General features: G+C 42.0%; 3 protein-coding genes and 1 long non-coding RNA gene across 23 annotated transcripts; 1 reads left to right on the top strand and 3 right to left on the bottom strand.

Annotated features, from left to right (window-relative positions):
- Positions 1–430: 430 nt before the first annotated feature.
- Positions 431–1,875, bottom strand: LOC139569717 (uncharacterized). Its single transcript, XR_011673934.1, has 2 exons — positions 1,831–1,875; positions 431–928 (listed from the first exon to the last, which is right to left on the bottom strand). It is a non-coding gene; the product is annotated as an uncharacterized lncRNA (long non-coding RNA).
- A 4,470-nt stretch (positions 1,876–6,345) lies between these two features.
- pelo (pelota mRNA surveillance and ribosome rescue factor) lies at positions 6,346–17,386 on the top strand. Its single transcript, XM_071392517.1, has 13 exons — positions 6,346–6,559; positions 10,685–10,777; positions 11,415–11,565; positions 11,780–11,870; positions 12,349–12,512; positions 13,186–13,246; positions 13,451–13,612; positions 13,865–13,911; positions 14,027–14,100; positions 14,409–14,480; positions 15,299–15,373; positions 15,533–15,564; positions 16,845–17,386. The coding sequence occupies exons 1-13, from the start codon at positions 6,519–6,521 to the stop codon at positions 16,937–16,939; spliced, it is 1,158 nt and encodes a 385-aa protein (XP_071248618.1). The 5' UTR covers positions 6,346–6,518; the 3' UTR covers positions 16,940–17,386.
- A 100-nt stretch (positions 17,387–17,486) lies between these two features.
- LOC139569628 (progestin and adipoQ receptor family member 4-like) lies at positions 17,487–21,743 on the bottom strand. The gene is made up of 3 exons (XM_071391018.1): positions 20,958–21,743; positions 18,641–18,859; positions 17,487–18,501 (listed from the first exon to the last, which is right to left on the bottom strand). Exons 1-3 carry the CDS (start codon positions 21,121–21,123, stop codon positions 18,065–18,067), a joined length of 822 nt encoding a protein of 273 aa, XP_071247119.1. The 5' UTR covers positions 21,124–21,743; the 3' UTR covers positions 17,487–18,064.
- A 61-nt stretch (positions 21,744–21,804) lies between these two features.
- On the bottom strand, positions 21,805–93,623 carry cmn (calymmin). Of its 20 annotated transcripts, none has more exons than XM_071390998.1 (53): positions 93,449–93,623; positions 89,068–89,130; positions 86,247–86,297; positions 85,946–85,996; positions 85,766–85,819; positions 85,621–85,665; positions 85,440–85,490; positions 85,293–85,343; positions 85,119–85,169; positions 84,903–84,956; positions 84,732–84,785; positions 83,897–83,947; positions 83,721–83,789; positions 83,570–83,623; positions 83,380–83,481; positions 83,249–83,287; positions 80,164–80,217; positions 77,708–77,758; positions 77,531–77,581; positions 77,030–77,071; positions 76,857–76,898; positions 74,068–74,112; positions 73,858–73,965; positions 73,584–73,625; positions 72,211–73,050; positions 69,388–69,450; positions 68,619–68,669; positions 68,479–68,526; positions 66,837–66,887; positions 66,524–66,592; positions 65,657–65,722; positions 65,488–65,526; positions 64,128–64,211; positions 60,062–60,091; positions 59,906–59,953; positions 59,736–59,786; positions 59,566–59,634; positions 57,990–58,058; positions 57,611–57,676; positions 47,591–47,650; positions 47,420–47,491; positions 47,048–47,095; positions 41,760–41,831; positions 40,832–40,906; positions 40,423–40,497; positions 40,107–40,184; positions 39,866–39,934; positions 39,612–39,677; positions 37,445–37,513; positions 37,257–37,295; positions 32,312–32,602; positions 22,401–22,474; positions 21,805–22,293 (listed from the first exon to the last, which is right to left on the bottom strand). In XM_071390998.1, the coding sequence occupies exons 1-52, from the start codon at positions 93,519–93,521 to the stop codon at positions 22,416–22,418; spliced, it is 4,065 nt and encodes a 1,354-aa protein (XP_071247099.1). In that variant the 5' UTR covers positions 93,522–93,623; the 3' UTR covers positions 21,805–22,293; positions 22,401–22,415. The 20 variants fall into 20 exon arrangements, with proteins under 20 accessions (XP_071247099.1, XP_071247098.1, XP_071247101.1 ...); XM_071390997.1 differs by having other exon boundaries at positions 22,415–22,474; XM_071391000.1 differs by having other exon boundaries at positions 22,415–22,474; positions 39,618–39,677.
- Between the last annotated feature and the right edge of the window lie 23,050 nt (positions 93,624–116,673).

Below are 116,673 nucleotides of genomic sequence, written 5' to 3'. Positions count from 1 at the left end.
TGGAGCAGAAGGGAAAAAGCTCACTTGATCTTGATTTTCAGTATGTATACAGACCGTGAAAGCATGGCCTCACGATTGTGAGAGAAATTTTCGGTTAAATCCTACTAATGCTTGTGTACTAAAATATCCTTCTTTAAACCTAGGCATTGGGCTTGAGAGTTTCTTTAACTAACTCATATTAGCTAAGTAACAAAGATAATTAAAATGTCTTATCTGCAGAATATGCTTATGCGATTGAACTGTTGAAACTCTTGTTATTAGAATGTCTTCTTTCGGACTCTCGTGTTGGCAGCTGCACTTCCTCCGTCAAATGTGCCTCAGTCACCTTGGGTCCAGAGAGGGGAGAAGTCAGGCTTATCTATCACATGTCCCTGTTGATATACAGAATATCAGCGGGGATTATGGCAAAGGAGGTCAGAAGGTAACATTGTTTCCATATATGAACTGTGTGTCTTTATTGCAAACCATGTGAAGGGATGGCGTGAGTAATGGGGAACCAATCAATCCACAGTGTCTGTGTGTCAGTCACCTCTTTTTAGGGGGAGAAAGTGTCCACCTTGAACTAGGGGAGAGATAAAAGTAACAACAAATGTCCTAAATTCTTTAGTACTGAACAAAACACGCAGAAGGGCCAGAGGCCAGACACAAGAGTGTGGGAGAGCCCAGGCAGGCGGGTAGAAGGCATAAGACATTGACTTTGGGCTCTGGATAGGTAGGGGGCTAGGTGGTGGTGGTCGCCCATCCGCCCGGGCCCATCCTCTGGTGGGACTGTGAGTCAGATTGGGACTCGCTGTGGAAGTCAAAAGGTCACCAGGTGCACGAGGAGGCCTCCCCCAAGGCAGGGGGCACTTGGAGTCCGAGCAAGGGCGGACGGACTCGGTGGCTGGGGGCAGCACTCAGGCCATGGAGGTTGGAGTGGGGACTTAGTCTGTGAGCAGAAAAAAAACAGGCGGGTCAGCAGGAGCACAGAGCCTGTTTCGGGTTACCAGGTTCACAGAGCCTGTTTCGAGTTATCAGGTGCATGTGGTTCCTAACAGCAGCATTACAGACATTTTAGTAATTCCAGGGAGTAAGCTATAGTCTAAGGCCAAGGGAGAGGGGTGTTGACCGGGTAGGGAAAGTAGGTGTGGAGGCCTGGAGGTCTGTAGTTCCAGGGAGTAAGCTATACACTCTCAGGCCCAAGGAGAAGGCAGGCAGGCAGTGATTGTAGGCCTAGAGGCCAGGAGTCAGAGGTCACCAGGTCACTGTCCTTCAGGGGGCAGAGCAGGCATATTCATGTAAAATCGTGTGAGATGGAAATGGACCCAAAAAAGGGTGCGCAATGTATAGGCCCACTGAGTGTACATCTGAACCTTGTTTGAAGTCAGTAGGTCACATGACAAAAGAGCTATTGAAATTCGAATGTAAAAAAAGTTTGTACTTTGTTTATGCTCCCTAACTAATTCAACTAGGAATACAAAATGCTGCTTACATTTACACATGTTTATTAGCTTTGCAAAGTAAATTGTTGTCCAAATCGTGAAAATAAGACCTGTGCAATGTTGTGCACAATATTATCAACATCATGACACTTATTTGGAGTCTGTGGTTCAAGTGGTTTGAAAGCTATTGAGGTTTGAAAGCGCGAATATCCAACCTGAAACTGTCTTTATCTCGGCGTCAACATGACATTACAGGGGATTTATATTGGAGAAGCATTTTGCCTAGCTTTATACTGTACTGTCTTTGGGTACATAAAAACTCTGTGGTTAAACTGCAGTACCGAAGCAAAACTGTAAGAGCAGTCGAAACCGAGCAGTTGAAACCGTGTTTCTATTCCGGAATCCTTACCCCTTTACGATGGAATGTACAGGCCACCGCCGATGTGAAACAGGCAAGAATAATTAAGCACTTCCGGGTCACGAATGTGCACTTGCGCTGGAGTTTGTGTTTGACCCCAGCGCAATCCTTCAGAATAAGAGTTCCGTCCTGTATACTTATTAAATGAATAAGTAGGGCGGAAAGGATGAAAAATGTGCACAATTAGCGATATATTTTATACTAGATATTATACAAAGAATAATTTTAAGTATTTCTATAATATATATTTGTATTTATTTTAAGCTTAAATGGTCAACAATGTTGTTTGTGCACTCCTATCATTTATTGGACTGTACTTTATTGCCTGTACATTGTGTTGCAGTATTAGGGGTGTCCATTCTACTCAGGAGCACTTTTACTTTCCAAATCCACTTAGTTTACACACCGAGGAGCGTCATCTTGCAGTGTGAATTAAAAATGCCATTCCATACCAGACTCTTGGCTTGCCCTTAAAATGGAGGTGCCAAAATCCGACTATTTGCGGGTGATTAGGAGAGAATCTAAGTGCTAAAGCGAAACAATGGAGACAATGTGATCAGTAAATGGAGTGTTAACTGATTGGCATACCTATAACTGACCTACATTATCCTAATGATGATGAGCAGGCTGCAGACTTTACACATGTAAATCAGCCCAAGGCAGTAGCGGTGCATGGGTAAAATCACTGGGGAACCCAAGCCACTTGAGGACAACAACATAATGAGATGCAACAATTCAAGTTTTTCTGGCTCCCCTTGACACCTTGTTTTGGTGCGTCAGGACCATTCACAGTTGAGTTCGCTCAGTTTAGCTCAAAACTGGCAAATTTTTTAATATTTTTTTGTAAAGGGAGGCCAAATGCTCGCTGGCTTCCCTTGCCTTCAATGCTACTGGCGCCAACAATGTCATACTCATTTGGACCAGACAGAATCAGGTAGATAGCCAAAACATAGAGAGACAGCTTGCTCGGATGCTTTCTCCTGTTACATACATTCATCCTCTTGCGAATTGAAGGAAAATTATGAAACACAAAGAGACAAAATATTTTTTGTGTTTCATAATTTTCCTTCAATTCGCAAGAGGCTGAATATATATATATTATTTTATATATATAATTATTTTGGTAAATGTTTTGGGGAAGCCTGACAACTTCCTTTGGCATCCATGAATACACGCCACTGGCCCAAGGCCAACCTTACGTGCCAAAACATGCATCAGGTCAAACGTTTTGGCTAGACAAAGTAAATTTATTTTTTTAGGCAGAACTGCAATGCTGCTGGGTTTTTCACGGTTACAGAGGGTGCAGTTGCCGTATCAGGTGGTGATACAGCCCAACAGGCCTGTAAAAGTTTGTGAAGGTCTTAGGGGCCAAGCTGAATTTCTTCAGCCTCCTGAGTTTGAAGGGGAGCTGTTGCGGACGGACCATTTCAGATTGTCAGTGATGTGTACGCCAAGGAACTTGAAGCTTTTCCTCTTCTCCACTGCAGCCCCGTCGATGGAGACGTGGGCGTGCTCCCTCTGCTGTCTCCTGAAGTCCACAATCAGCTCCTTCGGTTTGTTCACGTTGAAGGAGAGGTTATTTTCCTGGTACCACTACGCCAGGGCCCTCACCTGTATGCTGTCTCATCGTTGTTGGTAATCAGGCCTACCATTGTTGTGTCGTCTGCAAACTTGATGATTGAATTGGAGGCATGAGTGGGTAAATAGGGAGTGCAGGAGGGAGCTGAGCACGCACCCTTATTGTGTTGAGGATCAGTGTAGTGGAGGTGTTGATGCCTACCTTCACCACCTGTAGGCAGCCCGTCAGAAAGTCCAGGACCCAGTTGCACAGAGCGGGGTTCAGACCCAGGGCCCCAAGCTTGATGATGAGCTTGGAGGGTACTATGGTGTTTATGTTAGTGTTGTGGAGTAACTACAATGTTGTTGATCCATCCGCAGTTATCTCCTATAAAAGTTATTAAACCCTATAACTGTTTTAAAATCACCATTGGCCTCATGGTGAAATCCCTGAGTGGTTTCCTTCCTCTCTGGCAACTGAGTTAGGAAGGGCCTCTTTGTAGTGACTGGGTGTATTGATACATCATCCAAAGTGTAATGAATAACTGCACCATGCTCAAAGGGATTATTCAATATCTGTTGTTTTTTACCCATCCACCAACGGTCTTTGTGATTGAATCTGTGCTTGATATTCTCTGCTCGACTGAGGGATCTTACAGATAATTGTATGTGTGTAGTCGTTCAAAAATTATGTTAAACGCTATTATTGCACAAAGAGTGAGTCCATGTAACTTATTATGTGACTTGTTAAGCACATTTTTACTCCTGAACATATTTAGGCTTGCCATACAAAAGGGTTGAATACTTATTGACTCAAGACATTTCAGCTTTTCATTTTTAATTCATTTGTAAAAATGTCTAAAAACATAATTCCACTTTGACATTATGGGGTATTGTGTTTAGATCAGTGACACAAAACCTAAATTTAATCAATTTTAAATTCAGGCTGTAATATAACAAAATGTGGAAAAAGTCAAGGGGTGTGAATACTTTCTGAAGGCACGGTAAATAGTGACCGAACACTGGTCACAATGTTTACATACTGTTTTACCCACTTCATATGTATAGACTGTATTCCAGTCGAGGCTAGTCCTATATACAGTGAGGGAAAAAAGTATTTGATCCCCTGCTGATTTTGTACGTTTGCCCACTGACAAAGAAATTATCAGTCTATAATTTTAATGGTAGGTGTATTTGAACAGTGAGAGACAGAATAACAACAAAAATATCCAGAAAAACGCATGTCAAAAATGTTATAAATTGATTTGCATTTTAATGAGGGAAATAAGTATTTGACCCCCTCTCAATCAGAAAGATTTCTGGCTCCCAGGTGTCTTTCATACAGGTAACGAGCTGAGATTAGGAGCACACTCTTAAAGGGAGTGCTCCTAATCTCAGTTTCTTACCTGTATAAAAGACACCTGTCCACAGAAGCAATCAATCAATCAGATTCCAAACTCTCCACCATGGCCAAGACCAAAGAGCTCTCCAAGGATGTCAGGGACAAGATTGTAGATCTACACAAGGCTGGAATGGGCTACAAGACCATTGCCAAGCAGCTTGGTGAGAAGGTGACAACAGTTGGTGCGATTATTCGCAAATGGAAGAAACACAAAAGAACTGTCAATCTCCCTCGGCCTGGGGCTCCATGCAAGATCTCACCTCGTGGAGTTGCAGTGATCATGAGAATGGTGAGGAATCAGCCCAGAACTACACAGGAGGATCTTGTCAATGATCTCAAGGCAGCTGGGACCATAGTCACCAAGAAAACAATTGGTAACACACTACGCCGTGAAGGACTGAAATCCTGCAGCGCCCGCAAGGTCCCCCTGCTCAAGAAAGCACATATACATGCCCGTCTGAAGTTTGCCAATGAACATCTGAATGATTCAGAGGACAACTGGGTGAACGTGTTGTGGTCAGATGAGACCAAAATGGAGCTCTTTGGCATCAACTCAACTTGCCGTGTTTGGAGGAGGAGGAATGCTGCCTATGACCCCAAGAAACCATCCCCACCGTCAAACATGGAGGTGGAAACATTATGCTTTGGGGGTGTTTTTCTGCTAAGGGGACAGGACAACTTCACCGCATCAAAGGGACGATGGACGGGGCCATGTACCGTCAAATCTTGGGTGAAAACCTCCTTCCCTCAGCCAGGGTATTGAAAATGGGTCGTGGATGGGTATTCCAGCATGACAATGACCCAAAACACACGGCCAAGGCAACAAAGGAGTGGCTCAAGAAAAAGCACATTAAGGTCCTGGAGTGGCCTAGCCAGTCTCCAGACCTTAATCCCATAGAAAATCTGTGGAGGGAGCTGAAGGTTCGAGTTGCCAAACGTCAGTCTCGAAACCTTAATGACTTGAAGAAGATCTGCAAAGAGGAGTGGGACAAAATCCCTCCTGAGATGTGTGCAAACCTGGTGGCCAACTACAAGAAACATCTGACCTCTGTGATTGCAAAACATGACTTAGTACTTGGTGGCAAAACCCTTGTTGGCAGAGGGGTCAAATACTTATTTCCCTCATTAAAATGCAAATCAATTTATAACATTTTTGACATGCGTTTTTCTGGATTTTTTTGTTGATATTCTGTCTCTCACTGTTCAAATAAACCTACCATTAAAATTACAGACTGATCATTTCTTTGTCAGTGGGCAAACGTACAAAATCAGCAGGGGATCAAATACTTTTTTCCCTCACTGTAACTACTTCTGTACACACATTTTCTATTAATATACTGTCCATACTGTCTATACACACCATTATATATACCTATATATATTTATATTCCGGACTGCTCTTTCTGATATTTCTTTGTTTTTTTAATTTATGTGTATCGTTTTGTGTTGTTAGGTATTACTGCACGAATTTCGAAAGAACCAAAATCTACCATCTTCACTGTGGGACTGTTATTTTGAAGGGAAATTGCCGCCTTATTCTTGCTAGGTATTACTTATTCTTGCTGGCGGAACGGAGGTCAGGCCACCAACCCTAATCTCTTGAGCGGTTCATTCTAAAGAAATAGACTCTTGAGAGGGAGTAAATATGACACTAGCTAAATGTAATAATAACGCCTTCATATGCTAGCAAATAATACTATTGTAACAAAGCTATTACACCATGAAGTTGCTTCATAAAGATATCGAAAAAGACAATGCCGGGTAAGTAAGCGTCAACAGGCTAGCTAGCTAACGAACGTTAACGCTAGCGCTGGTCTGTCGCCTTATTTTGTTGCTAGCTAGCACAAGTGTCCGACGTAGCAGTATATAATTCTGGTACAGTGCAACTATTCACAGTCACCACCAGTGTATTGTATGCATTTCGATACATCATTAAAGAAGAACAATGTTGTATCCATGTGTTGTTGAATTTGACATGGAAATGGCCGTCCTGGTTTATCAGCTGCTGAGCACAAAATATGGGCAGTTGTCCATACTCATAGTCATGCATACTAGCTAGCTGAGCTAGAATATCATCATAGGAATACCATTGCATTATAATATTATTGTGCTGAGTGCTCTATACCAGGGGTTTTCAAACTTTTGTTGTCCAGGGACCCCCGCGCAGGCAAACCGGCGAACCTGGGCCCCCACACATGACATTTTTAACAATGTTTTTTTCTGATAACTAGTTCATTGCATCCGTTGAACTAGTTCATTGCATCCGTTGTAGAGCCCAGTTTCATAATATGACGGTATGTCCCAGCTGCTTGCCGTAGTTTTGAAGTAATCACGAAAAAACTGGCTTTATTAGCTCTATTGAGCAACGTGGCACCAACTAGCCTTCTGAACGTTCTATTTCCAGTTTTTTGTTCTACGTCATAATGCCTGCTTTGCTATTGATGGCAACGAGACCTACCCACGTTGATGGTTAGTTAGAATGTAAACAACAACCAAAAAATAGTCATGGAATTCTGAGTTCGTCCCATTGTTTACTATAGGGAAATATAGGTATGTCTGTCTATTTCGCCAAATATCTCGCAATGTGTATATATATATATTTTTCAAGTCGGACAGCATTTTAATCAAGACAATCTCCTCTTTCTAATTACACAAGGTTGGGCAGCGTACACTCTTGTCATCGGTCGCTAGACCAGAAATAGTCAAAAGTTGCCATTTTCCCCCTACTTCATGTTATGCAGACATAAGCACACTTGGCACCATCGATGTGCGGATGTTTACTTTTACACGAGTTGTTATTTTTAAGTGTCGGCCTAAGAACATATTGTAGTGGTAAAATAAAAAAGGATACATTTTTTGGTGCCATATAGGCTAAATGGAATTCTAAGCGTCACCAGTCAGGCTCTGTGAACGTTCGATTCCATTCATTAGCTATGGGCTCGCGCTAGTGTTCCCGTTTAGCCAACGTTCTTTGCCATTTTTCAGCCTTGGGTGAATTTGGACTCGTTCTATTGTCCAGACTACCCATATGTTAGCAAAAATATATATAATACCGTCATGTTTTATTATAAGGTGAATGTCAAGTAGAAGTAATCAACATTTTTTAAATAAATAGATTTGGTAAGGAGGTAATTTTTATTTTGACCTCCCGGGCCACAGTTCATTGTAAGAGGAAGTGTAAACTCTAACATAGTATTTTAACTAGAACTGTAAATGTTTCTTAGCATACAGAAAATGTTACTGTTGGAAATCACATTTTCTGCAGTACACATTTTGAAGTTTTGAAGCTAATTTACTTGAATTCTGTGCATTTTGCCGTGGCTAATGCTGTGTTCCTCTGCACAAACATTACAAAATCAATGAGCATGTGCCCTGAATGCCTGGTTTTTGGAATTTTCGATTCTCCTTGACAGTTACATTTAAGGCCTTTTAGCAGATGCTCTTATCCAGAGCAACTTACAGTTAATTCTTCTTGCGTTCTTCTTAAAATAGCTAGGTGAGACAATCAATTATCACCGTTGTTGTAAGTACACTATTATATACAATGCATTCGGGAAGTATTCAGACCCCTTCACTTCTCTCATCAACCTACACACAATACCCCATAATGATGAAGCGAAAACATTTTTTAATTTTTTTTATTGCAAATGTATAAAATATAAAATAAAAAACAGAATACCTTACTTATGTAAGTATTCAGACCGATTGCTATGAGACTCGAAATTGAGCTCAGGTGCATCCTGTTTCCTTTGATCATCCTTGAGATGTTTCTACAACTTGATTGTTTCTACTTTCCGAATTGTTTCTGTGGTAAATTCAATTGATTCGACATGATTTGGAAAGGCACACACCTGTCAACATAAGGTCCCACAGTTAATAGTGCATTTCAGAGCAAAAACCAAGCCATGAGGTCGAAGGAATTGTCCTTAGAGCTCCGAGAGGATTGTGTCGGCACAGAGCTGGGGAAGGGTACAAAAAAATGTCTGCAGCATTGAAGGTCCACAAGAACATAGTGGCCTCCATCTTTCATAAATTTAAGGTGTTTTGAACCACCAAGACTCTTGCTAGAGCTGGCCGCCTGGCCAAACTGAGCAATCGGGGGAGAAGAGTCTTGCCCAGGGAGGTGACCAAGAACCCGATGGTCACTTTGACAGAGATCCAGAGTTTCTCTGTGGAGATGGAAAAACCTTCCTGCAGCACTCCACCAATCAGGCCTTTATGGTAGAGTGGCCAGACAGAAAACACTCTTTAGTGAAAGGCACATGACAGCCTTCTTGGAGTTTGCCAAAACACACCTAAAGGACTCTCAGACCATGAGAAACAAGATTCTCTGGTCTGATGAAACCAAGTTTAAACTCTTTGGCTTGATTGCCAAGCTTCACGTCTGGAGGAAACCAGGCATCGCTCATCACTTGGCCAATACCATCCCTACGGTGAGGCATGGTGGTGGCAGCATCATGCTGTGGGGATGTTTTTCAGCAGCAGGGACTGGGAGACTAGTCAGGATCGAGGGAAAGATGAACAGAGCAAAGTACAGAGAGATCCTTGATGAAAGACTGCGCCAGCGCAGGAGTGGCTTTGGGACAAGTCTCTGAATGTCCTTGAGTGGCCCAGTCAGAGCCCGGACCTGAACCCGATCAAACATCTCTGGAGAGACCTACAATAGCTGTGTACTGACTCTCCCCATCCAACCTGACAGAGCTTGAGAGGACCTGCAAAGAAGAATGAGAGAAACCCCCCAAATACAGGTGTGCAGCGCTTGTAGCATCATACCCAAGAAGACTCGACTGCCAAAGGTGCTTCAACAAAATACTAAGTAAAGAGTCCGAATACTTACGTAAATGTGATGTTTTTGTATTAAATGTGAAGAAAAATAAACTGTTTTTGCTTTGTCATTATGGGGTATTGTGTGTTGATTGATGAGAAAAAAACGATTTAATCAATTTTAGAATAAGGCTGTAACGTAACAAAATGTGGAAAAACTGAAGGTCTGAATACTTTCTGAATGCACTGTATACAGAAGTATGTGGACACCCCTTCAGATGATTGTATTTCGTTATCTCAGCCACACTCGTTGCTGAAAGGTGTATCAAATCGAGCACACAGCCATGCAATCTCCATCGACAAACATTGACAGTAGAATGGCCAAACTGAAGAGCTCAGTGGCTTTCAACGTGGCACCGCCATAGGATGCCACCTTTCCAAAAAGTCATTTTGGCACATTTCTGCACTGGTAGAGCTGCCCTGGTCAACTGTAAGTGCTGTTTTTGTGAAGTGGAAACGTCTAGGAGCAAGAACGGCTCAGCTGCGAAGTGGTAGGCCACACAAGCTTGCAGAACGGGACTGCCGAGTCCTGAAGCACGTAGCACCTAAAAATCATCTGTCCTCTTGTTGCAACACTTACTACTGAGTTCATTAAATGAGTTTCCATGGCTGAGCAGCCACACACAAGCCTAAGATCACTATGTGCAATGCCAAGCGTCGACTGGAATGGTGTAGAGCTCACCACCATTTGACTCTGGGGGCAGTGGAAACGCGTGTTATTGTGTTATTTCATAGTTTTGATATCTTCACGATTATTCTACAATGTAGAAAATAGTAAAAATAAAGAAAAACCCCCGAATGAGTAGGTATGTCCAAACTTTTGACTGGAGTACCTTGGTGGCAGCGGAACACTGTTTGAAAACCCCTGTTCAATATATTTCCATCTTCATTGCTACACAGAAACAGTTATTCTTGTCTTGATCAAATTGAATGACAAACTTTCCAACATTGACTTGAACCACTAATAGCAATTCCCATTACTGCTGGTTTTGATTACTTTCAATCTCACACAACCTGATCTGAGCTCTGTTATCAAGGTTGTGTGTGTGTTTCTTTTCCCAGTCAGGTGACACTGATGCCGGAAGAGGCAGAGGACATGTGGCACACCTACAACTTACTGCAGATCGGTGACAGTCTTATGGCCTCCACTATTAGGTAACTTGCTATTGTGACGGATTTCATTGTGCTTGCTTAACAGCATAACTTCCTTCCACTCGAGGATGCACTGGTACTCAATCTCGGATCCTCTGTCTTGCAAACTCACTTGACTGCCCACTTGACAACATCTTAGCCAACTGCGCTATAGAAAAGTTAGCGATTTTGATCGTGTGGGTGGAAACATTTCAAGCTATGGAGTGAGGTTAGAAATCTAACTCTGTTACACTACTACTATGGTACATAATCCTAGTCTGGTCCCAGATCTATTTGTTCTGTGTAGCCAAATATGTTTGTTGTCATGTTTGGCACAAACAGATCTGCTACCAGGTTAATATAATCCTGCTGCGAACCATGATCATACTACAGTTCTACCATCAGTTGGTGGTTACCATTTGAGTGTTTCAGGAAGTCTTTGAAATCCGTGTGACATAGTATATTGCCATATTGACTATTTAATGGCAATTCAGAAATAATTAGCTTTTCTCACTTGAGCTGTAATGCTCTATCTACCTCACTTTGTCTCTCACTCTCTCTCTCTCTCTCACACTCACTCACTCACTCACTCACTCACACACACCTTTACTAAAAAGCGCAGCCTTAGTGACCCATGATACCTTTCTCCCTGATTCCTCAGAAAGGTGCAGACTGAGTCATCCACGGGCAGCGTGGGGAGCTCGAGAGTGCGCACCACCCTGTGTGTGTGTGTGGATACTATTGACTTTGACTCACAGGCCTGCCAGCTGAGGGTGAAGGGAACCAACATCCAGGAGAATCAATATGTGAAGGTCAGAGATTAACAACGTTGAGGACAAAAACAGCACACTTCCACTTTAGCCTGTAACTGTTATTATGTCAGTTTGGCGTTGTCACATTACCAGTAGACAAATCATGACGCTAGGAAAGCTAATGCTAATGGTCTAAGTTGCGTGGAGTTTCCAATTTTATATTTTGTTGTTTTGTAGTTGCAAGTGAAGGAAGTGCTTTTTCCTCTGTCCTTAGATGGGGGCTTACCACACCATTGAGTTGGAGCTAAACAGAAAGTTCACACTTGCCAAAAAGATCTGGGATAGTGTTGTCCTCGATAGGATCGGTGAGTGTGTACTTGTAACCTGTGAGGTGATGGTGCTCCTCAAAGGCTTAAATCCCTGTTTTGTACGTAATCTGTCAATCGAAATCATTGAATTTCAAGGTATTCCACTCACTAAGTCTTTCATATGGTTCTCTGTATTGAGACCTGTTTTGACATGCTTCCCACAGGTTGAGAAATGTCAGGAATATCATGGAATTTTCAAATACGCATTCCAGACAGGAAAAGTCAGGGAATTTAGTCAATACATTGATGCAATTATGGAAAATCAGGGAATGTTTCATATGGATCACAGTTTATACAATAAATGATCAGAAACATGTACATTGCCTAATGTGTGTGAAAGTTGTCACATTCTTATCTGTAGACATGGAAAGTCGTGGAAAAGTAAATGGATTTACCACAGATTGGGAACCCTGTTTTGAGTACCTAGGCCTGTATGCAACCTGAACTCTTATTCTATTTCCTGTGGCCCTCTCAGAGCAGGCGTGTGACCCCACCCAGAAGGCAGACGTAGCGGCCGTGGTGATGCAGGAGGGTCTGGCCAACCTGGTGCTGGTGACCCCTGCTATGACCCTACTAAGGGCCAAGGTGGAGGTGACCATTCCTCGCAAGAGGAGAGGCAGCTGCACCCAGCACGAGAAGGTCAGTATAGGCTTTATGACCCCATCACTAAAGGGGCTTACAGACAGGGAGCTGCCAAAGTTGGCACGAGGGGCATGCTGCAAATCTAACTTTGTTACACTATCACTATGCTACATAATCCTAGTCTGGTCCCAGATGTATTTGTGCTGTGTAGCCAACTATGGTTGTTGTCATATTTGGAACTAACAGAACAATGATCATACGCCATACTACATACAGTTCTACCATCAGTGGGTGGTTGCCATTTGAGTGTTTCAGGAAGTATTTGAAATCTGTGTGACATGGTATATTGACTATTCTATGGTAGTACAAAAGTATTAGCCTTGGGGATGCATGAGAGTCTGGCCAACCTGGTGCTGGTGACCCCCGCTATGACCCTACTAAGGGCCAAGGTGGAGATAACCATCCCTCACAAGAGGAGAGGCAGCTGCACCCAGCACGAGAAGATGAAAGTGTTTAACTGGAGTGGTAGAGAAAAATGTACCATGCGTGCCCTTGGCGGCAGCTGCTGTCCCTCCCTGTTCCGCTCCCGCCAGGCTGGGAGGCAAACTTGCCGCCAGCTTTACATAGAAACCAATGGAGGCGGCAGTATTTTATTTTCCTGTGTGTAAGCGTCTTAACAATCAGTATGTGCAAGGGTTTGGTTTCCTAATGGGTTCTTTCGCTCTCTCAGGCCCTGGATAGGTTCTATGAGGCAGTGATGCAGGGGATCCTCAGACATATCAACTTTGACGGTGGGTCCTCTAGTATATCCCCCTTCATTGTGAAACTCCCTACTGAACACAACTCGGGGCTGATTTAGCAGGCATCATCTGGCCTGTGAAATGGGGCAGATTTAGGTCACTTGACGGTCGCTCCCTACACACCTTCTATTTTCCTCACCTTTTACCTAATATCACCACTTTCTCACTCCGGTCCCCTGTCTTTTTTTGTGTCAGTGGTGAAGTGTATACTGGTGGCCAGTCCAGGGTTTGTGAAGGACCAGTTCATGGCCTACCTCTTCAGGGAGGCAGTCCGACAAGACTCCAAGATTCTGCTGGAGAATAAGCCCAAGTTCATGTTAGTCCACTCCTCCTCGGGACACAAATACTCCCTAAAAGGTAGAGAACATGTTTTGATAACGTTACAATGTATTATTACACTGCATTATGAGTGTGGTTGTAATGCATTGTAAGAATTGCTATAAGCATCTGTAACCCCTTATATCTTATTATCATGCGTATAAAATGTAATAATACATATACTTGTCAACTTTAAGTAATGTGTTAAGTTTATTTTATTTCAGAATGTTGTTTTGATATTTCTTCCTTTTTTGTGGGGCAATGCTTACTGGGTTGGGTTTTTTCCTGCAGAGATTCTATGCGATCCAGCTGTCACCGCTAGATTGTCTGATACCAAGGTGAGTGTCCCATTTAGTCTATTACTCCTACTAATAGTCTATTAATCCAGCTGCGTGGTCCTTTCAATAGAAACACTGCAATTTATTCATGCTTTGTCTCCTCTGTGACTCACAGGCAGCAGGGGAGGTGAAAGCCCTGGAGGACTTCTACAAGATGCTACAACATGAGCCCGACAGAGCCTTCTATGGGTGAGAGAGAGAGAGACCGTGGTCGTGTTCATTAGGGCATACAGCAAAAAATGTTTTTTACCATTTGGCGACAGAAAACAAAAATGTACGTTGTTGGACACGTCTACATAGTCCCTCCCTGTTTTGGTTTGTTTTCTTTCTTTGACGCTAAAATCTGAATTAGGCTAATAAGAACACGTTTTCCATTGCAAAACGTTTTGCTACGGTGTGCCCTACTGAACACGACGCCAGTGGCTGACTATGACATTGAGAGTCCTCATGTTCCACCACTACTGAACACTGACCTTTCTATTCACTTGATGTTGCAGTTTGGCTCACGTGGAGAAAGCTTCCGAAGCACTGGCTATTGACATCTTGTTGATTAGCGATAACCTCTTCAGGTATGTAGTTTTATGGAATTATATCTGGATTTCTGTGGGGGAAAACATTGGATTTTCTGTGTTTTATATAAATATTTGAGAAAGTGAGGATAGAGGCATGCACATACAATGCATGTGTCTCTGTCATGTGTGAATTGTGCTCATATGTGTTTATAACCTAACTTGAATGCCACAACCAAAGTTCCCTCCAGAAAAAAAGAAAGTTATTCTATTCTCAAGATAAGTAGACTTACACTGAGTGTACAAAACATTAGGAACACCTTCCTAATATTGAATTTCCCCCAGAACAGCCTCAATTTGTGGGGGAATGACTTCTTCAAGGTGTCAAAAGCGTTCCACAGGGATGCTGGCCCATGTTGACGCCAATGCTTCCAACGGTTGTATCAAGTTGACTGGATGTCCTTTGGTGGACCATTCTTGATAGACACGGGAAACTGTTGAGCGTGAAAAACCCAGCAGCATTTCAGTTCTTGACACACTCAAACCGGTGGGCCTGCACCTACTGCCATAACCTGTTCAAAGGCCACTATTTTGTCTTGTCCCTTCACCCTCTGAATGGCACACACACAACAAATGTCTCAAAGCTTTAAAATGCTTCTTTTAACCTGTCTCCTCCCCTGTCTCCTCCCCTTCAACTACATCTTCATCTACTACACAAATTGAAGTGGATTTAACAAGTGACATCAATAAGGGATCATAGCTTTCACCTGGTCAGCCTATGTCATGGAAAGAGCAGGCGGCGAGAAGATGAGCTGTGAGGGGGTATCGTCGCTTATCTGTGCATGTTCTTCATTTAATTTGGATGTCTCTGTCCCCAGGCACCAGGATGTGACCACACGGAGTAGATACGTACGGCTGGTGGACAACGTGAGAGACAATGGTGGAACCGTGAGGTAGGGATAGGCAGTGAAGAGAAATGATGATAATGGTGAAAATATGAGTTTTTAAAAATATGGCTATTGTAGACAAGTTATACTGTAATTATGATGATTGTTTCATATAGTGATCATGTCCTCGACTCTCATCCCGATCCTCTTTATTTTCTTCCACAGAATATTTTCAAGCCTTCATGTATCTGGAGAACGTAAGTTTTGTTCCTTCCATATTCAGTGACATGTCAATGCCAATTTCACAGATGTGTTATTGGTAGTATACCATGGGTGTTTCTCAATGTATACTGCCGTGCTCCGAGCATGCAAATTGGAGCACGGTAGGGTCGGAGTGCGAGTCCAAATCAAAGTATGTGAAACGGAGCACAGAGGGCACTTCTCAAATGCGTACTCCGTTTGTACATGCATCGTCGTAAACGTCAACGGAAAGTATTTTGTACACAACTACGTACAAAATGATGCAACATTTATTGAAATCAATGGTGGCCATTATTTGAGCCGAAGCGAAAGGAAAAAACACTCCGACTTCAGAATGAAATGTTGCCTATTCACATTTCATATGTTGCCTGACTATAATATTTTCTTGATACGTTAATAAATACATGCTGTGTTAATTTTGGCATGTTTACCTGCCTACGTACCGTAGATCGCAAGCCCATAATAAGTCAATAGGTGTAGCTACTAGTACTGTTAGCTAGCCAGGTAGCCACAAAGAATTGTTTGCTAGCTACCCACAAACAATTGGCATCTATCTTGTATAATATTAGTTTTAGGTCATTTTTGCCTGTTAAACTATCTGATTAGCTACATTATTACGATTCACATATAGCTAGCTGATGGTTATGAAGTAAAACGGTTGCTTTGTGTATATCTTGTTTTGTCTCTATTGCCATTGTTGTCCTGGTTGGGAGACGGTTCAGTGAATGGATAAGTCCATAGTAAGTCAATAGGGCTAGCTAGCTAGCTACGAAGAATTGGTAGCTACCCACGAAAAATGTACATCTACCTTGCATAACTTTAGTTTTAGGTAATTTTTTTCCTGTTTAACTAGCTGCCTAGCTAGATTATTACGATTCACATATCTAGCTGAAAATTATGAAGTTTGCCTTGTATATATATCTTGTTTTGTCTATTGTTGCCATTGACCTGGCTAGAAGAAGGTTCAGTGAATGGGGAGGTGAAGCGTAAGGTAACACAGTAGGGGGAGTGCGAGTGCTTCTCAAATGTGTTGTTTTATGCATTCCTCAAGAGAACGTGGTCGGAGAATGCACTCGGAGCATGAGAGTGTGGAGATACGGTAGAATGCATATTGAGATACACCCCATGTTTCTTCTCACCATAGGGGATTTCACTGATAGGGTTACTGAGTAGCATTGCATCATTGAGTGTGTGATATTTATTATTTGTCAACCAAATATTGTATAATTTGCTTAAACAATTGAGCAGTCTCCTCCTCTGTCTCTCCCTTGTACAGAGTTGACCCAGCTCAGTGGAGTGGCGGCCATCTTGCGTTTCCCCATCGCTGATCTATCGGAGCCTGAGGATGACAGCAGCTCTGATGAAGAATAAATGACACACTGCAACAGAAAAATTAGACCTGGGGGTACTCTTAGTCTGTAGAACTGAGAGGAACACAGCGCAAAGTTGCAAGAAGAAATAGAGTGCATAAAGTGCAAAAGTTGACCATTATTGCTTTATCATACTCACAGAATTTGATATGCTTGTGCTTTTGGGTTTAAGGTGCAGTACAAGTAGAAGTGGTACCAATGCTAAGCCTGAAAGATAAACTCTGGTTTACATTAATGCTATGGGTAAGCCTGTAATTTGTTTGGTGCCAAGTCTGAATAAAACACAAATACACAGAAAATGCACACCTGATTGATCTGGATATAAAATGCTAGTACAGTGTATTAATATTGATAAAACATGTATAATTCATTTCTAATGAGAGTTTTGCATCTACATATTTCCTTTCGAGTGTATATCTCTTTCTTGCAATAAAACCGCCAAATCGTATGTTTTCTTGTCTTGCCATGTTCTTTTCGTAGTAACAGTTGTTTCTGACAATAAAAGTATCATGATCAAACACTGAAAGGGAGTATAACTGGAAACAGGAGATAGAAATATATATTTAATTTATTGCAATCCTTTTCATTGAAAATATTTATGTTGGTGACTGGAGGCAAAGGCCTACTGCATTTTAACTGATACAGAATCATGTAGATGTGTGTCCATCTCATTGCAAAGTAATAACACTGAAATTTGGGTTCAAAAGCTATACAACAATTCCCTGACGTCCATCATTAATAGCACCAATCGATTCTTATCCCTACATTCTTCTGCTGTACGGGGGTGAATATTTCAAAATGGACAGTGAATCAATTTGTATTCCTTACAGTAATTTCGGCAGCTAGTCCTAAAGTGTATTCTTAAAACTTTAGTTTCACGCATCACCCATAGAAATATAATTACAAGAAGGTTCAAGCCCATCAGACCACAGAAATGTTCATGTGCACTTATCGGTAAGTACATTCAATATGGCCACCAGTCCACCCATCACCAAACATAGACTTGAATGGGGCTGTCCATTCTGGTCATTCTATTCGTATGGTCACTCCTACCCACCCCTCCTTAAATCCTACGCCCCAGCCCTATTTGTTTCCTGGCCTTGCCTTGTCAATCCTTCTCTGTCCCTCACTCCAACACCGGACACTGGAACGTCTTAATCCAGGCTAAATCCTCCAGCATCCCCCAGTGCATGTAGATAATGGAGCAGATCACCAGCACGTGCATTATCTGGTGGCTGTTGCACCAGTAGTCAAAGAGGCCTGGGCTAAAACGCTCGGGCACCCGGCTAAGGTTCACCAGGCCACCCGTGATAGCCAGCATGTCCATGGTGAAGAAGAGGCGCAGCGAAGCTGGGCTGCCTACGCCGTCGCCCAGCCAACGGAATAGGAAGAGGAACACACGGAAGAGGGCCTGCCAGATGAAAGCGCGAAGGCGCCCATAGTTGCTACACGCTGTGGTGGCACAGAGGATGCCCCAGGCTGAGATTAGGCTGTAGGTCAGGAGGGCCAGGATGCAAGTGACAGGGTAGCACATCAGGGTGATATAGATGATGGGCAGGCATCCTGGTTGACACAGAAACAGGAGAGTCAATGAAGATTAATGTGTGAGTGACTGTGTGATGAGAATAGGAAGGAAGGATACATTTTCAAACATATTTCAAACAGGACCTGAGAAACTGATCTGGAATCTGACGTTACCTACCCAAGGTGTTGACCAGGCAGACTCCGATCATGTCAAGGGAAAGGAGTGTGTCGTAGATGGGCTCCCCGCCCTCATGGTTCATGAAGGTGTGGTAAAGCACTGAGCCCACGGTGGGGGACAGGCAGGCAAGGTAGTGGAACACACACATCCACGTTTGCTCCACCTCGGACCAGGGGATGTTAAGTGGCAGCAGCACAAGGAAACAGAAGAATGGGATTCCTGGATGGACGGAGTGAGATGTCTCAGTATTGATAGACTTTTGAAGTCTAGACTCTTATTTTGCCATGCTTGCTAATTAGTGGTTCAAGCAGCAAATCTGCAAGAAACCTTATTGTATTTGTTGGGGTTCATTATTATTATTATTCCGTAAGGGCAAATTCACACAAATTCAAATTCCTGTGAGATGGTAAGGCCTACAAGGTTGAGACTTTGCAAAAAGGTAAAGGGCAACATCTTGTCAAGCAGTGCCATGTAAATTGGCCACACGGTGGTGCTATAACAAGCAATTGAAGATGCAAACTTTGAAAGGTCATGCCCTTCACCCCATGAGACCTAGGGAGAATCTCAATACTCATTGTGTCCTCTCTCCTTCTCAAAACCCACTGAATGAGAAAGCCAGAGGTCCTGTTTTGAAGAGGTTAGGAGAGAGGACATGAGGAGTATGCAACTGAGATTCTCCCCTAGAGTCATAAAATGTTGTACATATCTCCCTCTCCTCACAAGAAAATATTTGCCTCTAGGACCCATAAGGTCCGCTATGATGGATTTTCCCGCCATTTTGAATTCTGTGAAAAACATTTAAAACGCTACTCCTCTCGCACCGAATGACCGATTTTCACAAAACCTAAAGCATGGCATCTATGGACGAAGTTCTCTCAATGCAATATTTTCCAGGCTAGCGCCTCAAACATGGCCGCTACTGACCAATAAACATCCACATGGGCGTGGTCTGGCACATAAATCAGACACGGATATTCTACAGTATCTGAATTCTACGGTATTTCAATTAAATCTTTCAAGGTAAAGATTACATATATTTAATAATTGTTTGTTGTATTAATAAAAATGTATTAAAAAAGTGTAATTTTGTTTTCATTTTATTTGTATGTTTAGCTCACATAATATAATTTAAAAGTATACATTAAGGTGACATTAATAAATGCATTTCTATACCTTCCAAAATATTTTTTAGGAGGAGTACCAAGATGGAGGCGCAGTGGATTCAACACAGTCTAGGCCAGGTATATCGGTACCAGTACATGCAGGGCAGTAGACCAGATTAAGGCTTAATCTGTGTCTGTGAAATGGCCCTCATAGTAGAATAGCCCTGCAGTTTGTTTTCTCCAACACCATTGTATTTCTCTGAAGTCTCTCTCACAGGTGTATTGCAGCCTGCTGAGCAACTCTCCTATGCTAATCCCCTCCTGAGTTAGAGTTAGTGTTAATGTGCTTAGCTATAGAGGATATCCAAGGAGGAGTCACATCATAGAGGCTGCCACACTTAGCTCAAGGGTGCATAGCTGCCCGTGCTTAAACTATGAATGTTCTGCAATGTTATGCATTGCATAGCATTATGCACATCTCAGTTGCAGGGTTTCTGAGAGAGTGGAAAATAATCATACAAACAAAATGTATCCTAAATGTATGATAATAATTCAAAAAAATTTGGTGCATCTTTCAAGTTTCATGCATAGCCTATTGAGAGTTGTTGCCAAAGATAGAAAAGTGTTTTGACTAATTTTTCCACTTTAATGGGTCAATCATACAAGTCCAAGGCCAATTACTAGTGCAATATATCCAGGACAAGGACAGATTACCAATAATCCCCCATATCCTTGTCTCTTTACACATACTTGTCAAGTACCGGTATGCTTGTAAATTACCCATAAGTGAGAGTAGCCCAAAGTGGCCTCTTTTTCAAACGTGCAGCTGTTAACAATTTAATTACTGGTGTAGTAAGAAATCTACTAGCCTACAAAGACTAAATACTCACTTAGATTATACATTAAATACATAATACACATGAGATGAGACAATTTAGTAAAAAAACAGGAGAACCATAGATAACACTTTAGAATATTGAATTATTAACCATGAATACACTTTGTAAATAGTATAAATAATAAATCAATTAGTATTTCATACATTTTTTGTGAACATGCAAATGTATAAGCGTTACAATTATAAGTGAAATATGTATCATCATTTAGATATATATAAACGCATTTATAATGAGACATTCATGAGTTATTCTGAAGTGTAAATTATCAATAAACTATGCCAGTTGATATTTGAACGGTAGGGACCGTATACTTACCATGTGTATAAATGTTACCAAATTCATTGTGAAAGTAGAACAAGCTTCTGATGCACCCCTGAAAGGTTGAAATTGGCCGGTAGCCCGTCAGGATCAAGTCATTGAATTGAAGATGAGGAGGGGTTTTCTCCAAATTCAGTAGTCGAGGTCCATGTAAGCAAGCCATGGTGGCTTTCTCCAGCCAATGTCCCCCCGAGTTTACAGGACATCAGTTGATAGTGCAATATACATATATCCTGAAAGAGTCTCCAGTAAGTACTTTAGGCACATACATTGTCAAGTCAAGCAGGATAGTTGGCAGGATAACGTCAGCACGAGTCTCATCCTTGGAACAGGTACTGAACTTCTTAGCAAGCGACCTGTTGAGCTGACAGAGTGGCATGCTTTCTGTGTGACCAATCAGCAATCACTGTTATTCATAGGGTTAAATCTGGTGTAATCCTCACTGGAAAGCTGTGTGCGGTGTGCTCTGCTCACTACTTCAATGTCACATACCTGTTGCCACCAAGCCTCTACTCAACCTTCTCCTCAATTTGTCTGTTTGTTGAGGAGTATGTAGGCTGCATGCACAGTAAATTCCAATGCTCTTGCTCTACAGTACTGTCATTTCAGTGGCTAATCTAGGGATTGCACCACCTTAATGAGTATGAGGAATAGTTGGGATAAAGGTGCTTTAAAGAAGCTATGGTCAATGTGGCACAGGCCATTTCAAGATGGGCAACCTACAGTACTGCTCAAACACACTACCACCTATACACCAACAATATATTGTTTGAAAGCAATGACATCACATCTTGAAAGATAAAAAATAAATACATGCATAAAATAAACTTTTGCCACACTGATGGTATTTCCAGTCTGTTTTTATTCCATCAAAACTGTCCAAAAATGTACAGGTGTTTGCCACAGGTAGTAAAAAAAAAAAAAAACTTTCCCATACAAAATAAATTTGTTTGAGTTTGAGTTTATAAAACTATGCAGACATAAACTGGACTGATTCAATCAACACATTAAATATTTGTAGCACACAAACTCTCAAAACATGATTCATCGTATCCAGTAAGTGTAGTAAGACAGGTGGTTACGAAATGAAATAAGACAGACATATAATCAAGATAAACTTGTAGAAAATATAAACTACAAAGAAGGTATGCCCTAACAAAACTATAAAAAATATGGCATGCAGGACTGGTTCGGCATGGACACGGAGATATGAATAATTATACAAAAACTAAGGATCAATTAAAAAGGGAATTAAAACAAATATACAACAACAACAATGTAAAAAATCTAGTGAAGTTAAATGCTGTAAATGGCCACCGTCGCCCTGGTCATCCTAAGAGGAGAAAGACAAGAGGGAGAGAAAGTGGTCAACACAATTCATATTCGTACTGCCCAATATTTAAAATCTATAGGATCATCTACAGGACAAGTTTAGTCTACCTTTAATGTTTTACCTTAGTATCCACTATTCCCAAAGAATCCTGTTAATTCATATTTGTTCTCCTTTGCACCTCCTGAAAATAAAAGGAAAAAGTATAGAAAAAATAAGAACATTTTGTATCAATTTATCTCTTATCTGCCCAAGATAACCACTCAAAGACACAGACGTTTGTATGCTTGATTACATAATAACACCGCTCTTTAAATATATCCAGAGGGGAAATGCAGATAGTGTCCCCCACAAAAGCTGGCATGGCAATGCCAACACTTCAACAGAATCTTTCAATAACTTAAATTCCTTAGTTGAACGTGTGCATGGCTACGGGAATATGTTTTGGGTTAGGGGTCCTATCGATGGGGTAATAAAGTCATGTAAGGAGTAATAAAGTAAGGAGTAATGAAGGCCAGTTCACAAATTTTGTGGACATTTATTGTTAATAATAATAAAATATATATATATTTATCGGGGGGTGCTGCAGTCAGCACGCCTACTTCCCGCAGCTATGCATGCGTGATCATGCATTTTAAGTTCTTCTACTAAAAATACCAATAGGAACTGAGACATGCATGTCAGACAAACAGGGTAAAATTACTTATGAACTCAGCAAAAAAAGAAACATCCTCTCACTGTCAACTGCGTTTATTTTCAGCAAACTTAACATGTGTAAATATTTGTATGAACATAACGAGATTCAACAACTGAGACAAACAGAACAAGTTCCACAGACATGTGAGTAACAGAAATGGAATAATGTGTCCCTGAACAAAGGGGGGGTCAAAATCAAAAGTAACAGTCAGTATCTGGTGTGGACACCAGCTGCATTAAGTACTGCAGTGCATCTCCTCCTCATGGACTGCACCAGATTTGCCAGTTCTTGCTGTGAGATGTTACCTCACTCTTCCACCAAGGCACCTGCAAGTTTCCTGGACATTTCTAGGGGGGAATGGCCCTAGCCCTCACCCTCCGATCCAACAGGTCCCAGACGTGCTCAATGGGATTGAGATCCGGGCTCTTCGCTGGCCATGGCAGAACACTGACATTGCTGTCTTGCAGGAAATCACGCACAGAACGAGCAGTACGGTTGGTGGGATTGTCATGCTGGAGGGTCATGTCAGGATGAGCCTGCAGGAAGGGTACCACATGAGCTCTTCCCTGTAACGCACAGCGTTGAGATTGCCTGCAATGACAACAATCTCAGTCCGATGATGCTGTGATACACCGCCCCAGACCATGACAGACCCTCCACCTCCAAATCGATCCCGCTCCAGAGTACAGGCCTTGGTGTAACGGTCATTCCTTCGACGATAAACGCGAATCCGACCATCGTCAGAGAAGAGCACTTTTTGCCAGTCCTGTCTGGTGCAGCGACGGTGGGCTTGTGCCCATAGGCAACGTTGTTGCCGGTGATGTCTGGTGAGGACCTGCCTTACAAAAGGCTTACAAGCCCTCAGTCCAGCCGCTCTCAGCCTATTGCGGACAGTCTGAGCACTGATGGAGGGATTGTGCATTCCTGGTGTAACTCGGGCAGTTGTTGTTGCCATCCTGTACCTGTCCCGCAGGTGTGATGTTCGGATGTACCGATCCTATGCAGGTGTCTGCCACTGTGAGGACGATCAGCTGTCTGTCCTGTCTCCCTGTAGCGCTGTCTTAGGCGTCTCACAGTACGGACATTGCAATTTATTGCCCTGGCAACATCTGCAGTCTTCATGCCTCCTTTCAGCATGCCTAAGGCACATTCACGCAGATGAGCAGGTGCCCTGGGCATTTTTCTTTTGGTGTTTTTCAGAGTCAGTAGAAAGCCTCTTTAGTGTCCTAAGTTTTCATAACTGTGACCTTAATTGCCTACTGTCTGTAAGCTGTTAGTGTCTTAACGACCGTTCCACAGGTGCATGTTCATTAATTGTTCATGGTTCATTGAACAAGCATGGGAAACAGTGTTTAAACCCTTTACAATGATCTGTGAAGTTATTTGGATTTTTACAAATTATCTTTGAAAGACAGGGTCCTGAAAAAGGGATGTTTCTTTTTTTGCTGAGTTTACTTACAATGATAACAGTTCTATATTGGAATCCTGTATGATACTATGCATTTCATTATACTGTACGAAGCAAGCTTATGTCCTATAAAAGGCAGGCACTCTATGAGTTTATACTGCACAATTTGACAGAATCCACTCAATGGTTACAATATTGGGGCCCTCTATAACTTGTCCATTGAAAGTGCCATAAGTTTGCTTTCTATTTGTCATTTCACATACACTACCTGTCAAAAGTTTTACAACGCCTACTCATTCAAGGGTTTTTCTGTATTTTTTACTATTTTCTACATTGTAGAACAATAGTGAAGACATCAACACTATGAAATAACACATATGGAATCATGTAGTAACCAAAAAAGTGTTAAACATTTTATATTTGAGATTCTTCAAATAGCCACCCTTTGCCTTGATGACAGCTTTGCACTCTTGGCATTCGCTCAACCAGCTTCATGAGGTAGTCACTTGGAATGCATTTCAATTAACAGGTGTGCCTTGTTAAAAGTTCATATTTACTTTTCAGCCAATCAGTTGTGTTGTAACAAGATAGGGGTGGTATACAGAAGTTAGCCCTATTTGGTAAAAGACCAAGTCCATATTATGGCAAGAACAGCTCAAATAAGCAAAAAGAAATGACAGTCCATCATTACTTTAAGACATGAAGGTCAGTCAATGCAGAACATTAAGAACTTTGAAAGTTTCTTCAAGTACAGTCGCAAAACCATCAAGCGCTATGATGAAACTGGACCTCATGAGGACTGCCACAGGAATGGAAGACCCAGAGTTACCTCTGCTGCAGAGGATAGGTTCATTAGAGTTACCAGCATCAGACATTACAGCCCAAATAAATGATTCAGAGTTCAAGTAACATACACATCAACATCAATTGTTCAGAGGAGACTGCGTGAAGCAGGCTTTCATGGTTGAATTGCTGCAAAGAAACCACTACTAACAGGACATCAATAAGAGGAAGATTTGGTTGGGCCAAGAAATACGAGCAATGAACATTAGACCGGTGGGAATTTGTCCTTTGGTCTGGCGTCCAAATTGGAGATTTTTGGTTCCAACCGTCGTGTCTTTGCGAGACACGGTGTGGGTGAGCGGATGATCTCCGCATGTGTATTTCCCACCGTAAAGTATGGAGGAGGAGGTGTTATGGTGAGCGGGTGCTTTGCTGGTGACACTGTCTGTGATTTATTTACAATTCAAGGCATTCTGCAGTGATACGCCATCCCATCTGGTTTGGCATAGTGGGACTATCATTTGCACTGAGATGCAGTGTCTTAGACCACTGCGCCACTCAGGAGCCCTACTAAGAAGGAGTGTGATGGAGTGCTGCATCAGATGACCTGGCCTCCACAATCCCCCGACCTCAACCATCAGGACTGCGATTACTGACCACGGACTAGCAGAACCCTTTTTCTTATTTCACGACTCTGATGAGCCCGAGGCGGAGGATATATGGCTCCCTCGGGAACAGGCCCCAACCCCAGTGATCTTGCGTGAAGAGGAGGCGGAGAAAGAGAGGCCGGAGGGCGGGCTGCTTTCTGAGGAGTCAGAGGTGATCGAATAAACCCCCACACCCCTCAATTCTGCTAGCAAACATGCAATCTTTGGACAATAAAATGGACGCGTTATTGGGACAATTAAACTACCAACGTGACATTAAAAACTGTAACATTTTACTCTTCACGAAGTCGTGGCTGAACGACGACAATATCAACATACAGCTGGCTGGTTATACGATGTACCGGCAGGATAGAACAGCGGCATCTGGTAAGACAAGGGGCGGCGGTCTATGTATTTTTGTAAACAACAGCTGGTGCATGATATCTAAGGAAGTCTTGAGCTATTGCTCGCCTGAGGTAGAGTTTCTCATGATAAGCTGCAGACCACATTACCTACCGAGAGAGTTTTCATCTATATTCTTTGTAGCTGTTTACATACCACCACAGTCAGAGGCTGGCACTAAGATAGCATTGAATGAGCTGTATTCCGCCATAAGCAAACAAGAAATCGCTCACCCAGAGCCGGTGCTCCTAGTAGCCGGGGACTTTAAAGCAGGGAAACTTAAATCAGTTTTACCAAATTTCTATCAGCATGTTAAATGTGCAACCAGAAGGAAAAGAACTCTGGACCACTTATACTCCACACACAGAGATGCATACAAAGCTCTCCCTCACCCTCCATTTGGAAAATCTGACCATAATTCCATCCTCCTGATTCCTGCTTACGAAGAAACATTAAAGCAGGAAGCACCAGTGACTAGATCTATAAAAAAAAGTGGTCAGATGAAGCAGATGCTAAGCTACAAGACTGTTTTGCTAGCACATGCTGGAATATGTTCCGGGATTCCTCCAATGGCATTGAGGAGTACACCACATCTGTCATTGGCTTCATCAATAAGTGCATCGATGACATCGTCCCCACAGTGACCGTACGTACATACCCCAACCAGAAGCCATGGATTACAGGCAGCATCCGCACTGAGCTAAAGGCTAGAGCTGCCGTTTCAAGGAGCGGGACTCTAACCCGGAAGCTTATAAGAAATCCTGCTATGCCCTCCGACGAACCATCAAACAGGCAAAGCATCAATACAAGACTCTGACGCTCGTCGGATATGGCAGGGCCTGCATAACCATTACAGACTACAAAGGGAAGCACAGCCGAGAGCTGCCCAGTGACACGAGCCTACCAGACAAGCTAAACTGCTTCTATGCTCTCTTCGAGGCAAATAACACTGAAACAGACATGAGAGCCCCAGCTGTACCGGAAGACTGTGTGATCACACTCTCTGAAGCCGATGTGAGTAAGACCTTCAGACAGGTCAACATTCACAAGGCCGCAGGGCCAGACGGATTACCAGGACGTGTACTGCGAGCATACGTTGACCAACTAGCAAATGTCTTCACTGACATTTTCAACCTCTCCCTGTCCGAGTCTGTAATACCAACATGTTTTAAGCAGACCACCATAGTGCCTGTGCCCAAGAACACTAAGGTAACCTGCATAAATGACTACCGACCCGTAGCACTCACGTCTGTAGCCATGAAGTGCGTTGAAAGGCTGGTCATGGCTCACATCAACACCATCATCTCAGAAACCCTAGACCCACTCCAATTTGCATACCACCCCAACAGATCCACAGATTATGCAGTCTCTATTGCACTCCACACTGCCCTTTCCCACCTGGACAAAAGGACCTATGGACCAACCTGGAACTATGTGAGAATGCTATTCATTGACTACAGCTCAGCGTTCAACACCATAGTGCCCTCAAAGCTCATCAATACGCTAAGGACCCTGGAACTAAACACCACCCTCTGGGCGGCAGCGTAGCCTAGTAGTTAGAGCATTGGACTAGTAACCGAAAGGTTGCAATTTCAAATCTCCAAGCTGACAAGGTACAAATCTGTCGTTCTGCCCCTGAACAAGGCAGTTAACGTCATTGAAAATAAGAATTTGTTCTTAACTGACTTGCCTAGTTAAATAAAGGTTAAAATAAAAAATAAAAAAACTGGATCCTGGACTTCCTGACAGGCCGCCCCGAGGTGGTAAGGGTAGGTAACAACACATCCGCTACGCTGATCCTCAACACAGGGACCCCTCAGGGGTGTGATCAGCCCCCTCCTGTACTCCTTGTTCACCCATGACTGTATGGTCAAGCACGACTCCAACACCATCATTAAATTTGCCGATGACACATCAGTGGTAGGCCTGATCACCGACAACAACGTGATCAAGACAAAGGAGATGATTGTGGACTACAGGAAAAAGAGGACCGAGCACGCCCCCATTCTCATCGACGGGGCTGCAGTGGAGCAGGTTGAGAGCTTCAAGTTCCTTGGTGTCCACATCACCAACAAACTAACATGGTCCAAACACACCAAGACTGTCGTGAAGCGGGCACGACAAAACCTATTCCCCCTCAGGAGACTGAAAAGATTTGGCATGGGTCCTCAGATCGTCAAAAGGTTCTACAGCTGGACCATTGAGAGCATCCCGACTGGTTGCATCACTGCCTGGTATGGCAACTGCTCGGCCTCTGACCGAAGGCACTACAGAGCCACCCTAGTCATAGACAGTTCTCCCTGCTACCCCACGGCAAGCGGTACCGGAGCACCAAGACTATGTCCAAGAAGCTTATAAACAGCTTCTACCCCCAAGCCATAAGACTCCTGAACATCTAGTCAAATGGCTACCCAGACTATTCGCATTCCCCCACCACTGCCACTCTCTGTTGTCATCCATGCATAGTCACTTTAATTAACTCTACCTACATGTACATACTACCTCAACTAACCGGTGCCCCTGCACATTGACTCTGTACAGGCACCCCCCTGTATATATTGTTATTTTTTTACTGCTGCTCTTTAATTACTTGTTTCTTTTATCTCTTATTCTTATCCATATTTTTTGAAACTGCACTGTCGGTTAGGGGCTTGAAAGTAAGCATTTCACTGTAAGGTCTACACCTGTTTTATTCGGCGCATATGACTAATACGATTTGATTTGAAATTGAGATGGTTTGGGATGAGTCGGACCACAGAGTGAAGGAAAAGCAGCCTACAAGGGCTCAGCATATGTGGGAACTTCTTCAAGACTGTTAGAAAAGCATTCCAGATGAAGCTGGTTGAAAGAATGCCAAGAGTGCAAAGCTGTCATCAAGGCAAAGGGTGGCTATTTGAAGAATCTCAAATATAAAATATATTTAGATTTGTATAACACTTTTTTGGTTACTACATGATTCCATATGTGTTATTTCATAGTTTTGATGTCTTCACTACTTTTCTACAATGTAGAAAATAGTACAAATAAATAAAAACCCTTGAATGAGTAGGTGTTCTAAAACCTTTGACCGGTAGTGTATATATTTTTTAAAGATTTGATTAGATATTTTATAAACAATAGACAACATACACATACAAATGACTACATCATACAAACATCACACCTGCCCAGACCCACTAGCCCCCACCCCTATCTCCAGTGCCCTTATCACTTTCTGCCACATGGCCTCAAACTGCACAATTTTGTTTCCCTCCGTCGCCCACGTTCTTTCAATTTTGAGATAATAAAACATTTGACCTTTCCATTGCGTGAACGACGGAGGATGGGCTGATTTCCAGTTTGAGTAGAATATATACAGTGGGGAGAACAAGTATTTGATACACTGACGATTTTGCAGGTTTTCCTACTTACAAAGCATGTAGAGGTCTGTCATTTTTATCATAGGTACACTTCAACTGTGAGAGACGGAATCTAAAACAAAAATCCAGAAAATCACATTGTATGATTTTTAAGTAATTCATTTGCATTTTATTGCATGACATAAGTATTTGATCACCTACCAACCAGTAAGAATTCCGGCTCTCACAGACCTGTTAGTTTTTCTTTAAGAAGCCCTCCTGTTCTCCACTCATTACCTGTATTAACTGCACCTGTTTGAACTCGTTACCTGTATAAAAGACACCTGTCCACACACTCAATCAAACAGACTCCAACCTCTCCACAATGGCCAAGACCAGAGAGCTGTGTAAGGACATCAGGGATAAATTGTAGACCTGTACAAGGCTGGGATGGGCTACAGGACAATAGGCAAGCAGCTTGGTGAGAAGGCAACAACTGTTGGCGCAATTATTAGAAAATAGAAGAAAATATAAGAAGTTCAAGATGATGGTCAATCACCCTCGGTCTGGGGCTCCATGCAAGATCTCACCTCGTGGGGCATCAATGATCATGAGGAAGGTGAGGGATCAGCCCAGAACTACACGGCAGGACCTGGTCAATGACCTGAAGAGAGCTGGGACCACAGTCTCAAAGAAAACCATTAGTAACACACTACGCCGTCATGGATTAAAATCCTGCAGCGCACGCAAGGTCCCCCTGCTCAAGCCAGCGCATGTCCAGGCCCGTCTGAAGTTTGCCAATGACCATCTGGATGATCCAGAGGAGGAATGGGAGAAGGTCATGTGGTCTGATGAGACAAAAATAGAGCTTTTTGCTCTAAACTCCACTCGCCGTGTTTGGAGGAATAGAAGGATGAGTACAACCCCAAGAACACCATCCCAACCGTGAAGCATGGAGGTGGAAACATCATTCTTTGGGGATGCTTTTCTGCAAAGGGGACAGGACGACTGCACCGTATTGAGGGGAGGATGGATGGGGCCATGTATCGCGAGATCTTGACCAACAACCTCCTTCCCTCAGTAAGAGCATTGAAGATGGGTCGTGGCTGGGTCTTCCAGCATGACAACGACCCGAAACACACAGCCAGGGCAACTAAGGAGTGGCTCCGTAAGAAGCATCTCAAGGTCCTGGAGTGGCCTAGCCAGTCTCCAGACCTGAACCCAATAGAAAATCTTTGGAGGGAGCCGAAAGTCCGTATTGCCCAGCGACAGCCCCGAAACCTGAAGGATCTGGAGAAGGTCTGTATGGAGGAGTGGGCCAAAATCCCTGCTGCAGTGTGTGCAAACCTGGTCAAGAACTACAGGAAACGTATGATCTCTGTAATTGCAAACTAAGGTTTCTGTACCAAATATTCAGTTCTGCTTTTCTGATGTATCAAATACTTATGTCATGCAATAAAATGCAAATTAATTACTTAAAAATCATACAATGTGATTTTCTGGATTTTTGTTTTAGATTCCGTCTCTCACAGTTGAAGTGTACCTATGATAAAAAATTACAGACCTCTACATGCTTTGTAAGTAGGAAAACCTGCAAAATTGTCAGTGTATCAAATACTTGTTCTCCCCACTGTATATTTTTTTAAATGATGAGAAGATTATTGTCCAACTCATTGGGTATCTCACTGCACCCTCATTTGTCATGTCTTGAAATATACGCAGATTAATTAACAAGTACATTTACATTTCAATACCTCTGAAACATCCATCTTTGTAACTCCGCCCATAACCTTTGAATTTTGCAACATTCCAAGAAGGCATAAATGATTGAATCAATTGTAGTTTACACTTCAGACATGACTCTGCCATCGTGCTGTAGAATTTGTGAATTGTCTCTTGTATAATACATTCTATACATTAATTTGTATTGGATTAAGCATGCATTTTCATTAACTGTAATCCGGTTAGTTATGTTCCAACATTCCATCAAATAAGATTCCCTCAAGATTGCTCTGATGTCCAGATTTCAAATATACATTTTGTGACATAAAATCTGTATTTGAAAATATCTACATTGGTCGACCAAAAATTGCTTTTTAAAGCTGTCATGGAAATAAATGTATTTCCTATTACCAAGTCATTTATTGTTTCTATGCTTTTAGTTTTCCATGTGGGCCAATTTATCAATGCTTTCCAAGGATTGTTCCATAAGGTTGTATTTGTTATTTCTAAAGGTTGGCTGGCTACTTAAATCAGGATATATTGTATTAAAAAGGTAAAAACAAGTGAGTTTAGGGGTAGCAAAGCAAAGCACAAAGCAATAGGTATGTGAAGCCAGCAGGTGTGCAAAGCTGTTCTATCTTAACTGCTACTCTACTTTCCAGGATCCAATCTCTCCAAATAGGAGATTTATCACTATCCACTCCTATCAATACAGTCTATTGTCTATTTGACGTCTGACTGGTTACCATAATCCCTTAGTCAAAATACAATCAAGCTCATGGTGTCTTGCTCAAGGTGGTGATGTAAACTCAACTTTGCTCCACTCTCCTTACTCCATTGGCACTAGGTCATGTTCAATAGGCATTTAACGGGAAAAAATGGACTGAAATAGGGAGGAACACTACCTGGACTTGTCTAATAAGAAACTCTCATTTCCATTATCAGTTGCCAACCGTTTTAAAGCGTTTTTGCATTGCGTGCCCTAATGAACATAAGCCTGGTCTCCTTGGACTGTACTTTTTACCTCGCCATGATTTGCCCTGCGGGTGAATGTGCAGCTTGAGGTGCTGCTGAATGTGTATCTGGTGCGGTGGCTGAAGCAACGCAGTGTCAGGCCCGTGTGGCGGGGCTTTCATTTGGGTGCTGGGCACAGATGCAAGGGAGAGGCTGGCAGTGCCCACAGGCTTGGGTGGGGCCTCTGAAACAGCTGCGGCAGGGGCCTCGGGGGGGAAGAAGGACACTACGGGCACAAATGAAGGGATGGGGGGATAGGAGATGGAGGGCCAAGGAGTGGGAGCTGGGGGGAAGGAGACAACTGAGGAAAGAGAATGAAGGGATTTTATAGAAGAGGAGGAGTGGATGGCATGGCAGGATGAAAGAGGGATGAAAGAAGGGGAGGATTTGTAAAGCACACGGAGATGCAAAAGCTCAAAAGCACAATCAGGATGAACACAAAGACAACAAGACAGAACAAACCAAAGCCAGACTGACACTGAACAAAATATGAAACACACAGAGATATGCTATATATACTAAAGTATGCGGACACCCCTTCAAATTAGTGGATTCGGCTATTTCAGCCACACACGTTGCTGACAGGTGTATAAAATCGACCACACAGCCATTCAATCTCCATAGACAAACATTGGCAGTAGAATGGTCTTACTTTAGAGTTCATTGACTTTCAACATGGCACCGTCATAGGATGCCACCTTTCCAACAAGTCAGTTCGTCAAAATTCTGCCCTGCCCGAGCTGCCCCGGTCAACTGTAAGTGCTGTTATTGTAAAGTGGAAACGTCTAGGAGCAACAATGGCTAAGCCGCGAAGTGGTAGGCCACACAAGCTCACAGAATGGGACCGCCGAATGCTGAAGCATGTAGCGCGTACAAATAGTCTGTCCTCGATTTCAACACAGAGTCCCAAACTGCCTCTGGAAGCAACGTCAGCACACAAACTGTAAAGTTTGGTGGAGGAGCAATAATGGTCTGGGGCTGTTTTTCATAGTTCGGGCTAGGCCCCTTTGTTCCAGTAAAGGGAAATCTTAACGCTACAGCATGCAATGTCATTCTAGACGATTCTGTACTTCCAACTTTGTGGCAACAGTTTGGGGAAGGCCCTTTCCTGTTTCAGCAAGACAATGCCCCAATGCACAAAGGGAGGTCCAGACAGAAATGGTTTGTCGAGATAGGTGTGGAAGAACTTGACTGGCCTGCACAAAGCCCTGACCTCAACCCCATCGAACACCTTTGGGATGAATTGAAATGCTGACTACGAGCCAGGCCTAATCGCCCAACATCAGTGCCTGACCTCACTAATGCTCTTGTGGCTGAATGGAAGCAAGTCCCTGCAGCAATGTTCCATCATCTAGTGCAATGGTTCCCAAACTTTTTATAGTCCTGTACCCCTTCAAACATTCAACCTCCAGCTGCGTACCCCCTCCAGCACCAGGGTCAGCGCACTCTCAAATGTTGTTTTTTGCCATCATTGTAAGCCTGCCACACACAAACTATACGATACATTTATTAAACATAAGAATGAGTGTGAGTTTGTGTCACAACCCGGCTCGTGGGAAGTGACAAAGAGCTCTTATAGGACCAGTGGACAAATAATAATAATCAATAATTTTGGTCTTTATTTAACCATGTTACATATGAAACCTTATTTGTTCATCGAAAATTGTGAATAACTCACCACAGGTTAATGAAAAAGGTGTGCTTGAAAGGATGCTCATAACTTTGCAATGTTGGGTTGTATTGGAGAGAGTCTCCGTCTCAAATCATTTTCCACACACAGTCTGTGCCTGTATTTAGTTTTCATGCTAGTGAGGGCCGAGAATCCACTCTCGCCTAGGTACGTGGTTGCAAAGGGCATCAGTGTCTTAACAGCGCGATTTGCCAAGGCAGAATACTCTGAGCGCAGCCCAATCCAGAAATCTGGCAGTGGCTTCTGATTAAATTCAATTTTCACAGAACCGCTTGTTGCAATTTCTATGAGGCTCTCTTGTTCAGATATCGGTAAGTGGACTGGAGGCAGGGCATGAAAGGGATAACGAATCCAGTTTGTGTCATCCGTTTCAGGAAAGTACCTGCGTAATTGCGCACCCAACTCATTCAGGTGCTTCGCTATATCACATTTGACATTGTCCGTAAGCTTAAGTTCATTTGCACACAAAAAAATCATACAATGATGGAAATACCTGCATGTTGTCCTTGTTAATCTAGACAGAGAAGAGCTCCAACTTCTTAATCAAAGCCTCAATTTTGTCCTGCACATTGAATATAGTTGCGGAGAGTCCCTGTAATCCTAGATTTAGATCATTCAGGCGAGAAAAGAAATCACCCAGATACAGTGCCTTGCAAAAGAATTCATCCCACTTGCCGTTTTTCCTATTTTGTTGCATTACAACCTGTAATTTAAATAGATTTTTATTTGGATTTCATGTCATGGACATACACAAAATAGTCCAAATTGGTGAAGTGAAAAAAAGTACTTTTTTTCATATGTATTCACCCCATTTGCTATGAAGCCCCTAAATAAGATCTGGTGCAACCAATTACCTTCAGAAGTCACATAATTAGTTCAATAAAGTCCACCTGTGTGCAATCTAAGTGTCACATGATCTCAGTATATATACACCTGTTCTGAAAGGCCCCAGAGTCTGCAACACCACTAAGCAAGAGGTACCACCAAGCAAGCGGCACCATGAAGACCAAGGAGCTCTTCAAACAGGTCAGAGACAAAGTTGTGGAGAAGTACAGTTCAGGGTTGCGTTATAAAAAAATATCTGTAACTTTGAACATCCCACGGAGCACCGTTAAATCCATTATTAAAAAATTGAAGAATATGGCAACAAACCTGCCAAGAGAGTGCCGCCCACCAAAACTCACGGATCAGGCCAGGAAGGCATTAATCAGAGAGGCAGCACAGAGACCAAAGATAACCCTGAAGGAGCTGCAAAGCTCCACAGCAGATATTGGACTATCTGTCCATAGAACCACTTTAAGCCTTACAGTCCACAGAGCTGGGCTTTACGGAAGAGTGGCCAGAAAAAAGCCATTGCTTAAAGAAAAAAATAAGCAAACATGTTTGGTATTCGCCTATAGGCATGTGTGATACTCCCCAAACATATGGAAGAAGGTACTCTGGTCAGATGAGACAAAAATGTAGCTTTTTGGCCATCAAGGAAAACGCTATTCCTGGCGCAAACCCAACACTTCTCATCCCTCCGAGAACACCATCCCCATTTCTTTTCCTCAGCAGGGACTGGGAAACTGGTCAGAATTGAAGGAATGATGGATGGTGTTAAATACAGAGAAATTCTTGAGGGAAACCTGTTTCAGTCTTCCAGAGATTTGAGACTGGGACAGAGGTTCACCATCCAGCAGGACAATGACCCTAAGCATACTGCTAATGCATCACTTGAGTGGTTTAAGGGGAAACATTTAAATGTCTTGGAATGGCCTAGTCAAAGCCCAGACCTCAATCCAATTGAGAGTCTGTGGTATGACTTAAAGTTTGCTGTACACCAGCGGAACCCATCCAACTTGAAGGAGCTGGAGCCGTTTTGCCTTGAAGAATGGGCAAAAATCCCAGTGACTAGATGTGCCAAGTTTATAGAGACATACCCCAAGAGACTTGCAGCTGTAATTGCTACAAAAGGTGGCTCTACAAAGTATTGACTTTAGGGGGGTGAATAGTTATGCACGCTCAAAGTTTTCCGTTTTTTTGTCTTATTTCTTGTTTGTTTCACAATAAAAAAAATATTTTGCATCTTCAAAGTGGCAGGCATGTTGTGCAAATGAAATGATACAACCCCCCCCCCCCCCAAAAAAAAAAAATTCTATATTAATTCCAGGTTGTAAGGCAACAAAATAGGAAAAATTCCAATGGGGGTGAATACTTTCGCAAGCCACTGTAGGCCAGCCGTGTGAGAAACTAAGTGCAGAAAATACACATTGAGTTCAGGGGCCTTGCTTTAACAAAGTTTCCCATTTTAACTGTAGTGTCCAAAACGTCTTGCAAGCTGTCAGGCATTCCCTTGGCAGTAAGAGCCTCTCGTGGATGCTGCAGTGTACCCAAGTTGGAAGCAACTGCTTGCACGCGCGTTACCACTCCACTATGTCTCACTGCTTTTGTGCCATCAGTACAGATACCAACACATCTTGACCACCAAAGTCCATTTGATGTCACAAAGCTGTCCAGTACTTTACAAATATCCTCTCCTGTTATTCTGGTTTCCAGTGGTTTGCAGAAGAGGATGTCTTCCTTAATTGAGGAACTGCTACCGCAGTAGCTCTTCGGCTGCATCAGATTCACAACTGTCAGTGTCCATGCTAGCTGGGCTAACAACAAATTTAGAATTACTGATGCTAGCATTGGATATGCTCGTGGAAGCAGGACAACTTGTGTCGTCGACAGGTGCAGGTGTAGTACTGCTGGTAGTAGCAGTACTACCAGTAGAGCTGGTATGTGTCTCTATGGACGCGGGCATTACTAAATGGACTGTTTGAAAATGTGAAGAAAAAACGATGTATTTTTTAAATGAATCACATTTTTATTTGGCATACCCCCGATGGCATTGCATGTACCTCAGTTTGGGAATACCTGATCTAGTGGAAAGCATTCCCAGAAGAGTGGAAGCTGTTATAGCAGCAAAGGGGGGACCAACTCCATATTAATGCCCATGATTTTGGAATGAGATGTTCGACGAGAAGGTGTCCACATACTTTTTGTCATGTAGTGTACAAGAACTCGGACGAAGACACAAAATAAATGTATGGGATATGTCAAACAAAACGTTGTTGCTATAGCAGACACCTAATACTGGGTTTGGAACTACTGATGTAAATATAATTATGTTTGTGTAATGTATGAGCATAGACAAATGAAAGTTGAGATTATTGAAGTTGTATTACTATTTTACATGATTTGCAAGTGTAGTAACTAGACAACTGGGTGCTTTCGTTACCTTCTGGCTGAACTTGTCCATTTATATAACCCCCATTTCCTGAAATGTAGAGAATACATTGGGATTAAATAAATACATTGGGAGACAGAAAACAAATAATATAAATTCACTTTGATCATTGTCCAGACAAACACAGAAAACAAACAAACAATATAAATTAAGTCAATGTATGTCCAGACAATTCATACCATATTTGTCAGTAGATTTTCCCTCTTCACGTCTAGCAGGTTGTTCTGGTGCTATTTCTCCTATTCTCTCTGAGAAGGGGAGATTAAATCAAATCAAACTTTATTTGTCACATGCGCCGAATTCAACAAGTGTAGACCTTACCGTGAAATGCTTACTTACAAGTCCTTAACCAATAGCGCAGTTCAACAAGAGTTAAGAAAAAAATAAATAATTAATCATAAAAAGTAACACAATAACATGGCTATATACAGGGGGTACCGGTCAGTGTGCGGGGGTACAGGTTGAGGTAATTTGTACATGTAGGTAGGGGTGAAGTGACTATGTATAGATAATAAACAGCGAGTAGCAGCAGTGTACAAAACAAATGGAGGGGGTGGGGAGGTGTCAATGTAATAGCCATTTGATTAATTGTTCAGCAGGCTTGGGGGTAGAAGCTGTTAAGGAGCCTTTTGGTCCTAGATTTGGCGCTCCGGTACCGCTTGCCGTGTGGTAGCATTGAGAACAGCCTATGACTAGGGTGGCTCTGTAGTGCCTTCGGTCGGAGGCCGAGCAGTTGCCATACCAGGCAGTGATGCAACCGGTCAGGATGCTCTCAATGGTCCAGCTGTAGAACTTTGAGGATCTGGGGACCCATGCCAAATCTTTTCAGTCTCCTGAGGGGGAAAATGTTTTGTCGTGCCCTCTTCACGACTGTCTTGGTGTGTTTGGACCATGATAGTTCGTTGGTGGTATGAACACCAAGGAACTTGAAACTCTCGACCCGCTCCAATACAGCCCCATTGATGTTAATGGAGGCCTGTTCGGCCCGTCTTTTCCTGTAGTCCACGATCAGCTCCTTTGTCGTGATTACGTTTAGGGAGAGGTTGTTGTCCTGGCACCACACTGCCAGTTCTCTGACCTCTTCCCTAAAGGCTGTCTCATCGTTGTTGGTGATCAGACCTACCACTGTTGTGTCGTCACCAAACTTAATGATGGTGTTGGAGTCGTGCTTGACCATACAGTCATGGGTGAACAAGGAGTACAGGAGGGGCCTAAGTATACACCCCTGAGGGGACCCCGTTTTGAGGATCAGTGTGGCAGACGTGTTGTTGCCTACCCTTACCACCTGGGGGTGGCCCGTCAGGAAGTCCAGGATCCAGTTGCAGAGGGAGGTGTTTAGTTCCAGGGTACTTAGCTTAGTGATGAGCTTCGTGGGCACTATGGTGTTGAACGCTGAGCTGTAGTCAATGAACAGCATTCTCACATAGGTGTTCCTTTTGTCCAGGTGGGAAAGGGCAGTGTGGAATGGGATTGCGTCATCTGTGGATCTGTTGGGGCGGTATGTGAATTGGAGTGGGTCTAGGGTATCCAGGAGGATGCTGTTGATGTGTTCCATGACCACCCTCTCAAAGCACTTCATGGCTACCGACGTGATTGCTACGGGGCGGTAATCATTTAGGCAGGTTACCTTCGCTTCCTTGGGCACAGGGACTATGGTGGTCTGCTTAAAACATGTAGGTATTACAGACTCAGTCAGGGAGAGGTTGAAAATGTCAGTGAAGACACTTTCCAGTTGGTCCAGGCATGCTTTGAGTACACGTCCTGGTAATCCATCTGGCCCGTGCGGCTTTGTGAATGTTGACCTGTTTAAAGGTCTTGCTCACATCGGCTACCGAGAGCGTCATCACACAGTCATCCAGAACAGCTGATGCTCTCGTGCATGCTTCAGTGTTGCTTGCCTCGAAGCGAGCATAAAAGGCATTTAGCTCATCTGGTAGGCTTGTGTCACTGGGCAGCTCGCGTCTGGGTTTCCCTTTGTAGTCCGTAATAGTTTTCAAGCCCTGCCACATCCGACGAGTGTCAGAGCCGGAGTAGTAGGATTCAATCTTAATCCTTTATTGACGCTTTGCTTGTTTGATGGTTCATCTGAGGGCATAGCGAGATTTCTTATAAGCACCCGGATTAGTGTCCCGCTCCTTGAAAGCGGCTGATCTACTGGGAGATGCATGTTATGCTGGTCAAACATCTTTTTGTGCTGTAGGCCTATAGCAAACTCCTATGGTTGTTGTCATTGCCAAACATGTCAATGAGTGACAGAGTTGACAAGACAGCACAAACAGATCTGGGAACAGGCTACTGTAGTTTTGAGCAAAAACAAATGTCTACCATTCACCACTACACTCATACCGTTACCGTATGACTTTCCGACAGCCTCTGATTCGAGGGGCAAAGGCTCATAAGGCATAGGATTTTCTAATGACAGAGAAAAGAGAGGAGATGAGATTAAAAGGTGGTTCGGACAATGTAGCACTTATTGATTCATTTCATAGAGCAAGAGGCAGGATGGATGGATGTCAAATAATTTCAACCAAATGGTCACCCCTTTCATTGAGCCTATACACAATTTGAAAAGTGTGACTTTGAAGAAGAGATGTATCTACCGTATTGTCCGGTGGATTTGCCATCAGTGACTGATCCAAGGGTCTGTGGCTCGTATGGTCCAAGGTTACCTATGGAGAAAAGCCAGGACAGGTGAGGACTAGAGTACTGGTCAAGTATTTGATACACAAAGAAATTGCAAGAGGAGTATACAGAGAGTAGCTTTAAGATGGGTAGGAAGAGATGACAGAATGAACCATAATGAAAAAACAATAGCAAGGTGAAAAACAGTAAAAGTCTCACCATATTTCCCAGCAGACTTCTGTCCTTCACCACCAAAGCCAAGAGGTTCTGGTGCATAGGATTCTGGTGCACCGCCCCCTAACATGGCAACCACAGAGAAAATAGACATGTCAGACGGCAGAAAGATGGAGGGTGCAAGGGGTGTATTCACTAGGAACAAAATGGAACCAACTGGAAGCAAACAGAAGGAAACGAAACGAAGAGGGACCTACATGAATTTGTCAAATACAAACTCTTGTTTTCGTTGCAAAACGTGCAAAATGTTTTGCTACGTTTTTTAAACAATTAATACACCCCCAGGTTTGCTGAGTCTCACCATATTTGCCTGCATATTTTCCAGCATCTGGACCGAGCCCAAGAGGGTGAGGCTCGTATGGCAACCCACCCTGTCCTGTAAAAAACCCCCAGCAAAGTATGTTTGAGTGGACATACACTATTAGCACACCTCTTGCTTAGACAATGGCGGCATAAAGAATAGCACAATACATACGTGCAGTATGCTTAGAAAAACATACGGCTCCTAATGTGGTCCGTGGAACAGATACAAACACTAACACAGTATGTGTGTAAACAAACTTCTATATTTGATCTTTAAACTTGACGCACGGCAGTAATAGCAGACAGCATGGTACATAAACACCAGTGCAATGCATACATACATAAAGACATGTACATGTAAAGAAAGCAGAGAAAGAACGTGACATAAAAGCCAAAGACAGCCATACCATATTTTCCATTCGATTTACCGGAATCGGGGCCAAGTCCAAGAGGCTGAGGCTCGTATGGCACCTCTCCATAGCCTGCACGAATAGGAGGGAGGAAGGGAGAGAAAGAGGGTGGGGGGAAGGTGGAGAGGTACTGATATGAGGGAGCCACGTAGCAAAATGTGGAAAAAGTCAAGGGGTCTGAATACCTTCCCGAATGCACTGTAGGCAAAAGAATAATAAGAGTATGGCAACGTAGGCCTACGAATGACAGATCCTAATTTCTAATTTACACATCGCGCTGTCTTCACTGTTCCCATCTTGAATAATTCATGCATCTCCAGATGACATCAGACCCACTGGCCTCTCTCTCTTCACCTCTCCTCTTTCTATTTATTATAGCTCTTGTAGGCCTACGAGTAGCCTAGCTCAATGCGAGTCCCAGGAATAGCAATGTAGTTTTGGTCACTTATTTTGAGCAATTTTTTAAACTAATATTCAAGGTGAGAAGCAGCTTGCTCTTACTTGCTAAGCATAAAATAGGCCACAGCGTTGGCAGTGAACTGGTAAGAAGAGCGTTTGAATGGTGAGAGCGTGTAGCTCTGGTCTGGTTTGATGTGGTTGGATGGTGGTGAGAAATAGCCTAAATTGCTGCACTGATGCATTGCAAACAGAGGACAGACAGAGATACATTCATGAAAGCATTCACAAAATTCCTGCTGTAGATACTGGTGTGGGTGATGTGTTCTTGTAGCAATATATTGATGATAATATAATGCATTTTGAGAATGTAATTTTATTAAACTGTAAAAAAATAAAAATAATTGGGGGTGGCACTGAAGTCAATTTAGGGAGGCATTGCCCCCCAATGCCCTCCTGTAGTGCCGGCACTAGGTAAAGAATCGGGACGCAACCTGACTGACAAAGGAGAAGTGAAAGAGGCATTTACCATACTTGCCAGCTGATTTCCCAGGATCACCCCCTAGGCCAAGATGTTGCCCATCATAAGGTGCACCATATCCTAGGGTGAGACAAGAGATTTCATTGCATTACACCATTGGAGGAAATGACCTGTAACTAGCATCAATCAAAAGCATTTTGTAGATCCAAGTTGCCTGAAATTAATTATTTGTTGCATCCATTTCACGTTATTAAAGGCCAAGTGCAGTCAAAAACACTATGCAGTTGTAATAATACAGCTCTTTTAGTGTAAGAGTTGTTTGAAAAGACCGGCTGAAATTTCAGCCTCTTTTGGTGGGATGGCGTTTTGGCCTGCCTGGTGACATCACCAGGAGGTAAATGAGTTAATAGACCAATAAGAAAGAGAGTTCCAAACCTATATCAATAACAGCAAATGTTCAGTTTTCCCCTCCCCACACTTAGGGAGTGAACGTATTATATAATAAGGTTTACATGGACAAAATCAGACCTCTCTGAAATGAAAATGGATGACCCTCCCTTCAGCAAAATATTTTTGACCTAAACCCTCCCTGATCGCTTGAAAGAAAAACAGAGTGAACCTCCCCTATACCTAAAATAATAATAAAAACTAAGTGGATAGCAGACACCATGTCTACTGTTTACCCTCACTTTTTGGGCAGACCAGAACCTTAGATATGCAGTTTTAGAAACTGTTTTTCATCCTGTAAGCATTACATGGCACGCTTGAATTTTGATAGCGCATAGGGCTGCGGGCCAGAAGGTTGTGGGTACGCAGACCACCGTGGACAAGAGTAGGGGTGTAAACATCTCCTTTATAATTAAAGCATTGCATGAATCTATCATCGTATTTCCAGGTTTTAATAAAATGGCATGCAATTCTATGGAATTTTACATATTAGCAGAACCTTTTTCAATAGCACACAAATTACTGAAATTACAGGCTAAGAATGGACAGAGAGATAGGCCTATGCGTTCCTCTATCATATTTCTCCAATGCCAAATCAGTGTCTTGTGTGAGACATCATTAGGAATCTGAGCACGGTACTTTCAAAAGTTGGCCCACCGTTCCACCCCAGACAGAGTAGGTCTACGAATGCAGAAAAATTGAAGCTTTAACTGCTGGCAACTATTCTTCTGTGATTTAACCCAACGAGAGAAGGTCACAAGTGTTTCCCTTAAAGCCATCTATTGTACAGAAAGTGAATAGCTTAATCAATTGATAGTGACAGAATTAGATTACTTCCCAAGGAAAGTCAATTGTTTGTCTCCTCGGCTATAGAAGATTAATAGCACCTTATGCATCGGAGTCACATCTTTCCCGGGTATTTTCAGCTTGTTTATAGTATAAAGCACTGCGGACCAAAGCGTTATAGAACACGTTATATAATCGGATCTGTTTTATTTTCTTCAAAATCTTAAGCTAACAAAGGGTAGGCCTGTGCTTTTGTTGTCATTGCCATTTTCTTTAATAAAAGGTAGGTCTATGGCATACCCTCTCATACCCCCTCAATTCGAGACTTGGTTTTAACTTAACAGCACACAGAGGTAGGCCCCATTGTTGTTAGTGTTTAAGTTTAATTAAAATGAAGACGGTTTAAATTAATTATGCCTACTCGAATTTGCATACTTTCAGCACCATGAGCTGTCCATTTCCGATTGATTGTGTGGCGGCTGCTGCTTCAAGTGTTAGCACCACAATGTAAGTTTCTTGAATCTGGCTTATTGTGATGTCAATAACTCTGATAAAACACTAGTGTACAAAACACCTTCCTAATATTGAGTTGCACCCCTTTTGCCCTCAGAACAGCCTCAATTATTCGGGGCATGGACTCTAACAAGGTGTCGAAAGCGCTACACGGGGATGCTAGTCCATGTTGACTCCAATGCTTCCCACAGTTGTATCAAGTTGGCTGGATGTTCTTTGGGTGGTGGACCATTCTTGATACGCACGGGAAACTGTTGAGTGTGAAAAACCCAGCAGCATTTCAGTTCTTGACACAAACCGGTGCGCCTGGCACCTACTACCATAGCCCGTTCAAAGGCACTTAAATATTTTGTCTTGCCCATTCACCCTCTCACACATATACAATCCATGTCTCAATTGTCTCAAGGCTTCAAAATCCTTCTTTAACCTGTCTTCTCCCTTCATCTACACTGAAGTGGATTTAAAAGGTGTCATCAATAAGGGATAATGACTTTCACCTGAATTTGTACACTCAGTTTTCAATAAAAATCTATTATAGTAGTAGCAAGCTATCAAAGTTGATCTCCGGTCTTCCTGCGCCATGCAGCGGTCTAAGGCACTGCATCTCAGTGCAAGAGGCGTCACTACAGTCCCTGGTTCGAATCCAGGCTGTATCACTTCTGGCCATGATTGGGGGTCCCATAGGGCGACGCACAATTGGCCCAGCGTCGTCCGGGTTTGGCCAGGATAGGCAGTCATTGTAAATAAGAATGTATTCTTAACTGACTTGCCAAGTTAAATAAAGGTTAAATAAAAAATCAAAAAATCTTTGCGACCTCCTTCTCAAACTGAACAGAACAAAGGCTATAGTTTAGTCCGCACGCAAGATAGTGCATTTTTTGGACTAGGCCTAATAAATAAATAAAAATTGGAAGAAGCCTTTGACTCTCTTCCTGAACTGCCACCGTAGCCCTACACAGCACAGACATTGGTTAGGCAGCACACAAAAAAGTTTTTGATCAGCAAGAGCAGAGCAGCCCGGGGCTCAGGGTTGGAATACCCATTGCCGTGTGTAATGCTGCCTGGTTTTATTTACACCATCCCAGCAGCAATCTTAGAAATATAACTTTGCTCTGTGCTTCTACGAGCTTGTACTTCCTAGCCTATAGGCTATATGGATCATTTGATTGAGACCACACTAAATAGGCTATAGGCGCACTTGATATTGCGCGCCCAGCAGAGAATCGGAGATGAAGGGCGGCATTGGGCACACATCAAATCAAATCAAATTTTATTAGTCACATACACATGGTTAGCAGATGTTAATGCGAGTGTAGCGAAATGCTTGTGCTTCTAGTTCCGACAATGCAGTAATAACCAACAAGTAATCTAACCTAACAATTCCACAACTACTACCTTATACACACACAAGTGTAAAGGGATAAAGAATATGTACATAAAGATATATGAATGAGTGGTGGTACAGAACGGCATAGGCAAGATGCAGTAGATGGTATAGAGTACGGTATATACATATGAGATGAGTACTGTAGGGTATGTAAACATAAAGTGGCATAGTTTAAAGTGGCTAGTGGTACATGTATTACATAAAGATGGCAAGATGCAGTAGATGATATAGAGTACAGTATATACATATGAGATGGGTAATGTAGGGTATGTAAACATTATATTAAGTGGCATTGTTTAAAGTGGCTAGTGGTACATTTTTACATAATTTCCATCAATTCCCATTTTTAAAGTGGCTGGAGTTGAGTCAGTATGTTGGCAGCGGCCGCTAAATGTTAGTGGTGGCTGTTTAACAGTCTGATGGCCTTGAGATAGAAGCTGTTTTTCAGTCTCTCGGTCCCTGCTTTGATGCACCTGTACTGACCTCGCCTTCTGGATGATAGCGGGGTGAACAGGCAGTGGCTTGGGTGGTTGTTGTCCTTGATGATCTTTATGGCCTTCCTGTGACATCGGGTGGTGTAGGTGTCCTGGAGGGCAGGTAGTTTGCCCCCGGTGATGCGTTCTGCAGACCTCACTACCCTCTGGAGAGCCTTACGGTTGTGGGCGGAGCAGTTGCCGTACCAGGCGGTGATACAGCCCGACAGGATGCTCTCGATTGTGCATCTGTAGAAGTTTGTGAGTGCTTTTGGTGACAAGCCGAATTTCTTCAGCCTCCTGAGGTTGAAGAGGCGCTGCTGCACCTTCTTCACAACGCTGTCTGTGTGGGTGGACCAATTCAGTTTGTCCGTGATGTGTACACCGAGGAACTTAAAACTTTCCACCTTCTCCACTACTGACCCGTCGATGTGGATAGGGGGGTGCTCCCTCTGCTGTTTCCTGAAGTCCACAATCATCTCCTTTGTTTTGTTGACGTTGAGTGTGAGGTTATTTTCCTGACACCACACTCCGAGGGCCCTCACCTCCTCCCTGTAGGCCGTCTCGTCGTTGTTGGTAATCAAGCCTACCACTGTAGTGTCATCCGCAAACTTGATGATTGAGTTGGAGGCGTGCATGGCCACGCAGTCGTGGGTGAACAGGGAGTACAGGAGAGGGCTCAGAACGCACCCTTGTGGGGCCCCAGTGTTGAGGATCAGCGGGGTGGAGATGTTGTTACCTACCCTCACCACCTGGGGGCGGCCTGTCAGGAAGTCCAGGACCCAGTTGCACAGGGCGGGGTCGAGACCCAGGGTCTCGAGCTTGATGACGAGTTTGGAGGGTACTATGGTGTTAAATGCTGAGCTGTAATCGATGAACAGCATTCTCACATGGGTATTCCTCTTGTCCAGATGGGTTAGGGCAGTGTGCAGTGTGGTTGCGATTGCGTCGTCTGTGGACCTATTGGGTCGGTAAGCAAATTGGAGTGGGTCTAGGGTGTCCGGGTAGGGTGGAGGTGATATGGTCCTTGACTAGTCTCTCAAAGCACTTCATGATGACGGAAGTGAGTGCTACGGGGCGGTAGTCGTTTAGCTCAGTTACCTTAGCTTTCTTGGGAACAGGAACAATGGTGGCCCTCTTGAAGCATGTGGGAACAGCAGACTGGGATAAGGATTGATTGAATATGTCCGTAAACACACCAGCCAGCTGGTCTGCGCATGCTCTGAGGACGCGGCTGGGAACATCGATATATATCATAGTAAGCAACTAATTCTAAAACAGAGAAATATTGAAATGTCCTCAATTACAAATGACAGGCTCCTAACCTGGACTAGATTTTGAAAAAAACTCTAAACCCTCCCCTTGACTGAAATTAAAAAAGCATGACCCTCCCCTATTTCCCTTCAGGCACCAATTCTGTACATTTCGATCATCCATCCCTTAGCAAAATTGTTTTAGAAATTGCTCTTTGCTAAGAAGCTATTTTTGTTTCTTGTTGACCACTTTAATAGAAAACAATCACAGTAAGGTGCTTAATTGTTACACATAAATTATTTGATATTGAGATATAAACTGCTGCATTGGAACTTTAAGAAATTACCTTTAAAAAAATGTTTTTACTAGGGCTATACCATGCATGAAAACATCCATTATTATAATATTTCATCAGATATTGCATAGGTCTGTCTGGATTATAGAGGTCCTTTTCAGATAGAAATGAGGTAGCTCACCATATTTTCCAGGTGCAGGATCCCCTCCCATTCCAGTGCCTAGCCCGCCTGAAACAGAATTAAATAATTTGTTTAGGGTCCGGTTTCCTTAACACAGATTAAGCCTAGTCCTGGATTAAAAACCTTTAAGAAAAACTACCCCTACTGGTTTAACAGATTGATCCCCTGCCCCCTTACAGACAGAAGAGAACTGGACACCTCTTGGAGCCTGGTTCCTCTCTAGGTTTCTACCTAGGTTCCAGCCTTGTAAGGAGGCTGGAACCTCTGCATTGCTTGATCTTTGGGGTTTTAGGCTGGTTATCTTTAAAACAATTTGTAACAACTCCTGATGTAAAAAGGGCTTCATTAAATACATTTGATTGATAAATTTACCGTATTTTCCAGACGATTTGGATTCAGCACCCAATCCAAGAGTCTGAGATCCATAGGGTAGACCACCATTTCCTGTTTGTGTAAGCAGTGCAATGAATATATTAGAAAATAATAGTGATATAATTCAGATTTACAGATTCTCAGAGATATAGAGAAATGTATGGCACTCACCGTATTTACCAACTGACTTGCCAACATCAGGTCCAGGTGCTTTGGAGATTCCACCATTTCCTGAGCGCGATTGAGACAAAGTTCAGAGAGAACAAATTGCAAACCCATAGATTACAGACATACTGGCATATACAGTACATGCATAAATACATACAGTAGATAGAGAGAAAAACATACTGTACATACACTGAGTATACCAAAAATTAGGAACACTTTCCTAATATTAAGTTGCAGAACAGACTCAAGTTGATTGGGGCATGGACTCTACAAGGTGTTGAAAGCGTTCCACAGGGATGCTGGTCCATGTTGACTCCAATGCTTCCAACAGTTGTGTCAAGGTGGCTGGATGTCCTTTGGGTGGTAGACCATTCTTGATACACATGGGAAACTTGAGCGTGAAAAACCCAGCAGTGTTTTGACACAAACCAGTGCGCCTGGCACCTACTACCATACCCCGTTCAAAGGCACTTGAATATTTTGTCTTGCCCATTCACCCTCTGAACGGCACAAGTACACAATCCATGTCGCAATTGTCTCAAGTCTTAGAAATCCTTCTTTAACCTGTCTCCTCCCCTTCATCTACACTGACTGAAATGGATTTAACTAGTGACATAAATAAGGGATCATAGCTTTCACCTGGATTCACCTGGTCAATATATGTAATGGAAAGAGCAGGTGTTCTTAATGTTTTGTATATTCAGTGTATAGATGCAGAATATAGCATAGTCGCAGTGCATTTTCTTGTACGTGAAGAAAATATCTGTAAGAAACAGACAATAAAGGAAATATATAAGTCAGAATATTACATATACTTCAACCACTCCACAAATTTCATGTTAACAAACTATAGTTCTGGCAAGTCGGTTAGGACATCTACTTTGTGCAAAACACAAGTAATTTTTCCAACAATTGTTTACAGACAGATTATTTCACTGTATAACAATTCCAGTGGGTCAGAAGTTTACATAGACCAAGTTGACTGTGCCTTTAAACAGCTTGGAAAATTCCAGAAAATGATGTCATGGCTTTATAAGCTTCTGATAGGCTAATTGACATCATTTGAGTCAATTGGAGGTGTACCTGTGGATGTATTTCAAGGCCTACCTTCAAACTCAGTGCCTCTTTGCTTGACAGCATGGGAAAATCAAAAGAAAATCAGCCAAGACCTCAGAAAAAACAATTGTAGACCTCCACAAGTCTGGTTCATCCTTGGGAACAATTTCCAAACGACTGAAGGTACCACGTTCATCTGTATAAACAATAGTACGCAAGTATAAACACCATGGGACCATGGAGCCGCCATACCGCTCAGGAAGGAGACGTGTTCTGTCTCCTAGAGATGAACGTACTTTGTTGCGAAAAGTGCAAATCAATCCCAGAACAGCAAAAGACCTTGTGAAAATGCTGGAGGAAACGGGTACAAAAGTATCTATATCCACAGTAAAACGAGTCCTATATCGACATAACCTGAGAGGCCGCTCAGCAAGGAAGAAGCCACTGCTCCAAAACCGCCATAAAAAAGCCAGACCACGGTTTGCAACTGCACATGGGGACAAAGATCGTACTTTATGGAGAAATGTCCTCTGGTCTGATGAATCAAAAATAGAACTGTTTGGCCATGATGAACATCGTTATGTTTGGAGGAAAAAGGGGGAGGCTTGCAAGCCGAAGAACACCATCCCAACCGTGAAGCACGGGGGTGGCAGCATCATGTTGTGGGGGTGCTTTGCTGCAGGAGGGACTGGAGCACTTCACAAAATAGATGGCATCATGAGGCAGGAAAAAGATGTGGATATATTGAAGCAACATCTCAAGACATCAGTCAGGAAGTTAAAGCTTGGTCGCAAATGGGTCTTCCAAATGGACAATGACCCCAAGCATACTTCCAAAGTTGTGGCAAAATGGCTTAAGGACAACAAAGTCAAGGTATTGGAGTGGCCATCACAAAGCCCTGACCTCAATCCTATAGAAAATGTGTGGGCAAACTGAAAAAGCGTGTGCGAGCAAGGAGGCCTACAAACCTGACTCAGTTACACCAGCTCTGTCAGGAGGAATAGGCCAAAATTCACCCACCTTATTGTGGGAAGCTTGTGGAAGGCTACCCGAAATGTTTGACCCAAGATAAACAATTTCAAAGGCAATGCTACCAAATACTAATTGAGTGTATGTGAACTTCTGACCCACTGGGAATGTGATGAAATAAATAAAAGCTGAAATAAATCATTCTCTCTACTATTATTCTGACATTTCACATTCTTAAAATAAGTGGTGATTCTAACTGACCTAAGACAGGGAATTTTTACTAAGATTAAATGTAAGGAATTGTGAAAAAATGAGTTTAAATATATTTGGCTAAGGTGTATGTAAACTTCCGACTTCAACTGTACATACTGGCACATACACTAAATGCATACGTGCATGATTACATAAATAAATTGAGATAAATACATACGTACCAGTAATCAACAGACATGCATACAACACATTTATAAACACATGCATTTAGAATGTTAACATAAAAAGGTACACTGACATACAGGTAACTGCCAAAACGAAGGAAACACCAACACAAAGTGTCTTAATAGGGCGTTGGGCCACCACGAGCCAGAACAGCTTCAATGCGCCTTGGTATAGATTCTATTTTTCAAAAAATACAAAAAATATTTAACCTTATTTTAACAGTAAAGAACAAATTCTTATTTACAATGACGGCCTACCGGGGAACCGTGGGTTAACTGCATTGTTCGGGGTGCAGAATGACAGATTTTTGAAGGAATTCGACACCATTCTTCCAAGTGAAATTCCATAATTTGGTGTTTTGTTGATTGTGATGGAAAACGCTCTCAGGCGCCGCTCTAGAATCTCCCATAAGTGTTAAATGGGGTTGGGATCTGGTGACGGAGACGGCCATGGCATATGGTTTACATAATTTCCATGCTCATCAAAGTTTGGAACCACCAAGACTCTTCCTAGAGCTGGCCGCCCGGCCAAACTGAGCAATCGGGGAAAAGGGTCCTTCGTCAGGGAGGTGACCAAGAACCCGATGGTCACTGACAGAGCTTCTGAGTTCCTCTGTGGAGATGGTAGAACCTTCCAGAAGGACAACCATCTCTGCAGCACTCCACCAATCAGGCTTTTATGGTAGAGTGGCCATTTGGAAGCCACTCCTCAGTAAAAGCCACAGCAGCCCGCTTGGAGTTTGCCAAAAGGAACTTAAAGACTATCAGACCATGAGAAACATAATTCTCTGGTCTGATGAAACCAAGATTGAACTCTTTTGGCCTGAATGCCAAGAGTGGCGTCTGGAGGAAACCTGGCACTATCCCTAATGTGAAGCATGGTGGTGGCAGCATCATGCTGTGGGAATGTTTTTAAGCGGCAGGGGCTGGGAAACTAGTCAGGATTGAGGGAAAGATGAACAGAGCAAAATACAGACAGATCCTTGATGAAAACCTGCTCCAGTGCGCTCAGGACTTCAGACTGAGTTCGAAGGTTCACCTTCCAACAAGACAACAACCCTAAGCACATAGCCAAGACAACGCAGGAGTGGCTTCGGGACATGTCTCTGGATGTCCTTGAGAGGCCCAGCCAGAGCCGGACTTGAACCCGATCAAACATCTCTGGAGAGACCTGAAAATAGCTGTGCAGCGATGCTCCCCATCCAACCTGACAGAGCTTGAGAGAATCTGCAGAGAAGAATGTGAGAAACTCACCAAACACAGGTGTACCAAGATTGTAGTGTCATACCTAAAAAGACTCGAGGCTGTAATTGCTGCCAAAGGTGCTTCAACAAAGTATTGAGTAAAGGGTCTGAAAACGTATGTAAATGTGATATTTCCGTTTTTAATACATTTGCAAAAATTTCTAAAAACCTGTTTTTGCATCATCGTTATGCGGTAATGTGTGTAGATTGAGGAAGAAAAAAATAAAATGTTTTTAATGTTAGAATAAGGCTGTAATGTAATAAAATGTGGAAAATATCAAGGGGTCTGAATACTTTCTGAATGCACTCTGTGTGTGTATGTATGTATGTATGTATACAGTACCAGTCAAAGGTTTTTCTTTATTTGTACTATTTTCTACATTGTAGAATAGTAGTGAAGACATCAAACTATGAAATAACACATACGGAATCATGTAGTAAGCAGGAAAGTGTTAAACAAATCAAATATATATTTTATATTTCAGATTCTTCAAAGTAGCCACCCCTTGCCTTGATAACAGCTTTGCACACTCTTGGCGTTCTCTCAACCAGCTTCATAAGGTAGTCACCTGGAATGCATTTCAATTAACAGGTGTGCCTTGTTAAAAATGTATTTGTGGAATTTCTTTCCTTTTTAATGCGTTTGAGTCAATTAGTTGTGTTGTGACAAGGTAGGGGTGGTATACAGAAGATAGACCAAGTCCATATTATGGAAAGAAAAGCTAAAATAAGCGACAGTCCATCATTACTTTAAGACATGAAGGTCAGTCAATACGGAACATTTCAAGAACTTTGAAAGTTTCTTCAAGTGCAGTCACAAAAACCATCAAGCGCTATGATGAAACTGGCTCTCATGAGGACCACCGCTACAGTTCATTAGAGTTACCAGCCTCAGAAATGGTAAATTAACTGCACCTCAGATTGCAGCCCAAATAAATGCTTCACAGAGTTCAAGTAACAGACATCTCAACATCAACTGTTCAGAGGAGACAGCGTGAATCAGGCCTTCATGGTCAAATTGCTGCAAAGAAACCACTACTAAACAACACCAATAATAAGAAGAGACTTGCTTGGACCAAGAAACACAAGCAATGGACATTAGACCGGTGGAAATCTGTCCTTTGGTCTGGTGAGTCCAAATTTGCAATTTTTGGTTCCAAACGCCATGTCTTTGTGAGACGCATAGTAGGTGAACGGATGATCTCTGCATGTGTGGTTCCCACCATTAAGCATGGAGGAGGTGGTGTGATGCTGCTTTTCTGGTGACACTGTGTGATTTATTTAGAATTCAAGGCACACAAACAGCATGGCTACCACAGCATTCTGCAACAATAACCCATCCCATCTGGTTTGCACTTAGTGGGACTATCATTTGTTTTTCCAACAGGACAATGGCCCAAAACACATCTCCAGGCTGTGTAAGGGCGATTTGACCAAGAAGGAGAGTGATAGAGTGCTGCATCAGATGACCTGGCCTCCACAATCACCCGACATCAACCCAATTGAGATGGTTTGGCATGAATTGGACCGCAGAGTGAAGGAAAAGTAGCCAACAAGTGCTCAGCATATGTGGGAACTCCTTTAAGACTGTTGGAAAAGCATTCCAGGTGACTACCTCATGAAGCTGGGGGATTGGAAATGATGCAGACGATTACATTGACGGAAGCTCCAATTTATCTTCAGTATTAAGGCTGATCTACCCACTAAAAAATACATTTTTAAAAATGCTTCAAACTTGAACCAGTGCCTGCAACCTGGTTCAGGCTATCAGTCAACCTACCAGGGTAGTTACAAACAGTACAGGAATGAAATCGTCAACATTTATTGATTACATCTTTACTAATGCTGCAGAAATGTGCTTTAAAGCAGTATCCAAATCCATAGGATGTAGTGATCACAATATAGTAGCCATATCTAGGAAAACCAATGTTTTTATTTTAATTATTTTTTTGTCTATCAACAATGACAAACCACCAGGGTCTGACAACTTGGATGGAAAATTACTGAGGATAATAGAGGATGACATTGCCACTCCTATTTGCCATATCTTCAATCTAAGCCTATTAGAAAGTGTGTGCTCTCAGGCCTGGAAAGTAATTCCACTAAGAATAGTAAAGCCTCCTTTACTGGCTCAAATAGCAGACCAATCAGCCTGTTACCAACCCTTAGTAAACTTTTGGAAAAAAATATGTTTGTCCAGATGCAATGCTATTTTACTGTAAACAAATTGATAGACTTTCAGCACACTTATGTAGGGAAGGCCATTCAACAAGCACGGCACTTACACAAATTACTGATGATTAGCTGAGAGAAATTGATGATAAAAAAGATTGTTGGAGCTGTTTTGTTAGTCTTCAGTGCGGCTTTTGACATTATCGATCATAGCTGCTAATGGAAAAACGCATGTGCTATGGCTTTACACCCCCTGCTATATTGTGGATAAAGAGTTACCTGTCTAACAGAACACAGATGGTTCTCTTTATTATACAACGGGTGGGTCTAATCCTGAATGCTGATTGGTTAAAACCCTCTGTGTTCCATATTTTTATGGATGTATACAAAGGAATGTCAACTGAAAAAGGGTCAATTCAAAAGGCACTCGCACACCTGAGCAATCTTTATTGCAGGTGCATAGTAACAGTTGAATAAGATGAGAAAAAATAAGAAACCCGCACACTGCTTTTGATAAACTTTACGTATCGGCTTCAGGGCCTTCGTCAGAGTGTTTGTGCTCACTATTTGAGAAAAATGTGTTAGCGCCCGTATGAAGACATAACTCCACCCACATCCGTTCCATGCATCGAATGGGGTTGGAGTCGAGGGAAAATAAGTGTTACCAAATATAACAATGTGCATTTCAGAAATATTCACAAAAGGTATTAAACACGTCTGTAAAACCACAATGAGGGCATCGACCCACCAAGCAGGTTTTCATAAATCATTGGGTACGGCGCAAGAAAAAAGTCAGCGTAATCTGAAATGGGGCATTAATTAATGTTCACATTTATAACATACATAGGCATTTCATCATTAAGACCATTAGGAAATAATGTCTGGAGGGTGAAAATCCAAAAACATTTTCTTTTGCTCAGAGTATTATTTATATCACCACCCATGTCTGATATCTTAACTTTCTCTATGTCACAAATTCTAGAGATAGAAATGTCTTTGGTCATTAAAATGTACTGTAACTGTCGTTTCTCCTGATTGAATTTATATTCACTAATTCTCAGCTTGAGAGAACGAGAGGTTTTACCTACATAACACAGCCCACATGGACATTTAATCATGTAGATGTAATGGGTGGTGGAGCACGTAATAATGTAATTTATTTGGAACCTTTTTCCTGTATGTAGGTGGCAGAAATATTCACACTTCATGATATTGTTGCACTGTGCGCAACCTCTGCATTTATAGCTACCATTCCGAAGAGGGTGTAAAAGTTTATTTTGTGGCTGGCAGTTGGCATGCACCAATTTATCGCGTAAATTGTGACCTGTCCTATATACAATAAGTGGTGGATTCTTAAAATCAGCAGGCAAAGTTGGGTCTGATAAAACATGCCAGTGTTTCTTGTCAGCATCTCCCACTTTGCGCAAATTCAACGTATATGTGGTGGTGAACATTACAGTGTTCTTTAGCTTTAGTGCGTCTTTTTTGTAGAATTTCATCTCGTGTTTTCCCCAATGCCAAATCAAGAGCTTCATCCACACTTGGGGAGAGTAGCCTCTTCTTAGAAACCTATTGCGCATCTACGCGGCTTTTTCTAGATTGTGCCATATATGCCACTCCACAGAGGACTATCTGAAAAACTGGCTTCTTGGAAGTCCTCTTATTAATTTCTCAGGGTGTAAGCTGTCCCCCTGTAATACACTATTTCTGTCTGTTTCTTTTCTATACAGAGTTGTAAACAAGGTTCCATTTGATTTCTCAATCCACATAGAGGTAATGAGTTCACATTCAATAGTGAATTTTAGATTGTGGTCAATGTCATTGAGTAATGCCATAAGGTATGACAACTCTTCTCCCATTCCTCCCCATATGGAAAAAAATGTTGTCAATATATCGATACCACTTCAGGACTTTATTAAAAAATAGATTTTCGTTTTCATTGTTAACAAAACGTTCTTCAAAAAGACCCACATAAAGGTTAGCATAGCTCGGAGCGAATGTGGAGCCCATCGATGTTCCATTCGTTTGGAGGTAGTATTCATCATCACACCTGAAATAGTTATACGTCAAAACATATTCAGCCAGCTCTAGAATAAAGTTTGTTGGTGGGTATTTGTTAGTATCCCGGTCTCTCAAATAGTGAGCACAAAAGCTCTGACGAAGTCCTTGAGGCCGATACGTAAAACGTATTAAAGAGCAGTGATACTATCAAGAGCAGTGTGTGGGTTTCTTCTTTTTTCTCAATTTAAATAAAGTAAAAACGAAACGAAGTGCAGCTAGTTTGTAGTCTTTCCAGCTTGAGTTTGAGGTGATTGTGCTAGCTATTTGTTGGCTAGCTCTTCTGAACAACAGTGTCCTGACGAGTGAGCACATTTTCTATGCCAGGCGAAAACGTGTCTCATTAGCTCATTGTTATGGACGTATCCAAATAAATGTCTCTAGAAAACAGCTTAAACAAATGCAAATGCAGCTACTTTGGTGTGATTCTGAATGCACTTTTTAACGTGACTGTAAGTTAGCCGTAGTTGGCTAGCTAGCAAGACAGGGATAAGAACGTTGCCAGCCAGTATGGCAATGAAACGTTTAGAACGAACGACTGGGTTGCGTCCATAGATACAGAACAAAACGACTGAATGACTGGGTCGCGTCTCTAGCAACCAAACCAATAGAACAAACGACCAGCCGGTTTGGGTAGCAACCCTAGACTTGTGTTGGGACTATATCTTGTGGAAGGATGAAATAGTATGAATAAATTAATCGAAATAATGTGTTGGTAACCGCTGTATAAAAGTGATAATACCCTCGAAGCCGGTGTTTGGAGGATATATTGGCATGGTTTGCTGCTAACAACACCCATGCCAATATCCTCCAAACACTGGCTTCTCGGGTATGATCACTTAAATGGAAGCCCCTCCAACATAATCCAGGTAGAATCAGGAATTCCCCGGGGCAGCTGTCTAGGCCCCTTATTTTTTTTCAATCGTTACTAATGACATGCCACTGGCTTTGAGTGAAGCCAGTGTGTATGTATGCAAATGACTCAACACTATACATGTCAGCGACTACAACGAGTGAAATCACTGCAACACTTAACAAAGAGCTGCAGTCAGTTTCAGAATGGGTGGCAAGGAATAAGTTAGTCCTAAATATTTAAAAAACTAAAAGCATTCTATTTGGGACAAATCATTCACTAAATCCTAAACCTCAACTAAATCTTGTAATAAATAAATGTGAAAATTGAGTGGACGTGACTAAACTACTTGGAGTAACCCTGGATTGTAAACTGTCATGGTCAAAACATGTTGATACAACAGTAGCTAAGATGGGGAGAAGTCAGTCCATAACAACACCATCAACAAGGCAGGTCCTACAGGCCTAGTTTTGTTGCACCTGGACTACTGTACAGTCGTGTGGTCAGGTGCCACAAAGAGGGACCTCAAAAAATTGCAATTGTCTCAGAACAGGGCAGCACGGCTGGCCCTTGGATGTACACAGAGAGCTAACAATAATATGCATGTCAATCTCTCCTGGCTCAAAGTGGAGGAGAGATTGACTTGATCACTACTTGTTTTTGTAAGAAGTGTTGACATGCTGAATGCACTGAGGTGTCTGTTTAAACTACTAGCACACAGCTCAGAAACCCATGCATACCCCACAAGACATGTGACCAGAGGTCTCTTCACAATCCCCAAGTTAAGAACAGACTATGGGAGGTGCCCAGTAGTACATATAGCCATGGACACATGGAACTCTATTCCACATCAGGTAAATTATGCAAGCAGTAGAATCAGATTTTTAAAAAACAGATAAAAATGCACCTTATGGAACAGTGGGTACTGTGAAGAGACACACACAGGCACACATAAGACACTCACTCATACACATGGATTTTGTATTGTAGATACCTGTATGTGATAGTAGAGTAGAGGCCTGAGTGAACACACTTAATGTGTTGTGAAAAGTGTTATGAAATGTAATATTTAAAATGGTATATAACTGCCTTAATGTTGATGGAGCCCAGGGAGAGTAGCTGCTGCCTTGGAAGCAGCTAATGGGGATCCTTAACAAATACAAATACTCAAGTGTTTACATTATTTTGGCTGTTACCCGTAGATGCAGCAGGCATACATATACCATACACATACCATACTTGCCTGCACCATCAGTCCCCAACCCGAGGGGTTGACCACCAAATGGCAACCCCCCAATGCCTGAGTCAGAGCAAGATAACGTATTAGGGCAAGAAGCAAGAGAGGGAGTGGGCATAAAAGCAAGGGATGGCTAGTAGACTGTTGTAAACTACTGTTCATTGTGAGTCACTCTGCTGTGATGTTAATGTGAAGCCAAAGACAAATTTCCACATTATGAGGACAATTTCGAATTTCTAAAGCTTGATGAAAAAAAGGTCCACAGAGCGAGGCAGCATCAGTTCTACACTTATCTTCCTGCTTCTCGTTATTTTCCTGCAAATATGTATCGTTGGAGAAATGCAACCCTGAGCCCCACCACAAGTAACTCACTCACCATATTTGGTCTGAGATGTTGCCTCTGGGCCCATTCCGAGGGGCTGACCACCGTATGGCCCACCCAATCCTGTGACCGACAGAGCAAAAGAGAAAACTCCATTTAAATTATACACAAACTCAGCAAAAAAAGAAACGTCCTCGCACTGTCAACTTTATTTTCAGCTTAACATTTTTAAGTTTAACATGTGTAAATATTTGTATGAACATAACAAGATTCAACAACTGAGACATAAACTGAACAAGTTCCACAGACATGTGTCTAACAGAAATGGAATAACGTGTCCCTGAACAAAGGGGGGGGGGGGGGGTTTAAAATCAAAAGTAACAGTCAGTATCTGGTGTGGCCACCAGCTGCATTAAGTACTTCAGTGCATCTCCTCATGGATTGCACCAGATTTGCCAGTTCTTGCTGTGAGATGTTACCCCACTCTTCCACCAAGGCACCTGCAAGTTCCCGGACATTTCTGGGCAGAATGGCCCTAGCTCTCACCCTCCGATCCAACAGGTCCCAGACGTGCTCAATGGGATTGAGATCCGGGCACTTCGCTGGCCATGGCAGAACACTGACATCCCTGTCTTGCAGGGAGTCACGCACAGAACAAGCAGTACGGCTGGTGACATTGTGATGCTGGAGGGTCATGTCAAGATGATCCTGCAGGAAGGGTACCACATAAGGGAGGAGGATGTCTTCCCTTTAACACACAGGGTTGAGATTGCCTGCAATGACAACAAGCTCAGTCCAGTGATGCTGTGGCACACCGCCCCAGACCATGACGGACCCTCCAACTCTATCCCGCTCAAGAGTACATGCCTCGTGTAACGCTCATTCCTTCGACGATAAACGCAAATCCTATCATCACCTCTGGTGAGACAAAATCGCGACTCGTCAGTGAAGAGCACTTTTTACCAGTCCTGTCTGGTCCAGTGACGGTGGGTTTGTGCCCATAGGCGACGTTGTTGCCGGTGATGTCTGGTGAGGGCAGTTGTTGTTGCCATCCTGTGCCTATCCAGCAGTTGTGATGTTCGGATATACCGATCCTGTGCAGGTGTTGTTACACGAGGTCTGCCACTGCGAGGACAATCAGCTGTCCGTCCTGTCTCCCTATAGCGCTGTCTTAGACATCTTACAGTACGGACATTGCAATTTATTGCCCTGGCCACATCTGCAGTCCTCATGCCTCCTTGCAGCATGCCTAAGGCACGTTCACACAGATGAGCAGGTACCTTGGGCATCTTTCTTTTGGTGTTTTTTAGAGTCAGTAGAAAAGCCTCTTTAGTGTCTTAAGTTTTCATAACTTCTTTAACCTTAATTGTCTACCGTCTATAAGCTATGTGTCTTAAAGACCATTCCACAGGAGCATGTTCATTAATTGTTTATGGTACATTGAACAAGCATGGGAAACAGTGTTTAAACCCTTTACAATGAAGATCTGTGAAGTTATTTTGGATTTGAACGAATTATCTTTGAAAGACAGGGTCCTGAAAAAGGGACGTTTCTTTTTTTGCTGAGTTTACATATTATTTAGAAAAGGTACATTTCCTGAAGAAAATGTGTTTGTGTAAAACCAACTCACCACCATATATTCCACCTGATTTCCCATCAGGACGTAGACCAGCGGGTTGAGGTTCAAACTGACTTGTTCCTGTCAAGGAGGGGAGACACATTTCAGCTACTGTGTATACGAGTGTACACTCACACTGTACATGAGATAAGCACTGTGTGTAGATATGGGTATAATCTTACCATCCAGTCCAGCAGGAATGATTGGTGCTCCGCCATAAGGTCCGGAACCACCTGTTAAAGAAAATTAGGGGAATGCAGGCAATTCTGATTTTGTTTTAAAATATTATTCTGATCCATTCAGTGTTGTCATGCACTAATTTGTTTTTAAACTTTGAGGGGGCCCTTCTCACCATATTTGCCACCATTTGCAGGCTCTCCAAGTCCTGCACCAACCCCACCTGCATTAGGATGTATGGATTCATTCATTGGCATGGATTGATTGCTTGACATGGTGGGAGGCTAGGGCTGATGTTGTATTTGTCTATGACATATAGTAGCCGACATACCTGATTTTCCCTCCATACCAGCATGCACACCTTGATAGAAAGATGAAACGTTTGACATTCACTGTTATTTTGAAAACTAGGGCACTCACTCTTGGACTCAATATACTGGTTTTTAGTCAAATCAAAATGTTCTACTGTAAAAAAATAAATGAATGAATTGTCAAATCCAGTACTATAATCAATCCTAATTTTTCTCTGAATATCTAAAGGATCACAGGTCATTACACATTATAGTTAAATCTAACACATACAGTGCCTTTGGAAAGTATTCAGACCCCTTGACTTTTCTCCACATTTTGTTACGTTACAGCCATATGATATTTTTTTTATTTTTAAGTTACACCTCATCAATCGACATACAACACCCCGTAATGACAAAGCAAAAACAGGTTTAACCTGTTATAAATACACCTCATCAATCTGTTAAATAAACCTCATACCTGTTATAAATACACCTCATCAATCTACACACAATACCCCATAATGACAAAGCAAAAACATTGATGTGTATTTAACAAAAAATAATTTTAGAATAAGGAATACTTTCCGAGGACAAAAGTTAACACCTGTTTTTGCTTTGTCATTATGGGGTATTACAAAAATTAAACAGGAAGCACCAGCGACTCGGTCAATAAAAAAGTGGTCAGATGAAGCAGATGCTAAACTACAGGACTGTTTTGCTAGCACAGACTGGAATACGTTCAAGGATTCTTCTGATGGCATTGAGTACACCAAATAAGTCACTGGCTTCATCAAGAATTGCATCGATGACATCGTCCCCACAGTGACTGTACGTACATACCCCAACCAGAAGCCATGGATTACAGGCAACATCTGCACTGAGCTAAACGGTATGGCTTACGCTTTCAAGGAGTGGGACTCTAACCCGGAGGCTTATAAGAAATCCTGCTATGCACTCCGACGAACCATCAAACAGGCCAAGTGTCAATACAGGACTAAGATTGAATCGTACGACACCGGCTCCGACGCTCGTCGGATGTGGCAGGGCTTGCAAACTATTACAGACTACAGAGGGAAGCACAGCCAAGAGCTGCCCAGTGACACGAGCCTACCAGGGCCACCCCCAGGTGATAATGGTATGTAACAACACATCCGCCACGCTGATCCTCAACAGAGTAGCCCCTTGGGTGCGTTCTCAGTCTCCAACTCAATTCCCTGTTCACTCATGACTGCACGGCCAGGCAAGACTCCAACACCCTCATTAAGTTTGCCGATAACACAACAGTGGTAGGCCTGATCACCGACAACGACGAGACAACCTATAGGGAGGAGGTCAGAAGAGACCTGACCGTGTGGTGCAAGGACAACAACCTCTCCCTCAATGTGATCAAGACAAAGGAGATGATTGTGGACTACAGGTAAAGGAGGACCGAGCACGCCCCCATTCTCATCGACGGGGCTGTAGTGGAGCAGGTTGAGAGCTTCAAGTTCCTTGGCGTCCACATCACCAACAAACGAACATGGTCCAAGCACACCAAGACAGTTGTGAAGAGGGCACAACAAAAACTATTCTCCCTCAGGAGAATGAAGAGATTTGGCATGGGTCCTCAGATCCTCAAAAGGTTGTACAGCTGCACCATCGAGAGCATCCTGATGGGTTGCATCACTGCCTGGTATGGCAACTGCTCGGCCTCTGACCGCAAGACACTAGAGGGTAGTGCGTACAGCCCAGTACATCAACGGGGCCAAGCTTCCTGCCATCCAGGACCTCTATACCAGGCGGTGTCAGAGGAAGGCCCTAAAAATTGTCAAAGACTCCAGCCACCCTAGTCATAGACTGTTCACTCTGCTACCGGAGCGCCAAGTTTAGGTTGTAGAGGCTTCTAAACAGCTTCTACCCCTAAGCCATAAGACTCCTAAACATCTAATCAGATGGCTACCCAGACTATTTGCATTGTCATGACAACTGTAATATTCTGCTGCTACTCTCTGTTATTATCTATGCATAGTCACTTTAATAACTCTACCTACATGTACATATTACCTCGACTAACCGGTGCACCCTAACAACCGCTCATTCGGATTTAGAAATGCAATGTTAATATTTACGCTTGTATGTCTTTGTTGTCTCTCTCTGTTGAAATTGCCTGATTCGTCTGTGACGAATAGTTCGACAGAAAATCTCTGGTTGTGTAAGTCTCTGGTGGTCCACCAGAGATCACCATGTCCTTAGTAGTTGTAGTAGTAGCTTTCTTTGTTCTGGAAGTGTCCGTTAGACTGGATACATCAGACGTTCCAATGATCGTTTGATAAGATCTTCCTCATGCTTATGGTCAAAGTTCTAGACTACTTTACATGCAAAGCTGCAGGCAGTGCAAGTCTAGTTTTCTTCTCTATTTAGTTTCAGAGGGTCTTGTATTTTTAGACCATTTGTCACGTACTCAGCTCGCGCTGCACGTATACTGGTCTAGTAGTTTTAAACTATTTGTCAGCCGTATAGCCACCGCTCCACGCTGTCTGGTCTAGTAGAGTCTAACCATTCGCGATGTCCGGCTTACACTGTCCGCCTGCTTGGTCTAATGTAAAATTTTGTTACGAGTCCTTTTAAAGCTCTCTGGTAAAAGGGGTGTTCCATCATGCTGGCATAATGTCTGTTCTCACGTGGGCGTGGTTAATGACTGGATAAAACTTTATCAAATACAATTTCTCATTTAGAAGGTTAAAATCACATTGATATGTTTTTACAAATAGTTTCATATTTAATCATATAAGTTTTACAACATTTAGATGTAACTCTGACATATACATTGTGAAATCTCTTCAAGTTTTGGGGCAGAGTGGTATTTTTGACTTCTCCATATTGCAGTGCACAAGAGAGGAAGTTTATGACTGGTCGTTAAAGTCCTAGAACCCCCCCCCCCGGTGGGAGAGAGGGGGGGTCTCTTTGATCCTCACCCAGGAGGTAAAGTCATGACAACTGTAATATTGAAAATATATAATATTGGTACCATTGACTTGCATTTGTGCCACAAATTCTAGAACTAGTGGCCAGATACACAAAATCAAGGCCAGAACTGCTGCCATACCTTGTTCATAGACTACGTACAGGGTAAGGAAACCAACATATTTGTAATTTGGGTGAACTATCCCTTTAAAAGCACTGGGGTAAGCAAAACAAATGCGGTGTACCCCTTCCACCGTAAATCGGGTGCCATTTCCTGAGCATACGTTTGGAGCTTGGCATTCAAACTGACTAGGGATAGAGGTGGAAAGTAATACAGACAGTAAAGCAACTTTTCTGACAAATAGCCCTACCCTCTTCCTTTTCAATCAGATCTGTAAATGTTGTATCCCTCCAAAGTTACAGAGTCTGAAACTGTTATTATAAAAAGACATGGCTAAAACAGTGTCCTGGTTTGCCTGAAAGGTCCAGATGTTAAGAAAGTCAATTTTAGAAATCAGGCTTCTCACATTTAGGTGTAGCAGTCCTAGCCAGTGTGTCTAAAACATGCAACTCTCCATCAGCATAGACTACTCAACTAACTTGAATTGGTACAGATACAAGGTAGACCAAATGGCGTGATTTTGAACAATCCAACTGAGCACAAGACGTCTGTTCAACATCTTGTGCTCAGTAGGATGCCTCTAACGAGGTAGCATTTATGTAGCTACAGATTGTAGGCCAGATAATGTGATATAAGCAAAGATTTTTGATGTCCATTACAGGAAAGCCCCATACAAACCACCACCATAGATTTTTCAACTAACCTCTTCTTGGCAATACTTTCTTAGTTCTCGATTATGTGAAAAAAGTAGCTTGTTGCAGGTGGCTTTCCAAAAATCATAGAAAATTCGGAAATATATTAAATCTATGTTTTGTATCCGATAAGATATGCCTCTTGCATGTGTGTATATCTTTGTTTGGTCACACTGTGTGACGAACTATCTACTTCTACACTTGGCCGTGTCGCATAGAAACGATTAGTTCAAGGGGTCTGAATACTTTCCAAATGCATTGTATGTTAAGAAAAAAAAATAGTGTTACCACATGAGGGCAAGACCGGTGTCCCTTCAATATCCAAACAGCCTGCAATGCTAAACTTACCAATTGCAGGTCCACCGTAGCCATTTCCATTTGCAGCTGCGCCATATCCATAACCAGCTCCAGGGTAGACACCTTGACCATAACCTACAATAGTAAAATCATTTTTTAAATAGAACCATATGAGAACTTGTATGAAATGTTCTGATGAAGTAATGACATTGTCCAAAAATATAGTTGTTTCTCTAAGTTGTCTTTATGTTCTGAGAACATCCGTAATGTCACAACATTTTGGAGAATGTTCCCAGAATATAGTCAGATGTTTTTAAATAGAACCTGTGGGAACCTCTAGGAAACATTACGTTGAAGTACTGAAATTCCTAAAAAAATAATGATGTTTCTTAAAGTTCTCTGAACAATTGGATAAAATTAAAGTATTCAGCTCCTTGAGACAATACATGCTTGAAACACCTTTGGCAGCGAGGAGTGGGACAACATTCCACAGGCCACAATCAACATCCTGATCAACTCTGTGAAGGAGACGTGTTGCGCTGCATGAAGCAAATGGTGGTCACACCAGATACTGACTGGTTTTCTGATTCACACCCCTACCTTTTTGTTGCAATTTATCTGTGACCAACAGATGCATATCTTTGTTCCCAGTCATGTGAAATCCATAGATTAGGGCCTAGTGAATTTATTTCAGTTGACTGATTTCTTTATATGAACTGTAACTCAGTAAAATCTTTGAAATTGTTGCATGTTATATTTTTGTTCAGCATAATTTAGGCTTGCCTCAAAGGGTCTGAATACTTATGCAATGACTATACTTATCACATTTTTATTAATCAAACTTTTTTTTCTTCCACTTTGACATGAGTATTTTGAGTTCATTGTTGACAACAAATCAAATCAATTTTAATCCCACTTCGTAACACAAAGTGTGAAGAAATGCAAGGAGTATGAATACTTTTGCAAGGTACTGTGTATTTGATCACTCACAAGCAGAGTTTCCTTTAAAATAAATCTATGCTTCAACTCCAAGTGTATTTAGAATTAATTTACTAAATTACAATTAAAGCGTTTGAAATTTTAGTACAGTTTTAATGAGTGTGTTTAAGTTTAATGATAGGGAACATATAGTATATTTTAAGACTGAAAAACAATGAATTTGAAGTACACTTTTAATAAGTGTATTGAAGGTTGATAATAGTATATTTATAGTATACGAAAACAATGAATTGAAAGTAAACTTTTAAGTGTGTTGAAGTGTAATTATATTATATTTATAGTATACGTAAGATATACTAGAAGTACATCTCATATTTGAAGTATTTTATTGTTTTGTATATTTAAGTATACTTGTAATATAATTCATTGTTTTTCGCTTGGGCATGCTCTTGTGTGCTAGCTGGGTACTCACCACTATGTTGTTTGGGTTTCCCTGCGAAAGGATTTTCACCTGCACAAAGAAAATCCATTTAGGAATTTATATTAGGACATTTAGTAGCCTATATTGAACATGTTTTCTTCAGTACAAAAATGGAAATGGTTCACACTCACAATCATTCTACAGTGAGTATTGGTATTACCTGCTCCAGGTCCATATCCATAGCCGGCAGCAACAGGATTATAGCCCCCTGCAACAGCACCATTACCTATAGATCACAAGACAACATTTACTACACACTTTAGAAAAAACACTGCCAGGTGTTAGAAAGGTTGCAAGGCTCATAACTTATTTAAAACAAGGTGTTTATCTGGTTTGGGTGCATTAGCTCCCCCTCCATTTGGATATACTCCAGCTCCATATCCTATAACAAATATATCACAAAGTCTGAATATCTTTTACTTAATATCTGAAAAAGCAGAACTTAGTTACTGAGTGCAATAGAAAATGGTGCTTGTACCATGGACAAACATTTACATTACATTGAGCAAAATCGGAGACGCATATGGAGATGAATTGTGGCCAATGACACTAGTATAATGCATTTATTCGGTCAGGGCACACAGATTTACTTGAAATGAAGCCTCTAAAAAGACAATCGGTAAAGGCATTTCCAAAACAGAGCCACTGAGTGCATTGCACACAGTCAATAAATGGGTTAGAAACAAATACATTACACACACACACACTTCGAGACATCTTTTAAACATGAATTAGAATAGAGGGGAAATAGACTACAATGTTTAAAACATGCAAATTGACAACACCAACACCCCATCAAAAAATATGAAACCTGGTGCCACCATAAAATAGTAAAAGACAGACAAGAACATATGATGAAAAGTGTAATTTAAAAGACAACTCCTCCACACTTTATTACCTTTGCACATGTCAACATTTAGGTATGTGACCAAAGACTGAAATGTCAACAATAAATTATTTTGATAATTAATTTTATGGTTTTATTCCAAGAACCACATATGACTTTTTCAAAACAGTAGCAATTTACCATTTGGTTTAGCACCATAGCCATTGGGGACACCACCTCCATTTGGTACACCAGCTCCTGCACCGTAACCTAATGACCATTAACCAAAATCTTAGAGTGTGGAAGACCTCATTAATGGCATGCACAAGAATGTATGATGAAAACTAAACTTAATATAAAAGTCAACTCCCACAAACCATTAAAATGACAACAGAAAATGACAACAGACAACAGCTCAACAAAAAATAATTGCACTGGAAAACCTGATGCCAACATGAAATGGCAATCGTTTTGTTTAGGCTTAAAACCACACAAGACAACAGAGTAGATTTACCATTGGGGTTGACTCCATGTCCGTTTGGTGCACCGGCTCCGACACCGTAACCTATTCACCATTAACAGAAATCCAAGTGTGTAGAAGATCTCATTGATAGCATGCACAATAATGTAAAAATGTGTACAAAACCCCCACTAAAAACACTTATTTGAAAAGACAACTCCTGCACACGATTATCTCTGCTAAAGTTCTTCTATAATGAATTCAGCATTGGGTATTATATTGCCAGCACCACATGCAGTGCACTCGGAATGTGTTCAGACCCCTTGACCTTTTCCACATTTTGTTACGTTACAGCCTTATTCTAAAATGGATTACATTTTCCCCCCTCAATCTACACACAATACCCCATAATGACAAAGCAAAAACAGGTTTTTAGAAATTTTTGCAAATGTACAAAAATTATAATATGAAATATCACATTTACATAAGTATTCAGACCCTTCACTCAGTACTTTGTTGAAGCACCTTTGGCAGCGATTACAGCCTTGAGTCTTCTTGGGTATGACCCTTCAAGCTTGGCACACCTGTATTTGGGGAGTTTCTCCCATTCTTCTCTGCAGATCCTCTCAAGCTCTGTCAGGTTGGATGGGGAGCGTTGTCCGGGCTCTGTTTCCTCCAGACGTGATGCTTGGCATTAAGGCCAAAGAGTTCAATCTTGGTTTCGTCAGACCAAAGCATCTTGTTTCTCACGGTCTGAGAGCCCTTTAGGTGCCCTTTGGCAACTCCAAGCCGGCTGTCATGTGCCTTTTACGGAGGAGTGGCTTCCCCCTGGCCACTCTACCATAAAGGCCTGATTGGTGGAGTGCTGCAGAGATGGTTGTCATTCTGGAAGGTTCTCCTATTTCCACAGAGGAACTCTGGATCTCTGTCAGACTGACCATCGGGTTCTTGGTCACCTCCCTGACCAAGGCCCCTTTCATTTACATTTACATTTAAGTCATTTAGCAGACGCTTCCCCCCCGATTGCTCAGTTTGGCCGGGCAGCCAGCTCTAGGATAGTCTTGGTGGTTCCAAACTTTTTCCATTTAAGAATGATGGAGGACACTGTGTTCTTGGGGACATTCAATGCTGCAGACATTTGTATTACCCTTCCCCAGAACTGTGCCTCGACACAATCCTGTCTCTGGCTCTACGGACAATTCCTTCGACCTCATGTCTTTGTTTTTGCTCTGACATGCACTGTCAACTGTGGGACCTTATACAAACAGGTGTGTGCCTTTCCAAATCATGTCCAAGCAAATGAATTTACCACAGGTGAATACCAATCAAGTTGTAGAAAAATCAAGGATGATCAATGGAAACGCGATGCACCTGAGTTCAATTTCGAGTCATCGCAAAGGGTCTGAATACTTCTGTAGATAAGGTATTGCCGTTTTTGCAAACATTTCTAAAAACCTGTTTTCACTTTGTCATTGTGGGGTATTGTGTGTAGATTGATGAGGAAAACTATTTAATCAATTTTAGAAAAAGGCTGTAATGTAACAACATTTGGAAAAAGGGAAGGGGTTTGAATACTTTCCGAATGCACTGTATAAGAGTGACTGTTATGTTGTGGGCCTACGTGGTAACATTCATCTTTAAATAATCTATAATAAATAGCTACTATGACTGCTTCGATTAACCAGTAACAATTTACCATTGGGTTTCGCGCCACCTCCGTTTACACCAGTTCCTCCTCCGTAACCTAATCATCATACACAGAAAGCTGAGTGTGTGGAAGACCTCATTGATGGCATGCAAAATAATGTATGATATTAGGCTCTAGGGCAAATTTACCATTGGGTTTAGCACCCAAGCCAATGGGGACACCAGCTCCTGGACCATAACCTTAAATAACATGGTGTGAAGTGAAATCAGGTACGAGTTAACTGTTCTACAAATGTGTAACTCCTATACATGTCGTATATTATTATTGTGTTCAAGTTAGGTTTAGCACTATAAATGAACAATTCCTCCACCAGCACAGGTCAACCAAGTGGGACACCATCGTAGGTGCTCAACGTGAACAATCTGGGGAAGAGGCATGAGTCAAAGGTCATGCACTCAGAGTGAGACTCAACATTCACCGTCCAATAACAAAGACATTCCAACAGTTGTTACCATGCCAGATCAAACAACAATATCCATGCAAAAACATTAACTGCTCAAATAGGCAAAAACAGAAAAACAGCATGCACTTTAAACCATTTAGGTTGAGGTGATCATGGCACATTGTTTAATAAATGCCATTCAGATCACCTGTGAATAGGACATAGTACTCTTGGTTAACCATTACTGGGTATTTTCACCCATTGTCCATTTGGCACTCCTGATGGTCAACAGTCTAGAATATCCATGCCAGAAAAAATGCAATATAAATAGAATGCCATGTATTCAAGTAAACCAATGAATAAAATAACAAAACCTAACTATAATTATACTAATAGCACAATAAAAATGCGGTGCTGGGGTAGCAAACTATTTCTACATTAGTTATACTTGTATTTATCTATGGGTGTATTTGTACTGTATATTTTCCTTGATATTACTAGTAACTGATGTTTACCAGGTTTGGCTGGTTTAGCTCCCTGCCCATTGCCATTGGGGTTCCCAGCTCCTTCACCATCTACTAGGGGTCACAACGGTATCAATAAAAGAAGACCTGGCAAGGCCGACCTCAACATACATCCTCTTACTCGCGGAGAAATATTAGGCTACACCACAGATTTATCATGACAAATAACCGCCAGTAATCCAGTAATCATACTTAAAACATTGATTGAAACTGATCTCAAACCAGGGAAACACAAAGAGATGTCTAGTAACAACCAATGACTACATAGACAGACAGACCACAGGCTTCACACTGAACATCAAACAAATACTTGAGCCTACAATCTATATGGTATCGTTTCGATTATTCGTGTCCAATAACATTGGATGCAGCAGTTCACCAGTGGAAGTTCCAACAGACCAACACATGAGAGAAGTGCAATAACAAAAAACATATCATGACATTAATAAACCTACATTTTCTTAAATTATTTGGCGACAAAAACATAAAATTAATATGACAACCAACACACTAAAACAATTCAAAATAAATAAATGTGACACACTCAAACAGTCCATGATACCATATGGATGCCAGCAACATGTGATGAACTTGTTGACAAGACAAACAGAAGACTTGACATGTACATATACACATGCACTACACAGGTGCGGGACAGGTGTAGACATATACAAGGACCAGTGATTATGTGACAAACATACACTGTGTTTATATGACAGCACTTACACATCCAAAGACCCAAACAATATCAAGTGTTAGTTTACCAGGTGGACGCCCAACTTTAGATTCCAGCACCTCATGTTCCACTGCTGATTTTTCAGGTACAACTGCAGGCTCACTTTTAATGCTCACTTCTTCCAGTGCCACCCCTGGTGCACCTTTAGTCAGGGTTTCAGGTACCAACGCAGGCACAACCTTTGTAACCATGGGTTCAGTACTTTTTGGCACCTGAGGTTCAGGGTCTACGCCCCAATCACCTTTCCCAGGAGGTGTGCCCGACCCACCATTTTTTTTCTCCGGGACCTCACTTACAGTGACATAACCTAAGGGCCACAAGGTCATCACCATTTACAGCCACTGGTCATTTTTGTTTGAAATTGTAAACAAATATGATGTCAACGGTCTTCTGGTTTTAGTTATTTGCCTAAAATTAAACATTCCCAGTGAAGTTCCCACATAAGGCTCTTCTTTTTAGAACATCAATGGACAGAAACATTTTGACACAAAAAACTATGACAGATAGTCCCCTAGTGAACAACAACCATGGTGTGCAAAAAAATTAGCACATTGTAAACACTGAAAACACACGGGGTGGAAACCCAACATGAAATCCGCACCCTTATCTTGAAACTTTGCACAAATTTCTCATTGACATCATTTCAATGCATGATCTATGCGAAAGTCTGACTTGGTTGCATGGATCTCAAGTTAGGATTCAGCCCAAAATGTGTAAATACAGGCACTGTCAAAGCCTTCATTGTCTAAACTAAAGCAAACACCACTAACTAAAGCAGACAATGTTAAACACGGTAATAAAACATGTAAACAGATTTAGACGTACATTTTGTTTTGTTATAGCCTGAATTTAAAATATATTAAATTTATATTTGTTTGTCAATGGCCTACACACAATACCCAATAATATCAAAGTGGGATTACATTTTTCAAAATATTAAATTGTAAAAATTGACTAACTGAAATGTCTTGAGTCAGTAAGTATTCAACCCCTTTGTTATGGCAAGCCTAAATTAATTCAGGAGTAAAAATGTGCTTAGTAAGTCACATAATAAGTTGCATGGATTCACACTGTGCGCTATAATACTGTTTAACATCATTGTTGAATGACTACCTCATCTCTGTACCCCACACATACAATTATTATTATTATTAGCTTTTTCCATCTATGTAACATTGCAAAAATCAGGAACTTTGTCCCAAAATGATACAGAAAAATTTAGCCATGCTTTTGTCACTTCTAGATTAGACTACTGCAATGCTCTACTTTCCAGCTACCCGGATAAAGCACTAAATAAACTTCAGTTAGTGCTAAACACGGCTGCTAGAATCTTGACTGGAACCAAAACATTTGATCACATTACTCCAGTGCTAGCCTCTCTACACTGGCATCCTGTTAAGGCTAGGGCTGATTTCAAGCTTTTACTGCCAACCTACAAAACATTACATGGGCTTGCTCCTACCTATCTTTCCGATTTGGTCCTGCCGTACATACCTACACGTACGCTGCAGTCACAAGACGCAGGCCTCCTTACTGTCCCTAGAATTTCTAAGCAAACAGCTGGAGGCAGGGCTTTCTCCTATAGAGCTCCATTTTTATGGAATGGTTTGCCTATCCATGTGAGATATTTGAATGATTTATTTTAGAGTAATTTTTGCTCATCTTTATCAAGGGTGTCAACAATTGCGAACCCCACTGTCCATTGTTGGATTACTTCATGGCACAAACACTTATTTAATTTAACAGAGCATTTCCTAAATTCCAAAATACACCTGCAACTAGCCATGGGAATTCAGAAGACAATGGTTCCTTCCAAGTCGAGAAGGAAGAAGTGCCAAGTAAAGGTTGGTTTAAAAATATTCTCCCATGGATTGAACATCCATAAACATTATCCTGTTTATGTGAGGATATTCCATTTCAATACAGGTTATTTCCATAGCTAGCTACTTACATGCTTTAAGAAAATCTGATGCTTCTACACCCCTTGGCCAGTGTGATACAAATTCTAACTAAATACGAAGCATGCCATTAACATGGCACACCACCTCATGGACATGCAGAGAATAGTAGAGTTTTACCCATGTTTGGTACTTTGGGACTCTTTCTTTGAGGCACGGCTGGTGCCACTGGCTTTGGACTTCTTGCCTGTGATGCTGGCTCTGGTGCTAGTTTAGGGTACGTCTTTCCTTGTGGAACCACAGGTGCTGGCTCAGGGTACGGCTTCCATTGTGAAACGACAGGTGCTGGCTCAGGGTACGGCTTCCATTGTGAAACGACAGGTGCTGGCTCAGGGTACGGCTTCCCTTGTGAAACGACAGGTGCTGGCTCAGGGTACGGCTTCCCTTGTGAAACGACAGGTGCTGGCTCAGGGTACGGCTTCCCTTGTGAAACGACAGGTGCTGGCTCAGGGTACGGCTTCCATTGTGAAAAGACAGGTGCTGGCTCAGGGTACGGCTTCCCTTGTGGAACTGGCGCTGGCTTCGGACTCTTTGCCTGTGGTACTACAGATGCTGGCTTCGGGTATGTCTTCCCATGTGGAACTGGCGCTGCCTCTGGTGCTTTGTTAGGGCACGGCTTTCCTTGTGGAACGACAGGTGCTAGCTTTGGTGCTGGCTTAGCGTATGTCTTTCCTTGTGGAACCGGTGCTGGCTCTGGCGCTGTCTTTGGACTCTTTGCCTGTGGTACTATAGGTATTGGATTAGGGAAAAGCTTCCCTTGTGGAACTGGTGCTGGCTTAGGGTATGTCTTCCCTTGTGGAAAGATTAGAGCTACACCCTTTGTTGGCTCAGGTACTACAAGTCCTGGCTCGGGTGCTGGTGCAAGGCTTAGTGCTTCAGGAGTAAGAACTTCACCTTTGGGGCCCTTTCCATTCGGTGCACCAACACCTTTAGTACCCTGACCATTTGGCATGCCGTAACCTGGGAACCAAAACACAGTAACTTTGTACCAACTAAAAGATAACTAATCAGTGAAAAAGTGCAACAGTGAAACATGCAGTATGACAGTATCTTGGCATGATCATTTAGGAGATAAAACAAACAAGGGACGTCTTACCGATTAACACAAACCACGACAGACATACAGCACACGCATAAATAGTAGAGAAAGACATGCTTGAAATCTGAAATGCAATACTGCTCAATTATTGCTTATAAAATAAAACACATGCACCATAATACCTTAGTAGTTACTCTGAGACAAACCACATATATAGACAAACTGTACAGTGCAGACCGATTGACACAAATTACAACATGCAAGAAGAACATGAAAACGTGCTTTAAACACCATACTAGTTTCACCCATATTAGATCAGAAGACACATATTGTAAGACATGTTGAGACAAACCACATACAAGATAAACTCAACCATACAGAACAAAATGGACTCATCAAACAGGTTAAGACGGGAAAAAGCTGAGGCCACAATCAGACAACATGGAGCATTTACCAGTATTGACTTCTTTGGGTACACCAGCAGGAACACCATACCCTAGGAACCACAAGAGTTAACAATACTGACTCACAAATCAAGTGCGCATTACAATGTACATTGCTTACAAGTTAAGATCAAAGTGGCAATTGACGAACATTGGAAAATGGCAAACATTGGATAGAGTGAGCAAATGTTCTATTTTAAATAATACAAATGTTCAAACATACAGTGCATAGGGGCGCAGTTCTTAACATTTACACAATCTCAGCTTTTGATAGTGAATGCTTACCACCATTTGGTGCTTTAGCTCCTCCATTTGACGCTTTAGTTCCTCCAATGGGTGCACCTGCTCCGACACCTTTAGTATTTTGAGGTTGAGGTGATCCATTTCCATAACCTACAACATATACCAGTAACATATCAACTTGCTACAGCACAATCAAGAAGATACATGTATTACCTGGGATGGAATCTAAACAAACTTCCAGGGTAGACTTACCATTAGCTCCTTGTCCATTGGACACACCAGCTCCAGCACCATAACCTGGAAATAACAACAAAACAATTACGATTTACACCTACTGAAAAGTCCTAATCGACCTACTGCAAATTCACCATAATAGTTTTAATGTAGACACTTCCTATTCAACAGATCAGATAGTGCCTTCAGAAAGTATTCACACCCATTTACTTTTGACACATTTTGTGTTACAACCTGAATTTTAAATAGATTACATTTAGATTTTTGTCACTGGCCTACACACAATACCCCATAATGTTAAAGCAGAATTTGTTTTTTTGAATTCTTTACAAATTAATTAAATTTAAAAGCTGAAAAGTGTGTAACCCAACAAGTTGCATGGACTCTGTGTGCAATAATAGTGTTTAACATGATTTTTTAATGACTACCTCATCTCTGTACCCCACACATACAGATAATTGTAAGGTTCCTCGGTCGAGCAGTGAATTTCAAACACAGATTCAACCATAAACACGAGGGAGGTTTTCCAATACCTCACAAAGGGTAACTATTGGTAGTTGGATGAGAAAAAAAAGCAGACATTGAATATCCGCTCAGGGATTTCACCATGATGCCAATGGTGACTTTAAAACATTTGGAGAGTTTAATGGCTGTGATAGGAGAAAACTGAGGATGGATCAACAACATTGTAGTTACTCCACAATATTAACCTAATTGACAGACTGAAGAGAAGGAAGACTGTACAGATAAAAAATATTCTAAAACATGCATCCTGTTTGCAACAAAGCACTAAAGAAATACTGCAAAAAATGTGGCAAAGCAATTCACTTTTTGTCCTGAATACAAAGTGTTACGTTTGGGGCAAATCCAATTACAACACATTATGGAGTACCACTCTCCACATTATCAAGCATAGTGGTGGCTGCATCACGTTATGGCTATGCTTGTAATCGTTAAGGACTGGGCTGTTTCAGGATAAAAATAAAGCAAAATGGAACTAAGCACAGGCAAAATCCTAGAGGAAAACCTGGCTCAGTTTGCTTTCCACCAGACACTGGGAGAGGAATTCACCTTTCAGCAGAACAATAGCCTAAAACACAAAGCCAAATCGACACTGGAATTGCTTATCAACAAGACAGTGAATGTTCCTGAGTGGCCGAGTTACAGTCTGATTAAATCTGCTTGAAAATCTATGGCAAGACTTAAATGGCTGTCTAGCAATGATCAACAACCAATTTCACAGAACTGGGAGAATTTTTAAAATAATTGTTGCACAAACTAGGTGTGGAAAGCTCTGAGACTGAACCAGAAAGACTCACAGCTGTAATTGCTTCTACAAAGTATTGATACAGGGGTGTGAATACTTAGGTAAATTAGATATTTCTGTATTTCATTTTCAAATGTTTTTTTTTTTTAAATGGAGTATTATGTGTAGAAAAAATAAATATTGGATACACTTTTCAGGACTTTCAAACACTTTAGCAGTAATTTACCATTAGGTTACGCTCCATATCTATTGGGTACACCAGCTCCTGCACCATAACCTTGAGATCAAATATAGCATTAATATGTCAACAGTTTAGAGGCGACTCCGGGATGCTGGCCTTCTAGGCAGAGTTCCTCTGTCCAATGTCTGTGTTATTTTGCCCATCTTAATCTTTTCTTTTTATTGGCCAGTCTGAGATATGGCTCAAGGCCAGCATCCCGGAGTCGCCTCTTCACCGTTGAAGTTGAGACTGGTGTTTTGCGGGTACTATTTAATGAAGCTGCCAGTTGAGGACTTGTGAGCCGTCTGTTTTTCAAACTAGACTCTCTAATGTACTTTTCCTCTTGCTCAGTTGTGCACCGAGGCCTCCCACTCTTTCTATTCTGGTTAGGTGCCAGTTTGCGCTGTTCTGTGTAGGGAGTAGTACACAGAGTTGTACAAGATCTTCAGTTTCTTGGCAATTTCTCGCATGGAATAGCCTTAATTTCTCAGAACAAGAATAGACTGACGAGTTTCAGAAGAAAGTTCTTTGTTTCTGGTCATTTTGAGCCTGTAATCGAACACACAAATGCTGATGCTCCGGATACTCAACTAGTCTGAAGGCGGACAGTTTTATTGCTTCTTTAATCAGAACAAGTTTTCAGCTGTGCTAACATAATCGCAAAAGGGTTATCTAATGATCAATTAGCCTTTTAAAATGATACACTTGGATTAGCTAACACAATGTGCCATTGGAACACAGGAGTGATGTTGCTGATAATGGGGCTCTGTTCACATATGTAGATATTTCATAAAGAAAATAGTTTTAAAAAATCAGCCATTTCCAGCTACAATAGTCATTTACAACATTAACAATGTCTACACTGTATTTCTGATCAATTTGATCAGTGATCACTTTTTTCTTGTCTTTCAAAAACAAGGACATTTCTAAGTAACCCCAAACTTCTGAACGGTAGTGTATATAATAATATATAATACAATTTTATAATATATGCCATTTAGCAGACACTTTTATCCAAAGCGACTTACAGTAATGTGTGCATATATTTTCTTATGGGTGGCTCAAGATTGTTCCATCTAAAATTCTGTGAAATATCTTTTCAATAACCAAAAATATCATATTTTCAGCAGTTTGAAGCTGATGTACAAAACAGAAAGTAAAAAACAAAAAAACAGAACTTACAGAAAGGGAAGCATAGAAGTATCGCTCATAAAAAGGATCTACGACTTGCATTAAATGAGAATAACAGGTCTATAACTCGCATTTCTATCTGAAATCAGTCGGGTCGTACACGGGTTGGGACGTGTTGTTGATATTTACCTGGTTTGGGTGCCTTTGCCCCACCATTGGGATATCCATACCCTAGGCATCAGAAACAGACAAATGCATTGACTTATGGTCTTAGATGGTCATTACAACTGGTTTGATATCAAATGACCATAACTATAGAACAAAAAAGGAATGAATACAACTGAGTAACGTTGCAGTCTTACCACTGGGTCTGGGACCATATCCATTGGGTACACCACCATAACCTGAAGTTATCCCCACAGAAAGAATAAATTCTAAACTTTTTACTTAAAGATGATTGTGACAGATTTCAAACAAAATTGGGAGCTCGAATGACATGGCTCAACAACAACAATCATAAGATTTAGGAAACTTCGCAAAAAAAATTCCAGGGAGGACTTACTATTGAGTTTGGAGATGTGTATTACATATTTGAATAATCTAATGTTAGAATGAAACAATCAAGATCTTTAAACACTTATTTGTAAATGCCTTTTATGGTGTCTGATGGAGTATATTTACAATGTTGTTAATATTAAGATTTTTTTATTTATTATTGGGATTGTCCCGTCTTTCAAGAATCCCTGGACTACGTGCAGTTAAAAAAACAGTTATCATGGTGAACAGTTTCAATAGAAATTTCACTTGGCAATGGCATCTTTAATAGCTGTGATTGTAGCACCAATGTATGGGGTTTACATTACCATTGGGTTTAGCTCCTTGTCCATTGGGTACACCAGCTCCAGCACTATAACCTAGAAACCAGACAAATGTTAACTCAAACCAAATGGTAGTTGTGTCACGTAACCTCTGAAAACATAATACTGATATATGCTAAAACACTAACGATAAATTGACAGAATTGTTTTGGTTGGACTTACCATTGGGTTTGGCACCTTGTCCATTTGGCACATCAGCTCCAGCACCATAGCCTATAAACAACACAGTTGTCACAACAAAAACAAGTACAAAATGACATTTCCTAAAGAAAAGGTGTGTGATTGCATGTCTTAAAGTATTTATTGTTGTGAAATAGTAGTAGTGGTAGTGACTGCAGTAGTAATTTTAGTATTAGCAATGGTAGTAATAGGGCTGTTATAGGCCTATGGGTTAGTTGTGTGGTGAGCTGTAGTGTGGAGTTACTATAGTGAGTTAGTATAGTAGGCTAGAGGGAGTACTATGGGTGTGTTCGTAAAATTCACTCTGGAGTGCCAGAATGTGCTCAGAGTGCGCGCTGGGCATTCATAAATTCAGAGCGTTGTCAGATTGTCCGTTTGTAAATTCAGAGCGTTTAGAGCGCACACTGGACACTCTGGCCGAGGAGTAGGATTGATCCGAGCGTTGTGACCTCACAACGGCAGTTAAGCACCCAAGCTAACTGGCTAACGTTGGCTAGCTTGCAAGCTACTTCCAGACACAAATGCGAGAACACTTCACTCTATTTACCTTGCCCTAGCAGAGCTGGTTGGGCTGTTTTCATGTTATCCAGAGCGTTGGTGACTGTAACTGTGCTGCTGGCAACAATTTAATGACACTATTTTGCCAATGTTTACTGACACGGGCCATATTCAGCGGGTGTTGAGCATTCGTAAATTAAATCAGTCATTCTGCACTCTGGCACACTCAGATGAGAGCGCTCTGAAATCAGAATAGATAGCCAGAGTGAATTTACAAACGCACCCTATAGCATCGTAAGCCTTGAAATGTGTTTTTAAGTGTTCTGTAGCAGTGATCTCAGTTTAGTATGTTGAAGCCTGCATTCTGCCATTGAAGTGGGAATACAACAAGCTTTATAGATTATACATGATGAATGGTAGCACAAAGATGTGTTAAAACAATCTAAGTTGGGTCAGTCTGCATATTTCAATGTTGGTTCGGTGTTTGTAGCTTAAACGGATCAAGAGCAGTGGCAAATTCAAAAATGTGCCTTTCTGTCGACTATGGATGCAAATTTAAAATAGTGCAAATTTAAAATAGTTTTAGTTCAAAAAGTATAAATAGTATCAACAATCTTTTGACAAGCAGTTGAGTCAGTCAGCACGTCAGCATTGGTTTGGTGTTTGTAGCATAAATGGTTCAAGAAAGGTGTCGGATCCAATTTGACCATTGAAGTCTACGGAGCATTTATTGAAAATATAAAATGGTTAGGGTTAAAAGTACAAATAGTATCAACAATATTTTTTTACAAGCAATCTAAGTTCAGTCAATCTGTATATGTCAACGTTTGGTGTTTGTAAATGCAATGCTTCAAGAGCAGTGAGGAAAAGCAAATTGTACCAATCATAGCCTATGGAGCTTTTATGTAAATGTGGAATGTTAGTCCAAAAAGTATAAATATATTCAAAAAGCTTTTTAAAACCAATGTTAGTTGAGTTAGTCTACACATTTCAACGTTAGTGTGGTGTTTGTAGAATAAACGGTTGAGCAGTGGCGAATCCAAATACTTCCCATTAAAGCCTATAGACCGTTTATGCAAATGTCAAATTGTTATAGTTCAAATTATAAATAGTAACAAAAAGCTGTATATAAGCAATCTATGTTTAGTCAGTCTGCACATTTCAATGTTGGTTTGATGTTGTCACGCCCTGATCTTAGATATCTTTGTTTTTCTATATATTTTGGTTAGGTCAGGGTGTGACTAGGGTGGGTACGCTAGTTTTTGTATGTCTAGGGTTTTTGTATGTCTAGGGGTGTTGTATGTATAGTTGCCTTAGTGCACATCAGTAGCTTCACATTTCGTTTGGTTGTTTGTTGTTTTGTTAGGTGAGTTTCAGTTTATTAAAATTATGTGGAACTCTACTCACACCTTGGTCTCATCATTATGACGAACGTGACAGATGTCGATAGCTTAAACAGTTCAATAGGAGATGTGTCTCCATTTCTGTATATATTTTTTTACCGTTCAAGTCTATGGCCATTGAAATGCATTGGGATTTATGCAAATATGGTTGTAGTGTGAAAAGTATAATTAATATCAAGAAGTTTATTTCTAGCAACCTGAAGACAATCAGCTTGTACATTTTATAGTTGTTTTGGTATTAGTAGCTTTGATGGTTTTGTTGCTACAGGTGGCAGCGGAAGGCGAATAATAAATGGCCGATTTCAGCTGTTGTTCTTGCTTTCAGCAAGCACACCTAATTATAGTATACTGCTAATTCAACATGAATGATCTAGAATGAACAGAAACGGAGCCAAGGCGGTTTACCATTGGCTTAGCACCATTTCCATTGGGCACAGCAGCACCATGTTTCCCTTACTGAACCTCCAAGCATAAGATAATCCTTAAATACTTAGTAAAACACAAAATTAGCATACAAAGAAAAAAAGGGAGATTTACCTTTGTTTTTTTTAGCACCATTTCCATTTGGCACAGCTGCAGGAGCACCATAACCTAGAGATCAGACAGATTCAAACCAATGTTCATGGTTGTACCACTTAGGCCAGGGGGTTCTCAAAGTGCCCTCAGAACAGCCCACAGGGATGCTGGCCCATGTTGACTCCAATGCGTCCCACAGTTGTGTCAAGTTGGCTGGATGTCCTTTGGGTGGTGGACCATTTTTTATACACACGGGAAACTGTTGAGCGTGAAAACCCAGCAGCGTTGCAGTTCTTGACGCCTGGCACCTACTACCATACCACGTTCAAAGGCACTTAAATCTTTGGTTTTGCCCATCCACCCTGTGAATGGCAGACACATATAATCCATGTCTCAAGGCTTAAAAATCTGTCTTTAAACCTGTCTCCTCCCCTTCATCTACACAGATTGAAGTGGATTTAACAAGTGTCATCAATAAGGGATCATAGCTTTCACCTGGATTCACCTGGTCAGTCTATGTCATGGAAAGAGCAGGTGTCCTTAATGTTTTGTTCACTCAGTGTATATTTTTTACATTACATTTTTTTAATTAATATTACTAAGAACAGATTAAACAAATTTTGGCACAGGGGTCCTTGCAATACGTTTAGAGGGTGTAATACAATTAAATATTATGAATCTACAATTTATGTTCTTAACCTGGGGCAACATAGGTCTGGGAGGCTCACAGGGATATTGGCATCCACAGTACTCCACCAATTATAACATTTTTAACTTAACACTTCTTGTATTCACCCAAAAATGTTACTTTACATTTTTTTCTTTTTTTTTTTTTACCCCAAATGCACTGTAATTTAAGTTTTAAAAAGGCAAAGTTCTCTCTCTGCCTCATGGCAGAAGTGAATTGCGGGATGTAACTTTCAAAATACAGAAATTCTCCCTGTAAGATGCATAGTTTTGATGTCTCCACTATTATTCTGAAATGTAGAAAATAGTAAAAATAAAGAAAAACCCTGGAATGAGTAGGTGTGTCCAAACTTGACTGGAACTGTATGTATATACTGTATTTTAGTCAAGGCCATCCTATGAAAATATTGCTGCACATATACTATTCTATCCATGTATTCTTCATATATAATACATATTCTATCCACATTCTGTCCATAATGTCTATACATCCCATATATACAAAAGTATGTGGACACCCATTTAAATTAGTGGATCTGGCTACTTCAGCCACACCCATTGCTAACAGATGTATAAAATCGAACACACGGCCATGCAATCTCCATAGACAAACATTGGCAGTAGAATGGCCTTACTGAAGAGCTCAGTGACTTTTCACGTGGCACCATCCCTATGGCGAAGCATGGTGGTGGCAGCATGGTGGAGGCTAGTCAGGATCGAGGGAAAGATGAACGTAGCAAAGTACAGAGATCCTTGATGAAAACCTGCTCCAGAACGCTCAGCACCTCAGACTGAGAGGATCTGAGAGGATCTGCAGAGAAGAATGGGAGACACTCCCCAAATACAAGTGTGCCAAGCTTGTAGCGTCATACCCAAGAAGACTCGAGGCAGTAATCGCTGCCAAGGGGGTTCAACAAACTACTGAGTAAAGGGTCTGAATACTTATGTAAATGTGATATGTTTTTTACACACATTTTACAAAAAAAGTCTAAAAACCTGTTTTTGCTTTGTCTATATGGGGTATTGTGTGTAAATTGATGAGGGGGGAAAACGATTTAAAACATTTTCGAATAAGGCTGTAATGTGGAAAAAGTAAAGAGGTCTGAATACTTTCCAAATGCACTATATATATAGTAACAGTCAAGTTTGGACACACCTACTCATTCAAGGGTTTAAATTATTATTTTTTTTTTACCATTTTCTACATTGTAGAATAATAGTGAAGACATGAAAACTATGAAATAATGTAGTAACCAAAAAAGTGTTAAACAAATCAAAATATATTTTATATATTTGAGATTCCTCAAAGTAGCCACCCTTTGCAGCTCTGCACACTCTTGGCATTCTCTCAACCTGTCGGGAGCTTCGTGAAATGGGTTTCCATGGCCAAGCAGCCGCAAACAAGCCTAAGATCACCATGTGCAACGCCAAGGGTCGGCTGGAGTGGTGTAAAGCTCGCCGCTATTGGACTTTGGAGCAGTCGAAACGTGATCCAACGGACAAATCTGGGTTTGGCGGATTCCAGGAGAATGCTACCTAGTGCCAACTATAAAGTTTGGTGGAGGAGGAACAATGGTTCGGGGCTGTTTTTCATGGTTCGGGCATGGCCCCTTAGTTCCAGTGAAGGGAAATATTAACGCTACAGCATACAATGACATTCTAGACTATTCTGTGCTTCCAACTTTTGTGGCAACGGTTTGGGAAAGACCCTTTCCTGTTTCAGCAAGACAATGCCGCCGTGCACAAAGCGAGGTCCATACAGAAATGATTTGTTGAGATCGATATGGAAGAACGTGACTGGCCTGCACAGAGCCCTGACCTCAACCCCATCAAACACCTTTAGGATTAATTGGAACACCGACTACGAGCCAGGCCTAATCGCCCAACATCAGTGCCTGACCTCACTAATGCTCTTTTGGCTGAATGGAAGCAATCCCCAGAATAATGTTCCAACATCTAGTAGAAACCCTTCACAGAAGAGTGGAGGCTGTTATAGCAGCAAAGGGGGGACCAACTCCATATTAATGCCCACGATTTTGGAATAAGATGTTCGATGAGCAGGTGTCCACATACTTTTGGTAATGTAATGTATTTAACTTACCTTAGAAGTGTTTACCTTGCAGGCTGACTAGCATCTATTGAGTTGCAATGTCCCATAAATGTAATGTCCAAATCAAGTTTAAGTATGTACAATACATGCGTTGTGCTACAGCTAATCATTTTTCCTTTTACCATGATTGACAAATTATTATTTTGATTCCCATAACTCGATTTACCGCGATTGATCCAATCCCAAACATCCACACTATGGCGAAGTGAGAAATGTGAAATAATTATGTGTATAGCCTTACTGAATATCTTAAAACATACTAACTTGGTAAAACACAACATGTGCATATAAAGAAAAAGGGAGATTTACCATTGGGTTTAACGCCTTGTCCATTGGGACCACCGTAACCTACAGAGAGAATCACAAGTGGTGTAAATAAACAAAACACTTTTCATATCAACAGCTGAGGAAGACTTATTCAAACACAATGCTAAGCTTACCCTGCGTGGGTCTTTTTTGGCCTCCTCCATTAGAGTATCTAGCCGAGAGGCCACCACCCAGGCCAAGGCCAGCCCTGGCATAGGCACCATTTGGCCTGTAGCCTGGTTAGACAATGGACAAGGGTCAAAAGTATATTGTTTTTAATTTTTAATTTTTTTAAATAGCTCAGATAGTTTTGTATCAACTCACCATTCATTGGCTGTGCACCATATCCATTACCGCCATACCCATTACTGCCATACACTGGAAACACAAATTACAACATTAATAGTTAGGTAAAACAAGCATCTATAAAAAGTGAATTCATATACCCATACACAATTTTCAGTTTCTCACTTACCTCCCCTCCTGTTTGCAGCTAGTTGAGGTACCCTCAGACCCTTTCGAGTCCCCATTCCAAGAGAAGCACCTGATACCAAAACAAGAACAAAGGAGCAAATATGTGGTCATTGTGATAAATTATAGATTATTATGCTATAAAGAAATGGTGGGTGGTTAGAGAACACAGTACTTTACCTGCACCAAAAGGTGGTCGGCCGTATCCTTTCATGGGTCCTTTCATGCCAGCTGTGAAACACATACAATACACAAAACAACATGATGTGACCCAACTCAAACTCCTCCACAATTTAACACACATATACATAGTGTTACAGAAATAAGCTTGTAAAATATGAATAATATGAACACGCAAAACACACAATATGAACACACAAAACACATGCTGTGACTTAACGCAAACTCCTCCACCATTAACCACACACGGACATGCAGAAGTCATCTCGGGAAAAGATGAGGAAAGCTACTTAATCATGTAACAAGACTAGCATCCAGTGCTAGTGTAAACTTGTTAATTTAGTCATGCTGAATGAATATTGGCAATATAGAGGCGGGTTGACAACGTCACGAAAACGATGCACTCGCTTCAAAGGGGCAAAAGGCCGTGTGGTGTTGTGATTCTGATGGCCAGATAGTTAGCAACAATGACAAGAAACTGCCACGTGGGGAATCGTAAGTGGCTCGTTTCAGATAGTTCAACCTTGTTCTTGATACGATGTCTTGTTTTGAGGTGTTTTGACTCATTCAATGTCAATGCTAATATTACTTCAATTCGCTAGCTAACCAACAACTAGCAATGTATTTGAGAAACATTGTGCAAATGTATTTATGCTTTCCATAAACATTGGGGACAAAATATAGTTGACCTGTTGTCAACAATCTAAGCCAACCCAGTCTGTTTTGCCGCATAGTTGCGCAAGTTTTTTTTTTTTTGCTAAACAACCAACCCATCTATATGCCAATTTTAGTTGTACACACTCTGAAGTACAACACATAAGTACAACACACACACCATTTGGATTCGGCGCACCATGTCCATTGGGTGCACCAGCTGCAGCTCCTTGACCTAGAGGTTTCAGGTAAATGACACCAAACAACTTATTTTTTATAAATTGATATTTAAACAATATTATAAAATTCGATTGATATTTAAACACAATTTACAAAATGAATTTAGGCGTACCATTGTGCTTAGCTCCTTGTCCGTTGGGCACAGCAGCTGGAGCAGCACCGTAACCTGTAAATAAATGATTAAACGTAACGGAACCCGAAACAATCGTTCACAGACGGTTTGGGAACAAGTAATCATTTCTCATGGTGAACAGTCTCAATGAAAATTGCCTTGCAAAGGCATCATTATGAGCTATGATTGCGGCACCAATATAGGAGGTTACTATACCATTGGGTTTAGCTCCTTGTCCATTTCCATTAGGCACACCGGCACCATAACCTGGAAATAAAACAGATGTAATTCAAATAAACCAAATGGTACTTGTGCCACTTACTGAACCTCTGAATACCAATATAATTACTAAAACACTAAATTGATACTCAAAGAAAGAAAATGATTTACCTTTTGATTTTTGACCATTTCCATTGGGTACAGCAGCTGGAGCACTATAGCCTGCAACAGGGACGTCAGTGTTACAGAAAAAGCATGATTGTACCAGATAAACAAATACATCTGATATGGCATAGTACAGATAAGGGGATCATTTACCATTGTGTTTAGCATCATTTCCATTGGGCACAGCTGCAGCAGCACCATAACCTAGAGATCAGACAGTTGTTAACTCAAACCACATGGTAGTTGTGTCACTTACTGAACCTCTGAAAACCTAATACCAACATAATTACTAAAACACAAAATTGATACTCAAAGAAAAGAAATCGTGATTTACCTTTTGACTTTTGACCATAGGGTACAGCAGCTGGAGCACCATATCCTTCAACAGGGATGTCAAAGTGTTATAGAAAATGCATAATTGTACCAGATCTCAACAAATACATCCGATATGACATAGTACAGATAAGTAGGTAATTTACCATTGGGTTTAGCACCATTTCCATTTGGCACAGCTGCAGAAGCGCCATAATAACCTAGAGATGAGAGATTAAAACTAATGATCAAAGTTCTATCACTTACTGAATCCCTGAAAAAAGTACTAATGCAGACTACTTGCTTTAGCACAAGAAATTGGCATGGAAGAAAAAAGGGAGATTAACCATTGAGTTTAGCACCATTTCCATTGGACACAGCTGCAGGAGCACCGTAGCCTATAGAAATCAAACAAACATTGCATGTAGATTAAATCGCTGCACGCCACAGGTGTAAACCCTCCATATGTAATTTAGCCATTGAATAAACTCAACTCTCATGAAACAACGTGTCACACCCCACCAACCCTGCTGTACATACACTGATGAGGTCATCAATTCAACACCAACCAAAACATGTTTTCCGACTGTAGTATTGCGCAAGAAACATAATGTAAACAGAGAAACACAGTGCAAAGTGAGTATTTACCATTGGGTTTGGCACCGTTTCCATTGGGCACACCAGCTCCAGCACTGTAACCTAAAGAACACCCAGGTGTTACCAACATATACTGTGTAACATATGAAAATTACGAACACATAAAATGTTAGCATTGGCATTACAGGTATAAAAGTTAAACATATGGTTCGTTCCACCAAATGAGTATTTTTGGGGTAGTGTAACCTAAAAAAGGTTTTATTTCACCTAATTTTAACATTATCATAAAGAGCACATGTACAACTTAATAAAAAAACACGTTGTCCCATTTCAAGAGGTTAAATGAAAACATGACTATTGTAAGTGTCTATTAAGTGCCAAATAAAGTAACATGGTTGACCGTAACAGGGTTGACTGTAACAGGGTTGACGATTTCATCTTAAAATCAGCCATAAATCCCCTTGTGACAGGGGGAATGGAAGCTTGTTGGGTGCAACAGGGAGGGGCAATTGAATGCAAAAAATAAATAATTATAAAACATTTCTAGCCTATATATAGTTAACACCTTATGCTTGACCCGCTCAGTTTTCCACCACAAAACATCAGAAAATGGCCCAAAAGAGTAGAACCAGCTCATCTGCTTTTACACTATGATTTGACTATTAGATGTACAATATATATATATTTTTTTATATATATTTAAAAAGGAATAGTTTCACCATATCCTGAGGGGGAAGAGGCATTTTCGTGCCCTCTTCACAACTGTCTTGGTGTGATTGGAACACGATAGGTCCTTAGTGATGTGGACACCGAGGAACTTGACGCTCTTGACCCGCTCCACTACAGCCCCGTAGATGTAAATGGGGGTGGTTCGGCACTCCGTTTCCTGTAGTCTAAGATAAGCTCCTTTGTATTGCCCATATTGAGGGAGAGGTTGTTGTCCTGGCACCACACTGCCAGATCTCTGACCTCCTCCCTATAGGCTGTCTCATCGTCGTCGGTGATCAGCCCTACCACCGCCGAGTCGTCGGCAAACTTAATGATGTGGTGTTGTAGTCGTGTGCGGCCACACAGTCATGGGTGAACAGGGAGTACAAGAGGGGACTGAGCACGCACCACTGAGAGTCCCCACGTGTTGAGGATCAGCATGGCAGATGTGTTATTGCCTACCCTCACCACGTGGGGGCGGCTCGTCAGGAAGTCCAGGATCCAGTTGCAGAGGGAGGTGTTCGGTCCCAGGGTCCTTAGCTTCGTGATGACCTTGGAGGGCACTATGGTGTTGAACGTGGAGCTGTAGTCAATGAACAACATTCTCACGTAGGTATTCCTTTAGTCCAGGTGGGAAAGAGAAGTGTGGAGTGCAATAGAGATTGAGTCATCTATGGATCTGTTGGGGAGGTATGCGAATTGGAGTGGGTCCAGGGTGTCGAGGATGATGGCGTTAATGTGAGCCATGAGCAGCCTTTCAAAGCACTGCGTGGCTACAGATGTGAGTGCTGCGGGGCGGTAGTCGTTCAGATAGGTTACGTTGGTGTTCTTAGGCACTTAAAATGAGGGACAGACATTTCATGCGATTAGATGAATAACTAATCACATTAAATAAATCATCATCTTCAGAAATGACTGTCAAAGCAACAAAATAACGAGGGCTTTACAATGATGAGAATTGGGGGAAATGTTGGGGTTAAGTGGGTTCACATCTTCAGAGAAATAACAGGGTAAACAGTGGAACATGTCAAAATGCTGAATTTTGGCACTTTAGCAAGTCTTCATTCATATGCAAAATCTGATTTATTTCATGTTTCCATGTGGTATACAGTATATTAATGGGAACTTCCTTTAACATTCAATATTGGAGCACAATTTCTAACTTATAATTTCAAAAGGGACACAAAAGGTATTAATTTGTTGGAACGACCCATATGCTGATTTGACAATGTTTACAAGACAATGATTAAGACATGACACCTACTGGTCAATAGTCAAGCATTCAAGTTGTTGATATACAGTAGGATGTAAACTCTTAGGCTGCGTTTACACAAGCAGCCCATTCTGATCTTTTGCCCAATTATTGGCAAAGCACTGATCTGATTGGTCAAAAGAGCAGTAAAAAGTAGTAGTGAAAAAATATCAGAAAAGGGTGGCCTGTGTGCCTTAAACACACACAAAATAGGGTGGATTTACCATTGGGTTTAGCCCCCTGTCCATTGGGCAGTCCACCTCAAGCACCATAAACTTCAATTGGGATCATACAGTGTTATACCAAACATGATTATACAACGTTGTTTCACAAACTTGACCCTCTCCGACAAAATAAAGCAGATTCACAATGAAAAAAAATCATATACCATTAGGTTGAGCCCCCTGATAATTTGTTGCACCACTGGGCTCCCGAGTGACGCAGCGGTCTAAGGCACTGCATCACAGTGCAAGAAGTGTCACTACAGGTTCGATTCCAGGCTGTATCACAACCGGCCGTGATAGAAAGTCCCATAGGGTGGCACACAATTGGCCCAGCGTCGTCCGGGTTAGGGTTTGGCCGGGGTAGGCCATCATTGTAAATAAGAATTTGTTCTTAACTGACTTGCCTAGTTGAATATCCTACAATTAGTATGGCAACTGTTATTACCATTAGACCTAGGTTTCAAATACTTGAAAATTGTTTCAAACACTTTGTTTGAGCTTGTCTGGATTAATGCACCAATAGAAATGTCAAAAAATTGCAAACTCTGCTCTCCAGGCAGACTTGAGCAAATGTTCAAAGTATTTGAAATGATTTGACCCAGGTCAGACTACCAGTTATCACACATTTACCCTAATGCACATAATGTACAGAGCAAGTAGCCCACAGCAACCTCTTCACACAACTTACCATTTCCCTTGTATCCATATCCATTGGATGGCATCAACACCCTTCCAACACCCCCACCATTTCCTAAAATGGGAAAATAAAAGGTTTTAAGATAAAGCATAATGGGTTGGGTTGAGGGCCACGTCCATCGGGCACAACAGCTGCCGGTGCCAGTCTATATCCTACAATTGGGAATCACAAATTACATCAGCAAAAATGTAAAAGGTGTCACATTGTGACAGTGATGTAATCTCACATTAACTAATCAACAGGACATTTGGAGAAACTGATTGGCTACTTTTTAATGATGAAAATGTATGTCAAATATAAAAACTATGACATTCCTGTGTGAGTCTGCATTTTGCAGATCATTTAAGAGAAATGAGATCCATTGACACTAGGGGAAAATCCCTCAATATAGGGACTGTGTACAAGTAGTAAAATCTATTTTCTCACAGTGAGATGTCAAATTTAGACTGTCGCTGCCACCAAAGCTTAGCTGCCTTTGATTTCAAGAAAGAGAACCAGTGGGAAAGGAATATATGGTTGTTTCGCATGACCACAAGAGAACTTGAGGGCCACAGAAATTCACTTAAGAGTTGCACAGCAAGCATCACTCAGATGTTTGTCTTTCTTCAATTTGACATGATCGTTTGAAATGTGACAGGTAAACACCAGCATTTGTTAGAGATTTCTCTCTTCTTTGCCTTCTCCGTCGTCTTCATTCAGGCATGTGGACTGGACAGTTTCATGAAGTAATACTAGCTCCATCTTTCAACAAAATTACATGTAATTGTGTAGAAAATACTTTTAGTAATACTAATTGTAATTACTATTTCGATACCACTTTACACACAGCAGTTCAAAGTGCTTTGCACACACACAAAAAATTGAAAATATTACAATTTGTTAATGTACAATAACCACTAGCTGAGGGATCGGGCTGGAGAAATTGAACCACTCTCAAACTCATAGCCAGAGCTATGGATATAGGGTCTAACCATCCATGATATCAAGATTATAGTCTTAACCATGTTTTAAGGCTATACAGTGTTTGTTTACGTTTACAATGTTCACAAAAAAAGGAGTAAAACAAGCTCATATTTTGAGTTCTGATGGGGAATGACAGTTGAACTAAGCTCATGAGGCAATTATAAGTTATATTCTTCAAGAATCAATGGGTATATATATATATATATAAATAAACAGGTGAAGACAACATACAGTGAAACTATCAATGAGTAAAATATAAAGATTAAAGGTTCGATAAAACCCACACCAAGTAATCAATACTGTATACTATATTCACTGTTTACATGCCAATCAATTAAAAGCCATCTTTTAAAAGTTTGAAAATAGATTTAAAAGAAGACAATCTTTGCCCGTTTAACACCCTTCTTGCAATCATATGAAATAATGAATAAATGAAAGAAGGCCTATGCAAATGCCACCATCTTGAACGTAATTCATACTTTTGAACAGATCAACAGTATCTGGCATCATTAAAAAAAAAATCATTACATTGAATGTTGTCTTGACTTTCAGAATAATATATTGCATAGAAACATACACTGCATGTGTCCAGCATAATATTTTCTAAATTCATCTCCAGCGCAAAAAGGAACACCTATGTGAGAATGCTATTCATTGACTACAGCTCAGCGTTAAACACCATAGTGCCCTCAAAGCTCATCAATAAGCTAAGGACCCTGGGACCAAACACCCGTCCCCAGATGGTAAGGGTAGGTATCAACACATCCGCCACGCTGATCCCCAACACAGGGGCCCCTCAGGGGCGCGTGCTCAGTCCCCTCCTGTACTCCCTGTTCACTCACGACTGCACGGCTAGGCTCGACTCCAACACAATCATTACGTTTGCCAATGACACAACAGTGGTAGGCCTGATCACCGACAACGACGAGACAGCCTATAGGGAGGAGGTTAGAGACCTGGCCGTGTGGTGCCAGGACAACAACCTCTCCCTCAACGTGATCAAGACAAAGGAGATGATTGTGGACTACAGGAAAAAGAGGACCGAGCACGCCCCCATTCTCATCGACGGGGCTGCAGTGGAGCAGGTTGAGAGCTTCAAGTTCCTGGGTGTGCACATCACCAACAAACTAACATGGTCCAAGCACACCAAGACAGTCGTGAAGAGGGCACGACAAAACCTATTCCCCCTCAGGAGACTGAAAAGACTTGGCATGGGTCCTCAGATCCTCAAAAGGTTCTACAGCTGCACCATTGAGAGCATCCTGACTGGTTGCATCACTGCCTGGTATGGCAACTGCTTGGCCTCTGACCGCAAGACACTAGAGGGTAGTCCAAACGGCCCAGTACATCACTGGGGCCAAGCTTCCTTCCATCCAGGACCTCTATACCAGGCGGTGTCAGAGGAAGGCCCTTAAAATTGTCAAAGACTCCAGCCACCCTAGTCATTGACTGTTCTCTCTGCTACCGCACGGCAAGTGGTACCGGAGCACCAAGTCTAGGTCCAAGAGGCTTCTAAACAGCTTCTACCCACAAGCCATAAGTCTCGTGAACACCTAATCAAATGGCTACCCAGACTATTTGCATTGCCCCCCCCCTCCCCCTCTTTTACACCGCTGCTACTCTGTTATCATCTATGCATAGTCACTTTAAGAACTCTACCTACATGTACATATTACCTCAACTAACCGGTGCCCCCGCACATTGACTCTGTACCGGTACCCCCCTGTATATAGTTTCGCTATTGTTATTTTACTGCTGCTCTTGAATTACTTGTTACTTTTATTTCTTATTCCATATTTTTTTTAACTGCATTGTTGATTAGGGGCTAGTAAGTAAGCATTTCACTGTAAGGTCTACATCTGTTGTATTCGGCACATGTGATTTGATTTTATATTGTTTGCAGACTCGAGACGTATTTGAATCCCCATGCAGCATACCACCCATCTCCAAGTGTTTCAATACGCATGCCTAGTTACCACACCCCTTTTGTATGACAATCTAAATAACGGTGCATCTCACATCAGGTCTTAGAGGGCACACATCCAGAATTTTTATACATGTACTGTAGGTGTCTGGCTCCTTAAAAACCAATCCAAGTTTTTTTTAAAATGGTAATTAACTGCTCCAAGTGAAACTGACATGTTTGCCAAACAAATGGAAAGGACCTTTACAACAGGCTAGGTTGAAAATCGTATTTCGACCTAGATAACGAGTGTAATACCTTATAATATGGTCATAATACATAAAAAGACTTGTCAAGTATCTATAAACTCCTTTTGTTATCATCATCTTGATCCTCTAATGATCCGGAGTTTTATTATCAACCATTTTGAGTCTGCTGGAAAACTGCCTGATAGAAAGACATATTTTTAAAATGTGCTTTTTAAAAGTTGATGTGCGAGGTTTATACAAGTAGTACTGTATACCAAGTTTAATGTTGCATAAACGTGTACAGTATAATGCCTTATGAATGAGCAATGAGTAGCAACAGGTGGATTTACCTCACAGCTGTTTACTTGAACTAAACCACAGAAACCAATATGTCCACATCTTAAGAATTGTATTTGAGTGACACAAGTATACCCACACTGCAAATAGCCAAAGGTAGCCATGGGGGGCTTACACAAACATAAAACAGAGACAACCACCTCAGCGCCAACTGCTACTGAGCCACAGCATCATAACTGCTGGCCACATGTCTCGACGCTCATAACTCAAAAGCTGTGGGTCATGGAGCGTTGCACCTTGTCATAGCAGACATACCACTGACAAACTACTGACTTCATGAAATTCTTCAAAGAAAGTTCAATTGTAAACATTTACTGGAATAAAATCCATCAGCAATTATATACTAATCTAAATTATCAAAATGCCACCATAAAAATGTAAGACTAGTGTAGGATAGCTACACCATTTCCCCTGCATACTGACATCCAAGGTAACAAATCAATATTAAGCCCAATACAATATTTGCAAATGAAGGTGCAATTCAAGACTCAAAGAATAGCCTCTGTGCAGAAATAAATTAAAAGGAATGTCTAAGAATCAAAAAGATCGTAGAAGGATTTGTAACCAATTATATTTCCGCAAGGTCTATAACTACAGCCATTCCCTGTTCCCTGTGCCAGTGCATTCTAAACTCAAGGGTAGCACTTACATATTGCCATCTGTGAGTATCTCTCAGAGGATTGTCAGTAGATTGGCATCATGGAGATACTTTCATCCAAAAGCAACTTACAGAACTGGCAACATTAAGTGTCACATACTGTATGTGGCCCCTCCAGGAATTGAACCCACAACCCTGGTGTTACCAGCACCATGCTCCAATCTACTTAGCCATCAAAACCACTGATACTTCGGAGAAATATGTGACAGACCCTTTCTCTCTTTCCACAACTCTTCCACTTACCATTGTTCTTCAGGTGTGCACTATGCGCCAGCCAAAGGACCAGCAAAGTCCGTAGAAGTAGCCCTCCCAACATGGTGGAGACCCAACAGAATAAAAAAAGCCAAGAGAGAGAGAGAGAGACACCAGCAGAAAAGGGAATGCAGCTGCTCTACTGTTGGCATATTCTGTGCATGTGAGGGCTTCATATACACTGTTGTTTCAGGTGCCCCTCCTCTCATCACCTCTCTGGCTGTGGACGTTCCCATTTTGGAGATGCTCCTCCCTTTTCCCAATTCCTTGGCCATGGTGTACACACACTTGGACACTTAAAGTACATTAACGCTTAGACTTAGAGAAGGGGGTTCCCCAAATAGGACAGTGACTGATGGGCTCCACATGGTGCATCACCAAGGTTGGATACATGGGAAAAAGAAGCCAACACAGTGCACTTAAACCAAAGCAGTTGCTTAGCACTGACTTGTGGGCAATCAGCCTTAGTAAGCTTGTCTTAACAATGTTTACAATTGGACAAAAAAAGCAAGCTAAATTGGTAAACTGTACCTTTCTAAAAAATTATATGCTGCCTTGCACCAATGTAAGACTTGCATCCCTTCAGTACAACTACCGGGAATATAACTTGTTACAATAAGGAGCAATATCTCCAAACTACACACTCTACAACAAAGTTTAGTAATTCATATATCACAGACAAAGGGTTGACTATACACCACTTTTTAAAAATATTTTCAACATGGATCAGTCTAGACTCTAGTCTAGAGGTAGGAACCTGAGGTGAAGACATTATTTTCACCTCTTAATGTAACACAGTGAAAGACAAACTACCAAACAGTTTACACATTAAATAACTTTTCATTATGTGGGAAGTGTTGGGACCGGCAGGGAGTATATTCCGGTGTGCTTGCGCCGCCCTAAACCAATAGGAGCGAAGCCCACTTATAGGGCGGAGCTCCACGATATAGAATGATAGATGCTGGGTATGTAACTCCAGTTCTATGAGTGGAGCGGAGCCCAATTGGGCTTCAGGCTCTGACCGACCCCCGGGGTCTCGCTGAAGACTTTTCGGGAGGCTGATGTGTAGGGCCAGCTGGGCTCCCATTGGCTGAGGCGCGTGCATAATTATATTTTCAGGCTGTGCTGCTTAGGCAGCGGGATAAACCAATAGGAGTGAAACCCCCTATGGGGCTCCGCTCCACTCATAGAACTGGAGTTGCATACCCAGTCGTACACATCAGGTACTATATAATCCAATCCAGACTATTCTTCGAGATACTCCGTTAATACTTTTGAGCTGTGCATCTCATTGATTACTAGGCACGAAATGACAACTTGTGACAAATTGGTAGATCACACAACATGACAGCAAGAGCGAAAATATGAAATGAGATTAACTCCTCTGTCCTCTGATTTCTTAGCTCCTTTCGCATGTGAAAGAATTTCCATGATCTCAGCGTATATACACACACACAGACAGAGGATGAGTGACTCTTTGTATGCTTTCAAAAAAAGGGACGCAAAAAGAAAGATATCTCACCTTCAACTTACATTCCACACTGCTTGCCCAAATCCGCATCTTATGGGGTCAAGGGAAAGTTAATGTTTGACTTCTTAACCCCCAACCCAGACCTCTCACCCGCTTGGCTTCCCACCAAGCCCAGTGCTCACCTCTACACACCCCAAGATGGTACAAAAACTCACCAAAATCCTGGTAAGGACCCGTTAGGGTTGGATTTGTGGATTCCACCCTGCTTCTTTGCCTTCCCACAGTCTCATTCTTCCAAACCAATGGAATAACTGCCAACAGTCAGTGGTTGCTCTTGGCTCTGGATTGATGCCATCTGGGCTCTGTGGTTTCAACTGGTAACAATATGAGAAATTATTTCATGTTTATTGTTATTACAGGGCACATATGAGAATGCCAGGACATGGTCATGATTTTAAATATTTTTTATATTTTTGTAATCGTGTAAACATTTTTACTATATCCATTGCCAGAAGTTACTTAATCAACCATCATAAATACATTCAGCAATTTAAAAACATGTCAGTCAAGTACATATGGTCCATTATAAACTGGGTGGTTTGAGCCCTGAATTCTGATTGGCTGAAAGACATGGTATATCAGACCGTATACCACGGGCATGACAAAACATTTCATTTTACTGCTCTAATTACATTGGTAACCCGTTTCTAATAGCAATAAGGCTCTTCGGGGGTTTGTGATATATGGCCAATAAACCGCGGCTAAGGCGTTGCGTTGTGCCTAAGAACAGCCCTTAGCCGTGGTATATTGGCCATGTACCACACCTCCTCTGGCCTTATTGCTTAAAATAGCACAAACTACAAGCAGTGTCTTACGCTATTTCTAAAAATCATAACTTAGTTTTATTAAATATTGCAGAAAAGGCCCGTCTGTGGAGGATGCAGCAGCACAGAGTGGGAGCTGTGAAGTGGTGTTTGGCCGAGCACTAGAATGACTACAACAATATTTACTGCTGAATTTAAAAAGTTAGAGGTGTTGTGTTTAAGGTGGGCATTTGGTTTGTTTGTGCCCAATTTTAGTACGCTTGTTAAGAAGGAAGAAAAGTGACACTTACACAGCCAAAGTAAAACATAGTCGTCGAAGACGAGATGTGTTGGTTGCAGTAGCTAGATTTCCATCCAATTGGCGACAGATTTTCATGTGACTATTATAAAATCTGCATAAAAACAATGTGCATTTTCATTTCCATCAAACTGACTTGTTGCGGATAAAAGGCTGTGGTTGAAGACATAGTACACAGAAAGAATTTGAGGTTAAATTGCCATGTACTGAAAAAAAAGCCATTTCAACTCTACTGATGGTTTTGTCACAAAAACTGTTGCATTATATAGCAAATGTGCCCACTCTGGTCTGGGCACATGCACTCCAGCCAACAGCTTGCAAATACAATGCAGCTAGGCTAGCCTACATGATGAGATTATTATGGATAAGAGCAAGATTATTTCTATTTATCAAAGGGCAGCCAGGCATTGATCGCCATGTCACCAGAATAAGACGCCTGATATATACACTGCTCAAAAAAATAAAGGGAACACTTAAACAACACAATGTAACTCCAAGTCAATCACACTTCTGTGAAATCAAACTGTCCACTTAGGAAGCAACACTGATTGACAATAAATTTCACATGCTGTTGTGCAAATGGAATAGACAACAGGTGGAAATTATAGGCGATTAGCAAGACACCCCCAATAAAGGAGTGGTTCTGCAGGTGGTGACCACAGACCACTTCTCAGTTCCTATGCTTCCTGGCTGATGTTTTGGTCACGTTTGAATGCTGGCGGTGCTTTCACTCTAGTGGTAGCATGAGACAACCCACACAAGTGGCTCAGGTAGTGCAGCTCATCCAGGATGGCACATCAATGCGAGCTGTGGCAAGAAGGTTTGCTGTGTCTGTCAGCGTAGTGTCCAGAGCATGGAGGCGCTACCAGGAGACAAGCCAGTACATCAGGAGACGTGGAGGAGGCCGTAGGAGGGCAACAACCCAGCAGCAGGACCGCTACCTCCGCCTTTGTGCAAGGAGGAGCACTGCCAGAGCCCTGCAAAATGACCTCCAGCAGGCCACAAATGTGCATGCGTCTGCTCAAACGGTCAGAAACAGACTCCATGAGGGTGGTATGAGGGCCCGACGTCCACAGGTGGGGGTTGTGCTTACAGCCCAACACCGTGCAGGACGTTTGGCATTTGCCAGAGAACACCAAGATTGGCAAATTCGCCACTGGCGCCCTGTGCTCTTCACAGATGAAAGCAGGTTCACACTGAGCACATGTGACAGACGTGACAGTCTGGAGACGCCGTGGAGAACGTTCTGCTGCCTGCAACATCCTCCAGCATGACCGGTTTGGCGGTGTGGGGTGGCATTTCTTTGGGGGGCCACACAGCCCTCCATGGGCTCGCCAGAGGTAGCCTGACTGCCATTAGGTACCGAGATGAGATCCTCAGACCCCTTGTGAGACCATATGCTGGTGCGGTTGGCCCTGGGTTCCTCCTAATGCAAGACAATGCTAGACCTCATGTGGCTGGAGTGTGTCAGCAGTTCCTGCAAGAGGAAGGCATTGATGCTATGGACTGGCCCGCCCGTTCCCCAGACCTGAATCCAATTGAGCACATCATGTCTCGCTCCATCCACCAACGCCACGTTGCACCACAGACTGTCCAGGAGTTGGCGGATGCTTTAGTCCAGGTCTGGGAGGAGATCCCTCAGGAGACCATCCGCCACCTCATCAGGAGCATGCCCAGGCGTTGTAGGGAGGTCATACAGGCACGCGGAGGCCACACACACTACTGAGCCTCATTTTGACTTGTTTTAAGGACATTACATCAAAGTTGGATCAGCCTGTAGTGTGATTTTCCACTTTAATTTTGAGTGTGACTCCAAATCCAGACCTCCATGGGTTGATAAATTTGATTTCCATTGATAATTTTTTTGTGATTTTGTTGTCAGCACATTCAACTATGTAAAGAAAAAAGTATTTAATAAGAATATTTCATTCATTCAGATCTAGGATGTGTTATTTTAGTGTTCCATTTATTTTTTTGAGCAGTGTATTATGGTTACCATAATATAATTTATGCAGCCTTGAAAGGCAGGCATCAACATGGCCGAACGAGAGGCTGCCAGCGATTTACAGAAATCGCTTTCTACGCGTGAGAACTTCTTATCTGTGTTCGAATACTCATACTACCCACACTAACCGTACTATTTGTGATGTGAATTGAGTATATAGTATGCTTATTGGTCATATGATGGATATAGTTAGTATGCCAAAAGTTCCCTGATGTCTTACTAAATTCGCCAAAATATGAAGGATACACGCAGAGGACACTATTTCCGTACATTAGAGCCCATAATGAAATTCTTCAGGAAACGTGCGTGGCTTCACATCGTTTTCAGATTTAAAGAAAATGCTGGAAAATATGCAGCCGAAGTCCAATGAAAGCGGATACAAATTCATTGCTTTAACTAATTATGACAAATGTTAACAAAATGTTGAGCAATGTAATAAAGTAATTACTTTTCAAATAAGTTACCTTACACGTTGTTGGCTGACAATTTGTTAGCTACGCTGTCCTTACAAACCACATAGCATATAAGTACAGCAGTATGCACCGGTATGTTAGCTAGCTACCTAACGTTAGTTGGCCACTTATACATCAAACTTGCCAGTATATTAACTATAGGCTAACTAACTACCCAACGTTTATTGACTTGATTATTCCCGTCATTCTTAGCTTAGCTAAATGGTATAGTCGTTGTGCGTTCTTAAATGGACATTCGGGTGCTTTCGTAAATTCGCTCTGGCTATCTACTCCGATTTCAAAGCACTCTCGTCTGAGTGTACCAGAGCGCAGAATAATGGATTTATGGTTGAATATGGCCGGTGTCAGTTAACAGGAAAAACGTGTCATTCAATTGTTGCCAGCAACACATTTACTCACCAACGCTCTGGATAACATGAAAACTGCCTAACCAGCTCTGCTAGGGCGATAAAAAATGGTCAGAGTGGTCACTCTCATTTGTAGCTAGTAAGCTAGCCAATGTTAGCTTGAGTGCTTGACTGCTGTTGTAAGGTCAGAACGCTCAAATCAACCCTAATCCATGGCCAAAGCGTCCAGTGTGCGCTCCGAGAGCGAAACACTCTGGAGTTACAAACGGACAATCTGACAACTGAATCTACGAGCACACTCTGGCACTCCAGATTGAATTGAAGAACACACCCAAAGTCGTAAAATGTTTAACTAGTAATTTGTTATGCTAACTAGCTAGCAAGAGGTTGAAATTATTTTTCCAAGATTGCGCAGCAGTAAGACGTATTTGTTTTTGTTCCATGTAAATATGTATTTTTTTTGTATACATTTCATTATATTTCAATCTCTTTTTTCCATTTTTAAATTAAATATACCTTCCTGCAACCTGCCTCACCCAATATGGTACGGATCTGCATTTTTTTTTAGACCTTATAACTGGAACCTCCATCAGAAGCTAGCCATCAGAAGTTGGCAGCTAATTAGCTACTAGCTATTTAGTCATTGTTAGCCACTGCTAGCGGTGTTTACCTTTAGCACGGACACCAGCCGCTTTAGCCCGGATAATACCTGCCAGTCTGCACAGTGTGATATCAGCCCTGAGCATATGGGACTGCTTTTTTCCCCCACTACATCACCGGATTCCTGCCGCAAGCTCTGGACCATTACATCGGATCTTCACAGCTAGCTAGCTGCTACCAAGTGGCTATTATGGTTAACGCCCTTGTCCAGAAGCATGCACTAGTTAGCCTCGAGCTAGCCTCAAGCTAGGCCCATCTCCCGGCTAGCAAACAAAGTACACCAACTACAATACCTCTCTTGCCAATTTGGCCTGGAGCCTTTGTCGACACGGAGCCCCACGGATCCATCACGACTGGTCTGCTGATCTGCTGACGTGGATCGTGGATGTGGTGAAGATCCATTTGCTAGCCCCAGCCTGCTAGCTTCCTGAACACTGTGTCTCCCGCTCACCTAGCGTAGTAATCAACTACCGAACGGCTGCGTTTCATCTATTGCTGCTCATTGGACCCTATGATCACTCGGCTACACAGCTGATGCCTGCTGGACTGTTCATTAACACGATATTAAATTTTGTTTATCTGTCGGCCCCAGCCTCGAACTCAGGCCCTATGTGTAGCTAACTGACCCTCTCTGCCCATTTACCCGTTGTTGTTGTTGTTGTCCTAGCTGTTTACCTGTTGTTGTCTCACCCATTGTTGTCTTAGCTCTCCCAATCAACACCTGTGATTGCTTTATGCCTCTCTCTAATGTCAATAGGCCTTGTATACTGTTGTTTAGGGCAGGTCTCATTGTTTTATTTTACTGCGGAGCCCCTAGTCCTGCTCAACATGCCTCAGATATCCCCATTGTCCCACCCCCCACACATGCGGAGACCGCACCTAGCTTAACTGGCGCCTCCAGAGATGCAACCTTTCTCATCGTCACTCAATGCCTAGGTTTACCCCCACTGTACTCGCACCCTACCATACTCTTGTATGTACACTATGCCCTGAATCTATCCTACCACACCCAGAAATCTGCTCCTTTTATTCTCTGTTCCCAAAGCACTAGACGACCAGTTCTTATAGCCTTTAGCCGTACCCTCATCCTAATCCTCCTCTGTTCCTCTGGTGATGTAGAGGTTAACCCAGGCTCTGTGTGTCCCCAGGCGCTCTCATTTTCTGACTTCTGCAACCGTAAAAGCCTTTGGTTCATGCATGTTTACATCAGAAGACTCCTTCCTAAGTTTGCTTTATTCACTGCTTTAGCACACTCCGCCAACCCTGATGTCCTAGCCGTGTCTGAATCCTGGCTTAGGAAGGCCACCAAAAATTACAACAATTTTCGTCAAAACAGAACTGCTAAAGGGGGAAGAATTGCAATCTACTGTAGAGACAGCCTGCAGGGTTCTGTCATACTATCCAGGTCTATGCCCAAACAGTTCGAGCTTCTTCTTTTAAAGATCCATCTCTCCAGAAATAAGTCCCTCACTATTGCCGCTTGTTATAGACCCCCCTCAGCTCCCAGCTGTGCCCTGGAAACGATATGTGATTTGATTGCCCCCCATCTATCGTCAGAGTTCGTACTGTTAGGTGACCTAAATTGGGATATGCTTAACACCCTGGCCGTTTTGTGGGGATTCAGTTCATTTGCATGGCACCCTCATAGATATCACCCTGACCAACTTGCCCTCTAAATACACCTCTGCTGTTTTCAACCAGGATCTCAGCGATCACTGCCTCACTGCCTGCGTCCGTTACGGGTCCGCTGTCATCGCGGACCACCCCTCATCACTGTCAAACACTCCCTAAAACACTTCTGCGAGCAGGCCTTTCTAATCGACCTGGCCCAGGTATCCTGGAAGGATATTGACCTCATCCTGTCAGTAGAGGATGCCTGGTTGTTCTTTAAAAGTGCTTTCCTCACCATCTTACATAAGCATGCCCCTTTCAAAAAATGTAGAACTAAGAACAGATATTGCCCTCGGTTCACTCCAGACTTGACTGCCCTTGACCAGCACAAAAACACCCTGTGGCGTACTGCACTAGAATCGAATAGTTCCTGAGATATGCAACTTTCAGGGAAGTCAAGAACCAATACACACAGTCAGTTAGGAAAGCAAAGGCTAGCTTTTTCAAACAGAAATTTGCTTCCTGCAGCACTCATTCCAAAAAGTTTTGGGACACTGTAAAGTCTATGGAGAATAAGAGCACCTCCTCCCAGCTGCCCACTGCACTGAGACTAGGAAACACTGTCACCACTGATAAATCCACGATAATCGAGAATTTCAATAAGCATTTCTCTACGGCTGGCCGGGGTTGGGGTAGCCAGGTGGAAAGCATGGCCAGACGTAGAGAAATGCTTATTGAAATTCTCGATTATCGTGGATTTATCAGTGGTGACAGTATTTCCTAGTCTCAGTGCAGTGGGCAGCTGGGAGGAGGTGCTCTTATTCTCCATAGACTTTACAGCTCTGCACCCCCCGCAGCAACTTGCCCAAGCCCCCCCCCCCCCGCTTCTCCTTCACCCAAATCCAGACAGCTGATGTTCTGAAAGAGCTGCAAAATCTGGATCCCTACATATCAGCTGGGCTAGACAATCTGGACCCTCTCTTCCTAAAATGATCCGCCGCCATTGTTGCAACCTCTATTACTAGTCTGTTCAACCTCTCTTTCGTATCGTCAGATTCCTAAAGATTGGAAAGTGGCGCACACCCAGAATAATAGTTTGTGTGGAGGTGCTGACTAACGGCAAATAAACTATACTTCGGCATGCCAAAACGTTGGTAAATACCCATTAAATTGCTGGTAGATTATACATGGAGTGTGCGACTTTCTTTATGTTGATAGTTTATAGCCTCTATGGGGGTGCCACAGGGTTCAATTCGCGTTCAATTCTCTTTTCTCTGTATATATCAATGATGTCGCTCTTTCTGCAGGTGATTCTTTGATCCACCTCTACGCAGACGACACCATTCTGTATACATCTGGCCCTTCTTTGGACACTGTGTTAACAAACCTCCAAACGAGCTTCAACGCCATACAACACTCCTTCCGTGACCTCCAACTGCCCTAAAATGCTAGTAAAACGAAATGCATGCTCTTCAACCAATCGCTGACGCACCCGCCCGCCCGACCAGCATCACTACTCTGGACGGTTCTGACTTGGAATATGTGGACAACTATAAGTACCTAGGTGTCTGGCTAGACTGTAAACTCTCCTTCCAGGCTCACATTAAGCATCTCCAATCAGCTTCCTTTTTCGCAACAAAGCCTCCTTCACTCATGCTGCCAAACTTACCCTTGTAAAACTGACTATCCTACCTATCCTTGACTTCGGTGATGTCATTTACAAATTAGCTTCCAACACTCAAATTGGATGCAGTCTATCACAGTGCCATCCATTTTGTCACCAAAGCCCCATATACTACCCACCGCTGCGACCTGTATGCTCTCGTTGGCTGGTCCTCGCTACATATTCGTCGCCAAACCCACTGGCTCCAGGTCATCTATAACTTTTTGCTAGGTATAGCTCCACCTTATCTCAGCTCACTGGTAACCATAGCAACACCCACCAGTAGCACAAGCTCCAGCAGGTATATTTCACTGGCCATCCCCAAAGCCAACACCTCATTTGGCCACCTTTCCTTTTAGTTCTCTGCTGCCAATGACTGGAACAAATTGCAAAAATCACTTAAGTTGGAGACTTATATCTCCCTCACTAACTATAAGCATCAGCTGTCAGAGCAGCTTACCGGTCGCTGCAACTGTACATAGCTATCTGTAAATAGCCCATCCAACCAACTACCTACCTCATTCCCATTTTTGTTTTTGTGCTCTTTTGCACACCAGTATTTCTACTTGCACATCCTCATCTGCACATATATCACTCCAGTATAAATTGCTAAATTGTAATTACTTCACCACTATTGGCCTATTTATTGCCTTACCTCCTTTCTTCATTTGCACACACTGTATACAGATTTTTCTATTGTGTTATTGACTGTACGTTTGTTTATCCCATGTGTAACTCTGTGTTGCTGTTTTTGTCGCACTGCTTTGCTTTATCTTGTCCAGGTCGCAGTTGTAAATGAGAACTTGTTCTCAACTGGTCTACCTGGTTAAATAAAGGTGGAATAAAAAAATTCAAAATAGCAACAGCATTAACTTCCGGTAGACCGGCGAAGAGCTAGCATGCTCAACTGAAAGGATACTGTTCCATTTACAGCCCAGTTGTGGCCAACAGTTTTGAGAATGACACAAATTTTAATTTCCACAGTTTGCTGCTTCAGTGTCTTTAGATATTTTTGTCAGATGTTACTATGGAATACTGAAGTATAATTACAAGCATTTCATACGTGTCAAAGGCTTTTATTGACAATTACATGAAGTTGATGCAAAGAGTCAATATTTGCAGTGTTAACCCTTCTTTTTCAAGACCTCTGCAATCCGCCCTGGCATGCTGTCAATTAACTTCTGGGCCACATCCTGACTGATGGCAGCTCATTCTTGCATAATCAATGCTTGGAGTTTGTCAGAATTTGTGTGTTTTTGTTTGTCCACCAGCCTCTTGAGGATTGACCACAAGTTCTCAATGGGATTAAGGTCTGGGGAGTTTCCTGGCCATGGACCCAAAATATCGATGTTTTGTTCCCCGAGCCGCTTAGTTATCACTTTTGCCTTATGGCAAGATGCTCCATCATGCTGGAAAAGGCATTGCTCGTCACCAAACTGTTCCTGGATGCTTGGGAGAAGTTGCTCTCGGAGGATGTGTTGGTACCATTCTTTATTCATGGTTGTGTTCTTAGGCAAAATTGTGAGTGAGCCCACTCCCTTGGCTGAGAAGCAACCCCACACATGAATGGTCTCAGGATGCTTTACTGTTGGCATGACACAGGACTGATGGTAGCGCTCACCTTGTCTTCTCCGGACAAGCTTTTTTCCGGATGCCCCAAACAATCGGAAAGGGGATTCATCAGAGAAAATGACTTTACCCCAGTCCTCAGCAGTACAATCCCTGTACCCTTTGCAGAATATCAGTCTGTCCCTGATGTTTTTCCTGGAGAGAAGTGGCTTCTTTGCTGCCCTTCTTGACACCAGGCCATCCTCCAAAAGTCTTCGCCTCACTGTGCGTGCAGATGCACTCACACCTGCCTGCTGCCGTTCCTGAGCAAGCTCTGTACTGGTGGTGCCCTGATCCCGCAGCTGAATCAACTTTAGGAGACGGTCCTGGCGCTTGCTGGACTTTCTTGGGCGCCCTGAAGCCTTCTTCACAACAATTGAACCGCTCTCCTTGAAGTTCTTGATAATCCGACAAATGGTTAATTTAGGTGCAATCTTACTGGCAGCAATATCATTGCCTTTGAAGCCTTTTTTGTGCAAAGCAATGATGACGGCACGTGTTTCCTTGCAGGTAACCATGGTTGACAGAGGAAGAACAATGATCCCAAGCACCACCCTCCTTTTGAAGATTCCAGTCTGTTATTCGAACTCAATCAGCATGACAGAGTGATCTCCAGCCTTGTCCTCGTCAACACTCACACCTGTGTTAACGAGAGAATCACTGACATGATGTCAGCTGGTCCTTTGTGGCAGGGCTGAAATGCAGTAGAAATGTTTTTGGGGGATTCAGTTCATTTGCATGGCAAAGAGGGACTTTGCAATTAATTGCAATTCATCTGATCACTCTTCATAATATTCTGGAGTATATGCAAATTGCCATCATACAAACTGAGGCAGCAGACTTTGTGAAAATTAATATTTGTGTCACTCAACTTTTGGCCACGACTGTATACTAAAATTAACTAATAGTATATACTCATTTAAGTATGCAGTATACAGTATGTTAGTGTGGGTATTCGAACACAGGTCTTGTCTTTTTCTTGTCATCAAATCACTGCCAAAAAGTCAGGTGACCTAAGCGCTTCCAAATATGGAGTTGCAGGTTTGCCATATCCTATGTGCAAATCTTTATGGCAGACATTTTACTTAATGCCCTTGGAAATTACCTGCATATCTGCAGTTATAAAAAAAAAATGTAATGCAATATATCGATTTACAAATACAAATCAAAGGGTGTTTGTTTGTGGATAGTGATTTACATTTGTGGATTACATTTGTGGAAAGTGATTTACATTTGTGGAAAGTGATTTACATTTGTGGATTGGTGATTTACATTTGTGGAAAGTGATTTACATTTGTGTATTGGTGATTTACATTTGGCATGATATTGATCCCATACTGATGAGCCCTTCCAAGCTAGCTAGTTTGGGAAACGCATGAACAACAACAGCATAGCGCTAGTTAAAACTTTTAAAAGAAAGTAATGTTCATATTTTGACGGGCGTGGGAGAAATAACTTAGTATTGGTCACCATCTGGATGTCACCGTGACATGGCAATTTTTAGCTAACATAACAAGCCGGTGCGAGGTGCTTGCCGATGTTGTGTCTCGCTTCCCACGACGCAGCTGGAGGCTATCACGTCGCCGGCTGTAGCTAACCTGGCCGATTTGATGTGTGTGGAAACGGCGATGTGCCTTCAAAATAAAAGTCCCCAATTGAAACATGCAAACGGATTTTTAAAAAATTGCGGAATCATGTCACAATTGGAATATATAATGCTAAACAAGTTAAGAATGCTATATAAATTCAACAAAACACAATAATTAGTTAATTTGACACAAAAGGGTACAAATCAGCTGAAATCGCACTGTGTATGTACTAGACTTCAGAATTGCATTGGGGGCATACTGAACTGCACTGTACAGCCATACCTATGGATATTGGGTCCATGAAATGTGGGTGTCACTTAGTAGGCTGATACCTATGGATCATGGGTTCATGAAATGGGGTAAGGCTGACTGCCAAATTCATTTCAATTTTATCTGAATAGTTAGGCGATTTCCCACAGTTGAAGTCATGCAATAAGAGCTACGACACTAATATTTGTGTAAACTCTTCAGAATTGTAATCAGGGGGTGTCACAAAGTAGGCTTATACCCCATTTTGTGGACCCAAGATCCATAGGTAAGGCGGTACAGTGAATACAGGTATGCCCCCAATGCAATTCTGAAGTCTAAGACATCCACAGTGCGATTTCAGCTTTGTTTTTGTCAAATTAACTAAAGTGTCTTCTGTTGAACATTCCAAACTTGTTTAACATTATATAGTCCAATTGTGGCATGATTGACAATTTCTATCCTTTTGAATCGGTTTCAAATTGGGGACTTTTATTTTGAAGGTGAACTGCCGATTCCACTATTTTTGCTTACACTGTTGTTATTCAAGACACAGTGGTACCAATGTAATTTTGTTCTATCCCACTTGAGTAGGATAGTAGCCTACACGATAAATAATGTGTAATATTGGTAGTAACCACCTGGATGTCACCGTGATACAGTCTACTGCTCAATGGAGAGAGTATGCGCTGCAAGCCGGCAACACAACAACACCGGGCACAGTGTCCTTCGCTCCCAGTTGCCAGAGTAAGGAGGGAAGTAACTAGATAGGCAATATCAGGCCAGGGTGACCGCTAATGCACATTTATTAGTTATTTTCACCGAAAATGTACAACTACGACATTAACATCTACATAAAAAATAAATAAACAATTCCAACTGAATGATCCTTAACAATCTCCCATGTCCCAGCTTCGGCAGACAAGTTTAAAATTCTCAATAAAGTTTCTAGCCACAAGCATAAACAAGTTAGCTGGGATATGCTCATCAGGACGACTGACTGAACTGAATCAGTTGGTTTTCACTCGACTCTCGAAATACTGTATGTCCGACAAAACCAAATCTGTCACATACCTGCTGCTGGGTGTCACATACCTGCTGCTGGGAGTGTCGGTCCTTTTTTATTGGTGTCCTGGAAAAGGCCTGTCTGGCTTTTCCTGGCTCTGTGTATCTGACAATCTTGTCTTTCATAGCCCCACTCTTAAGACTACGGTACTGTGTATCTAATACCATTTTCACCTTGAAGACATTAAAACTATGTACAGTTAAATTAAAGATTCACATAACAAATAGGATTTTTAGACAAAGTAATCCTACAATGACAGTTTGGTCAAGTCAATATATTCCAAAATGTTGAGGGTTTGAAAAAACATTGTCCTTCAAACTAAGAGCCATTCACATGTTCATATATCAGCCTGGTCTCATAGACTAGACGTAACATTGTTATATTTAACCATTATTTAACTAGGCAAGTCAGTTAAGAACAAATTCTTATTTACAATGACGGGCTACCCCAGCCAATTGTGCACCGTCCTATGGGACTCACAATCACGTCCGGATGTGATTCAGCCTGGATTCGAACCACAGACTGTAGTGATGCCTCTTGCAGTGTCTTAGACCACTGCGCCACTCGGGAGCCCCTCATAGTAAATGTAGATCCGGGACACTTAAATTAGTCTGTTACGTTTGGTATGGTTACATGAGTTGAATCTCATCATGGACAACTTTAGCATTTTAGCTAATGAGCAACTCTGCAACTACTTTGCAACTACTTAGCATGTTAGCTAACCCTTTAACCTAACTCCTAACCCTAGCCCAGCTAATGTTAGCCACCTAGCTAACGTTAGTCAAATTGGAATTCTCAACATAAGCTTCCTGCGATCCAAGACCTCTATACCAGGCGGTGTCAGAGGAAGGCCCTAAAAATTGTCAAAGACTCCAGCCACACTAGTCATAGACTGTTCTCTCTGCTACCGCACGGCAAGCAGTACCGGAGCACCAAGTCTAGGTCCAAGAGGCTTCTAAATGCTTCTATCCCCAAGCCATAAGACTCCTGAACATCTAATCAAAGGGCTACCCCTTTTACGCTGCTACTACTTTCTGTTATTATCTATGCATAGTCACTTTAATAACAATTACCTCAACTCTGTATAGGTACCCCCTGTATATAGCCTCTCTATTGTTATTTTACTGCTGCTCTTTAATTATATTACTTTTCTTAACTGCATTGTTGCTTAAGGGCTTGTAAGTCAGCATTTCACTGTCAGGTCTACACCTGTTGTATTCGGGGCATGTGACAAATAAAATTTGATTTGGAATTGGGTTGAGGTCGGGTGATTGTGGAGGCCAGGTCATCTGATGCAGCACTCCATCACTCTCCTTCTTGGTCAAATAGCCCTTACACAGCCTGGAAGTGTGATAGTCCCACTAAGCCCAAACCAGATGGGATGGCGTATCACTGCAGAATGCTGTGGTAGCCATGCTGTTTAAAAGTGTGCCTTGAATTCTAAATAAATCACCGACAGTGTCACCAGCAAAGCACCAACACCATCACATCTCCTCCTTCATGCTTCACGGTGGAAACCACACACGCTGAGATCATCCGTTCACGTACTCTGCGTTTGACAAAGACACGGCGGTTGGAACCAAAACTCTCAAATTTCGACTCATCAGACCAAAGGACAGATTTCCACCGGTCTAATGTCCATTGCTCGTGTTTCTTGGCCCAAGCAAGTCTCTTCTTATTATTGGTGTCCTTTAGTAGTGGTTTCTTTGCAGCAATTCGACCACGAAGACCTGATTCACGCAAAACCCTCTGAACAGTTGATGTTGAGATGTGTCTGTTACTTGAACTCTGTGAAGTATTTATTTGGGCTGCAATCTGAGGTGCAGTTAAGTCTAATGAACTTATCCTCTGCAGCAGAGGTAACTCTGGGTCTTCCTTTCCTGTGTTGGTCCTCATGAGAGCCAGTTTCATCATAGCGCTTGATGGTTTTTGCGACTGCACTTGAAGAAACTTTTTATTTAAGTTTTCCGGATTGACTGACCTTCATGTCTTAAAGTAATGATGGACTGTCGTTTCTCTTTGCTTATTTGAGCTGTTCTTGCCATAATATGGACTTGGTATTTTACCAAATAAGGCTATCTTCTGTATACCACCCCTAACTTACCACAACACAACTGATTGGCTCAAACGCTTTAAGAAGGAAAGAAATTCCACAAGTTAACTTTCAATAAGGCACACCTGTTAATTGAAATGCATTCCAGGTGACTACCTCATGAAGCTGGTTGAGAGAATGCCAAGAGTGTGCAAAGCTGTCATCAAGGCAAAGGGTGGCTACTTTGAAGAATCTCAAATATAAAATATATTTTGATTTGTTTAACACGTTTCTGCTAACTACATGATTCCATGTGTTATTTCATAGTTTCGATGTCTTCACTATTATTCTACAATGTAAAAAATAAAGAAAAGCTGTTGCGTGAGTAGTTGTGTCCAAACATTTGACTGGTACAGTATATATATATTATCCTAAATAACAACGTCGAAACAATATTCTAACATCGGCTGATAAACTGTTAAGTACTTACCTTCCCAAAGAACCATGGACCTCCGGCCGAGAGGCAAGAAGGATGACCAAAACTTTGTTGAATCCCAAGATAATGATAACGCCACAGCTAGCAAGATTAGCATTAGCCCTGATAACTCAGATGACAGTTCCACACTGTTCCTCTCAGCAGCTTCTTCTGAGTCTTCCGGCATGCTTGTTACTCTCCTAGAAATTCAAGATGTAAAAAGGTCTTTCACTGAAAATTGACAAGAAATTGACTGAACTTCATTCTTCCATTGACGGCCTGAAATCCTCCCTGAATTATCTCCTTTTGAGAATTGCAATTCGTAATATATCATACAAAATAAATGAACACACCTACGAAACGTAACATATCATAGTAATTGGAGTATCCCGGATTTACCGTTACTATGTTACATCTACCACTGAATACAGGTTGCATACATACATCTCCAATAAGGTATGCATATACATAAACATATCATGGACATTTATGCAGACCTCAGACACAGACAGACACACGTGTTGTCAGTATGGAAACTTTTCAGGCACAGTAAAGACAAATAATCATAGCCAAATTCCTTCTCCCTGACATACCCTCTCTGCACTGAACTACAGTGTGTGGTGGGTTGAGGCTGTGGGTGACAGGATGTTAATGTACCGCTCTGTGTATCGTTCTCTGGTCCAGAGAACACAATGTTACCATAGTTTGGAAAGGGATTCTCAAACTCTCCACTCCGGTCTCTTCGCTCTGTATATAAAGCCAGGTGTAGGGCTTGTATGGTACTGGTGGTAGGGCTGCGGACTAAGCTCTGATCCAGGAACCCTTTGGTTCTGGGCCAGTCCAGTCTGCCAGCTCTTTGAGACTGACGCTAAATGGCATTGCAGAATCAGTTGAACTAGCCTGAGATCCTTTAAAATTCATTGCAAACAAGCCTGCAGGAATGGCTTTGAAAGCGCCATAGATTTGTCGAGCATTTGGAAACAAAGTCAGTACGGCTTCCATGGTATTTCCCCTAAAAGTGAACATCGGGGGGGTTAAGATGGTCATACCATGGATCATTTAGCTTTTTTACTTTTAATTTAGGTATACATAAAAATAAAGTAAAAATAGTGGATAAAATATTGAATTTGGCCTTTAATACTTAGCCCATAGAAACAACACATAAATGGCAAAAATAAACTGTCAAACAGTTAATTATAAGGAATAATGTTTTGAAGTGTCTGTCCTATATCTAGGAGATGCTGTATAAGAAAGCTCAGGATTATAAATATTTTTGGACAGATTTAACCCCTTATTTTTATTAGCACAAAACTACCTCCATATGTCCATTCATTTTTATGGGTTACCTTCAGACAAGTCCCGTAACACTTGTGGGGGTCCTAGAGCAATGGAGAACACTAAGGTGTTCGTGAGAGTCTCCCCTTTCCACAATGAGGTCATATTAGTTTGTAGCTCAAACGGTTTGGACGCTACAGACAGAAGTTGGCACATCAGCGTTACCGACTTCAGACGAGTCCATGGGGCTTGTAGGGGTCATAGAGCAAATCGGAGAACACCATCATGATCGCAAGAATCTCATCATTCCATAGCGTGGTATTCGTTTTTAGGCCAAACCGTAGACATTTGTGTGAGATGACCGATTTTCGGGATGTGTCATGGTCTGACAAACACTGCTGTAGCTCGGCCACTGTCCACCGCAGATGCGGGAAGGCTGACAGAGGGATGCAGTGGATGGAGACGCAGCTCATGCAAAAAACATTTCTAGCTTAAACTGACAGATTTTTATGGGGATGTTTTTTATTATGATGGGGATGTTTTTTATTATGTTACTTAAATTGTAGAACGGGTGCGTCAATAGACTAACGACTCAGCGTTATGACATTGGCGCAAGCAGCAGGATGAACAGCAGATATTGCAGATGAGCACGATGCAAGACGTTGCAATCGCAAACAAATATAACTGCATGTGCACGGGTGTCACGCAGCTACAATGTGATAGCTGCAGGCCCAAAAACAGCAGAGAAGTTTAGCCTGGCGATTCATTTTTAGTTGTTGCAGCCCAATATTGTTGTTTATGCATCGCTGACTATACCTTTAAGTTCTGTTACACAGAAGATGATCTGAGGACGTGCTTTGAGAAGTACAAAAGAAGTTCAGATCATGTTATCCCTGCAACTTACCTACTCAACAAATCATGTAAAAGAATCCTTTTTCTTGTACAAACTTTACATTTCATCGTCCCTTATGCAGATTCGCATTTCATATTTTAAAAGACATTTGTTCATTTTGTCTAAACCTTGCTTAATAAAAAAAAGACCAGAGCTTGGGTATCTCGATCCATTACAGTACAGTCATGTCAAGTTGGTGATATAGGCCCAACTATTTGTCTGGAAGGCCACAAAACCGCCAGCCATTGTCACTCACCCAGAGTGCCCTTTTCAGTGAAGGGTCATATTTGGGACCAGAGGGCCTCCATGAACAAACAATCCTATAGGATCGTCCAGACAGGGTGGTGTGAGATGATGTAATAGCTAGCTAAACATAGAGATTCAGGGGTGAGAGCAGCCATGATTGATAGCTCTGGTCAATAAATACAATAGATCGATAGGGAAATTCTTACATCAAAGACCAGTGACCGCAATGCCATGAAGGCCAAGCATACTGTACATATGACATTTTAACCATTTAGCAGATGCTAAATGTGGTTGTCTCATCTAGCTACCTTATGAAGTCACTAAGTAACTTTAGATAAGTGTCTGCTAAATGACAAAAAATGTAAATGGCAAATGCTCTAACCCAGAGCAACTTGTGTTTGTGAACGTGTCAACCGCTAGCACCTCAAACCTCACGCTATACATCTGTCAAACATTTGGTATTAACACGATTTGTTCCCATGATAACTGTCAGAGGAGACTTTGTGCATCTACAAGAGAAATCTGGACAACAGCAAACACACAACACTTTTCAATCATGGCAGAGCAGGGATTAAGAGAATATCAAAAATGTGATATCTTGAAATGGACTGCAGGATATGTCATGTTCATTGCCTCTCTGCTGTACCTGCCTATCCCCCACCATTCCAGCTTCTCCCATCTGTTCAATTTAAACATTCCACACAGATACCCACACAGTTTGTCCCCCGGTCCCACATTCCAACTCATTTCCAGACAATGGGGCAATATTGTCTCTGTCTGCCAACTTTGGAATTGATCTAGACTGTCTGTAGATGTAACACACACACACACCACAATGGGAGAGACATTATGTACATTCTTATGTCCTGAGCAATCTCAACGGGTATATCTTACAAGAAAAGCTAGGTGTGTGTTAACACAGTAGCCTACTTCACTGATTCACTGAGCCTACTTCACTGATTTCCAATAAAAAGCTGCCATGTACCTACTTCAGTCTACACATCTTTCCCATGGATTACCCTGGCCCTTTCATATCCCATCCTAGGGCAACATCATGTCCTGCCAATCACCGCTTCCCCCAGTAGGAATTTCACACCGTGGCGTTTCTGCACAGTGCAGGCTTATCACTTTGGTTAGACCCCCCCACCCCCAGTGACCCTCTCTGCCAAAAGCAAGAGAAAGAGTGACTGAGGACTTGTAGGGCACAAAACAGCATTGAGTCAATGAGATTCACTCCAAGCATGAGATTATTCAGTCACTAATGGTTTACAGAAAAACTGTTTGCGGACCAAGTTAAAGAGGGGTACAAGTTGAGCTTTCGTTGTAAAGATGGGAAAAAGGTTAATGACTGACCGCGCGTTACACATGACCTAACCACGTCAATGTGTTACAGTGGTGATAGAGGCCTAGCGCATCATGCCAAAACAAACTGAATGTTATAGTTCATACATCAGCATAGAGGGGATATTTTACCTAGCGCCATACATAGCCTTTAACTCCTCTCCCGCTTCCCCTCAAAAACAAACAATTCATTTTATAGGGGTCAGGGCAGTCAAGCGGAGCCCTGTTCAAAATGTTGTTCTTGACAGAAGACAAGCAGGAGTTTCATGGAGGTAGCGGTCCAAATGGTCTGATGTACAAAACACTCATGTGCACTGTGTAGATATATATATATATATATATATATGTACACACACACTGAACAAAAATATAATGCAACTTTTATAGTGTTGGTCCCATTATCATGATCTGAAATCCCAGAAATGTTCCATTCGCACAAAAAGCTAATGGCACAAATTTGTTTACATCTGTTAGTGAGCATTCCTCCTTTGGCAAGATAATACATCCACCTGACAGGTGTGGCATATCAAGAAGCAGATTAAACAGCATGATCATTAAACAGGTGGACCTTGTGCTGGGGACAATAAAAGGCCACTAAAATGTTGATGAAACTGTTGGTTTGCACAACCAAAGAATTTAAGCACAAACTGTCAGAAACTGCCTCAGGGAAGCTCAAACTGTGTGTTTGACCCAAGTTAAACAATTTAAAGGCAATGCTACCAAATACTCATTTAGTGTATGTAAACGTCTGTCCAATGTGATGAAAGAAATAAAAGCTGAAATAAATAATTTTCTCAACTATTATTCTGACATTTCACAATCTTGAAATAAAGTGGTGATCCTAACTGACCTAAGAAAGGGAATTTTTACTGGGATTAAATGTCAGGAATTGTGAAACACCTTAGCCAAATACATTTAAACTCAGTTTCTCACAATTCCTGACATTTAATCCTAGTAAAAATTCACAGTTTTCAGAAGTTTACATACACTCATTTAGTATTTGGTAGCATTGCCTTTCAATTGTTTAACTTGGGTCAAACGTTTCAGGTAGCCTTCCACAAGCTTCCCACAATAAGTTGGGTGAATTTTGGCCCATTCCTCCTGGCAGAGCTGGTGTAACTGAGTCAGGTTTGTAGGCCTCCTTGCTCGCACATGCTTTTTCAGTTCGCCCACAAATTTTCTATAGGATTGAGGTCAGGGCTTTGTGATGGCCACTCCAATACCTCAACTTTGTTGTCCTTAAGCCATTTTTCCACAACTTTGGAAGTATGCTTGGGGCCATTGTCCATTTGGAAGACCCATTTATGACCACGTTTTAACTTCCTGACTGATGTCTTGAGATGTTGCTTCAATATATCCACCTACTTTTCCATTTTGTAAAGTGCACCAGACCCTCCTGCAGCAAAACACCCCCAAAACATGATGCTGCCACCCCCGTGCATCACGGTTGGGATGGTGTTCTTCAGCTTGCAAGCGCCCCCCTTTTTCCTCCAGACATAACGATGGTCATTATGGCCAAACAGTTCAGAGGACATTTCTCCCCATGTGCAGTTGCAAACCGTAGTCTACCTTTTTTATGGCGGGTTTGGAGCAGTGGCTTCTTCCTTGCTGAGCGGCCTTTCAGGTTATGTCGATATAGGACTCGTTTTTACTGTGGATACAGACACTTTGTACCCGTTTCCTCCAGCATCTTCACAAGGTCCTTTGCTGTTGTTCTGGGATTGATTTGCACTTTACGCACCAAAGTAGGTTCTTCTCAGGAGACAGAACGCGTCTCCTTCCTGAGCGGTATGACGGCTGCGTGGTCCCATGGTGTTTATACTGGCGTTCTATTGTTTGTACAGATGAACGTGTTACCGTCAGGTGTTTGTAAATTGCTCCCAAGGATGAACCAGACTTGTGGAGGTCGATTTTTTTTTCCTGAGGCTGATTTCTTTTGATTTTCCCATGATGTCAAACAAAGAGGCACTGAGTTTGAAGGTAGGCCTTGAAATACATCCACAGATACACCTCCAATTGACTCAAATGTTAACAATTAGCCTATCAGAAGTTTCTAAAGCCATTACATCATTTTCTGGAATTTTCCAAGGTGTTTAAAGGCACAGTCAACTTCCAACCCACTGGAATTGTGATTTAAGTGAATTAATCTGTCTGTAAACAATTGTTGGAAAAATTACTTGTGTCATGCTCAAAGTAGATGTCCTAACCGACTTGCCAAAACTATAGTTTGTTAACAAAAAACATTTGTGGAGTGGTTGAAAAACGAGTTTTAATGACTCCAACCTAAGTGTATGTAACTTCCGACTTCAACTGTATATATATATATATATAAACTCAGCAAAAAAAGAAACGTCCTCTCGCTGTCAACTGCATTTATTTTCAGCAAACTTAACGTGTAAATATTTGGATGAACATAAGATTCAACAACAGACATGAAGTGAACAAGTTTCACAGACATGTGACTAACATAATTGGAATAATGTGTCCCTGAACAAAGGGGGGGTCAAAATCAAAAGTAACAGTCAGTATCTGGTGTGGCCACCAGCTGCATTAAGTACTGCAATGCATCTCCTCCTCATGGACTGCATCAGATATGCAAGTTCTCGCTGTGAGATGTTACCCCACTCTTCCACCAAGGCACCTGAAAGTTCCCGGACATTTCTGTGGGGGAATGGCCCTAGCTCTCACCCTCCGATCCAACAGGTCCCAGATGTGCTCAATGGGATTGAGATCCGGGCTCTTAGCTGGCCATGGCAGAACACTGACATTCCTGTCTTGCAGGAAATCACGCACAGAACGAGCAGTATGGCTTGCTGGCATTGTCATGATGGAGGGTCATGTCAGGATGAGCCTGCAGGAAGGGTACCACATGAGGGAGGAGGTCTTCCCTGTAATGCACAGCGTTGAGATTGCCTGCAATGACAAGCTCAGTCCGATGATGCTGTGACACACTGCCCCAGACCATGACGGACCGTTCACCTCCAAATCGATCCCGCTCCAGAGTACAGGCCTCGGTTTAACGCTCATTTCTTTGACAATAAACACATATCCGAACATCACCCCTGGTGAGACAAAACCGCAACTCGTCAGTGAA

This window comes from Salvelinus alpinus, chromosome 3 (assembly GCF_045679555.1).
Source record: "Salvelinus alpinus chromosome 3, SLU_Salpinus.1, whole genome shotgun sequence".
Classification (NCBI taxonomy): domain Eukaryota; kingdom Metazoa; phylum Chordata; class Actinopteri; order Salmoniformes; family Salmonidae; genus Salvelinus; species Salvelinus alpinus.
This window is presented reverse-complemented; position numbering and strand designations above follow the sequence as displayed.

What these genes read in the sequence shown, in the direction of transcription:
- pelo (XM_071392517.1), top strand. Translation starts at nt 6,519, where the DNA reads ATGAAGTTGCTTCATAAAGATATCGAAAAAGACAATGCCGG. An exon ending in CAGACATATCAACTTTGACG is followed by an intron (nt 13,247 to 13,450) that starts GTGGGTCCTCTA and finishes TTTTTGTGTCAG; the next exon opens with TGGTGAAGTGTATACTGGTG. An exon ending in CTAGATTGTCTGATACCAAG is followed by an intron (nt 13,912 to 14,026) that starts GTGAGTGTCCCA and finishes TGTGACTCACAG; the next exon opens with GCAGCAGGGGAGGTGAAAGC.
- LOC139569628 (XM_071391018.1), bottom strand. Translation starts at nt 21,123, where the DNA reads ATGGCTTGCTTACATGGACCTCGACTACTGAATTTGGAGAAAACCCCT. An exon ending in TGGTAACATTTATACACATG is followed by an intron (nt 18,860 to 20,957) that starts GTAAGTATACGG and finishes CCGTCCATCCAG; the next exon opens with GAATCCCATTCTTCTGTTTC. An exon ending in CTGCCTGGTCAACACCTTGG is followed by an intron (nt 18,502 to 18,640) that starts GTAGGTAACGTC and finishes TGTGTCAACCAG; the next exon opens with GATGCCTGCCCATCATCTAT.
- cmn (XM_071390998.1), bottom strand. Translation starts at nt 93,521, where the DNA reads ATGTTGGGAGGGCTACTTCTACGGACTTTGCTGGTCCTTTGGCTGGCG. An exon ending in ACAAGGTGCCAAACCCAATG is followed by an intron (nt 77,582 to 77,707) that starts GTAAGTCCAACC and finishes TCTGGTTTCTAG; the next exon opens with GTTATAGTGCTGGAGCTGGT. An exon ending in ACCCAAAGAAGTCAATACTG is followed by an intron (nt 73,051 to 73,583) that starts GTAAATGCTCCA and finishes TTTGGTTCCCAG; the next exon opens with GTTACGGCATGCCAAATGGT.